General features: G+C 41.6%; 14 protein-coding genes, 3 non-coding genes and 1 pseudogene across 29 annotated transcripts in view; 15 read left to right on the top strand and 3 right to left on the bottom strand.

Annotated features, from left to right (window-relative positions):
- Positions 1-19,246, bottom strand: part of slc47a1 (solute carrier family 47 member 1) — a 25,346-nt gene extending 6,100 nt beyond the window's left edge. The window contains exons 1-14 of one of the 2 annotated variants that reach the window (XR_005696001.1): positions 18,996-19,246; positions 18,530-18,631; positions 7,929-7,997; positions 7,660-7,808; positions 7,259-7,301; positions 6,969-7,013; positions 4,911-5,008; positions 4,251-4,348; positions 4,048-4,161; positions 2,245-2,312; positions 2,036-2,144; positions 1,866-1,941; positions 1,712-1,781; positions 1,451-1,583 (exon numbers count right to left, since the gene is read on the bottom strand). Coding sequence is in view for 1 of the 2 variants with exons in the window: in XM_040033127.1 (XP_039889061.1) it covers positions 1,451-1,583; positions 1,712-1,781; positions 1,866-1,941; positions 2,036-2,144; positions 2,245-2,312; positions 4,048-4,161; positions 4,251-4,348; positions 4,911-5,008; positions 6,969-7,013; positions 7,259-7,301; positions 7,660-7,808; positions 7,929-7,997; positions 18,530-18,631; positions 18,996-19,208 (1,387 nt within the window). In the remaining variant the exon portion in view is untranslated. The remainder of the gene's footprint in view (positions 1-1,450; positions 1,584-1,711; positions 1,782-1,865; positions 1,942-2,035; positions 2,145-2,244; positions 2,313-4,047; positions 4,162-4,250; positions 4,349-4,910; positions 5,009-6,968; positions 7,014-7,258; positions 7,302-7,659; positions 7,809-7,928; positions 7,998-18,529; positions 18,632-18,995) is intronic. The other variant, XM_040033127.1, reaches the window with a different exon arrangement.
- A 2,248-nt stretch (positions 19,247-21,494) lies between these two features.
- On the top strand, positions 21,495-33,834 carry tmigd1 (transmembrane and immunoglobulin domain containing 1). Of its 2 annotated transcripts, XM_040033124.1 has the most exons (6): positions 21,495-21,740; positions 22,491-22,575; positions 22,705-22,983; positions 31,374-31,661; positions 31,794-31,897; positions 31,982-33,834. In XM_040033124.1, the coding sequence occupies exons 2-6, from the start codon at positions 22,512-22,514 to the stop codon at positions 31,991-31,993; spliced, it is 747 nt and encodes a 248-aa protein (XP_039889058.1). In that variant the 5' UTR covers positions 21,495-21,740; positions 22,491-22,511; the 3' UTR covers positions 31,994-33,834. The 2 variants fall into 2 exon arrangements, with proteins under 2 accessions (XP_039889058.1, XP_039889059.1); XM_040033125.1 differs by lacking the exon at positions 21,495-21,740 and having other exon boundaries at positions 22,107-22,575.
- An 807-nt stretch (positions 33,835-34,641) lies between these two features.
- LOC120734348 lies at positions 34,642-38,326 on the top strand. Of its 3 annotated transcripts, XM_040033120.1 has the most exons (6): positions 34,642-34,775; positions 35,469-35,786; positions 35,916-36,217; positions 36,465-36,560; positions 37,241-37,279; positions 37,722-38,326. In XM_040033120.1, the coding sequence occupies exons 2-5, from the start codon at positions 35,493-35,495 to the stop codon at positions 37,269-37,271; spliced, it is 723 nt and encodes a 240-aa protein (XP_039889054.1). In that variant the 5' UTR covers positions 34,642-34,775; positions 35,469-35,492; the 3' UTR covers positions 37,272-37,279; positions 37,722-38,326. The 3 variants fall into 3 exon arrangements, with proteins under 3 accessions (XP_039889054.1, XP_039889052.1, XP_039889053.1); XM_040033118.1 differs by lacking the exon at positions 37,241-37,279; XM_040033119.1 differs by lacking the exons at positions 34,642-34,775; positions 37,241-37,279 and adding an exon at positions 34,802-35,010.
- A 1,904-nt stretch (positions 38,327-40,230) lies between these two features.
- Positions 40,231-46,592, top strand: cct8 (chaperonin containing TCP1, subunit 8 (theta)). 3 transcript variants are annotated; one of them, XM_040033113.1, is made up of 16 exons: positions 40,231-40,386; positions 40,887-40,977; positions 41,065-41,144; positions 41,242-41,391; positions 41,491-41,671; positions 41,769-41,830; positions 41,908-42,045; positions 42,134-42,312; positions 42,670-42,736; positions 42,821-42,908; positions 42,989-43,104; positions 43,503-43,574; positions 43,684-43,848; positions 44,887-45,006; positions 45,399-45,535; positions 46,315-46,592. In XM_040033113.1, exons 1-15 carry the CDS (start codon positions 40,327-40,329, stop codon positions 45,504-45,506), a joined length of 1,677 nt encoding a protein of 558 aa, XP_039889047.1. In that variant the 5' UTR covers positions 40,231-40,326; the 3' UTR covers positions 45,507-45,535; positions 46,315-46,592. The 3 variants fall into 3 exon arrangements, with proteins under 3 accessions (XP_039889047.1, XP_039889046.1, XP_039889048.1); XM_040033112.1 differs by having other exon boundaries at positions 45,399-45,539; XM_040033114.1 differs by lacking the exon at positions 45,399-45,535.
- Positions 46,593-46,715: 123 nt separating this feature from the next.
- On the top strand, positions 46,716-56,771 carry rskrb (ribosomal protein S6 kinase related b). The gene is made up of 13 exons (XM_040033116.1): positions 46,716-47,901; positions 49,771-50,061; positions 50,201-50,284; positions 50,447-50,515; positions 50,887-50,956; positions 51,811-51,918; positions 52,193-52,233; positions 53,526-53,553; positions 53,776-53,865; positions 54,023-54,111; positions 54,272-54,382; positions 54,461-54,574; positions 54,667-56,771. Exons 1-13 carry the CDS (start codon positions 47,872-47,874, stop codon positions 54,901-54,903), a joined length of 1,362 nt encoding a protein of 453 aa, XP_039889050.1. The 5' UTR covers positions 46,716-47,871; the 3' UTR covers positions 54,904-56,771.
- Positions 56,772-57,625: 854 nt separating this feature from the next.
- Positions 57,626-66,593, top strand: aldocb (aldolase C, fructose-bisphosphate, b). The gene is made up of 9 exons (XM_040033117.1): positions 57,626-57,755; positions 63,733-63,849; positions 64,161-64,372; positions 64,829-64,883; positions 64,984-65,144; positions 65,268-65,351; positions 65,447-65,621; positions 66,031-66,230; positions 66,339-66,593. The coding sequence occupies exons 2-9, from the start codon at positions 63,738-63,740 to the stop codon at positions 66,429-66,431; spliced, it is 1,092 nt and encodes a 363-aa protein (XP_039889051.1). The 5' UTR covers positions 57,626-57,755; positions 63,733-63,737; the 3' UTR covers positions 66,432-66,593.
- Positions 66,594-70,006: 3,413 nt separating this feature from the next.
- pigs (phosphatidylinositol glycan anchor biosynthesis, class S) lies at positions 70,007-75,921 on the top strand. The gene is made up of 12 exons (XM_040033111.1): positions 70,007-70,137; positions 71,351-71,490; positions 71,587-71,698; positions 71,783-71,872; positions 71,981-72,072; positions 72,283-72,523; positions 72,601-72,743; positions 72,828-72,942; positions 73,046-73,191; positions 73,284-73,384; positions 73,464-73,674; positions 75,398-75,921. The coding sequence occupies exons 1-12, from the start codon at positions 70,119-70,121 to the stop codon at positions 75,674-75,676; spliced, it is 1,689 nt and encodes a 562-aa protein (XP_039889045.1). The 5' UTR covers positions 70,007-70,118; the 3' UTR covers positions 75,677-75,921.
- A 206-nt stretch (positions 75,922-76,127) lies between these two features.
- Positions 76,128-80,211, top strand: LOC120734350 (serine/arginine-rich splicing factor 1B). Of its 2 annotated transcripts, XR_005696000.1 has the most exons (5): positions 76,128-76,655; positions 77,122-77,327; positions 77,431-77,603; positions 78,846-79,161; positions 79,492-80,211. XR_005696000.1 is itself a non-coding variant. In XM_040033121.1 (4 exons), exons 1-4 carry the CDS (start codon positions 76,465-76,467, stop codon positions 79,056-79,058), a joined length of 783 nt encoding a protein of 260 aa, XP_039889055.1. In that variant the 5' UTR covers positions 76,129-76,464; the 3' UTR covers positions 79,059-80,211. The 2 variants fall into 2 exon arrangements, 1 of the variants encoding a protein (XP_039889055.1); XM_040033121.1 differs by having other exon boundaries at positions 76,129-76,655; positions 78,846-80,211.
- Positions 80,212-80,643: 432 nt separating this feature from the next.
- Positions 80,644-88,485, top strand: LOC120734349 (annotated as a pseudogene).
- Positions 88,486-90,113: 1,628 nt separating this feature from the next.
- On the top strand, positions 90,114-91,760 carry dynll2b (dynein, light chain, LC8-type 2b). Of its 2 annotated transcripts, none has more exons than XM_040033122.1 (3): positions 90,114-90,244; positions 90,796-90,940; positions 91,034-91,760. In XM_040033122.1, the coding sequence occupies exons 2-3, from the start codon at positions 90,809-90,811 to the stop codon at positions 91,169-91,171; spliced, it is 270 nt and encodes an 89-aa protein (XP_039889056.1). In that variant the 5' UTR covers positions 90,114-90,244; positions 90,796-90,808; the 3' UTR covers positions 91,172-91,760. The 2 variants fall into 2 exon arrangements, with proteins under 2 accessions (XP_039889056.1, XP_039889057.1); XM_040033123.1 differs by having other exon boundaries at positions 90,131-90,244; positions 90,800-90,940.
- A 776-nt stretch (positions 91,761-92,536) lies between these two features.
- heatr6 (HEAT repeat containing 6) lies at positions 92,537-100,388 on the top strand. Its single transcript, XM_040033110.1, has 20 exons — positions 92,537-92,853; positions 93,102-93,209; positions 93,946-94,086; positions 94,170-94,285; positions 94,484-94,598; positions 94,682-94,783; positions 94,879-95,043; positions 95,133-95,350; positions 95,469-95,643; positions 95,718-95,924; positions 96,705-96,804; positions 96,898-97,286; positions 97,368-97,490; positions 97,599-97,685; positions 98,297-98,431; positions 98,518-98,640; positions 98,754-98,878; positions 98,998-99,094; positions 99,211-99,415; positions 99,568-100,388. Exons 1-20 carry the CDS (start codon positions 92,560-92,562, stop codon positions 100,176-100,178), a joined length of 3,636 nt encoding a protein of 1,211 aa, XP_039889044.1. The 5' UTR covers positions 92,537-92,559; the 3' UTR covers positions 100,179-100,388.
- Positions 100,389-101,579: 1,191 nt separating this feature from the next.
- On the top strand, positions 101,580-105,895 carry ddx52 (DEAD (Asp-Glu-Ala-Asp) box polypeptide 52). Its single transcript, XM_040033099.1, has 15 exons — positions 101,580-101,752; positions 101,987-102,233; positions 102,375-102,514; positions 102,666-102,851; positions 102,950-103,093; positions 103,247-103,358; positions 103,438-103,510; positions 103,636-103,839; positions 103,930-104,020; positions 104,162-104,284; positions 104,378-104,528; positions 104,612-104,687; positions 104,969-105,040; positions 105,157-105,453; positions 105,741-105,895. Exons 1-15 carry the CDS (start codon positions 101,666-101,668, stop codon positions 105,775-105,777), a joined length of 2,040 nt encoding a protein of 679 aa, XP_039889033.1. The 5' UTR covers positions 101,580-101,665; the 3' UTR covers positions 105,778-105,895.
- Positions 105,896-106,512: 617 nt separating this feature from the next.
- Positions 106,513-109,073, top strand: rpl23a (ribosomal protein L23a). Its single transcript, XM_040033109.1, has 5 exons — positions 106,513-106,619; positions 107,563-107,743; positions 107,991-108,167; positions 108,748-108,817; positions 109,009-109,073. Exons 1-5 carry the CDS (start codon positions 106,550-106,552, stop codon positions 109,021-109,023), a joined length of 513 nt encoding a protein of 170 aa, XP_039889043.1. The 5' UTR covers positions 106,513-106,549; the 3' UTR covers positions 109,024-109,073.
- LOC120734443 lies at positions 107,786-107,859 on the top strand. The gene has a single exon (XR_005696009.1). It is a non-coding gene; the product is annotated as a small nucleolar RNA Z17 (small nucleolar RNA).
- Positions 108,602-108,673, top strand: LOC120734442. The gene has a single exon (XR_005696008.1). It is a non-coding gene; the product is annotated as a small nucleolar RNA Z17 (small nucleolar RNA).
- Positions 108,864-108,932, top strand: LOC120734456. Its single transcript, XR_005696022.1, has one exon. It is a non-coding gene; the product is annotated as a small nucleolar RNA SNORD42 (small nucleolar RNA).
- A 2,256-nt stretch (positions 109,074-111,329) lies between the features above and the next one.
- On the bottom strand, positions 111,330-119,178 carry birc2 (baculoviral IAP repeat containing 2). 4 transcript variants are annotated; one of them, XM_040033100.1, is made up of 13 exons: positions 119,078-119,178; positions 116,901-117,714; positions 116,532-116,812; positions 115,187-115,489; positions 114,709-114,997; positions 113,921-114,020; positions 113,696-113,774; positions 113,551-113,599; positions 112,889-113,131; positions 112,680-112,778; positions 112,147-112,302; positions 111,999-112,040; positions 111,330-111,855 (listed from the first exon to the last, which is right to left on the bottom strand). In XM_040033100.1, exons 2-13 carry the CDS (start codon positions 116,992-116,994, stop codon positions 111,662-111,664), a joined length of 1,929 nt encoding a protein of 642 aa, XP_039889034.1. In that variant the 5' UTR covers positions 116,995-117,714; positions 119,078-119,178; the 3' UTR covers positions 111,330-111,661. The 4 variants fall into 4 exon arrangements, with proteins under 4 accessions (XP_039889034.1, XP_039889038.1, XP_039889035.1 ...); XM_040033104.1 differs by lacking the exon at positions 119,078-119,178 and adding an exon at positions 118,557-118,623; XM_040033101.1 differs by lacking the exon at positions 119,078-119,178 and adding an exon at positions 117,989-118,530.
- Positions 119,179-121,358: 2,180 nt separating this feature from the next.
- LOC120734339 (transcriptional coactivator YAP1-like) lies at positions 121,359-133,341 on the bottom strand. Of its 2 annotated transcripts, XM_040033105.1 has the most exons (9): positions 132,827-133,341; positions 132,268-132,497; positions 130,359-130,558; positions 129,454-129,608; positions 126,859-126,960; positions 126,517-126,620; positions 126,204-126,322; positions 125,732-125,832; positions 121,359-125,440 (listed from the first exon to the last, which is right to left on the bottom strand). In XM_040033105.1, exons 2-9 carry the CDS (start codon positions 132,466-132,468, stop codon positions 125,262-125,264), a joined length of 1,161 nt encoding a protein of 386 aa, XP_039889039.1. In that variant the 5' UTR covers positions 132,469-132,497; positions 132,827-133,341; the 3' UTR covers positions 121,359-125,261. The 2 variants fall into 2 exon arrangements, with proteins under 2 accessions (XP_039889039.1, XP_039889040.1); XM_040033106.1 differs by lacking the exon at positions 126,859-126,960 and having other exon boundaries at positions 132,827-133,339.
- Positions 133,342-136,156: the final 2,815 nt, after the last annotated feature.

Genomic DNA, 136,156 nt, shown 5'->3' with positions numbered 1-136,156 from the left:
AGGCAACGAAGGAGAAGTCAAAAGCATACAACAGGACTTTTAGTCGGAGTTGGTTCCAGCGCAAGTCGTGGCTGACAGGCTGTGCATATTGATTTATATGATGCAGCCGGCTTTATATTGTTGCTTGATTACACCACACAACATTGGATTGATGTAGCCTAAGTAATGAGTAAGTGGACACATTCATTTTTGCTTAAAGGCTACTGGATGCTAATTTCTTTCGCTTTCTACCTGTAACTTATGTAGCTAGAGGAAAGCTTTCTGTTGTGTGTTGCCATCTAGTGGGCATGAGGTATCACTGTATGAGTTAATCACCTAGCAACAAATTAAAATTGTGTTGTTTGATGTACTCATTAAATGGGTCATTTTAGTCGATATCATAAAAATTGCCCCCCCTGAGATTTTTTTCAGGAGCCGCCACTGTCTATATCCATCCAGTTTTACACATCAAGGTTTTTCAGCTCTTGTGGAAAATGTTACAAAACAGCTGTTGAATTACCTCAGGTGAAGAGTGTGACCTATAGCTGGCTCTTTATCTCAGACTGATACTAAAGGCTGGGTTATACAACTAAATCCTAAATCAACAGCAGCTGAAGTGCATTGTGGGTAATGGGATATCTTAGTATTAAAAATGATCAGACTGCAAAACTAATCGTAAATAATTGAAATCCAGTTACATGGAGTTACATTTAGAAACCCAGTGTTGCTGCCTACAGGCTCTTATGTGCCGGCTTAAGTGCCACTGGTGATAAATCTTGGTATCAGACATTGTTATCAGCTGTTTTATTACTTGTCTCACCCTAATGTCATATGACCTCTGTCAAATTGTGCATTCTCCACTGTGTATTTTGTGTTCCTTGTCTCTGTGCCAAATTATCTTTGCATTGAGAATTCCTGCCTTTTCTTCTCCATGAAGGTCTATCTGTGAGTCTGAACCTACCTGGTATCCTGTTTTTTGTCCTTGCTCTTCCCTGTCAGACTTGGTTTGCCTGTTCTGATCAACTTCCTGCGTGCACCCGACTGTCTCTTGCCTGAAGTAAAGACTGCATCTCGGGGCTTTGAAGCCTATTTCAAAACTTTTTTTCATGTTATGCCGTTGAGTCCTTTGATTTTGACTTATCAGTCCACCCATCTATTTTCTTAATCATTTATCCAACTACAGTCACCAGGAGTCTGCACCTTATCCCAGGTGACTTTGTTAAAGGGGCTTGAGTACACCCTGGCTAACACAGGGCTAACAGTCACATCCACACCTACACCCTTAACCTAACATGAAAGATTTTAGGCTGTGGCAGCCGAAAGCCCTCACAGGCAAAGAGGGAACATGCAAACTTGCTATGAATACCAAACCTTCTTGCTGTGAGGCAAAAGTGAAAACGTGTGCACCACTTCAGCATTTAATTTATAGCTTGTCTGTAGAAAGATGCCTACAATGGAATAAAAGTATTACCTAATATCCTCAGGTTGGCATAAAACATCAAAGCTATTCCTACTGGCAGGCCGATGAGGTAGTAACCCAACAGGTTGGAGATGGCAGCAATTTTCTGCATCCCAGCTCCTACAAGAATTCCTGAGCAGACACACTGAAATGGAACACAGAATAAAGGAAACAAAGTTGAGGGTTTGATTTGATCAAGCAGACAACCAGCTCTCTGAATTAGTCTTTGTAAAGTGAGATGAGAACATCGTTTTTTGTTGTGTAAAGGCATACCAGAAGTGAATCAAAGAACTGTACAAAAATGTGCGCTGTGAGGTTTTCAGACACGGTCGCCACAATTTCGCTGCAGAGAGCAGAAAAAGAGCATTAAAACAGTGTTATGATAATATTTTACAGGCTTGAATGTGTGTGTTGCTGTAATACTCACACATCAGAGGTAAATATGAAGGCAACAACTGACTTACAGCTTGCAAAACCAATACCCTGGCAAACAGCAAGCGTTCCTATAGAGAAAATGCATATAAGTCCATGTGTCCTTATTTTATCATGTATTACATATGTTTGAATTTTCAAAGAAATGTTTAAATATCCTAATACCCGACAGAAATAGGGTCACTTTGCAGGTGAGCAAAGCTCTGGTGGTGTCCCCGGCCCCCAGAGCATTCCCAACACGCACACAAGCAGCTGCATGGATACCTAAAGGAATCTACAAGGTCCAGACCAGAGTAAGCATTTTTCCCAAATTGCAGAAGTGCTGTTAAATAATAAGATGACTGTGTTCAACTAAGTAAATGGCTGATCCGTACCATGTATGCAATGGTTCCTATTTCATCCAGCACATGCTGAGCAGCAAGATCCACTTCACCAAGTAAACCTGAGATGATTTAGAGAGAGATTCATGAAAGGTTTTGCTGCTGTGCACGAATGCGACATTTTTACACAAACTTTTGAGACAAAGATTTTACAGTGAGGTAAGATCTTGTGAATTAAACTTTTCCATTTTCCATGATGATTTTTTTGCAAAAAAAAAAAAAAAGTGAAAACCAGGACATTATCTGGGGAGATAACCTCAAAGAAGATGGGAGAATTGCAAAGTAGTAAATATATTTTAACAGCATTTCGACTGTATTAATTTACAATATCACTGATACTGAACAGATTCTAACCGGAAATATTAGGCCACTGATTAGAGTATAGATTTTTGTTTACAGAAAGATAAGACAACCCTGGTAAACATTTTAGTGCATTTTTGAGAAAGGTTTAAGATTTAATCGTTATTATTAAATCACTGAAACATAACCCCTTCATCAGAATTTACTATTTTATCATATTTAACCCTTTGCTTCCTTTACATGTAGATCTATCAGTATTGCATATGCACTCCTCCCCAACTCTGCTCACCTCCAGCATGAACTCATTTCTGTTCAGTCACCCTAATTCTAATCTATGCTGCATAGTGTAATATTGGATTAATAGAAGAACAAAGACAACCAGAAACACCAACAGTAATATCAAGGTCAAGTTATCACACAGTTAATGATATGCTGCTAATGATAGATAAATCTTTTTCCTAGAAACCAGTTATAACAAGTTAGCCTAAACCAGCAAGATTATGCACTCTTTCTTTAGATTTGTTCCATATGAAACCCTGGAAGTCTGAATCTGGGTTTTTGAGACACGATCACTGTATTTTTGTGACTTGTGCACAGCAGAGATGTTCTGTCATAGTGATAACTGCTAGGTTAAAAGGAAAAAAATAGCTTGTCAAAGGAGCTTGCAAAGAAAAGCGTCTGGACTTCTTTAAGTTGCTTGAAGACGTTTCACCTCTCATCCGAGAAGCTTCTTCAGGTCTAAGGTCAAATGGTGGAGAGTCCCAGATATAAACCTAGTGGGAGTGACCCCCCACAGAGGGACAAAAGGACCCCCTGATGATCCTCTAATCGCCTGAGCCAAGGTGGGAAACTGGGCGTGGGTCCCAATCAGCCAGAGTTTCGGGTGAGTTCATTGTGAAACCTGGCCCCACCTTATCATGCGAATTCCTGAGGTCAGATGGCCCAGGATGTGAGTGGGCGTTAAGGCGTCTGGGAAGGGATCTCAAAACTGGATTATAGATGGCAGAGAGTTGGTGTCGTAAACCCCCGCCTCTGTTCAAAGATGGTCGCTCACAGTGGACATAGATGGCTTCTTTCACTCCTCTTTCAAACCATCTGTCCTCTCTGTCCAAAATGTGAACATTGGCATCTTCGAAAGAGTGTCCTTTATCCTTAAGATGCAGATGGACTGCTGAGTCTTGTCCTGTGGAGGGGGGTCCTTTTGTCCCTCTGTGGGGGGTCACTCCCACTAGGTTTATATCTGGGACTCTCCACCATTTGACCTTAGAACTGAAGAAGCTTCTCGGATGAGAGGTGAAACGTCTTCAAGCAACTTAAAGAAGTCCAGACGCTTTTCTTTGCAAGCTCCTTTGACTACGATGACCTGGATGACTGAGAACCTTCACAGACAAAAAAATAGCTTGATTTTTGTTTTCTTCTTGAGAAAATAAGTGTAAAATGAGTGTGTGTAATCGGCCGTTTACGTGCATGTTTGTTTGTCTGACAAATAACACTGACCAGCGAGAAAACTGCCAATCTCCCAGAGCCACCATTCAAAGTAGACCATAAGTAAACTTGGAACAGCCAGCTTCATGTAAGAGCCCCATTCCTGCAGACATTCAGTGGACCAACCTGTAAGGTTTACAGAAAACTCAATTCAGTAAAACTAATGTCTGAAAAGCTGTATAATTCACTTTGTGTTATTCATGTGTAGCACTCACCTCCCCATGTCTTCTGATGGAGCTTCCTTATTCTGATGTAGCCATACAGCAGCAGGCAGAGGGTGATCTGAGCGAGGCTGTTAGCGATTGCTGATCCACTGAAAACACAGATGATAAAACGTATTTATACCTGTGGTTGCCAGAGGAATGACCACTAACAAACAACATTAACAAACACAGGACTACGCTGAGGAGGCATGGACCAAAAAACTAACAGAAAGACTGTGGTTTGGCACACTAGGTTTCTCATGAGCTGAGGAAAGACTTTTCACAATTAGTAGGAGTGAGTGCTTGGTAAATGTGAGGGATAGGAGAAACAGGGCCCAGACAGAGGCCTGGGTTGAGTCATCTGCCTGATGAATCAAATGTTTTTCCAGCTGGAATAACTCCTGTCAGAGAACTTTCTTCTTCCTTTGCCCTATGCTGCCCCCCTCACTTAAATAAATTTCAAAAATAATAAACATCAGTGCACTGCTGACTCACATTTAACAGAAAACAAATTTTCTTCTCCTCTCAGTCCCCTCTTTGGACAACAGTGTAGTGAACATGGCAGTGACAGAGGGCTTTTTTCTGTTTTATTAATAGATTGTATCTGTTATTCCACCATCAAAAAGTCCATTAAAAATGAAAAGGCAAAATGAGGCAGTGTGACACACTTACATGACGCCCAAATTGAGGGTGAAGATCAAGACGTAGTTGAAGCCCAAGTTTAAAACATTCGCTATTCCCGCTGTGTACATCTGTGGCAATATGATCCCCTGAAAGATTTTTTTTTAAAAGACATGATTAGCAATCCAGTATGCAGAGCCACCATTCCTTCGGCAAGAGTATTTATTTACTTAAATTACTTTACTATTTTCCCGAAGACAAATTCAGGTAAGTGTAGCACACTGGTGGAAACTAGAATAAGACATTATCTCACTGAAACTGCACATTAGCTGCTTATGATGTATTTGGTGCTAAAAAATAGACCTGACAGTTGAACTAGACAAAAGGGGGACAATAAAGGATTTCAAAAAAATTTCATAGTATATGCATGATTACATTTCTGTCACAGAAAATCACAGGTCTGAACCTTAAAAGGGCGCTTTACAATGTTATATATAAGATTGTGCTAACATTAGCTGATAGTGTGGGTAAACAGCTGGAATGGCACAGCATGGCACAGTGTCTATATATGCATATATATACAAATATACATATAAATATCTGAATATTTATATATTATTCCCCTCTTGCTCCTGTGGGCGGTCTTTATTTTTCAAGCTCGGGTCCTCTAGCAGAGGCCTGGGAGCTGGAAGTTCCTGCACAGTATATTTGCTGTTCCTAGGACTGCACTCTTCTACACACCAATCGCAGATGTTGTTACTGGGAACTGCTGGAGCCACTTGCCTAGCTTGAGTCCCTGCACCGAGTGCTCCGGCAATCGCTGGGACCACGGAAACTTTCACGATCCACATTGTCTCAAGTTCTTCTCAGGAAGATGTGGTGTTCCCTTCTGGTAGTTCCAACCCCTCAGTTCTAACTACCTTCCCTCTCTTTGTTTCCATCCGACTACACTTCTCCAGTCCGAATGACACTCCAATCATGTTGCTGTACATCATGGTGGAAAGCCCAGCAGCACCTCCATTTCTTGAGGGTTCTGAGATGGAACCGGCTGCAGACTGACCTACTAGTGTCCTTCTACTGAGCCACAATTGAGAGTGTGCTGGTGCACGCCATCTCCATGTGGTACGCTGGTTGAACAACAGCTGATAAGAAGAGACTCCAAAATGTCACCAGAATTGCAGAGAAGGTGATCGGTTGTCCACTCCTCTCCCTGGAGTGCATTGCCAGCTCTAGATGTCGCTCCAGGGCCTGGGAAATTTAAAAGGCCACTTCCATCCTAACCACCACCTATTTAACATCATGCCCTCTGGAGAAAGGTTCAGATCCATCAGATGCAAAACCAACAGACTAAAGATCAGCTTCTTCCCGTGGGCTGAACAGAAGTCTCAATGCACCAGAACACTGACACCACACTGACACACTCCTGCAGTCTTCCCCTTTGTTTACTTATGGTAACCTTGAGTGTGTGTACGTGTGCATGGGAGGGTGGGTGTGTGCGGACATGGGTGTGTGCGGACGTGGGTATGCACGTGCGAGTAGACCTCTCCCATACAGTCATTCTGTTTTTGCTATTGACAATTTCCTGCGCAATATCTTGGTAAATGTGCAATAATAATAATCCTACCTTTTTTTTCTAACACGAAGATGCCTGTTCATCTTCGTGGCTATGATGGCTGACAGGAGCTTCCATTTGGTACTGAGGCAGGTTATTGGCCGGTAGTTGGATGGGATTGGTCCCTTTTGGGGATCCTTGGGAATCAGGACTGTCTGGCCTTCAGTTAGCCATTACGGGTGTCTCTCGTTCATTCGCAGCTGATTTATTTGTGCTGCCAGTTATTCAGACTGGAGATTCATTCTTGGATGTCTGCACTATGATGGTTATTGGCCCCTGTTCAGAGAGGTTGCTGTGGTCTGCAACCTCTGGTTTATTCTCCTGGTATACCTCTTCAAGTGCTTGCTGTACTTCTTAGTAAAAGGAGAAGGAGGATATCTCCTTCGTAGATACCACACTTAATAACATAACAACATGACCTTTCTGTTTTAGTTTCCCCTGGAAGGTGTCTGATTCCTACACACCAGAAGCATACTTGTTTCATCTCATGAACCTACCTGGTTTTGCAGGTAGGCAACCTGCAGCTGGTACAGAAACATAGCCTGTAGCAGAAAGAAAGACAACATGAATTTAGTTGTTTGTTTGTTTTTTACTAAATTAAATTGGCAGTAATAATTCTCAAACATGAGGGTTAAACAACTCAATACTAGTGCGCTTACTAGCTGCATGTGTGTTACTAAATGCAGATGTTGAAACACTGCAGCTGATAAGTACACAATAACTAATAATCTCAGTCAAGGTTAGGAAGTAAGTGGACTAAGTCTCAGTCTCAGTTCATTAAACTCACTGGAACAGCTGGTAGAAATGCCATCATATATATCTGGGCAATTCTGAAAGGGAAGCAAACAAAATGATATTCATTTAGTGAAGCAAACATAAAGACAATCATTCAAGTTTGCAAAAAGTGCATCTGTAAATTCATTCATTGTGGGAAAGTGCATCAGCACTGTCTTCACATTAAATCAGTTTTCAATCGTAGTCCCTTGAAATCAAATTTAATTTAATCTCATACAAATTTACTCAGAAACTCTGAAAACACATATAAAGCTGAAGTTTTCTAAGCACAGAATAGTATTAGTACTGCTGATAAAAATGCCAACAACAGAACTAAAAATATAGATTTGTATTCCTTTTTTTCCAGTTATATATTCAAAGATGCTACATCAGCTTTAAAAACCATGATTTTACCTCGCCACCTCTTCCTCTTGGTGCATGAGGATCAGTAGGCTGTAAGAGTTCATGATAATAGCCCAACATGGCAGGCAAAACGCCAGCAGGATCAGTGAACTCCTTTGAAGAATCACTCCAACACGTTTCATGTTTTTACTGCCAAAAGTCTGCAAAACACAAACAATGCTAATGGGAACTGGATTTGACTCCATCATAGTGAAATTAAAACCTTCCCGTGGATAAAACCGCTGCAACAATAATACACACGCACAGTGTGGTTTGCTCACCTGAGAGATGAGTGTATCACAAGCCAAGGCAAGACCATGGCCTGTTGCAACTGTGGTCGAATTAACGGTCTGAGAGGTGAAGAATAAAAAAAGTCACACTTTAGTAAACAGTTCATACATTCATTATGTCCAAAACTTGAAGTTGTATTATAAATAAATTTAAGATCATGGGTTGCTGTCACCTTCAAATTATTCTTAAATTAAAAATGTATTACACTTCAACCTTTGACAATCAAAATACGTATCAAGTCAAAGAGAGGCAGTTATTTTTGCACACCAAGATGAAAGTTGGGTTAATGTTGCATCAAACTGAAATGTGTCATGTACTCCATTCCTTTGTATATTTTATGCCACAAAGCAGCATAAAATATAAAATGAGACCAGATCTTGAGATGGAGTCACACCATCCATCCTGGCAACACCCGTCTTCAAACACAGACTTCACTGTGAGCTTACTTACATTATACAGTAGTCTTAAATGGTTGTGAAGCTACTGAGTGGACAAATTGGTTCACAGACAGAAAACACCTGGAAAGGTACTGAAAAGCACCCAAGAGCTGTTCCCACTATTTTAAAATGGTGACACATACGAACACAGAAAGAGAGAGAGACAGACTCACAATTTAAAAACAATAGGGGTGAATCGTGGCTCAAAGAGTTGGCAGTTCGTCTTGTAACCGGAAGGTTGCCGGTTCGAGCCCCGGCTCGGACAGTCTCAGTCGTTGTGTCCTTGGGCAAGACACTTCATCTGCCGCCTACTGGTGATGGCCAGAGGGGCTGATGGTGCGATATGGCAGCCTCGCCTCTGTCAGTTTGCCCCAGGGCAGCTGTGGCTACAACTGTAGCTTGCCTCCACCAGTGTGTGAATGTGAGAGTGAATGAATAGTGGAATTGTAAAGTGCTTTGAGGGCCCCGAAAAGCGCTATATAAATGCAATCCATTATTATTATTATTATTATAAACATCCATCACTGAGGTTAGTGCAACTTGATTTGCGCCTCACAAAGATGTAGGGTGATTCAGCAAACACAGAGCACTGGACTGTTTTCGGAGTATATGCTCAGAGCTTAAAAACTTTCTGACTGATCAAATGAAAAAGCAAAAATGTTTGTAGATTTTCTGCCATACATAGAGAAAATAAGAGCTGTTTTCATCTCTGATACATTCCACTTCAATGATCCTAATTTCAAGTTACAGGCCAGAAACAACAGTGAGCAACCTCGTGTCAGTGGAGTGATTTTCAGATGAAAACAGAGGTCGTTAAACCGTTGATAGATAAAGTTCTGTTTAGTTCCAAATTGTTTTAAATGAATCAGACGAGGTGTACTAAAATCGTGCTAAAAAAAATATCGTCCCTGGAGAATGAAATTTCTTTGAATTTGTTCAGCAATCCAAATATAAAAGATCATGCAGAGTAATAAATAAATAAATAAATAAATAATAAAAAATTTTTTATTTATATAGCACCTTTCAAGACAGAATCACAAAGTGCTGCACATAAGATTACAAGTCATAAAAGATTTAAAAAGAGAAAATAAAACAGGCAAAAAATTAACCAAAAGCAGTTTTAAAAAGGTACGTTTTGAGTTGTTTTTTAAAAACAGCTACGGAGTCCACAGTTCTTAATGCTTGGGGGAGAGAGTTCCACAGTCTAGGGGCCACAGTGGCAAAAGCTCTGTCACCCTTAGTCCTCCTCTTAGTATTTTTTATAGCAAGTAAGCCCTGATCAGATGACCTCAAAGACCTGCTAGGGACATAGGGCTGTAACAGATCAAAGATGTAGGCAGGTGCCAGTCCGTGCACAGCTCTGTAGGTCAAGACCAGGATCTTAAAATCGACTCTAAATTTAACAGGAAGCCAGTACTTAGTTATCAAAAATGAAAGGGATACCAACAGAAAAGAAAAGACAAAGAAGATGCTACAATTTTCACAGGGAGTGGCCAGGACAAGATTAGAAATTAATCTATCAGAAGGAGAGCTGAGACTGAGTAGTTTAGAGACATAGTTAAAAAATTGAAAATTGACTCTACTGGACAAAGCATGAGGAAAAGAGAAATATCACAGATAGGATTCATGGATGCAATGAAGGAGGCCATGCAGAGGGTTGGTGTGCAGAAGAGAATGCTAGTGACCAGGTAATATAGTGGCAGATGATATGCTCAGACAACCCCTAAAAGGAGCAGATCCTAGTAACTACAGCCTCTGCTTGCATTTCAGTTAAACAATAATAATAATAATAATAATAATAATAATCTTGATTTTTTTTAAACAATAAAATATAGTTTGATTTTTTCTTACTGGAAAGGAAAGGAAACTTAATCTCCCATTAACAGAAAACACAATATATTAATTCTTACTGAGTTTTGCAGTCCCCCTGCTAATTGTTCCTTTGACATTTTGAGTTGATTTTGCTGGCAGCAAGGGACAAAAAACAATTCACACAGTGCACTGTACTAGTGCTTAGCTGATCTCCTCTGATCTGTCTGATAGTCAGTGAAATGATCCTTTTGGGTGTTTCTTAACAGCTCTAAGGCTTACAACCTATTAAGCAAGCAGCAATAGATCATTCAACCAGTTTTTTTTGTTGTTGTTGTTTTTGTTTGCTTGTTTACTTTTTAGGCTTAATGTTAACGAACAAAAAAGAAAAGAAAAGATTAGACTGCTTTATAACCAATCAAGCCCCACTGCAGTAAGGCTATGGAGCTAGCCTAACCTAACCTCACGCCAGTAGCGGGAAGTTAGCAGGTTAGCAGAGGGGATAGAGTTTGTATAAAATTTAAGTTTTAAAATATTGCTTTTGAACTGAAACTCAACCAAAACCAAATCCTGAGACTGGACCACACTCACAGGCAAAGGTAAAGGTCTGTCATTTTTAGATGGAAACTTTCAAGCACTAAGCTAAACCGGACTTGCCTCTTGTTGTACCGGTCAGGCGGCTACCTGGATGCTTGCACACCCAGTCTGGAGTCTGGAAGTCATTTATAAACAGGAGCTTCGACTGAAATGTTGCAGGATCAAGGATGGATCAAGTTGCAATCAGCAAGGTACAGTATAATCGAGTGAAGGAGAGGGATAGCAGGCCAGAAGCAGGCATGCCGTGCAGGAGGTGGACTACTATGCGGGTAGTGTAAACTTTTACCAAGTTAAAAATAATGCTAACAGAACACTTAGCATTAACGACTACATTCCTGGCATATTGAGAAATGTGTAGGGCCATTTCAGAGCTGTTAAAGTGGCTAACACCATATCAAAGATATGATGGAGCAACTACAGTTCATTCACTTTTAAACACTAAACCACAAGTCTCAAACATAATTACAGGCTCCAATCCGGCCCACTGGACAGCTAGAGGGTATAGATTTTGTACTTTTAACTGTCTTTACATAATATTTAAAAATTTCTTACTGAGAAAGACCTCCTCTACTGCCATTCATGCTACACCAAAGTAATTCAGTAGAAGATAAGCAAATAAATGACAGAAAAGATTCTGTTTTTTAAGAGTATACTGTAGTTTTTACAGTGGTTCTACGTTTAAATATTTTCTATGGACTTTCTGTTTTATAATTATAGGACAGCCTGGGCAATAAGCTGCCTGAACTTTCTCTGTAACTTTACACATTTGTTTTTTTCTATTTCAATCCAAAAATCTGTGCTTTCATTTACTACACCAGCATTTCTCTGTTATGTAGGAAAACTGACACATACTGTTGAAATTGCACTTCTTTTTCTTACATTAGGATATCTCAGGGATTAAATGTATAGTTAAATGTCTTTACACTGAAAGAAAGTGCAGCGTCACTGGTTTGACCTACTTAAAATCAAAGTGTGGTGTATTTGGCCTATGATGTAAAATGAGTTTGACATCCCTGAGAATGCAAGGCAGTATTCATTAATTCATCGAAGCAAGTTCAACAAGCTTTAGCATTTGAGCTGAAAGGACAGCACTATCACTGAGGTGGATGATTGAGTTTTGCTTCTGCTTTGGACCAGATAACAACTTGTTCCTGCACGAAAAGCTAGAAAGGAAACACCTGTCTCCTGTCCACTTGATAAAGGCATCCTCTGTTACACGAGAGCTGGAGCTACAATGAAGGATAAGGCAAAGTCCTTCTTCTGCAAGGACAGGTGAGTAAGTAGATATTTTTCTTGGCTGGTTACTCTTTGCCCATCTCCTTGCCGCTTCAGCACCTCGGACAGTGACATGACCTACTGGGGTTTTGTTTTTGTAGTGCAGTTAGTCGACTTTAAAACATTTTTTTAATAAGATCAATCTAATATTTTACAGTATCACTTTTATGTGCATTCTTAAAATTCATAAACGCATGAGATTTTGTTTTTGATAATAACTAGATTTGGTATGCTATTGTGCTTGTTTCCTTAACAACGTTGTTTTTCAGTTAGAGTACAGGCGACAGCCCCTCCTAAGAGAATGTACATGATTCATTAGTTGATATTAACCAGTGCTTAGTAGAAGTTTGAATTTTCTAAATATTTCATTCAGTTGTGTTTTAAATGTGCAACAAGCCACATTCAGAAACTCAATATCCAACTAGTGCCTCGCCATCTCAAACTGAAAAGGTTTCAATTACAGTCAGAAAGGTTGTGCACACGAGAGCCAAAACAACCCAACATCAACTTTTAGCCCAGGCTAGTGCTCCCCGACTCTGGGCTGGGGCCCTGGCTGGGCCTTGGGGGCTTGGGTCCTGGTTGGTGTGTTGCCGGGGTTGTGGGCGGGTGGGTGTATGGGGGCCCAGCCCTGGCGCAGGGTGCCGCCAGTGCATCGAGCCATCTGGGGGGCTCTTCAACTGGTGGGGGAGGCTGTTACATCTTGCAGGAGGTCTCCTCTCTTCAGGGAGATATAGGAGAGGTGAGGAAGCTCTCAGCCTGGGCGTCTATTGTCTTGTGTAGTCTGGAAGATGAGTGGATGACGGGGTGGGTGCAGTTTTCTCTGTGGTGGGGTCGGGTGGGCTGTCCCGGGCTCTGTGGGGCCAGGCGGCGCTGCTGAACTGGGCCCCGGTCCGGATGGGCCTGGGCCCCCTTTCCCTGGCGGGTTGCAGAGTATGGGGGTGCCTACTGGGGTCAGTGGGGGAGCTGGCCCCAGGGAGGGGTCACTTGCCCCTCCCTTCCTTCCCTCCCCATCTCCAGCTGCCTCCCTCTTCCCGCTCCACCACAATCACCCACACATGCAGGGCCTTGGGGTAAAGGTGTGTCACCAGGGTGCAGGGGAGGCATCCCCCCCCCCATCTGTCCCCTTCTGGCTGCCTGTGCCTCAATTTTATCCAACAACTTAGACATTCACATTACTCACACTCTCATTACACATACATATAGGACCTTGGGGGTGGGCACGCTACACGGACTCCAAATTACCATCAGGGTGTACACCTCACCCCTGGCGTCGTTGCCCACCTCTCAATTTTAAATACACGTAGACATTGAGGGCTATCAGGAGGGGCTATGCGCTTACCTGCTGCTCTCTAGCAGGTAGCTCCATGTCCTCCTGGGTTTTAAATGCACCTTAGAACACACATGCATCAACACTACATATGAGCGGGTGGAGGGAGGTTTGGAGTCTTCACACACCCCCGTTCTCTGCAGCCTGCTGGAGCGGGGGGGCTAGGAGGAGGAGCTGGTCGTCCAATTGGGGTCTGGAATGTGGGGCCTCCCTGCTGCTGCCGAGTCGGGGCAGTCTGCTTCTCTCCACCCCAGGGAAAAGGGTAACACTACCTGGGTCTGGGTGCAGTTTCCCCCTCCAGGGGCAAGGGTACCTAGACCTGGGGTATAGAGTACGCTTCGGGAGTGTGATTGTGTGTACAATGTCTCTTTATGTCTGTCTCCACGTTGGGTGAGTGTTGACTCCCTCAGACATTGATGCATTGGTGGTTCTTTGTGTCCAAGGATGGGCGTCCAGGTACTCACTGGCTCACTCCAGGTGGCTGCTTGTCGGGGCCTGGAGCCTGGGGATCGCTCGGCCACTTCGGGGGTGGGGTGCCCTCAGCCTCTCGGCCTGGGGCTCGGTCACTCTGGCACAGCTGGCTGCCAGCAGAGCTCACGGGCATGTCACTGCAACCCCCCCTGGCTTCTTCTCCGCGGCTGCTGAGTGACCCCTCATCTGGGGCTCTCCTCAGCTCTTTCTGGGATAGTGGCGCGGCTGCCCCTCTGTTGGTCTTCCTTGGTCTCTTGTGTTCTGAGGGCCTCTGGATGTCTGGAGTTTTGATCTCCTCCATACCTGCTTCATGCCCTGGAGGACGGGGCTGTGCTTATTATATATTATTGTACTTGTGTGAGTTATTCTATGGTTTCTAGTTTCGATCCCTTGCCCTTCATGTTTCTCTGTGTCCCCTCTGTTCTGTGTAAGTCTGTGTCTGCATGTTTGATTTCCCCTCTGTGTCTTTTGGTTCTTAGAGTCCTCTGCCTTATGGTTTATGTCTCTGTGTTTCTTAGTTGCTGTCTCCACTGTGTCAAGTTCGCATCTCTGTGTGATCCTTCCTGTTTTACTTTGAAGGTCCGTGTCTTATGTGAATGTGTCCTGCTTTGCTTGTCTCGTCAGTCCTGATTTCTCCCAGCTGTGCCCTCCTTCTGTGGCTCATTCCCCTCGTTACTCCCCAGTGTATTTAAACCCTGTGTTTCTCTGAGTCAGTGTCATGTCGTCCCTCATGCTGTGTGTTTCTACCTGTAGCTCCCTGTGTGTTTTGTTAGAGTCTTTCCAGTTTAGATTTTGTAGAGTTTTTGTGTTCAGCAATAAAAGCTGTCATTTTGAGTTCAGTCCGGTCTCCAGTGAGTCTGCGTTTGGGTCCAATTCCTGCCGGCACACAGCCGAACTATGACAGAACGACGCGACCACAACATGGACCCAGCAGACTTACCCGGGGAGAGCGATCTGATACGTGTCCAATGCCTAGTCGAGTGAATAACTCACACTTCCAATACAAGGGCAAAGATTGTGGGGATAAATGCTATCGAAGCAATCCTCAAAGGAAATTCCCATCTCTGCCAGGCCAGAGGATGTTTGGACTTATTGGCCAATTTGAATGAAGCCCGGAAGGTGCCGCGAGCTCGGGAAACATCAGACTTGGCCCAGCAGCAACAGACAACAGCCACCCTGGAGCAGCCGCGTCAGCCTCACCGGCCGGATGTGGTTTTGCCCGGCCCTTCGGAGCCATCTGCGGGGAAGAAACGACGATCACACCGCCAGCGCGCCACCCCACAGCCGGACGTTCGGACTTGTACATCGCCGGCTGTGGTGAGTAAGGACTCTTTTTCTGTGTCGAACCGTGGGACTATTCGTTCAGGGGTTGTGTTTTGTGCTACGGATGGTAATGTGAACAGTTTATCAGTTGCCCAGCCTCCTGAAGCTCTCTTAGCTGCCCAGCCTCCTGAAGCTCTCTTAGCTGCCCAGCCTCCTGAAGCTCTCTTAGCTGCCCAGCCTCCTGAAGCTCTCTTAGCTGCCCAGCCTCCTGAAGCTCTCTTAGCTGCCCAGCTACGAGCTGCGTCTCCTGTGTCCCCGCTAGCACAGTCATTAACTCCACCACAAGCTCCATTTTCACCTCTACCATCACTTCAGTCATCAGTTCGGTCTGCCACTCAGTCGCCCTTAGCTCCATCATCCACACTACCACCTGTTTCTCTTCCACCACAACCGTCACTACACCCAGCCATTCAGGCTGCTACTCAGTCAGTCATTCAACCCATAGCCCTGCCATTAAGGCACTCTGTAGCTGAGCCATTAGCCACCCGACCCGCAGCCAATTCAGCCACTCTTCCACCCGTTACACCTCCACCACAATCCCCAGTGCAGTCTCCGGTGTCCCCAGTGCAGTCTCCGGTGTCCCCAGTGCAGTCTCCGGTGTCCCCAGTGCAGTCTCCGGTGTCCCCAGTGCAGCCTCCCTTAGCACAGTCTTCCACTCAACCACCAGCTCCACTTTCTCACCAACCATCACTACTACCTCTAGCTCAGTCTCCTGTGCAGTCACCTCTAGTTCATTCTCTTGTGAAGTCATCAACTCCACCACCAACTCCACTCTCACCACCACCGTTACTACAGACATCAGTTCAGTTCCCTGTGCCAGTGCAGACGCTCTCAGTTCAGTCTCCCGTGCAGTCATTTACTTCACCACCACCAGTAGCTCAGCTCCCACTCTCACCTGTGTCTCCAGTAGCTCAGTTAGCTGCCCAGCAGCCACTCTCTGCTCAGTCTCCTGTGTCGCCAGTTTTGCTCATTCACTCCATGCAGGGAGGTAACTTGATTTCTACTCAGGGTACTTTTCATGGTTTAGCCGCCGTTGGCACAGTTTGCCACTCCAGGGCTTCCCCAGAGGCTAGGTCTCAGTCCCCAGCTGATTCTGGACCCCTGAAGTTTGAGCAGCCCCCTAAGAACTGCACCATGTTAGCATTGCCTGGGCAGAGTCAGTGCTCGGTGCAGCACCAGTTGTCCTCATGTCCGCCAAAGGACTTCATGCCTGTTGGCTTTGTTTTGGCCTCCACTGGAGGGTCCGAGGGGCCCGTTCGGCCACCCATCTCCGCTGGAGGGTCCGAGGGGCCCGTTCGGCCACCCATCTCCGCTGGAGGGTCCGAGGGGCCCGTTCGGCCACCCGTCTCCACTGGAGGGTCCGAGGGGCCCGTTTAGCCACCCATCTCCGCTGGAGGGTCAGAGGGGCCCGTTCGGCCACCTGCTGCTCCACCAGTGTCATCCACGCCGCCGCCAGCTGCGGCCTCCGTGTCTCCACCCACGCCGTCGCCTGGTCCAGCTCCAGCATCATCAGCATCATCAGCTTCATCAGCGTCGCTTGGTCCAGCTCCAGCATCATCAGCTTCATCAGCGTCGCTTGGTCCAGCTCCAGCATCATCAGCTTCAGCGTCGCCTGGTCCTGTGCCCTCCAAGCCTCGGCCGGTACGCCTGACACTTGGGAGCCGCCGCCGCCGCCTTCCGCGCGGCCGGCCCCCTGAACTTTTTTCGTCGTCGCCGCCGTTGCCTTCTGCCCGGCTGGCCCCCTGGCCTGTTCTTTTTTTGGATTCCTGTTTTGTTTTGGGGCTTTCTTGTGCTTCGGTGTTTTGTTTCTACCTGTAGCTCCCTGTGTGTTTTGTTAGAGTCTTTCCAGTTTAGATTTTGTAGAGTTTTTGTGTTCAGCAATAAAAGCTGTCATTTTGAGTTCAGTCCGGTCTCCAGTGAGTCTGCGTTTGGGTCCAATTCCTGCCGGCACACAGCCAAACTATGACAGTCCCGTATTTAGCAAGTGAAAATAAAATAAAATAAACAATAAAAGGTGAATCAAATAAACCATTACGGCAAGGCTGGGATGGTCCATTTGGTAAAGTAAATCCATTGGGCATCTTTCTTCACCTTTAGACAATAATTCTGATGGCAAAAGAGCCAAACGGGACAGGCAAAATAAAAATAAAAATAAAAAAAATAAAGTGAACCCCAAAAAGCTTAAAGTGAAGTGTTTGCCCTCTAAGTGCAGTCAGAACTGTAAGTAGGCTGTTCATTAACATTATGAATAAGTACAATTAAAGCCTATCACAAATTAAAGTTTTGCCTTAAGAAACCATTCATCAACCCTTCATGCCTTGTGTACGTAGGAACAGGCTAGAAATGTTGCTTAACAGGCTAAACCCAGTAACTCAGTATTTTTTACCCCTCAGCTGTAAAAGGCTGATGAGATATTTTTATCCACTCGCTGGGCAGGTGGGCAGGCAGCGTCAACACCCAAGTTTGTAAATGCAATAACTCGAGAATGAGGTGACCAGGAGTTTCAAATTCATATCTTAGACGTATCTACGAAAAATCTTGGACGATTTTGAATCCTGGTGACCTCGACCTCAAGGTTATAGGTCCTTTCCTAGGATTTTCAGATTTATACCATTTAGACCACTTGTCACATCTACTAGGAGGCTGAGGGGTAGCCTTGGCAACCGCCAGGTTTTTTTTTGTTTGTTTTTTTAATTAATTTGCAGTGTCCCTTCCCTCTGAGGTGACAACTGGACCCAACTCATACCTGTAACAGGACCTCACGGCGTAACAGAGCCACTGGATCCCTTCACTGCATGCATCAGTGGTTCTGATTTTCCTTTTCTTTTCTCACTTCTCATATAACTAACTATAGAAACCACTATAGTAATAAGAGTTATTAGCTATTTTGCTGCTCTTTGTTTCACCACGTGGATTTGTCTCTTCTGTTGCACTCAATGAACAAAATAGTAGTTGAATTTCTGCTTTGCAAATAAGTTATAATAAAGTTCCTGTATAGTTGTTCTGAAAAGATGCATAAGCTACAAAGTTTTGTTTTTTGTTTTTTGTTTTTTTACCATATTGTTTTTAAATTTGGTTAATTTTGGTGAATTGAATTGCTTATGGAGCCATCCATAGTGGCTACTCATCCACAGAGGTTGCTGCTTGGCTATGTCACTCAGCTGAGATGTAGACCTGCACTGTATTTTACACATACCAGTACATTCAGGCAAACCTGCATCACCTCCAGTATGCAAAAAGACAAACAATTTAGAGAGAAAGTGGTCTTATTGCGCTACCATAACAACCCACAAGAAGCAGACAAAGCAGTGGTGCTAAAATAAACTGTTCTGAAAAGGAGTACAGTACGTACCGCTGAGGCCAGTGCATATCCAGCCAGTGCTGCATTGCTAATGTGACCACAGAATATGGTGATAACAAATGACAGGAGGAAGTTCAGAATCCGCGACAGCAGCTGTAGAAACAAGCAGGACTTTAATAATTTGCTGGTACGGTGAAAGCACAGTGATTTATTGCCATTAACTGTGTCCAGGGGACTTGTCAGTACTTGGCAAAGCAGTGTTGTGAAATCACAAGGCACAGACTTGACTGCATTAATATTCAGTCAGTATAGACAACATTTTTTCTTCACTTTTTTAGGCATGCAGTATATTCAGTTTTATTTGAGAAGTAGTGACTAGTTTCACTGCATTATGTAAACCTGTACTAAAAACAGTAATTCTGCACTGCAGGAGTGCGCTGACTGTGCGTATTATAATCATGGGATCCCCCAACTAAAAAGGAAAAGAAGAAAAAAAAGACCACTTTCTGCTACTTACCAGTGGGCCTGTGAGTCGTAACACTTGGTAGAGTTCCTCTCTGTAAGCCTGCGGCAGCAAGCGTTTCATGCAACTACACTCAAAGAGTTTGGATCTCACCCATGATGCACCCTCGTCTTCCACAGCCCCTGCCGTCTTAGCAACAGAAACCTCAGCAACGGGCCCTGCACTGGGCAAGGGGTGTGCTGGTTCCGGTGAATCCAGCTTCTCCATTCAAACACAGAAAGAGAATACAGACGGGAGAGAGGAGAGAGAAAAGTTAGAAAGCACTGGTGGGAGGGAGCGAGAGTGGCAGGGAGGGAGTGGGGTAAGAGAGTGCAAGGGTAAGAGGGGCAATTGGCCTATCTGGGTTTAGAAGTGCGACACATGCACTTCTTAGAAGTTATTGATTAAATTATGTGGTTTTGGGGTGTGGTGTTGGAAACAACAGATTAAACGAAATAGAGAAAATAAACATGGGAGGTGACGGCTGGAGAAGGGATTGGAAAAGAACAGAAGACCTTTCTGATACGAGGATCAAAACAGGGCTGACAAATGTGTCTTGAAGTTGGGGGAGGGAATGCAACGTGTTGTGTGCAGTGTACGACTGCGTGCTTTGTGAATATGTTACATGGCATATTTTGTCGTGTGGGTTTACTTGCGCCTTTGAGTGGTCTTGCAGGGCTCAGTGGTAATCTGATGAGGAATGCCTTGTTTTTCAGTGTATACAAGGAATTTTGATGGCATCTGATCTGCAGGCTTTGAGTAATTGGTGCAGGGCAGTCATGCTGTTTGTGTTTGTGTGTGCTGGTATTAGCCATTGATTGTAGCTCCCTCTGAATGGACTTTGACTAATGATTTTTGGAGTTGTCCTTCCTCGTGTCACATAAATCAACAAAGTCACATGAGTACAAAAACCTGACCGCTCTACAACTCAAACATTTACTCACAAGCATTTACAGATAACTTGACTTTATAGTCTTTATAGTCGACTGACTATTGAGAATAGACCACCTCTCACAACACATGGGGACCTGTAAATCCTATAAACTTACATTTATATGTTAATTAATTGCCTGACGACTGATGGTGATTTAATCACTGAAACTCCAAAAAGGCACAGTGTGGAAATGAACACCTAATACATATCATGTCCACTTGATCAAACTGATTTTAACCTGGCCATGGGTTCAGTCAGAAGTTAAAGAATTAGTTTACACAGTATAGCTGAAAAATGTGTGTGTGTGTGTGTGTGTGTGTGTGTGTGTGTGTGTGTGTGTGTGTGTGTGCCTGCACATGGATAGAAAGAGTTTCCTGTCCATAGTATGCGATCCAGTCAATTGTGCAACAGCATCATAAAGAGTGTCTTTTTACACCTCTGTTTGTGTTGCAATTGCAGCTAACCTTTGATCTTTGTGTGATTACATAAGGCTTTCTTAAAGAGCGAGCGCAGAAATCTGTCGTAGATTAAAAAGTACAGCATTGGCAGTGGTGAAATATATGAATGAAGACGGTCCAACCGTGAAGGCGATGGTTATTTTTACAACTTGCACTTTAGCATATGTGCTAAGTCGCAAGAATAAAAGGGAGAGGAAGCTGGCCTTTTTCCTGCTTCAAATTTGATTTCTGATTTATTTCTGATGCAAAGTAATAACTAGGCGTAGTGTGTCCGCTGCAGGTCTTGCTTTAAAGCTACTTTTAGACGTCTACTCCACCTGGAGTCAAACATTGCATGCACAGCACTATGACTTAACAAATTTAATTGCTGAAGCATCAGAATCGATGCCTCAGCAAACAGTGGAAAATTTTGAAGCAAAGTTTAGCCAAGCATATTTCACAAGCTATCAGTAAGGGTAGTAACATTATTTGCATTCCTCACAAATGCTCATTAAGTTAGCACATTTTTGTTGTTGTCGGTCCAGCAGTTGGTTCAGAAATGCTGATTTAAAAAAAAAAACTTAGGGCAACCCTGAATTATTAGCATGTTACAGGGCAGTAAACCCATGTCTTTGAAATTTCTGTTACAGTTCAAATTTCACGTCACGTCTCATTAACATTTGTTAGGTTTTTTAAAAAAAAAAAAATTTCTTACATGTTTTTATATACACACAAACTTCCATTGCACTGATCTGCGTTTACCGTCACTCATCTGACATTAACAGGAAAGGCAGGAAAATTGACAAGGAAGTAAATCCACAAACACTATAGTTACATTTATCCCTTTTCCCACAGCAAAATAACAATGCCTTCCTCTCCTTTTCAAGGACACACACAAATTTAATGTATAAGTAATTTATATATTTTGTATTATTTTATAGTATTAGAAATAATTAATGGGCTTCCATTGTAACTTGCTTCATAAATAAATGTGTAGAAGTACACTGATTTTAAAGAATTTTAATTTAATTTTGAATCCCTCCAACCATTGATTTTAAGGGTTTGTGATAAAATAAAAATTTAACTATTAAAAAGGGTGTTTTTTAACTTGGCACACACACCCAGTTTACTTTTAGTGCCATTGTAATGGCTACAGCCAATAAAGGTTTTCCTTGTGTTAAAAGTGTCCACAATAAAAGATGGAAAAAAGTCATGGGTGGGAGGATTTAAAGGGTGTTGACATGAAGGCAAATACTATTATAAGAAAGGCATTTTGAACGAGACGGTAGTTATAAAAAGGGACCTGCGAAGTACAGACTAGGAGCTGATCCAGGTTAAAACAGTCATTCATACCCTCATATAACGCAGACAAGACACGAGCTTCATCAGGTAAATTCGTCTAACTCATCTCAGAATGCGAAACATTTCTAGATATATATATATATATAGTATAATTCCTAAAATCTTTCTTATAGTTTTAAATCTGGAGAGGTTTTTTTAGGATTTTTAATGCTGTCCTTAATATCTAACAAATGCTGAAAAAAAAAAGTATTTTGAAACAAATGTGTTTCCTTTCTGAGTCATAAAGTTCTGGTTGCCAGAGTTGGAAATAGTCTGATTTAAACTTAAATCAGAAAAATCGCTTTTTTTTTCTGTAGACGGATTTTGAGATATTTTGATGCTAGCTGATTTTTAAACCAGGTTTGTAAATGTACAGCCAGTCAACAGTTTAACACAGCAGCTCATCTGCTTAAAACCTGTGTAACACAGACATTTTCAGGTCATTCAGATCAGGTAGTTATTTTTTTTAAGGTTACAGAAGGATAAATAAGTTGAATGTTTTTTGATGGCTTTCTCTTTTTTTAGAAGTGCGGAGGAGAAAATGTTTGCACTTTTGTCTGGAATGTAAATTTAATCTGAGGCTAAAATTGCGAGAGGCTAATGTTTAACGTATTTTTGGTTTGTTGTTTGTCCTGTTAAGTAAATGGTTAGCGGTTTTTCTACCTCTCGATGAAGAACACAACAGAATGCGGTGTCTGGTGGTATGCCACATCTGAAAAAACTTGTAATGCTTTAGCTTAAAATTGTAAATGAATTGCATACCAGTGCTTTTTCTAATGATCTCTTCCTTTCCTCCAGGTTCATTGAAGGCAAAGCAAAATGAAGTTTATCCTCAGAGCCGCAGTTTTCCATTTCCTCGTCCTCTATGCAGTGCACGTTTTAGGTAAGTTTGTTGTTTTAGAAAGACCTGGTCACAGGGAACGTATCTCAATCAGTTTTCTTGTCACTATTTATATTGTCAAGATTTACTCCCTCGATCTTACTCAACTTCCTTTTCTTCCCCATCCTAAAGCCATTAATATCCAGTCTAAACCTGCATTCAACGATGAGGGTGTTATACAGGTAAAGCTCAATGACCCTGTATCGCTGGTTTGTACGCTTGGTGTTACTAAAGCTGAAGAAGAGCTGGTCTGGCTGAGGAATAATGCAGCGGTTCTTCTGAAGGAAGGGAACAACAAGAATCGCAGCAGTCTGTGTGTCACACCAACCTATGAAGATAATGGTGCCAAGTTCACTTGCCACCAAAAAGGCAATTCCACAGATCAAGTCTCTGTCACCCTGGATGTCACATGTAAGTCCCCTTAAAGAATTCTAATCTGTAATTATTTTTTTTTTACAGATCAGAATTCTTAAAAAATTACAGGCAGACGTTGTTTTATTACAAGAGACCCACATGCCTGTCACAGGTTTGAATAAACTTAAAACACCTGAGTTTCCTAATGTGTTCTCAGCCTGTTATAATTCTAGACAAAGAGGAGTAGCAATTCTAATACATAAAAATATTAATTTCACAGTACTCGATACAGTTATAGATCCAGAGGGCAGATTCCTAATCGTCAAACTATCTATACTTAACCAAAAGCTATGTATTGTAAGTATATATGGTCCAAATGTTGATGACCCCTCATTCTTCCACGGTTTTTTTAGTACACTCTCCGAACACCTAGACTGCACAATTGTTCTTGGGGGAGACCTCAACCTGGGACTAAATGAAGACATGGATAGGCTCAATACAGCAGGAACTCAGCGTAACTGGCAGTCCACAAATATAATCAAATAGTATATGAGTGACTTTGGTCTTTGCGATGCATGGCGCTCCCTTCACCCCAACAGTAAGGAATATTCTTTCTTCTCACATGTTCATCACTCCTACTCTCGTCTGGATTGTTTTCTGGTCAGCAGCTCACTGCTAAGTAACATTTCAGACACTGAGATTCATCCTATAGCTGTCAGTGATCATGCTCCTGTATCTTTAACACTAATACAGAAGAATAATACTACACCAAGTAAAAACTGGAGATTTAATACATCACTGCCCAAAGACGAAGAGTTTATCAAATACTTTAAAAAAGAATGGACTCTATATTTAGGCTTTAATGACATTCCAGGAACATCAGCATCTGTCCTCTGGGAAGCAGGGAAAGCCGTGATGAGAAGTAAAATAATCTCTTTCTCATCACATAAGAAGAAAGAAGAAAACAAAAATATTCAGGAACTAGAAAAAACCATCAAATTCTTAGAAAAAGCCTATGTGTCACAACAAGATCAAGAAATATTAAACAAAATACGCAAGACAAAACTAGAATTAAATGAAATTATTAATAAAAAGAATACATTCTTAGTACAAAGACTTTGCCTGCAAAATTATGAACACGGTAACAAATCCGGACAATTTCTTGCTAACCAGTTAAAAATCAATAAAGAAAAAACAACTATATGTGCTGTTAAAGATGCATCTGGGAATACAATAAATGATCTTAAAAAAATAAACAAATTTTTTAGGGATTTCTATGAAACTTTATATACACCACAAATAAACCCATCTAAAAATGAAATTGATCAATTTCTCGACAACATAACTCTTCCAAAATTATTAGACACCCAAGCAATGGCACTGGATTCACCACTGACGCCAGGTGAACTCCAGGAAGCTCTGATAAGTATGCCCAATAATAAGGCTCCAAGTCCAGACGGTTTTCCAACAGATTTTTACAAAGAATTCTGGACGATTCTGGCACCAGTTTTTCACAGGATGTTGCAGGAAATCAAAGAAAATGTAGACTACCACCAAATATGAACTCTGCAAATATCAGTCTCTTACTAAAACCAGGCAAAGACCCTGTATTTCCTTCAAGCTATCGTCCAATATCCCTTATTAATGTAGACCTTAAAATAATCTGCAAAGCTCTCTCAAAAAGATTAGAGAAAATAACCAAATGACAAAACATCCTCCAGCTTCTCTCTCCTGAGGGGCACCAGACAGGGATGCCCACTCTCCTCTTCACTGTTTGCAATTTTTATTGAGCCACTAGCAGCAGCAATTAGACAGGCTACAACAATTAAGGGAATAAAATGTAAGAATGTAGAACATAAAATCAGCCTTTATGCGGATGATGTGTTACTTTTTCTCCATAATTCACAAACCAATCTCTTTGGGGTAATTGCATTGATAAATTCTTTCTCAAGTGTCTCAGATTTTTCAATTAACTGGTCAAAATCTACAGTTCTTTCGATTAATTGCTCCTTCCATAATTCTTCTCCTTCCCCACTGCAATCTAGAAATATAAAATATTTAGCTATTAATGTCTCTCCTAAGCTTTCAGAATTAACTAAATTAAACCACATCCCACTTTTAAAGACAGTAGAAGGCGATCTGACTAGATGGAAATCTTTACCCATGTCACTCATGGGAAGAGTCGCCGCTATAAAAATGATGGTCTTGCCAAAAATAAACTATTTATTTTCAATGATCCCAAATAAGCCATCACAAGATTGGTTCAGATCTCTAGACTCGTATATTTCTAAATTCCTTTGGAAAGATAAACCCCCACGTATCAGCTTAAAAACACTACAAAAGACCAAGGATAAAGGAGGATTAGATCTGCCTAACTTTAATCACTATTTTTTAGCCAACAGGCTTCAGTTCATCTCTAGATGGTTTAAACACACCCTCTTAGATGAACCTTGGATAGATGTAGAACAGGCACTATGTAATAACCTAGAAATTTCAGACCTACCATTTATCAGCTCAAACATCAAACAACATGAATGCTTTAAAAGCATCAACATCAGCTCTTCTCTGACAGCATGGTGGGAGTTTCTAAAAATGACAGTCTTCATTAATCCCATGAAAATGTACACCTATCTGGAACAATCCGGACATATTACAAACAATAATATGATAAACTTTCCAGATTGAAGTTGCAAAGGAATTAAATACTTGGAACATATATTGGAAGGAACAGACTTTATCTCGTTTGACAGACTAGTTACACAATATGGGATCAACAAGAAACGATTTTTGGAATAACAACAAATTAAATCCATAGTAAAATAGAAATGTAATCCCAGTGAAGCTGAATTACAAGCACCACCAAGTGTAGTACAATTTTTTAGTCTAACCCCCCCCCCCCAAATTATTGTCTAAAATATACAGAACACTTTCTAAAATAGATGAATCAATATCCCTTCCTATTGCAAAATGGGAAGCAGATTTATCGATCAGCTTAGACCAAAACCTTTGGTCTCAGATATGCTTAAAAACCTTTCAATGGATCAGAAATCCCAGCTTGCAATTAATACAATACAAAATATTACATAGAGTGCACTATACTGGTCATAGGATGTTCAAGATGGGCTATACGCCTTCCAACAACTGCTCACACTGCACAGCAAACACACCGGACAATTACATCCACGCTCTTTGGTTCTGTCCACCAGTTCAGAAGTTTTGGCGTGAGATATGTGAAGACTTATCAAAGTGTCTGAAATGTAACATTCCAGCCTCCCCTTTAGTATGCTTGCTGGGCAACTTGGATGAGGTCACTGCAGAAATAAACACAGCCCACGTTGTTTTTACGGCCCTGTGCATTGCCAAGAAAATGGTCCTCATTAACTGGAAAAATAAAAATAATCTTAATTCTAACCAATATAAAAACCATCTAATAGATCACATTAATCTTGATACAGCCTCTGCCATCACATTTGATCAATCCCTTTGTGCTCATTTGATCGACTTAATCACCTAGTTGGGGTGGGGGGTCATGGTTTGGTCCTGCCTTCACTATTGTGGTTGATATGGGGGTAGGGACGGCCTTACGGCGTCTGGGGAGTCCCTAGGGACGTTTTCCCTGGAGGGCCTAACCCGGGGGATGTGGCCATGACCTGGGTAGGGGCTCTGATGGCTCTTAGATGGTGTTTTCCTTGTGGCTGCGTACAGCGGAGATGGGGGAGGGTCTGTGCTGGTGTACGTTGGTTACTGGCCTGGTAGCCTGGCTGCCCCTGGGTAGGTCCGGGACGGGCGCGGAGGCTTGGGGGTCTGGGGGTGCTGGCTGGGCCTTGAGGGCTTGAGTCCTGGCTGTTGTGTCGCCGGAGCTGTGGGCGGGTGGGTGCAGGGGGGCTCAGCCCCAGTGCAGGGGACCTCTGGTGCATCGGCCCAACTGGGGGCTCTTTAACTGGTGGGGAGGTTGTTATATCTTTGCAGGTGGTCTCCTCTCTACAGGAGCTCACTGCACCCCACCTCACTGCAGGTGGGGGAGAAATATAGGAGAGGTAGAGAATGAACTCAGTCTGGATGTCTATTGTCTTGGGGCTGGGCGGTGCTACTGCTGCGGGCCCCAGTCCGGATGGGCCTGAGCCCCCTTGCCCTGGTGGGTTCCAGAGTGTGGGGGTGCCTACTGGGGTCAGCGGGGGAGGTGGCCCCAGGGAGGGGCCGCTTGCCCCTCCCTTTCTTCCCTCCCCATCCTCAGCTGCCTCCCTATTCCCGCTATACCACACCCACCCACACACGTAGGGCTTGGGGTGCAGGTATGTCACCAGGGTGCAGGGGAGGCATTCCCCCTCTGTCCCCTTCTGGCCGCCTGTGCCTCAATTTTATTCTGCAACCTAGACATCCACATTACTCACACTCTCACATAACACATACATATAGGGCCTTAGGGGTGGGCACGTTTTACAGCATCCAGAGGATGGTTGGTGTACTCCAACCCACCTCTGGCACTGGTGCCCTACCCTCAATTTTAAATGCATATAGACACTAAGGGTTTTCGGGAGGAGCCGTGCTGCTCTCTGATGTTTTAAATGCACTTTAGAACAGCACACAGCAACACTACATATGAGCGGGCGTAGGGAGGTTTGGGGTCTTCACTCACCCCGGTTCTGTTAGCCGTTAAGGCTGGGGGGCTGGGAGGAGGTGCTGGCCGTCAGATTGGGGTCCGGGATGCGGGGCCTCCCGGCTACTGCAGATAAGGAGGTGGTCCGCTTGCCTCCACCCCAGAGAGAAGGGTAACATCTCCTGGGTCTAGACGCGGCTTGCCCCTCTGGGGGCGGGGGTACCTGGACCTGGGATATAGAGTATGTTTGGGGAGTGTGACTGTCTGTGCAGTGCCTATTTGTGTCTGTCTACACGTTGGGTGAGTGCCGAGTATTTGGTTGTGCATATGGGGTGGGAATGCACGTTTGTGTCCGCGTGCGCCTGTTCGTCTGTGTCTATATATCAGGTTGGGTCTTAGACTCAACCTCTCTGGGTACATCTCAGGCCCTCCTAAGTACGGAGGCCTATCTCCCCTCACCACACTCCCTGCCGGTGGCTGATGTCCTCAGACGTTGGTGTGTTGGTGGTTCTTGTCGACTGGGGCTGGGCTGGGCCCCTTCCGGGGGGTGGGGTGCCCTCTGGCCTCTGGGCCTGAAGCTCGGTCCTCTCTGACACAGCTGGCTGCCGGCAGAGCCCGCGGGCACGCCACTGCAACCCCCTCTGGCCTCTGCTCCGTAGCTGCTGGGTGACCTCTCGTTTGGGGCTCTACTCAGCTCTTCCCAGGAGGGTGGCACGGTTCCCCCCCTTTTGGTGGTCCTCCTCGGATGTCTGGGGTACCTGCTTCATACCCTGGGGGACGGGGCTATGGCTCCCCACACTCCCTAGCAGATCGTTACATGGAGAAACCTTTGTAATACAAGCATGCTGATCCACACAGGTGTACACACGGGTGTTCACAGACGCGGACTACACCTTTCTTGGCTGCTGCCTCAAAGCACATTGTGCGCTGTCTATCTTGCGTGCTGCACAATAGCGTTTAATATTTAGTATCTACTGATATCTACTGCTAGCTAGTTTATTGTGATGGTGCTGTATTTATTAGGTTGCTCTTTTTTTTGTTTGCTTTCTCTTCTGTTTTTTTTTTTCTCCATACAGGTGATCCAGGTGTTTTGTTTCTTTTTCTTTCTTTCTTCCCCCCTTTCTCACCGTCTCTTCTCCCCTCTTTTTTTCTTTCTCTCCCTCTCTTTCTTTCATTCTTTCTCCCTGTCCTATCCCCCAGTCATGTCTGTCCCGTTTGTAGCATCCGAAAATAAAATAAATACATAATTATAATAAAGGTCAATCAAATGGACCAATATGGCAAGGCCATGATGATCCACTTGGTAAAATAAATCCGCTTGGCATCTTTCTTGGCCTTAAGACAACAATTCTGATGGCTAAAGATCCAAACGGGACACAAAAAAAAAAAAAAAGAATTCTGATCTGATCTGTTTATTGTATTATTATATTAATACTCCCAGCCAATACTGAATCACTTTTAGGTTAATTGCATATTTAGCCAAGTTAGGAATCAGAAACAATATAACTGCATAATGACCAAAACTATCACACTGACTGACAACGGGGCGTGAGTTCAGTTTTATGATCTTTAAATAGTGGTGCAGCAACGGATCACTGTATGTGTATGGTGTGCGTGGTCAGTCTGTCAAGCCATAGTTATGGCCAGCGCTAGCAGTCCAAGTGGAGGAGCAGAGGAGTTTGCGGCATTTAAGCAGCCCTTTGCTGCCCAGTCCGACCGGGCTAAAGCTATTATAAGGCCGTATTCCGCTGTGCAAAACAAGGGGTTTAAACTATGATGAACATGCTTGAGCCACGCTATGATATCCCGTTGCGCGTCCACTTCAGTGACAAGATCGTTCCAAGCATGTATGAGCAGGAAAAGTCTAAAGTTATGCCTGAATTGTTCCAGGCATCTTCTGTTGCCCTAACTACAAATGGGTGGAGCTCCAGGGCAACGGAAAGCTTCGTGACCGTGACTGCTCATTATATCACAGCGGAGTGGTAAATACAAAGCCCTGTACTGCCCTATATTGCACCTTAATTTGTTTTTATATAATTGCGTGGAATGAGTCTTGAGTTGAATGTTTTTTAATAGCCAAAAAATACTTAAATAAGTAAATGGCGAGTTAAAGTTTTGTCTTTTTTTGCTGATCCGAAAATTGATCCGATCCGTGACTTAAAACTGTGATCCGATCCGAACCGTGAGATTTTGGATCCGTTGCACCACTATCTTTAATATGTATCAGTATTCAAGGTTGGATTGTCATCATACTCTGGAGCATAAACAGGTTGTCATCAGGACACTACAACACAGAGCGAACGACATCCTCGCAAACATGCCGGGTAGGGCAGCAGAAGAACATCATATCAAAATGGCCCTGGGTAGATGTGGCATTCCCAGTTGGACATTTGACCAGCCAGGAAGCCACCTAAAGAATACTTGAGGAGAGAATTACAACCCATGCCTAAACGAAAACCTTTTGGTGATCCTGAGACACATTTTCTCTAAACAATGTGTCTCTGTGGCTTTCAAACCAAAAAACATGCTACGTCAGAAAATTGCTCCACCCCAAGGATCTAGTCTATGTGTTTAAGTACAAGGAGCATTTTTGTAAAACTATACATCAGTGAAATCAAACAACCTCTAAGCTGATGACACAACACAGAAAAGCTACCTCATCAGGCCAGGACTGTTTAGACCTACAGGCCAGCAGCCACCCTGTCAGTGATGCTGATGTGCACATCCTGGACACGGAGGGGTTATATTCTATAAAACAGAATATAGAAGAAAATATGCTGCCATAGGCTGTAATTTATCTGTGTGTAAACAAGCAAATAAGACAGAACACAAAGCACATTGAAAGATGGAGGTATTCAGGAAATGCATTTTTATGTGGATTTGTTTTGAAAGAAAGAAAGCAAAGGTAGGACAAAATTCATCATGTTTTTCAAGTGGGATGCATAATTTTGGTCTTGTTTTGCTGCTGGTTCAGAGAACTTTGGTTGGAGCGTGATGAAACATGCAGTTTTGCTACATGTCTACTTGCTCTTTAATTATATGTTGTTTTAGCTGTGTTTGGTGATCGTAGAAAATGTTTTTGAGCCTTGAGCTCACAAAACATTTTGATTTTTCTGTGGATGCCACAGATGTTTATATTTTAAAAAACAAATGTGGCGGCACATCTCGTGAACCCTGATGTTTTCCATCTTGCCCCCAGTACTGGGGTCATTAGCATTTAACAGGTTTTAAACTAAAGGACCAACCAAAGTAGGGTTCATTACCTGTTAGTTCATATATTTTTCACTGATCTCAGGGGAAAAGTACAGCACCACAATATGTAGATCTTTAACATATTATACTAGTAGTCCTCGTGCCCACTCGGAGTGGAGTGACTAGTCTCGACCATGGAGAACACCAAACTACACATGGACCATTCAAGTGGACTTGCAGGAAGCGTGACTGGAAGGAACTGACCACGATCCCATCTTTATTCTAGCCCTGATTTGTCCACGATTATCAGTGATCATGAGGACAACGTTTGGGTTTTTATAGTAAACTGACATCTGGGTTTTTTAAAAGATTTTATCTGCACACAGTCTCCCCTCTGGATGCAACTAGTTGTTCTGTGGTCACATTCCTGCATGACAACAGCACTTTAACAGGGAATTTCCGTTTTAAGAGGAGGGAGGGATAGAATGATACAAACACACCCAACATACCTGTGCAAATTTTAATGGCAGGCTGGTCATGGAATATTCCGGTTTGAATCAGTGTAGCTGCTAGGTTGGTTACGTAGATGTGCATCTATCTGGAAAAAGTTACTTCAATAATCTCACAAGCATTAATATTTGCACTGATCATTTTTCAGTTGCCCCAAATATCTCTGAAACAGTGGAAGTTACAGTTGAAGAGGAGGATGACCTTGTCTTGGAGTGTGACACAAGGGCCAATCCACTTGTCTCCTCTGTGACATGGTCACTAAATGGAAGCCTGGTGGATCTACTAGCAGATGGCCTCTCTGTGATCAATAATGGCTTAACAAGTCAGCTGACATCCAGCAAAGTGAAGAAAACCTTGCATGGAGGCATGTACACATGCACAGTGGACTCTCCTATGTATGGAAGTAGCAGCAGGCATTTCCAAGTCACAATAACAGGTGAGCTCACTATATCAGCACTCTGCAATGCTACCCAAGCCACATCTCCACATTAAGTTGTTAAGTGGATTATAAAAATCAGTGCATGATATTATGGCTTGGTTATTAATGTTTTAATCTTCATTTTTACAGACAAAACCCTGAAGTTCCCACTGGGGCCCATGATAGCTGGGCTGGTGGTTGTGGGCCTCACTGCTCTTCTTGCTGTTGTTTCAAGGTGGAGGAAAATCGTAAAGGTAACGCACAGAATACACGTGTGGAGTACAGAGACTGACTGATTACAACCCAGACCTTCTAATATTTTAAATCTCTTTTAACAGTGCTGCAAGTAAGTTGTGCTCAAAATAACCAGTCTTCTCTACATCACCAAACGAGACAAGCCATGAAGATAACGCCACTACTCTGTGTGTAAAAGACTCTGATTATCCATTATTGTGTCCTTCTATTTAATTTTGTGATGTGATGAGAGATACATCTATTCTACATTTAAGTTTTCTTCCCAATGTATAAACAATGAATATATATACATATATACTATATGGACAAAAGTGCAGGGCTACATATACATTACACCTACAGGAGCTGCACAGCCATGGAAACTCACGTTATGTAGCTCCCAGCTTGTGCTGATGTTAATGCCAGAGGACATTTGGACCTCTGCAGTTACTGAGCGAGCAGAGCACTGCCGACTTTCATGCACTACACTGCAACTTCATATGATCTGCTACATTGTGTGGCTCCTGAACACTTCCACTGTACAATAATACTACAGCTGACTGTGTACTATCTAGATGGAGAACAACTTCAGGAAGTGACTTCCTGTAATAGAAATATCCGATCAAACTCACATTCAGCTCTTTAGCACAACATGTTCATTCCCAAATATTTGTAATGGGAGACAGCATGGCTAGGTGCTTGATGTTATACACCTGTGACAGCAGGGCTGAAAACACCTGAATTTAAAGATTAATAAGTGTAGCCTAAAGCTTTTGTCCATATAGTGTATTTCTGTTATGTAAACAGCTAGCTAGTTTAGCTTAGAGTGAAACTTCAGTGAAACACTTAGGTAGTGTTAGTCTAACTGTAATCAACTCATAAAACTCACAGTATGTTAGTTTTTCTATGTGTTATACAATCAGGTTATAACTTATCAGTTAAATGTCCTGTTCCCTTTGGTTAAAACCAGACTAGCGTGTTCCCCATGTTTCCTGTCTTACACTGTGCTAACTGTCTGGTAATGGTAGCTGCATATGTTCAGAAACAATAATAACAATAATGATGCAGCTAGTAAAGCTCATCTTTCCAATACAATCAATGCAATATAAACTGTCTTTGTCTATAAGATCATTTTTATTGGTTATTATAAAATATAGATATATATATATATTACCAGACACAGACAGAAACCACCATTCACACTGTCACATTTAACTGCTATTGTATGAGAAATGCATGCACTTACCCTGATATATAGCTCGTGCTGGCTTCTGCATATTAATCAGTGTGCTTTTTAAAACAATAAAGAGACAGATAATTGTCAGACTAATTGTGTTAAAAACCAAAAAGCTGCTTAAAAGAGAGTAACTCAATGCTGAAGCTGATGCTTTGATAATACCCAGTGTAAAACTATCAAACTGCTGTCAAACCAGAGAAATAAACATGTCTGTGAAATGTTTATAACGTTTCAGAATCTAATTCTTGCATTTGCTCTGAACTTTACCTCCTGACTCAACTATACAGCCATAGCTCATTGAAATAATGTTATACATTTACTTTTAATGAGACAAAAGGACAGTGGCTGCTAGGTTGTTAGGGTCAAGGTCTCCTCTTTATGTTCTTTCCAATAAAGAAAGAAACACTTTAAAACACATAAAACAGAGTGATATGAGTGAAGGACAAATGAATTCAAAGTTAAAGATAAATTATTCTAAAGCCTTGTTAATGCCTTTACTAAATCACTACAGAGGTGGACAAGACAAAGATTTCAAAATACTGAAAGCATTTCATGTGCAGGTGTGCAGTGACATCTGCTGGTCACCAAGCCCTTTGTAGCCACAATGGTGGATTTTTGTGTACACGTGCAACCAAAAGCAAAGAAAAACCTTATGGTGTTTGATAAATGAGCAACAGTATTTAGTGACCTGTTATAATTGTGCTGTTGGTGGAAAAAACTGCAAACTATCTAGCATTTCCCAGCAGCTAAATATATTTGATATACATCACCAAGTCCAAAGGCACTGTTATACTTAGCTTTGTAAAATGTTTCTTACGTGTATTTGTATGTATTCCTTTATCTGTAAATTGGGTGGTAAAACAGTATTGCAATAGAAGAGCGTTACTAACACCCCTGTTAGTTGCTTCAACACCAATCTCATGCCAAGTCAATAAAAACTGGACATATTACCTGGAAAAGATAAGGTTTATTGCTAAACATTTCGTAATTTTTCTTTACTAGAAAATGTGACTGTGTTTGAGAGATAGTTTACAAACACTCATCATGGGCATAAATGCCATGGTAATTTGGGGCTTTTGATGATTTCTTTAAGCTGTTATTTTTCCAGGGTGAAATGATTGTGCAGCATAAATCTTTAATGACTTAAAAAAAAAAAAGAATTAGGTGCACATGTTAAATTTATTTTGAATTTTCCCTAATCCACACAGGATCACAATTACACATACAGGCTCAAATATAAACATAGACCCCCAATAATACTTAGCTAAATGTCCCTTTGCAAGTCACAACACGACTTTTGGTAGGCATCAACAAGCCATAGAGGAATCTAGTATTACAAACTTGTGATCCTAAGTATTTTTTTACAACTATTTTGAAAATACAGACCTTAACAGATCATTTTAAAATATATATTTCAAGAAGAAACATCTTGGAACCTTATTCGGACACGATAATTCTAGTCACATTTCAACGTAAATCCCATTAACGTAAAACTGTACGTAGTGACGCATCGTTTTATGTCACGTAACACTGCGTAGGGCGTGGTGACGCGTGCCTTTGTGGATTCTGTGGTCCGCCGCCAAATTCAAACAGCGAAAGAAGAAACGGGAGCTACAGCCGCCTAAAAGCCACAGAGAATCGGCTACTTTTACAACTTTTAGGTAAGCTCTCTGTACAGCAGGTGTCCCAGCAGACGTTCTTCTTTTAAGTTTTTATACTTATTTGAGTAGATGTTTTGTCGTGTAAATAGTAATTTTTTTTCCTAGCTAACCGTGGCTTCGGGGGCACAGCCCTCTTTTGTTTTGTTAATGATATTCACTGAATTTTATGGGAAAAGGCAGCATTTGACAACAATGGCACAATTTGACAGCGTTTTTATATAACGGCAAGTGAAAGGTAAACTTTAATTCTCATTTGTTGCTTAAGGCTGTTATTCCCTCCTCAGGGCAAGCCATTCCTGGGTTAAGTTGGACACTTGACCAGGAGCATTGTCCCTATCTAACAAAAGCCACGGAGCTTTTACTAACACGATTACTGCTGCTTGATTGTATGGTTGTTACGGCTCATTTTTCACTTTTTCCGTCCTTTGTTCATTGACATTTTTCAAATTTTTTGACAGTGACAAAGGGACTCTGAAATAATTTCCTCAAATTCGAGGATTAAAAAAGAAAGATTTGTCTTAACTTGTAACTTTTTCTTATTTTGGTCTATCAGTCCAAAGAAATATTCAAATTTCATAGCATGCTGAGCCAGATTAGAATATAGGTTTTTTTTATATTGTGAGATTTTGAAACTGTAGTATTAAAAATGTTATTTTCATAAAACTTATTCATAGAGATCACTTTTTTTCTCAGCTCGGTCATATAGCCTGTTTAGTCATGGATGGTGTTGGTAAAGCTGTGGTTGGAGTCTGGCGGGCACACACAGTCCTGGATGAGTCTGATGGAGCAGAGAGCTCCCCAGAAGCCCCGGACCGTTTCCGCAAACTTCGGTCCTCATCTTCACTCAACTCTCTGAGAATGTCACTGAGGAAGCGACTCCCACTGCGATCTGTCCAGACCAACTCCCTCCCTGAGAATCCGACCTGGGAAACCATGAAGGAGCAACCAAAGACCAGCACAGTCCACAAACTTACTCGTAGTGCTCGTAACTCTATCACCGGAGTGTATCAGGTAGATTAACTGTTATGTGTGAAATTGCCTATTTTTTTTTTTTTATTATTATTATTATTATCAGTCTCAACAAAAGCCACTAGTCAGTTATTCCAGAGTTGTTATTTTCTCTCTCTCTCTCTCTCTCAGAGGTTGCAGAGGACCAGAGAATTTTCCCGTGAAGAGTGTTTGGTAGCGACCCCGGGTCGTGATGGAGAAAATGCTGGAGCATCGAATTCTTGCACCCCAGGACATACACCTCATCGGGCTGCAACACCCAGACGCACACCCAGAGCAACAGGTACACCTGGGCGTACTCCAGGCTCCAGAGGACGCAGGACTCCTGAAGCAACCGTAAGAGGAGTGAAAACAGGAGGTGGCAGGAGGCAACTGGTCCGCATGGCTGCTGTACGAAGTCCCTTTGCCTCTCCAAATACGCAAAACCAGAGGAAGTGAGTTTGATTCACTCTTTATGCAACTTTGCTTTTTAGGACTTTGTTAGTTTATAAGTTTGTTGAGTGCTTTTATTTCATTGGATCCCTCTGAGGATGTGTCAGGATGATCATACACCATTTATTTATTTAAAAAAAAAGAAAAAAGAAAACTCAACCAAATATGTGGAGCAGCTGAGAGTAGCTCACTTGAATTTTGGTGGTTACCTTTTTCCGCCAAATATTTTGTTTTTATGATCTATAATAGGAAATTTGACCAAGATTTGGAGTCAGTTTCCAGTGGACTCAGGAGGCTCAAACATCTGTCAAAGGCTTTTGATGACATCATTGGGAGAGACAGCAGGTAACATTTTTTATTTTAGTGAATTCTTTTGATATCTTGATCATTGACTGGGTGGTAAATTCTAAAATTGTAAAAAGTGTTTGCATTATGTGTGTTATTAGTTTCTCCCAGATTGGGTAATTAACAGAAAAAGGACATGTTTTGTTACCTTTTTCTATAATCACAACTAAAGAAGTGTTTTGTTGGTAAATTAAAGTTTTGTGTAACTGAAGAAGCCATTAGTCCATTTCCTTGTATTCATGCATATTCTGCATTGAGGAAGGGAGTCTCTGTCCTCCTTGCCCTCTCACCCAAAGAATCCCAGCTTGTGGGTCCCCAGACTTCCTCCCCCTCCCTCCAGACATTCCTCCCGCCTCAGTTTGAAACAGGGCCTGTGTTTCTGGTATTCAGATAAGGAGGGAGTAAGGGGGAAAGGAGGTGGGTGTGGGAATTGGAGCCAGATGACATGACAGAATGCATTTGAAAATTTGCGTCACTTCCTGTGTTGTCATTTAAAATATTTGTGTCCTGTCCGATGTATAAACGATGATATTCAGTGAGGAAAGCGAGCACTCGGTAATGGTGATCTTGCCTGTTATTTGCGCACATTACATGCTCCCAGAGGCTTTCCTCACTGAATATAGACGTCTTCTTATTTAATTGAGATCAGTTTTTTGTTTTGTTTTTTTTACTTACAACAGGCAGTTCAACTATTCCCAAATTGTGGAGTAATACAGAAGGTAAAATCCCCTTTCCAAAGAGTTGAGTTTTGAGAACATACGCTTTCAGTGTAAACACAAAGGTGCATGGCAGAGCTACTCGGATGCATGCAATCTGGAAGAAAAACAGATTAATAACTCGCTGTCCGAACAAATGTTGCTCACACTTTTTCTTGCTGACTTTACAGCTCCTGCTTTAAATTTTCCTTGACACCAAACTTTCCCAAATACCTTTTCTGATATTACCAGAATGTCTACGAGGCCATTTACATATTAAAATGATAAGTAATAAAATTCAAATTGTAGATCAGGAAATGAGTTACTGAAAATTTTCATTTGTTGCCTGGTGGCTTAACACTTGTCTTTTTCTTTTTAAATAACTAACTGATGTTACAGTTGTAAACCTATATGGTTTTAATGGCAGTCTCTTTTTGCACTGAGTAGTGTCTCTCTGTCTCTGCAGATCTGGCCCAAAGGAACGTTCTGGGGGAGCGATGATGAGAAAGCTGGATCCCAGCGGTAAACTCAGCCGCTCAAATGTCACACGCAGAGCCACACGCGTCTCAGACACGCTGGGCAGTTGGGCCCACACAGCTGTGAACACTATTCGCAAACCCAACTGAACTACATGTATGTCTGTGTGTATAATGCAGGACCTTTTGTAGCCATGTTTTACACTTATTATACTCATTATTATTGTGGTGTCACTGTTACATATTCACAGTGGCGTTATGATACTGGGAGACTATTATGCTACAGCTTGTCTTTTTTTATGTGTGCTCTGCATATTTGTGAGCATCTGTGTGACTCTTGTGTGTTTACATGTCTCAGGTTAGCTTGTTGTGGGTAAAATATCCTCACTGTAGCTTCCAGAGGAATTTTCTTTGCATCTGTCGTAGCTGCTACAACCAAAATGTTACATTTAGTTACATTTTCAAAATACTAATATTGTACTTTGTGTTCTCATTCTCTGCATAGAAAGTTAATGAAATGTACTCTAATGAGATCGCGAACAAGAACTGCAGTTTATCTGCTGAACGAACACTAAATTTTCTGACAGAGGGGAAATTTTTTTTTTTCCACTATTTTTATATGTATGCAATAATGTTTCTAACACTTGTTACACTATTTTTAAATGTCATTTGATTATACCAAATTATCAAGTGTATTTTCTAAAACAGTATTTAAATGTGAACATTCCTTGAGGCAGAGGTTGGCACTTCTAATGGCCTGTGGATGATTCATGCATCGATACTGTACACACAAATCATCTGATAATGTGATGGGGAAAAAGATTTAGTGGCTCATTACCAGTTGATGGCTATAATGATGATGTTATAAAGAGATATTCTGAGTCTTATTAGTGACTGTCAAGCTACCAGCCTCAAATTAAGCAAAGCTCTTCTGTGGGTGTGTTGTTGTTGTTTTTTTGTTTTTCTGTTTTTGATACTTTCTTTTTCTGCATTATTATTTTTTTAAAGGAGAACAACTGTCCAAATGTGAAAAAATAAAACTTTGCATTTTTTATGTATATATATCCGTTTCATGTTTTCTCTTCACATCATTTTAGTTGGGTGTTTTCTTTTTCTTTTCTTCTTTTTTTGGGGGGGGGTTTAAAATAATATTTTCCTCAACATCATGATGTTGATGATGGTGGTTATCATTTGGTGTCAGTTTTACAGCACATTTGTTCATTAAACTAACTGTAGTTCCTCCAACATTTTAGAAACGGAGTGGAAAAATGTGTTTATATCACTATTTTGGGTTTTTTGTTTTTTTTCTTTCTGTTCAGATCATTTTCAGGTATTGAAATCTATATATGCCAGTATACTAACTTCCCACTTCATTAGGTATACCTTGCTAGTACTGCCTTAATGCTTGCCTAATGGCACAGATCCACCATGGCGCTGGAAGGCACTCAGTTTGTAATAAGAGGCCCAATTTATGGCAATAAAAAAACTCCCACGCCATTAAATCAACACCGGCAAACCTGAACCAGTGATCAGTCCAAGGAAGGATTGATCCATGCTTTGATGCTCTTTGCATTAAATTTTGACCCTATCACGTGAATGTTGCAGCAGAAATTGAGATTAATAAAACCAGGCAACATTTTTCCAGCCCAATTTTATCTGTGCGACACTGCAACTCATGCCTCTTTCAGATCACAGTGATGGTTGTGTGGGAAAATTTTAGTAGATCAGCAGTTTCTGAAATATTCACATCAACCACCATGTCATGTTCAAAGTCACTTAAATCTCCTTTCTTCCTCTTTCTGATGCTCAGTTTGAACTTCTTCTGGTACTATAATTTGTGTTTTAACTTAGAATAATTGTAATATTCATACATCCGTACTCTTCTGCTTATTGTTATGGGGTGGGGGGGCTATCCCAGCTAACATAGGGCAAGTGGAGGGCACACCCTGGATAGGTTGCCAAACCGCTGACCTAAAATTAAATTATGTTACACATTTGTGATTAAGTACTTTATATGAGATTAGTACTACTTTAATTTGTATGTAGAAAATTTGTGTAATTCTTTTAGTGGGTAAATCATTTGGGATAGCATGGTTATATTTGTATATATCATATTTGTATAATATCCAAGGCACAGTCTATAGAAAACTAACTGGTAAAGGCAATACATTTTTAATTTAAAACAACTACACATTTAAGACAATAATTCATTATATTTGTAATATTTCATGACTAATGATAGAAATTTGACAAAGCAAGTAAACAACAGGAAATCAGAAATGCCATCTGTCGTACTTTACTTGTGTTTCTTTGGTGAGGTAGCTTAAATTATTTGGAATTCACTGAAAAGTCAGTCACTTAGTATAGACTTGGATTTCGTTAAAGTAACACGTCGGTAAGACTGCCCCCGCGTGGTGTTTTACGATCACTGCGCGGTGAAACGAGAATTGCTCTGTTTGTCCTTTGTTGTCACCCGTCTGTAGCTCGCTGCCTCGCTGAAGTCGCTCCACCTCTGCCTCTCCGGCTTTGTACCCAGAGCTGAACCCACGCCGCGGCTACCTTCTCTAGGATACCGGGGCTGCTAAAAATTTGAAAATGGCCCTCCACGTCCCAAAAGCTCCGGGCTTTGCCCAGATGTTAAAGGATGGCGCCAAGGTGGGGTTAAATTAGGAATATTGGGCTCGTAGATGAGCTTTGACTGAGTAGTTGTGAAGAAGCGTGCTAGCTAACGTTAGCCGCTAAGTTAGCATGTTCATTCAGAGTCATGAGGGATAGTTCTAGAAAGCAGCAGCCAGGCCGCCCAGCCGGCTGCTGGACGAAGGTCTGTTAGGGAAGATGAAATGCTTATTCTTGATATTTCACTGTCTCCCTTCAGTCTAAACCGTGCTAAATATAGCAGCAGCAGAAGTTGAGCTGCAGTTATAACGGGATGTCATAATGCAGTCACACCCAGCTAGCATTCAGCTAACAGTACTGTCAGCTTAAAGTGATGCTGATGCTTAATGAAATGCTTACATTCTCAGACTATCCATATTATATCCAGTTATTTGCTTTTAACATATTCATTGTTAGGTAGTAAGCTAAATATATTAGTCTGACATGGAAATGAACGGTAATGCACCTGTCTTGAAAAGTTGATTTCTTGTCTGTTACAGCACTTTTCAGGTCTTGAAGAGGCTGTCTTCCGTAATATCAGAGCTTGTAAGGAACTTTCTCAAACCACCCGCACTGCCTATGGGCCCAACGGTAAGTTTGGTCTGCCTACAGCCTATTAGGGTTGTGCTCTGTAAAGATATCAAAGCAGCACCCGTTAAATGAAGTGTTTTCTTTTAGGCATGAACAAAATGGTCATCAACCATTTAGAGAAGCTGTTTGTCACCAATGACGCTGCAACAATTCTCAGAGAGCTTGAGGTGAGGAGATGTTGGTGTGCACCTCACTGAAATTCAGCTGAGTGCATAATAAATGTATGAATTTAACTATTTATGTAAATTATTGTTTGTTTTACAGGTGCAGCATCCCGCAGCTAAAATGATTGTAATGGCGTCCCACATGCAAGAACAGGAAGTCGGCGATGGTACCAACTTTGTCCTGGTCTTTGCTGGAGCTCTGCTGGAGCTGGCTGAAGAGCTCCTTAGAATGGGCTTGTCTGTTTCAGAGGTAAACAAGATAATATTGGTAAAGTAGCATGGCTTGATGTCAAACATGTGCTATGATTGGTGCATTTTCTCAGTGCCCGCTTTTTCTTCTTTGCCACAGGTGATTGAAGGCTACGAGAAGGCTTGTAAGAAGACTCTGGAGATCCTGTCAGACTGCGTTTGCTCCTCAGCCAAGAACCTCCATGACATTAATGAAGCCAAGTCGCTCATCCGTACAGCAGTCATGAGTAAACAGTACGGCAATGAAGACTTCCTTGCGAACCTCATTGCAGAGGCCTGTGGTGAGTCAGAAGTGCACACTATCTCAGAGTTGATTGTCTCGATTTTAGCATTGCCTTGGTATTTTTCTGACTTCCTTTTTCTCCCCTCTTTGTGCAGTATCGATCTTCCCAGAGTCCGGCAATTTCAATGTTGATAACGTCAGAGTATGCAAGATTTTGGTAAGCAGCATCTTCTGTTGGTTTTATTTTGTGTGCGTATGCAGTTTGGCCTCTATTAACATTTGTGGTCATTTTAGGGTTGTGGGGTGACTGCATCCTCTATGCTTCATGGCATGGTTTTTAAGAAGGAGGCAGAGGGAGACATCTCATCAGTGAAAGACGCCAAGATCGCCGTTTTCTCCTGCCCCTTCGACTGCATGGTGACAGAGACTAAGGTAAGTGGAGGTGATCGATATATTAAGTTTAATGAAGATGATGCTGACATTGCTCTCGGTGCTGACGATAGTCCCATCTGTTCCACAGGGCACAGTGTTGATAAATAATGCACAGGAGCTCATGGACTTCAGTAAAGGAGAGGAGGATTTGATGGAAGCTAACGTGAAGGCTATCAAGGAGGCTGGTGCCACTGTGGTGGTAACTGGGGGGAAAGTGGCTGACATGGCGCTGCACTACGCCAACAAGTACAAACTCATGGTGGTCAGGTAAGAACTACAAAACCTTAAGTGAGCAGGGAACGTATCATATACAAAGAGCTAGACATTTACGGCAAATTCAGCCTGAGTTTCTTCTAGTTGAGCTTACTGTTTCATGTAACTCGCTTAAGAGATCACATTTCTCCCAAGTAAAGATTGATCTTTTTGCTAATACAGATGGTCCTTTCATGGCCTAGGACTAAAACTTTTATTTTGAAGTTGCAAGATGTAACTGTGTCTGCATTTTTTGGGAAATTTAAATAAATATATGATGGCCGTATGTTAAATATTACATGATATATAATAGTATATCTTTGGCATTGTGTGCTTCCCAGCCGTAAACGTTCTTTTTTTCCTTCTCGTCAGGCTTAACTCCAAGTGGGACCTCAGGAGATTATGCAAGACTGTGGGAGCTGTAGCTCTGCCCAAGATGGTGAGTGTACACTTGTTTTTATCAGATCAGGTATTCGAAAGAGCCATCCATTTTTAACTATAAATACATTTTTGTCATCCATAGACTGCTCCGACTCCAGATGAGATGGGTCACTGTGATGGTGTATATCTGACTGAGGTGGGAGACACTCAGGTGGTGGTCTTCAAACATGGTAAATGACTCCGTTCTTCAGGCTTGTGAATCTTAATTTTAAACCTTTCTGAGTTAACATGTTAGTTGGTGTTGACACAGATAAAGAGGATGGTGCCATCTCAACCGTGGTGATCAGAGGCTCCACTGACAACCTGATGGATGATATTGAGAGGGCTGTAGATGATGGAGTCAACACCTTTAAAGTTCTGGTCAGGGTAAGTAGACATTATAAGTCACTGGGGTTATTTTGTTGTTGTTGGGATTTTTTTCTTACTTTTAGATGAATCACAAGTTTTAACAAATGGATGCACAAATTATATTTTAAAGATTATTATTGTCTTTATTGTAAAGCAACTCAGGCTGATGTTTATCTTTTTTCTCATCGGTGTTGAGCACCTGTTTACTTAATAATAATAATAATAAATAATAATAATAATAATAATAATAAAATAGAATTAGGAACTGAAAAACAAACTATGCTATGAGCAAAACTTTCCCTTTAAACATTGTTATTGAGAATCTTACAGTTCACAAATTTCAAGGGGTTTTCTTTTTATGTACTACTTATGTACTACACAACAGCTACAGTCTCTCTGTCATTCATTATCTTTAGGACAACAGGCTGGTACCTGGAGGAGGAGCCACTGAGATTGAGCTGGCCAAACAGATCACCTCATATGGAGAGGTATGCACATTCAAGTGAATTAATTAACATATTCCAAGTCCACACACTTATCTCTCCTCTTCGTTTTGTCCTATTTTGACTGATACACCATTTTCCTGCCTTTCTGCAGTCCTGCCCTGGTCTTGAGCAGTATGCCATTAAAAAGTTTGCCGAAGCTTTCGAGGCGTTGCCACGTGCCCTCGCTGAGAACTCCGGCGTGAAGGGGAGCGAGCTTATTTCAAAGCTGTATTCTGCGCATCATGAGGGAAACAAAAACATGGGCTTTGACATTGAGGTATGTATGGATGCATGAGAAGAATGTGTGGATGGCTTTGATATAGTTTGATTTCAGATGTGAATCGTTTAAAATATTCAGCCTGTGTTTTCCTTGGTTACAATCTACAACGGCACTGCAAGAGGCACCTAAACCTTACACACTGGTCCTTAACGCATTACCAGTGGTGTCCAAAACGTGACAGTGAATGCCGGAGGAGCTAACACTGCTGTTTGCACTAAAAACATGCACTACATCATTCTGTCATCACAAGAGAAACTTGGCTCATGTGTTGGCCTTTGAGAGAAAAACAGTTACCTTGACTGAAAGCTGGAAGGACTTGAGCTCCCACTGAGTCCATTTGTGTTGTCTGCGCTATGGAGACAGATACAGCCTGTTCCACATGATCTTTAAGCTAAATAATATGATGTTCACATCGTATGTAATTACCAAGCAGGCGAATCACAGTTTAGATTTTTATTTTTTTTTATTTTTTTTTGGCTTCCAGTTAACTTGGGTAGATGCACACCACTTTTTAGATTAGGGTACACAGCTTAACACTAACAGTCCTTTTTCCCACCTGTACCTACTCATCTTGGCTCAACTCAGTTTCGGACGGTTTCTTTTACAGTCGAGTACGAAGTAATGGCGACTCAAACACCACGACGATGGAGGAGGTTGAGGTGATGCTATACCTGCTGCCTCCTTTTTTTTTTTTTTTTTTTTTTTGCATAGCCAGGTCCCTAATTTCCGGGTTTCAAAAATTATGCTTTTGATTTTCGTGAAGGAGACGCCCTCATGACTAATTGAGGAACGCCACTGACTAGCCAATCGGTGGCATGCAGTCTGTTGACGTCTCGTTTTCTGAGTATGGGAAACCCTCGAAACAGTCGAGTTAAGTTGAGCAGACTAGGTCTATAAAAGACATCTTAAAATTTGTGTTGTAGCATCCTTTTTTCCCCCTTAAATCCAAAATTTGAAATTATTTTTTTTAATACCCGTTTCTATTGAAGCGTCTCATATTCTTGACTGACGGTGCGGTTGTCATGTCGTTTGCAGAGTGATGGTCCTGCTGTGAAGGACATGCTCGAAGCCGACATTCTGGATCCCTACCTGGTCAAATACTGGGGCATAAAACTGGCTACCAATTCCGCTATCACAGTGCTGAGGGTGGACCAGGTGGGTACAAACAAAACATTCTTAACACACAAACTCTACATGTAATGAAAGTCAGCCTCATACAGAAGATTTTATGAACTTTTGAAATTGTGTTTTTTGTTTTTGATTGAGACAGAAAACTGCTTCAATCAGTCAGACAGTAAGAGCCTTTAGGACTATTTTAAACGGCTTTTAATGTATCGGTTTGGTTTTTAACTGAATAATTTAGGCTTTGAAGCAAATCAACAAACTTAATGCCACACTCCAGAGATCCGACGGACCGCATCAAATCACATCTCACAGATGTTTGCTTTCTGTTTATATTTTGAGTTTTGTATTATTCTTTTTAGGATTTTTTTATGTTCTTTAAAGCAACTGGTAGATTATTAAGTGTGCATATATGTACGATCCAGATCATCATGGCTAAGGCTGCAGGGGGACCCAAGGCTCCCAAGCAGAGAGGCCATTGGGACAAGGACGGTTGGGATGAAGAGCCTGATAATTTTGAAACTCACCATTAGAGGGCACACACAAAACCCTCAGTCGCTCAGTCAGTAGGTTTTGGAATGTGTGTGCGCTTTTAACTAAAAACAAAAAAAAATCTGCACCGGTGTGCTCAGTCACTCACAGGAGGTTGAAATATGTATGCGTTACCTGTCACTACTAACACTGGAGAAATGTTGCGTTACTGACTGGATTCAACCACATCACAGGTGTTTTACACAAACCCAGATGTGCCACTGCCTAAACCTGCACAGAGCAGATAGTGTGTGTGGTGTGATAGCATGCTGCATGCACTCACAAACTGCTTGCAAGTACCAAATCAAACAGTGTTTTGTTTTTTAATGTATTTTAAGAGAAGATTAATTCAGTTTAGACGTAGTTGAAGATGTTTTGTGAAACATGAAGTGCCTTAAGTAACTGACCCAGAGTTTAATTATTATTTCTTCAGCTCATTTTTTTTCTTTAATTATTTATTTGATTTTAAGTGTTCACGTTTTGTGCACAAGTACATTTTCCTGTGTGGCGAATTTCTCTTAAAGCACAACATACTCCCACGTGTGCTCATGAATGTTTAATCACTATAAATGGACTTCTGGAATATCTGTAGGGATTTAAATGGCCTTTTTTTTACTTTGAAAATATAGTCCCCTCATTTATAAATAAGCACAGCAGTTTAAGATTGAACACATTTTGGATGCTGTGGTTAATGTTTGTCTATCAATTATTTTATGAAGGTCAGAGGTGATGTGCTTCCACTCTGCCATAAAGCCCACTCACTCAACTGCATGGATCTTATGATGAAATGATTGTTTTCTTCCTTTATAGATCATCATGGCCAAACCAGCAGGAGGACCCAAACCTCCCCAGGGAAAGAAGGACTTTGATGAGGATGACTAAAATGTCCAGCAGATGCTCCTTTTAACCCTGAACGCTCTGACATGGATTCCCAAATGTTTTCTACTTATTTAAAGCTCACCTGTTTATTGGTTTATTTTGTAGAAATGACCATACATTGGTAACAGAAGTTTAAAAAAAAATCATACCAATGGCTCTGTTTTGCTTTTTATGTTCTCAGTCCCAAATAAAAGGCACCTGTGCTGTCACTATTTGGTTTGTTTTTTACTTTTTGCCCAGCGTTGCTTTGTAAACTTCTTTGATACTTCATATGATCACTAACTTTGTTTCATCACATATTGAGACTCAAAAGCAACGAGAAAATGTACTGTTACCACGCTTCAAATTGCTGTGTGTTTCCCATGATATTTAATGGCCAACATTGTACATTGCTTCTTGATATGATACAAACATGCATTAAATTCAGTTTTACTTATATAGTGCCAAATCACAACAGTCTCCTCAAGGGCTTCATATTCTACACTAAAGATATAATAATTGAGAGAAAACCCCACGTGTTGTAGTCAGATCAGCATCTAATCTAATATAGGACATATGCACAATTAATTAACCCACCAGATGCTTCCAAGTGTTTAAAGAACATTACAAAATTCCTAAAAAACTCAAAATATGAACAGAAATAAAGAATCCCCAAAGAGCAAGCACTTGGTGACAGTGGGAAAGAAAACCCCTCCATCAGAACCAGGCTGAGGAAGTGGTTGCCATCTGCTGTGATGGGTTGCAGGGTAGGAGAGGGACACAGGACAAAAAACACACTGGAAGAAATTGGGGTGATAAGATGCTGTGAGATCTTACTGTGAGGTTCTAGTTTGTGAGGATACAGATTTTAAATTTGATTCTGGATTTAACAGGGAATCAGTGAAGAGAAGCCAGTATGGGAGAAAGATGCACTCCTTTTCTGTATCAGTGCTCCCGCTGTAGCATTTTTAATTAAATGAATTGCATTCAGCATTCACATTTCCTCCAAACATGCTAAGACAGCACAAATTATGCATGCATGGGTTTATTTTTAGAACAAGTGAATGGGGGGGTTGAAAAATGTATCGGGAGATACAGGAGGCTTTTCTGTTGCACGTTTGCTTTTGTGCACACAACAAGTCACGCCAATGCAAATGATGCAAACCTAACAGAAACTGTCACCGACGTGTATAATTGATGTGTGCGGCTCTGATTACCGCAAGCAGCAGCACAGGGATCTGAAGCGTGCCTCTCATTGGACGGTAGTGATGGGGGCGGATTTACGCTGACGTTGCCCATACGCGGGATTAACTTGTTTTCTTTATATCGCCATATCTGTCACATTTTACACCGCGTAGCCCGATCAGCTGCAGATTGTTAGCGAAAGGTAAGCGTTGTATTCGTGCAGCCCGACACCGTTGTTCGTGGAGAGGTTGCGGAACAGCGCGGATGGCTAAATGAAGAGCAGACGTCGGTATGAGGGCACTGCGCTGATGTCCTGTCACACAGATGGGGGCCGACGGCAGTAAAAACAGGAAGGTGAGTTGGATATCTGGTTGCTAAGGTGTAAGGCACGTGCTTTGGTGGGGGTTCCCTGTGTGACGGGGTTCCGCAATCTCTTGGGACCTGAAAAGTGTGCTGAAGTTGCGTAACGGTGAAAAGTCGCCAATTAGTATTACAATGTGTTATTCCCACGTTACGATATATGGGGTGAGACCATTCACTTTGAATGCAGATTCGTAACTTTTCAAACAAAAGTCTGACACTCCCCAGATTGTGGTCACTGGTCGAAGCTGTTTCAGCAGAGTGACAGCGGAGTAGATGTGTCCCTTCATTTTGCTTGGATGATAATGACACTCTGCATGGCTGATTACGCGCATCGTGCATTACATAGCTGCAGAGATGTGCAGCAGGAGCCCCACGGGGAGGGGGCTTGTTGACCCGGTGACTGCACTTTGGATGCAGACCAGGGAGGGTTTTTATATATGAGAGCAGGAATGGTTACATGAAAATGCTGCTCCACTCGGCTCCTCTCAGGCATTTGAGGGATGAAGATGGGGCTGTATTATAGCAAAGTCTGATGTCTTGTACAGTAAACCACAATCGTTAGGAAGGCAACCTTTTATAAATATATAAATAATAAATAAATAATATATAAATATATAAATACTGTGTACTGTCTTTCAAATCTATGGCAGGTTGTAAAATTATTTAAATACAACCCCAGATACACGTGTCATTGTTTTTTTTTTAACAAAAACTAAGATAAAATTCACAAGTGCTGTGTGTGTGTGTGTGTGTGTGTGTGTGTGTGTGTGTGTGTGTGTGGGTGTGTGTGAGAGAGAGAGAGAGAGAGACTATAAAAGATACAGAATCACAAAAGAGCTGTAGATGTTAAACAAAGAGTACAAATAAAGGAGGAAAAGTTAGAAAAAAGACTGAGCGAAGTTGTTGCGAGGGTTACTGGGGAAAAAAACTTCTTCTCTACAAAAAACATTTTTGCAAGTATGGCTAAGGCTTGCAAAGCTGCATCTGAGTAAACCACAAGACTTCTGGAACAATGTCCTTTAGACAGATGAGAATATTATGAAGATGTTTGGTGAAAACCAAACCCAGCGTAACATCACAAACACGTCATACCGAGTGCCAAACACGTCGGTGGAGGGGTGATGATTTGAGCTTGTTTTGCAGTTGTTGAGTTGACCACAAAGTCCTCTTATACCCAAGTTTATTACAGTCTAATTTGAGGTCACCTGTTTGACAGATAAAACCCTGACCCAAACTGGATCATGTACAAGGATCCCAAGCACAGCAGCAAATCTACAATAGAATGGAACAAAATAGAGAATAATCAAGGTGTCAATACCCAGTCAAAATCCAGACTTTAACCTGATTGAAATGCTTTGGTGGGACCTTAAAAGTGCTGTTCATAAATGAATGCCTGCAAATCTCAATGAACTGAAGCAACGATACAAAGAAAAAGGGGCAAAAATTCCTCCACAGCAACCTGTCAGACTGATAAAGTCATACAGAATACGACTAATTCAAGTTATTGCTACAGTAAGTTGTGTTTGGACTTAGTCTGTAAATTTAGAGCAGCATTTAGGCAATTCTCCTCTATATTTTTACAAAGCATTTTTCAGTACAGGTTGTCCTGTGCCAACTTTCTTTGTGTGTTCTAGTTTCCAAAAGGTCAAGTGAAAGCAGAAGGGCGCTTTCAGCAGTGCACGCCTGCCTTGATAAGTGTTGGTACTTAACCTTGCGTAAAACAGTCTCTGAATGAACAGTCTATTCATTTTTGTTCTCCAGGAGTTTGTGTAATAAAAACAGACAATCTAAATGTTTTTTTATCCTGTTTCTTCTGTAGCATCTACAAAACTGTGTCTTTATCTTTTGTTTCCCCAACAGAGGCCTTCCGAAGGGCAGGAGAATGAGCACTTATCTTCTGGATGGCGCGGCTTCCTCTCAAACATTGGCCTGTCTGTCCCAGCAGGCCTGTGTCGCCTTGCCCCGTCTGCCCTTCATCTGGGCCAGCGTCGAATGCTCCAGGGCAAAGCCCCCGAGATCCCTGACCACGTCTTGAGGCTGGCAGGAGTTGGCCCCCACAAGCTGAGAGCGGAGTGGAGCCTGCCGGGGTTTATTACCATGTTCCTCCCCGAATTCCCCCACAGAACTGTGCCTGGCCACGAACACTTTCAGGTGAGGGTCATTTTGAACGCCAGCACCACATCATGCGTCTTATGATTGAACAAAGCTTTCTCATGTTCTGCTTTTACTTTTTTTTTTAACTAGACACCATCCCATTGTATCTGTGTCTGCATTGTTCTCGCCTCACTAGGTGTTGGGCTACATCGCCAAAGGTTCATTTGGACCCATCCTGAAAGTGAAGGACAAGGTCAAACAGAAGACATATGCTGTTAAAGTGAGTGTTGATTATCTGGTTTTTAGCATATAGGTTTTCTGCGTTTAAATTCTAACATAAATACCAATCAGGCTGTTGCAGGAAACTGAAGCTGTGAGATAATTGTGTTCACGGTTCATTTATAATTACAGTGGCCTGATTTCATCTTGTGTCTGCCCACAGGTCATACCTAAAGCAGAGATTTTAAGACTCGGGGTTTTGGAGCAGTCAAAGGAAGAAGTTGTAGTCCAGGTGGGTTTTGTGTTAACTTTGAAGGCGTTATATTTGCATTTCGTACAGTTAGCACTCAAATTCCTCAACAAACCAAGGTTTTCTAAAGTACACATAATAGTCAGTGAGTGATAATTACTGCTAACAGTTAATAAGTGATAAGATCTCATGTAAATATTGTGCTATTCTTTGATTTCTTAACTTTAGAAATGTTGATAGAAGGTAGAAAAAATCTGCTGTGATGGTGATGAACCATTTATGTTTATTTGCCTTCTCACAAAAATGGCGTGTGCCTGTAAAGTCTGAAGTTAATGCGATTCTGAGTGACGTGATCTCTCAGAAACAATGGTCGGTTGAGCTTTTCCAGGCTGACCTTTGACCTTTGCCTGCAGCGTCAGGTGCGCCACCCATTTGTCCATGACCTCCAGGACTGCTGGCAGACACAGCGCCACGTCTACATTAGTGAGTCAGACAGAGACCGGTGACCCAATCCAACCCAGATCCACTCTCCCTTTACTTCACCTCACCTTTTCTCACCTCAAAACTGGCAGCTAGGTCCAAGATCTACCCACAGCCCCACCCAAACCCAGCTCCTACAACACGATGAACAAAAAAAAAAAGGCAAAGAGGTTCCCGTCGAGACTTTAAAATTCTGGGTCTTTTGAGCTTGTACCCCAGGTTTAATCGCACCTTTATCAAACACCCTCCAGCCCTGCAACCCCAGTCTACCACTCCCTCTGCATCGTGTAGCTTCTTCGACTTCTTTCCTCTTTCCTCCTGAGCATTTACCCTCTTTTTCCAAATTAGCCACTGACTCAGAAAGTGTGACCCACTTTGTTTGCCTCTCCACCCCCTGCAAAAAGAGAACGAGTTAGCCCCCGAAAACCAGATGCTGAACATACTGTGAATCATCACTGAGTCACATATTTTTTGAGCCTGAAATGTAGAGAACATGGAAGTCACCACAACAAACCGATGAAGATCTCTGCAGATATTTTAAAGCAATTAAGGTTAAACAGTTGCTTAATTATTATGTTGCCTTATGTAACAGTGTTAAATAAATATGGCTATCCTCAGTTACAGTGTGGTGATTCATTATTACAAACGCACACACATGCAGTTTAAAGTCATGCTCCATTAAGGCAGCCAGCCTTAAAATTCCACCTTGCTTGCTTCCTAGAGAAAGACAGTTTTCACTCTTGTCTCTTCCCTAACTTGAGCAGTGTTGTGTTCCACCTCCCGCTGACCTTCACTTCCCAGTCACATCTCGCACCGCTGCACAGAGGCATGCTTTGATCCTGTTTCTTCTCCAACAGTGTGCGACTACTGCAGCACAGGAGACCTCTACACCTACTGGCAGATGATTGGTCAGTTCCCAGAGGACACGGTGCGAGTGTTTGCTGCAGAGTTGGGATGTGCGCTTGGTGTGTATGCTATTACATTACTAATTAAATGAAAGATGTGAACCCTCATCCGTACTGTAGGCCTGACTTTTCCCCTCGGAAATCTTAATTAGCTCAAAGCGTCGTTTCCATAGTTATTTAACTGGAAGTAATTATCAGAGGCGGTCTTATTAAAAACAGATGAGCTCTCTAAGGATCTCCACCGGCAACTCAGCAACGTCAGAATGGTTCAGTTTGCCAGTATGAAGACATGGATTTGAAACCTGTTTGCTTACTGGTTGTTGTTTTTTTACAGGCTTTCTGCACGATTTTGGGGTGATCCACAGAGATGTGAAGGTAAAAACCAAAAAAATTGTACAATGACACAAAACCTATGTTAAGCACAGGCATCTATATCATTTCAGGCAACACTTATTCATATCAAGGTTTTTCACAGGACTCTCTGCAGTCCTCGGTCTTTTACATCATTGTGAAGGAAATTTGGCCCACTGTTCTTTACAACTTTGTTTGAGTTTAATGATGTTTGTGGGAAGTTGTTCACACCAGCTCTCTTAAGGTCCCACCACCTTGGACATTGACATTGCTCATTGGTTCTTTTTTTTCTTTTTTTTCAGCCATTCTGCTGTAGATTTGCTGTAAGACATGTGGTCTCACATTTGTGTCTAGAATACTTTGGTATACAGATGAATTCATTATTGATTCAATAACTACAAAACAAGCCCAAATCAGCCCTCTGTCACCGCAGTGTTTGACAGTTGATATTTTACAGCTGATATTCCACTTCAGTCACTCCAGGCTGGAAGACATTGTTCGAGAAATCTTGAAAGCTGAGAAAGCGTTTTTTTTTGATGGAATTTTGCAAAACTAAGCAATGCTTCTTTATTTTAGAGAAGAAGCTTTTTCCTAGCAATCCTTCCAAATACTTGTTCAGTTATTTTCTAAGTGTGCTGTCATTAACTTTAACATTTAACATACTAACTGAGGCCTGTAGAGTCTGAAATGGGTTTTTGGGAAATTCTCTGAGCATTGCATATCAGCTAATCAAGTGCACTTGATTATCAGCAGCAGGCTGTTACTTAGCTGCTTCATTCCCATGGATGGAGTAAGGTATCCATAGGAATACCATAGGCTGTACGGTGTAAATCTTACACCATACAGCAGAATAAAGGATATCAAATGCTGCAAGCCTAACATTTATCTCTAAAACCATTCTAGCTGGATTCCCTACTTTTGCGTAAAAACAGCAAGCTCAGCTTCCTTTTCCATCATGCACACGTACAAAGGCTGTTTTTGGTTTTGTAAGGCTGAATACTGAATACTTACTAAAAAGTTTCTAGACTGCTCATTCCTGTTTTTTAGTCAATGCATGAACACAACAATGTGTACAATGCATTAAAAATGTTTAAATTGCCACAAAATATTTTATTGAAGTAGAATGTGTTTGATACTTTGTGTTTTTATCAGATACCGTATTTAGAGTTTTGTTTTAATATTTTGTTACAGGCTACAGGTTTCCTTTCATCAGTGTTTCGCAGTAATCCGATGGCAGACACAGTGTGTGGCATAAGAATTCAATGCAAGAGTGTAAACTCATCCACCTATTTATTTATTTTGCTCTGTTGTTGCAGATGGAAAATATCCTGCTGACAGACAATGGTAAGTAAATTTTGTCCCCAGCAGAGAGCAGCATAGCTTTGGTATGAGGGAAAAACACAGAAGCTTCTAGAAAACAGAGCTGTGCACGTCTATCAATCAATACCTATCACTGCAAACTATGAGGGAGCATTATGATACAAATAAAAATCCAGCCTGTATCAGTTAAAAAAATAGCCTGGGATTTCATACTCATCATAACATAGAGAAAATGATCTTTTCTAGGACACATCCGGCTAGCTGACTTTGGTTTGTCTCGTCGCCTGGAGAGAGGGGGAAGAGCCTTTACCATCTGTGGAACCATCCAATATATGGGTGAGGAAAACATCCACTCTTAACCTCCCCTGCAGCTCATCCCACCACAGCTGCAGATGCTGGGATTTGGAAGCATTTAGAGCGTATCTAATTATGTTTTACTGGGAGGTGAATTTATGAATGGAAAAACATTGTGAGGGTTCTCTGTTCTCTGCAGCTCCTGAGGTGCTGAGTGGTGGGCCCTACAACCATGCAGCTGATTGGTGGTCACTGGGAATTCTGCTTTTCTCACTGGCTACTGGGAAGGTTAGCTATTGTTGCCTGTTTGCACGGTCAGCAGTTCGATTAATCTCTCAGTGACACATGAGCATGAAAGACTGTGTTCATTTAATGTTCTGGCATGCTGAAGTATTAATCTACCAAAGTAGCAAAAGATGAATCATCCCCTGAATTTTCCCTCTGTCAGTTCCCTGTGGCTCCTGAACCAGACCACTGCAGCATGTTGAGGAAAGTGAGGAGCTTCCCCTATGAGATGCCCCTCAGCCTCAGCTCCCCACTGGCCTTGCTAATAACAGAGGTAATCATTTATTGTATATCTGCTAAGCAGCGAGCCAGTTGAACGGTCAGATCATCATCTGCACATTTTCCTGTCCAGCTTTTATGCAAGACTCCCTCGCGTCGCTTGAGGACGCTTGATCGTTTCCAGCGGCAAACCTTCTTCCGCGGATCAACCTTTGACCTCGACCTACTGCAGCGTCAGCCCATGGAGGTAACAGACGAGACGTCTGAATGTCCTCGGTTTGGTTGTTTCCTCTGTAAGCTGAAGCATGAGTCTTGACTTCTCCTCTCTGTTGCTGTCAGGTGATTCTGGAGCTGCGGGAGAGACCGGACCGAGCGGCCAAAGCTCGACGAGGCCTCACTTTGTCCCTACAGCCTCTCAAAGGCTTCGACTACGACTCGCTCCTCAGCCCACCCGCCACGCCACACTCGCAGCAGGATCCCAGCGCAAACACTCACACAGCTGTACCGCTGCCTGGCCCAGCACTCCCACTGCATCCTGCTCAGGAAAAAGGTCCACGCAGAGAAGTGTTTGTTTGACAGACACTGAGTTTACAGTGTAAAGGCACACTTGTGCACATTTGTTCACCCTTGAATTGGTGCGCCTTTAAAAATTTTCTAAACTTTAAAATTACTGACTTAATGGAAATCACCTTTTTTTTTTCTCCACGCATATTTCAATGACTTTTATGTTTTGTGACGTGCTTAACACAAGTTCTTCTTCCTTTATGTGTTTGCCTTTCTCCGCTGCACACAGTTTCTTGCACACTTGTTTGCCCAACAGTTGTGCAAGAAATATTGCACTATTGTGCATCCACTTTCCAGTAAACCATCATGGCTGCCGTGTTAATACATAGTGGACAAATGCCGTGAAATTTACCCCTTGTGGAAATGTCATGCTTGTTGATCATAATATTATAGATCATAATATTTTTTCTTTTTTGTTTTAAGTGTGCAAACCATAGTTATCCTTTCAGCTAGGTGAGTTGATTTCAAAATCTCTGCTGTTATTTTCATGTTGCAAGATGTTGCAGTTATTTTAGCAGAAGCGGATGGAAGACTCGTTGCCTCAATCTGTGCTACTTTTACTTTGAAACATAGTCTGTACCTTTGTTCATGCCACGATCCGACCTTTCCCAAACCTGACCTTGGCTACATCATCTCCTCGAGCAAGTGACACAGTATCAGGTTCAAATGTGTATGCCTTCAACACCTTATTTAGCTTCATCATTTATAACCTACGTCTCAGGGGAGCGCTCGGTGGTTTTCCCATTCAGCCTTGATTTTTGACTCCAAGAGCTGTACAAAAGTGTGCAGATCAGAGCTGGGACTGGAACAGCAGTACCGTTTACCTCCAGTTAACATTTTGATCGATACAGGGCTTTTTCTACGGTCTGTGGATGTGGTAAGCCCTTGCCAGTAATCTCACCTTTATGCACTTACCTGCTCATCTGATTATAGTGTAATTTATTTATTTATTTATTTTTGTAAAGTATTCCCTAATGTGTGCCCAGAATGCCTCGTGTGTGATCCTTGACCTTTCTTTATTTCTGGTCACCGAATGCTGATGTGTATATATTCCTGTTTATAAAGTTTATATGACTTTTTTTTTAATACTCTTTGATGTTTGATATGTTATGTTATGATGTATTTTTGTAATTGCCATGTAGCACAGATGGAATATTAAACTCTGACTGTACAAAGTTCTGCTGGTTTGTTCTGTCAGGGTGGAACCTGTTGAAGTTCAAACCAAGCATCAAAATGAGGAAGAAAGTTATTAAAGTGACTTTGAACGTGGTGTGGTTGGTGGTGCTAGACGTGCTGGTCTGAGTAATTTGGAAACTGCTGATCTGCTGGGACTTTTCCACACAGCCATCTCTACGTTTTACAGAAAAAAGAGAAAATATCCAATGAGCGGCACTTCTCTGGGGTAAAAATGTCGTGTTGACATCAGACCTGACGGGATGGCATTGGCAACTCAAATAACCACTCATTACAACCAAAGTATGCAGAAGAGCATCTCTGAACGCACAACACACTGAACCTTGAAGCGGATGGGCTACAACAGCAGAAGACACACCATGTGCCAGCAAAAGAAAAATTAGTACCAACTGAGCATCATTTAAACAGCCCAGCCTAGCTGAGTATTGACTCTGACAGTGTCCATCCCTCTATGACCACAAAGTACCCATTTTCTAATTTTTGTTACCAGCAAGATAACACCCGATGCCATAAAGCTCAAATCACCTCACGTTTTCTTGAACGTAACATTGAGTTCACTGCACTCAAATGGCCTCCACAGTCCCCAGATTTCAGTCCAGCACCTTTGCGATGCAGTGGAAAGGGAGATTCAAATCATGGATATGCAGCCGACAAATCTGCAGTGTGTCGCACTATCTTGTCAATATGAATCAAAATCTCCTTTTGAATTACATTTTTTTAAGTAAAAACTTGAATAAACAACTTTTATGTTGATATCTTGATATAGTTTTTAAATTTCTTAGCATCAGTGCTATATCTGCAAAAATGTGTCTGTGGGATGCAAGCTAGTTAGATTACAACAGTGCATTTATTTAATATAATTCAATATTCACTATTAGAATCAGGATTTCCTGACACTATCAATCCTATTTCAAATGGTTATTTTTCTCTCTGAAGTTAGACTACAAATAGAAGACTACAAATCTATTTTTCACCAAGGAAAAATAGAAAGTTGGCATTAGCACCAACAGTGTCATCTTTACACAAACTGAGAAGAAAGAAACAACACACATATACAAAATGCACTATAAATGGAGCATATATATTAGGCCACAACTAAAATAGAGGTATGTGGGCAAAGTCACCAAGTGCAGATCTGCATTTGACCAGGGGGAGCTCAGCATCTCAGAAAAACTTATGAAAACAAATTCCTTTTAAGGTCATATTATTGTTAATGCTCAAGTCATAAAAGTTCACTCACTCAGCTATAACTAGGCCGCAAAACATGAGTATTAATCATTTTCAGAGGTTATTTAGCACTAGGACGAAAAAAGACTCACCAAATACAGAGTTTATTTAATTAAAGTAAATTATTTTTATCTTATTGAACAGTTTGCACTGTAGGAGGCGAGGTTCCGCCTTTGTTCACAATCGCTTTGTCAATTTTACCATCAACATCTATAAATACCTTGGTACTTTTAGAAAACAGAGGACAAACTGTCTCCACAAAAAAGAAAAAAAGATGCACAATCACTCTGGAGCTCTGCGGCGCATGCGCCCCGTCGCTTCGTGCCGTGACGCCTGGCTTAAGCTCCGCCCAGGCTTTGTAAAAGGTCACGTCGCGCTGCAGCAGTGAAACAGGAGACCGTTCCGCATCCTCTGCGCACACCTCACCTGATCTCTATCAGCAGGTAAGAGTCACCTCATCCAAAAAATGTTAAAATTTTAAACGTTTATTGTGTGTTACTGAGCGCGTCAGCCATTATGGCTGTCATTCTGATGGTGATGCGGATGTGATGCTGTTGACTGAACCTACAGCTAGCTGTATCTTCCAAAAGCTAGCCTGTTAGCCATAAATGAACGAACAGCGTCATTAGCTGTATCACTGATGCTATGTCATCTCAATTTGACAGACAACTCCTAAAAGTCTATCACCTTCTCAAAAACAGTCGTTTTAGAGTTGCGCATTTCGGCCCCATCATCGAAGTACGCAACAGGAAGGGCGCAGAAGTGATGACCTTCAAGGATGGAAGTGGAGGAGACGAGCCTGTTGCGCCTTCCTTCGCTTCAGATCGACGCTATCAGTTTTTACATGTGCTTGATTATGCGTGATTTGTCGGGTACAAACGTGGGTGGCAGCGGTGATGGGTGAGGGCTGTGACGAGGTTGTTTCCCGTCAGGGTGTAGCTGTCCCGAAGCACGTAGACATCGAGAGGCGGAGCCGCAGAGTACGTGAAAAAGCTACACGTGTTAATGAAGTCATATAGCGGCCTGAATTTTGGAAGCAAGGCTTGCATATATATTTTTTTTAATTCTATGCTAGTTTTGTAGAAATGTGGCGTAAAATTAACCAACTTAAGCAAATTATTTCAGAATGTAAAATAAATACTAATATCAACAATAATAATGATAATATATAACAAATATGTTTTAGCCCTTATCACGTGGGGATGTAATTGATGAGGGTTGGATTGTAGAAGTGTTTATAATTAAAAAAACAAAACAAACGGCAGTTTCCACTTAGAGTAATTATATTTTTTACTATTCTCTTGCATTATTAATGAGTGTAATTCTTAAATAAGTGTTTTCATTGTTGATTTGTACGCTACTACTTCACGTGTAAAATGAATTATAAAAACAAATGAGGCAATGGATCAATGGACAAATCGAAACCCTTAATCAATAACTTCTGTTGCTGAATAATTCTATTGATAAACTAATAGTTTCCAGTCCAGAAAGTATTTTTACAATCATACACCAGGTGTTCTTAATTATGAGTGGTTTCCTTACATCGGGTTTCCCCATTACTGACGTTTGTTATGGACATGTTTCTGAAGTCTAACCTGCACATTTTTCATCAATGTCCACCTTTCTTTGAACTGCAACACCCTGGCAGCCTCAAGGTCTGTAATAGGCTCCCATTGAGCTGCATGGGTAATAGTGCTCCTGCTAGCGCTGCAGCATCAAGGCCTGAAGATAGATGCGACGCCAAGGCCAGAGGCCCGTCTGGTAACACAGCACTGAAAGCAGGCTTTTTATTTTAGTGCTGTCCTGCAGGAGCCATTTCATTGCAAAGCTCATGCAGCTTGCAAATAGAATTTATAAAAAAAATAAATAAAAAAAAAAAAGGTGGCTACACCTCACCTCCAGAGGGTTCTGATGATCTAGACAAAACGGCAAAAAAAAATCCTCATCCTCCCCCTACATGCTTATGAACATAGGCAGTAAATCTAGCATGCAAGCTCAAGACCTTGTAGTTGAATGCTTGCATCAATGCTTAAAAGAAGACCAGCTGCAGCGTGATGGCTGTAAATGTGGACTCTGATGTTTTTCTTGTATTTGTGATTTCTCATTGCATGCCGGGCTGCTCCTGTTTTAAGGTGAGAAGCATTGGATGGCCCCTCTGTTTGTTTGGGTTTTTTTTTTCTTCTGTTAACCTGAAATTCAATCGAAATCAGACAGCATCACAGTTAAATCAGCCTGGTACAAATCTAGATGTGTCATTTTCCATCTAACAACAACTAAAGACAGAGAGAGAGAGAGTGTGTGTGTGTGTGTGTGACCGTGTTATTTGAAAATCGGTGTTGAGAGTCCGGTCTTGTTTTTTCAAGTGGTTCTCTGTGACTCAGCAGGGAGTTGATCTTCATGTCGCATTGCAGAAGTGTTGTTGAAGCACACCACTTCAACAGGCTGGATCAAAGATCAGAAAATATAGAGAGCTGGGCTACGTGTCATGAAAGCCTGCATATGCAGTCTACTCACAACAGCGAACCAGCTTTAAACTGTTCAGTCATATCACTTCAGGCTTATCAGTTTTTAGTGATGGTATGGTTTTGTTTGGTTTTGTTTGTTTTGTTTTGTTTTTTTTTGTTTTTTTAAATTCTTTTGAGCTGCTTTAGCCACACAGGAAATTGATCAGGAATCGATGAAGAATCTGACCTCCAAGCAGAATTTCTAATTGCAGTTACGAAATCAATAAATCTCACGAATGACAATCAATAGGATGCACTCGAATTTACTACACACACACCCGTTCAACTATCTTATTGAGGACCTTCATTGACATAATGGTTTCCCTAGCCCCAACCGTTAAAAATGAATGCCTAAACCTAACCCTTATCCTAAACTTAACCATAACCTAATTGTAACCCTGACACTAAAACCACATTTTGAGCCTCAAAAAGGCCTTCAAACTTGTGAGGACCAGTGTATGCGTCCTCACAAGTGACTGTTGGTTCTTACAAGTATAGTAGAATGCAGATTTCGGTCCTCACAAAGATGGCTAAACAGGAACACGAACACACACAAAGAGCCTTAGAACTTTGTGCACATAATTTATAAAATATTTGAAAGCCGCATTAGATAAATGTCCTTGGTCACTGGGGCAACATGATCACTGAACAGTGTATGTTATTGGTAACTTTATGTGTATGCGACTGTCTGGAAGATAACGGTTATCACCAGTGTTGATGATGACGCCACTGGAAGGTCTCTACTTGATTCTGATAGCGCTTACGCTGCTCTAGTTGTAGCTGCTGTGTTGTGTGTTTTGTGGTTTGTTTGTTTGTTTGTTTGTTTTTTTTAAATAATATAAAAACTACTGGAAACGCAGATCATTTTAACCCTGGAGAACCAATGGGGTCAGATTTGACCCCATGGTTTCCCTAGTAAACCAATGGGGTCAGATCTGACCCCATTGGTAGGTTCACCCAATTGTAATGTCCTACAGTTTTTATAGGATGTGCTATAGTTTCTTTAAATCTGCTACAGTCGGGTAGTTGAGGCTTTTACCGAACTCAAAATAATTTCTGTATTTTAATATTAACTCAAAAAACAAAACAAAATGGTTTCAAATAATCACTTGACTTCATGAGTAGATCATGAAGCTAAAGGAATATGCAAAGCAGAAATATTTAAACTCAAACACCAATGAAAAGCCTTCCTTTTAATTCTCTTGATCAGGTCATTTCCCTAACATCCTATGCTCTGAATAATGGACTTCTTTTTTTTTTTTTTTTTTTTTTTTTTTTTTTTTTTTCTTCTTCTTCTTTTTAACCTTTTGGGCTTGTTTGTTTTAAGTGTGTCACATCTGTGGTGCAAGGCCCTGCAGTGGTGCTTGTGTGGCACAGAGTGAGGTAGTTGTCTTTGTTCTAATGGCCTCCTCTGGGACTGTTTCCTGGAGATGTTCAAGAAGTAAACCCAAAAATGGAAAACATAAGATTAGTACCTCCTTTGGCTGTGAGTAACATAAGCTGAGTTGTCATCACCTGATTATGTCTAAAGCAGTTCAGCCACAGCCTTCTGACAATCTCCCATTTTTTGATTTGGGAGCCATCGTAGATTAAGAGAGACAGAAGGATAATCCTATATGACAAATATTTTCCCAGGTTACTTTACCAAAGAGAGAAATGTCCTTGACACCACACTCTCTCTCTGTGGTTGTTTCATTGATGCATAGTAGTGATTCTAAAACTTTATACTTGCACATTTAGCCAATATCATTTTTTTTTTTTTTTAAATAGCTAATAACCCTCCAAGCATAAACTCTAGTGCACTACTACCAAACTTGCCCCAGCTGATAATGTGCTAGAGTCCTGCCTCATATTGTTCTTTTAAGGGGGTTGTATTAATTTGTGTATGCAATTCCCTATGGACGGTGTAAAAAGACAGGATTTCACCCATCGCAAACGTGCTCCTGTGCACTCGTCCAAAATCCTGGATGCATGTCCCTGGTTGCGGATGACCTATGTGTCAGTTTAATGCCGATTGGTTGACACATGGCGACATTCACAGGGACTGGGAGAAGCACAGGCAGTGACTGTGGTGGTCACTTCTCAATGTGTTTGACACTTTGTTTCACTTCAGCTCTTTTCATGTTGTAACTTCCCTCTACTCTGTCCCAAGCTGATGGACCAATAACAGAATAACCAGGAGTAGCCCACAGACCGGTTATACTACATAGTTGTGTAGTATACTGGTACACTCCCTCCATCGACGCTCTCTGTGGGTAAGCAGGCCTCCATAGGCTGCTGGGGCTGAGCCGTGATTTCAGCATAAGCCTCCAGTCAATGTAAAGTTGTCGTCTTTAGTAATTTTCCGTTATTTTTTTTTTTGGCCAGTTGTTGCATAAACTGTAGATTTCCTATTGAGTTAGTTTGTTGTGCAATGTTTCCTCAGCGAAACTCCACCACGGTGGAGTCGTACTGCTTCACAAAGGAGAGCAGGTATTTGCTGAGCATGGTTTTTGGCTGGTACAGACAGTGGAGCAGAGCTGAGGGCACACATGCCTGTGCTTTAAGGTTGGCTTTTATCAAGTGTAAATAATTCCTTTTATTCACTGGAGATGTGAAGTATGCAGCTTGTACCCCTGCTGAAGCTATTCTCCTCGGGGACACGATATGCCCTGCAGGCCTGGCCGTGTGTGTGTGTGTGTGTGTGTGTGATAAGAGTTGCACACTGATTTCATTGAGAGGCCTGTGTGTACTGTAAAGGTTATCTCATAGCTTTAAGCTGAGGATTAACACAGAGGGTACAGGGAGTATATCAGACGGTGTGCTCTCACAACAAACCAGCCTCCCTGACTTTATCATTAAGCTGTATTACAGCCTCCTATGAGTGTGTGCCTTTACAATATACTGACAATTCCAGCTTTTAGTTGACACTGCTTGCTGTGGAGGAACATTTAGTAGAATAAATGAATCGTCTATCAAATTCTCCAATGGATGACCTGCTATTGTGGCCCACACCCGGCAGCGGTGTGCACAAAGCTACAGCCTTGTGTTCAGCGGGAGCGCCTCGGATACCAATATAGCCAAACAGACAAGTCACAGCTTGTTCTCGGGCACACAGTGCATTAGCTGGAGTGAGAACGGAAATTTACAAATCCTTCATGCACTCATATCGCATGGATCCAGTAGAAATAATTTGTAGTCTGAGAGCAGCAGCACTTAAATGGATGTGTGACGTGTCACTCCGGGCGAAGAACTAAAGGTGTAACTTGCAGAGAGGTGTATAATGACAGAGGAAAACAAAGAGTGTTGCTGAGGAGGGGGAAACGAGCCGTGTTGCATCCAGGCCTGCAGCTATAATGAGGACTGGCAGCAGAGTCTATAGGAGCGTTGTTACACAACCCCTTCCCCCTCCCTCCATCCGTCTGCTGTGGTTCACATGGGGGAGGTGAGGGGTTACGTAACTGCTAATTTACGGAAGAGTGAGGAAGGGAAAGGGGAATTAAATAATCTGGTTTGAAGGCTGTTTATGGAGTTTGGTCACTGCCACCAAGCTTTGTTTTTAATGACTGACACCAGATGATGCATGAAAATGAATGTCAACAAGATGGGGTGTTTGCTTCTAGTCACAATAAGTGATTTTACTGAATTACTTTTTTCTATTTCCTTTATTTATTTATTTTTTTTCCCCCAACTCTCAGGAAACAAAGTGTACTGCTCGCATCTTGCACACATGTCATGTTCTTGTATGGTGTGATTAAGTGCCATCGTGTAGGAGTTTGCCCATTTTCACCAATCTGGCTGCACTTAACTGAGAAAGCTCATTGGTATAGCAGTATAGTCGAGCTGCAGACAATGGAGACATTAAATGAGGCCAGCCCTGGGCAGTCATCCAGGTTTGCACATAGTGAAGCAGTATGTGTGTTTCGCTCTCTTTCAGCCACCATGACTCACCAGTATCCCGCACTGACCCCTGAGCAGAAGAAGGAGCTGCAGGACATTGCTCACAGGATAGTAGCTCCAGGCAAAGGCATCCTCGCAGCTGATGAGTCCACCGGTATGTGTTGGTGTGTCGGTGTTTCAGCAAAGGTGGCTGATTGAAACGCAGCATTAAACATGGTTGAATACCAACATACAGTACACTGAACATGCAGTGAGTTGCATGTAAAATTAGAATTGCTATGCGTTTATTTAAAGAGATCATAAAATAAAGATGCATGTTATTGTTTCTATAAGATTACTGCAAACAAGCAGTTTTAGTCTTCTGCTGAAAGCCATTTTATTCTGTAAATGATGCTAAATTAATGGCATTTGTGGCGTCTGTGTGTGTATTTTATTAAATCCATGTCCTTGTTTTTTGCTCTTTAGGCAGCATGGCAAAGCGTTTGAACCCCATTGGGGTCGAGAACACTGAGGAGAACAGGCGCCGCTACCGCCAGTTGCTCTTCACAGCCGACCAGCGCATCGACAGCTGTATCGGAGGTGTGATCTTCTTCCATGAAACCCTCTACCAGAACACTGACGATGGCGTCAACTTCGCCAAGCTCATCAAAGACCGCGGCATTGTCGTTGGCATCAAGGTAGGCAGGGGATTGCCGTTGCTGGGTAATCAGTTTACCCTGGTGCATTCTTGAAAATTAGTTTTAGCTCAGTTTCATTATGCTTCTGCTGCATTGCCTGGTTTGTGCCGTTACGTGTTAGTTTACATAGTTTGTCGTGCTCAGACTCGACCTTAAAACACAAGAGCCTGAGTGCTGAAAATCTCAACCTTCTTTGGTTTTGAATGTCATCATCACTTCGCTGTTGATATAATGCAGTCAAGTGACTCATCTTAGCAGGCAGAGTAAACCCTCATCGTTTAGCAGGTAAAAACTGAAAGGGTTTTTTTTTTTTAAACCAAAAAAAACACGCTGACCCACTGTGTGTGTTTACATACACTCAGACCCACACATAACAGCAGATCATGTTGTTAGGACCAACTGGGCTAAAGTTATTTCAGGTCAAATTCAGAACATTTTCCGTTTGTGTATTTACAGGTTGATAAGGGTGTTGTACCTCTCGCTGGAACAAATGGAGAGACCACCACTCAGGGTAGGAGACGGTAGACGCACAAGTTTGAGAACTGAAATGAACTTCACGGAAGCCCTGTGTGTTTCTCATGGCTGGTTCTGTGTGCGTTGTTTGAGTGCAGGTCTGGATGGGCTGTCCGAGCGATGCGCGCAGTATAAGAAGGACGGCGCAGATTTCGCCAAGTGGCGTTGTGTGCTGAAGATCAGCGAAACCACGCCGTCTGAGCTGGCCATCTTTGAGAACGCCAACGTGCTGGCACGATATGCTAGCATCTGCCAACAGGTTAGTGTGGTACTATAGAGGATTCCTTTCCTTTTTTGGAAAGGACACTAGTGATCATCAAATGGTAGTATTGTATATTTCTAAAATACTGGTGTTAAATTTACACTCTGTAATCTCTCTCAGAATGGTATTGTTCCAATTGTGGAGCCTGAGATCCTTCCTGATGGAGATCATGACCTGAAGCGTTGCCAGTACGTCACTGAGAAGGTAACATGTTGCAGAATGTGGAACTCTGCCACCTTTATCTGTTCTGGAGAGTTCAAGTTTGGACTTGCGTGCTGTCGTTTGTCTCCTGCTGTTAGGTCCTCGCTGCAGTGTACAAGGCTCTGTCGGACCACCACGTGTACCTCGAGGGGACACTGCTGAAGCCCAACATGGTCACAGCTGGACACTCCTGCCCAACTAAGTACAGCAGTGAAGAAATCGCCATGGCTACTGTCACTGCTCTGCGCCGCACAGTACCTCCTGCTGTCCCAGGCAAGATACTTGTGTGTGTATATAATAGGAAAAATTCAGGGAGTGGGACAGTATCGGTGTGCAACAGCAGGGCTCCAAGTGACTTAATAGAGCAGCATATTCAAAAGTTAAACCATTATATGTTATCATGGATAAGTTGCTAGCTGAAACATGCTTTTGTGAGTGTATAAAATCAGTTAGATCATCCCTTGGAATTTGGATGAATTGACTAGTAAATTGGCCGTCTTGGCATTTTTCAGATTGCTTTGATTTCCTAATAGTAATACTTAAATCTCTAGATTCTTTCACTTGTTTATATCTACCTGCAGAGTGCAAACATGCAGGAAAAGATGCTTTCGAAAACCTTTAAAATCTTCCTCGACATCAGGTATGAGCAGATCGGTAACTCGTGTTTCTTTTGTATAAACAGGGGTGACATTCTTGTCTGGTGGCCAGTCTGAGGAAGAGGCCAGCGTGAACCTTAATGCCATTAACAACTGCCCACTCCCCAAGCCCTGGGCCCTGACTTTCTCCTACGGCCGTGCCCTGCAGGCCTCAGCTCTTAACGCCTGGAAAGGACAGCTGAACAACGAGAAGGCCGCCACCGAGGAGTTCGTCAAGCGTGCCGAGGTCAGACCACAGGAAGGGACATCAGATGTGTCCTTTGTACTGCTAATTTAAAAAGGCAAAACTTTCTTTGCTCTTTTGCTTATGTCTGTTTTGTTTTTCCTTCTCCAGGCTAACGGTCTGGCTGCACTCGGCAAGTACGAGTCTTCCGGAAGTGGCACCGCCGCAGCCCAGTCCCTCTATGTGGCTAATCATGCCTATTAAACAGCAAACTACCACGTTGAGCTGTGGCATAGTTATAGTCTTATATCTGCTCTGCTGTCTCCCCTCTTCACTCCTCCATCAATCACAGGCCTGTGCTGTCTGCTTTACTTTAGAGTTCTTAAATTTACATTATTAGATATGTGTATTTGAAACCATGTGACATCACAGTACAAAAGGAAACAGACATGGGTCATCTGTCTTTTTTCTTTTTTTTTTTTTTTCTTTTTTTTTTTTTTTTTTTTTAAATTCCCCCTAGTTTCAACAAATGGTTACAGTTTTGAGACAATTTGAAGTTAAACGGTTGGAGGATAATCAAAAATGTTTAGTCAGTATTCATTCCACATTCCTTCTTTCACACAGCTGTCTCTGCCCACTTCACACAAAATATCAAATCACTCCCAAGCAGGCCAGATCAGCATGTTTGTGTCAGTGTTTCGCTTCTGTCAGAACAGCATTTGTTCATTGTTGAAACGCTCTACTAACATCCGCACTGACACCAAGTGGGACCAACTGCTTATTAGTGGCATCAGAACATGCGTTAAGGAGCAAGATGGCAGACGAGGTGAAAAGGTTGAGCCGAGTTGATCTTTTGAACAAAAGCGTGGAGTGCTCTGTTGTGCTTTCAGACAGATGTATATCTAGTAGATGTTAGCAGGCACATTATACTGTAATAAGCCACTACACACCAGGATTCTTTCTTTTTTTTTTTTTTTTTTTTTGTTCTTGTGCTCCTTATCAAATTATTGAATTTTAAAACAAACAACCATCTTGTGTGTCTGTTCATTAGCTTAACATTACATGCAGTAATCAATGTATTCAGTTGTGTGAAGGTGTCAATATTATGTGATGCTAGTGTGTCATCCTCCCACCTGATTTCCCCCCTGCCTGCCCTACCGAACGACCAGGCTAGTTTCTATCGACATTCACATCCAATGGACCAATGGCGTGGGGTCAGCAGCGGGGAAACGGTCGCTGCTGTGTTGGAGTACTGTGCCGTTTGTGGTGTTAATATTGTTCTTTAAGCACTTGGTGTGTCAAATAGTGGAGAAAAATAAACTAAAACCTTAAAACATCAGATGCTTTTGTGTGATGGAATTTTCTACACCTGTCCTGATACTGGCGATGACAGAGTTAGAGCATGTTAGTCAAATATTGCTACTTTATTATTTAGAATCTTTACTGCCTCTACATTTTAGAAATCAATGTTGAGTATTTAATTATATTTAGTTGGCTGATATCATTACCTTTACACAATTAGCTTATTGTGATTTGAAATTAAATGGCCAACACTAATCTGCATATTTAAACTTTATTTTCAGTTTCCTGGAGGTGTGTATATATGCCTACATGCACCCCCTTTCTGAGTCAAAGTCATGTGTTTTGCGCTCAATCTTGCAGATTGGATAGACAGTCGCATGGAAGCAGCTCAGGGTGTGTAGGCATGACCTGCTGAAGTTAAAGCTAAAGATCAGAATGTAACACGTAGGATATTACTTTGGTCAGGGTTTATGGAAACTGGTCCAAAAAAAGGGAAAAAAATATCCAGTGAGCAGTATTTCTCTGGATGATAATGCTTTGATGGCAGAGGTGACTGGCCAGACTGCTTTGAGCTGATAGAGAGGCAGCAGTAACTCAAATAACCACTCAATAGCCAAGATATGCAGAAGAGCATCTCTGAATGCACTACACATCACGTGGCTTAAAGGAGATGTGCTACCGCAGCAGAAGACCACACCAGCTAAAATTTCTTTCAGTGGACAGGGAGTCTGTGTGAATTTATAAAGCCTTTTTTAAAAACAACTACGGGGTCTCCTTCACCAAATGTAAAAGACAAACTTGGGCCAAAAGGTAAAAAGTATAGAAAATCGCTCCACAATTTTGCAGCTGCAACTTCGAAAGCCCCGTCACCTCTGAGTTTACGTTGTGTCTTCGGAACCAGCAAAAGTCTCTGGTCTGCTGACCTGAGAACGAGGTGGGTCATAAGAGTGCAATAGCTCAGACAGATAAAATGATGTAGAATCATTAAGAGACTTAAAGACAAATAAAAGGATTTTTTAAAATGGATTCGTAAACTAACTGGAAGCTAAAATTGGAGTGATGTGCTCTTGCATCCTTGCACCAGAAAAAAAATAGAGCGGCGGTGTTTTGCACTCGCTGTAGGTGAGCAACTGGCCTGGCCAATTCCAATGAAAAGTGCATTGCAGTAATTGACACAAGAGGTTTTAAAACAGCAGTATTAATGTTTCAAGGTTGGACTAGAGTGGCTTGACCTTTGGCAGTCATCTCAACTGGAAAAAGCAGGCTTTTGCTACAGTGTTCACATAAGCTTTGAGCTTTAGAGAAGGATCCATTTTCACTCCTAAATTAGTGATAATGGATTTCTCATATGGGGCCAATGAGGAAAGGTCAATACAGGGGCTGCTGCTGGTGCCGCTGAATCTAAACAACGTGACTTCTATCTTGTTCTCATTAAAATTCAAGTGATTTATCACCATCCATCTCCTGATGTCGATAAGGCCGTCATGGAGAGGCAGGACAGAGCATTCAGTCGTGTGCTAACATGAGGTCTAACGTGTACCTTATGTTGGGTCCAAGATGTGTATCACCATTTTCACTAGCATTACTGATGCTACCAGTTTCTTAAAATTATTTAGATGAAATAAGCACTTTATGAAAGGGTATCTGTGGTGTCCAGTAGAGTCCAAGGGTCACCACACAAATCACCCAAATTTTACAAAGCTGACCTAAAAGTAATGAGGTCACCTGTTTAACACCAGGACCAGCTGGACAAATCAGAGCAGGGTAAATACATAACTGAGAGAGCAGCTGTTTCCTCCCTTATTGCCTATTCTGGGTGTCCTTGAGCACCCTGGCTAACATCCATATATCATCCCAGGGTTAACAGATCAGATTTGGGTTTTACTGGACAGCTTGAGGAAGATGGCAGTGATGCAGGTGGATGTCCCTCTAGTGTCCTTACCTGACAGAACGAACACAATATGTGCATCTTCGGTGTCTGACAAGTGGTCATCAACACCAGGGCACCACAAGGAACTGTCCTCTCCCTTTGGCTATTCACCCTCTACACCACGGACTTCAGCCACTGCACAGAGACCTGGTATCTTCATCAGTTTTATAATGAGTCTGTGGTGGTTGGATGCAATAGCGAGAGTGATGAGATAGAGTACAGGGCTGTGGTGGACTTGTTTTTCCACATGTTGCGGGCATGCTGCTGGGGCAGCAGACTAAGGATCATATGTGTTAATCGTGTAAATAACACTAAGCATACTCACTTTTGTTGGTTGCTCAAGGAATTTATGCATTCACGAAGATGAATTGAGCCTGTCGTAATTAAAGCTACCACAGATGGCGCTGAATACCCACATTTATCACAGTGTGTTTGTGCGTTTAATTCTTTTACAGGTTGCGCCGACGGTCATTTTCACTCCTGCAATCCTTTGCACAACAACGTACAGCCCTAACACTTTTTTAGAACTATACGGGCAGACAGGTGTATATGCAAATATTTGATCCTATTTAATTTAATGTAAGCTATCTGTATGAACCACGGTTCTGTTTTCGTCCTCACGTGAAGAACCGCTTAGATACGTTTAAAAATTGGTCATGTGATCGGTGCTGCTGGCTGCTTGGCATCCACGAGTGCTCCCTCCCAGTTCATTGGAAGAAATGGCTATCACGGAAGTGGGTGAGTAGATTCGTAACTGAAATGAGTGTAAATTATTTAATTCTTATTAAGTGTTTAATTTTCATTGGTTTACGTTAGATTTATTAAACATGAACCTTTGTACAGAGTGCAACCATAGCGGACTAACAGGAGCCGTTTTCTCCATGTTATGACCCTTTGAAGCTAATGGCTAGCTAGCCTCAGTTGCAGGGGTGATGCCCTGCCACTGGAAGAACACCTGCTGTTTACTACATGATTTGTTTTTGTTTTGTGTTTTTAAATATATATATTTTAATTAAAGGAATACTTACGATAGTAAAGCTTCCACAAAGGGCAGTAATATGCCTAATGTTTACACTGAGCCTCGTTTACAACCATGTAAGACACTGTAGTTGATGCAGCATGATAGACACAAATGTCTTACTCAGTCAGTGGTCACCAGTCTGGACATATCGAGGGTACGTAGGGGTCAAGGATTGGGATAAAATCCTCTGTCATAATATACAGTCACCGGATATTTTATTAGGTACACCGTGAGACTACTGAGTTCGATCCCACACTGTAGTCACAAAGGGGTGGACATGGTCAGCAACAAAACTCAAGTATGGTATTTAAACGAGGCTCAGTTGGTGCTAAGGGGCCAAGAGCATATCCCCCACACCAGTTACACCACCAGATGCCTGTACTGTTGATACAAGACAAGGTGGATCCCTACCTTTATGCTGTTGATGTCAAATTGTGACTAAAAAAGTGGCCAGTGAGTGCGTGTAACCTATTTTAAAATATTATATTTAACATATTGTTCAATGATTTCCAGAAGCAAAAAAAAAAAAAAAAAACTATTTCATTTTTTAACAATTGAGTATTTTTAGTTTAAACACCATGGTAAACTCTGATTATGTTTGCTGGTGCTTATATAAATGATCTGATTTTGTTTTAGCCTGAATCCCAAGTTAGGTTTGAACGTCGGCATTTAGAGCTGAAATAATTGGTCAGTTATCTGTTTAAATGAAGTTTTACTGCAGTTATTTTGGTAATAGATCGATTGTTACAGTTAGTCATTTTAATGTGAAACAGTGTTTATTTTAACTAAGCTGTTATTTAATTTAAAATGGGTGTATTTCAAATGTATACTTTAATTTCTACTGTACTCCATTTTTAATTGATAGATAATTAGCAGATTTATCATCAGTGAAAATCTTTCAAACAACAATACTGTGTGTTTGTCTCCCAGAGCGTCGACGAGGTCAGCTTGCTGCTCTATCCATAGCAGCCGTTGTCATCATTGTGGGAGTCCCTTTGTGGTGGCGAACAACTGAGACATACCGTGCCTGGTTACCTGTCAGTCAGATCAAAGATCTGGCTAAACTGCAGGTTTTTTAGTGTTTCCATTTATCTCTCATGCCTTGTAGTTGATTGATCTTCCTTGTGTAATACATTCTTATCTCTATGTTATTTCTTATTTTGCAGCTGCATTTGAGCGCTGATGTCGAGGTTGTGTTTGCACGCGGCACCGTGACGCCAGAACAGCAGAAAAAGGTCCCGTTGACGCAGACGCAGGATGAGGAACATACAGTGGATGGTGATTTGCTCATGCAGTTTATGATTCTGCGGTCACAGAATATGAAGCCTGCAAGGTTGTTTGACTCTCAAACTTTCTTTCCAGAGGACACAACATTGAGGTACAGGTATGAAACAAAGTACCGCACAGCTACAATCATGGAGGAAGATGCCCTGAAAAAGCCGACTGCTGCAGGTGAGCAGCAGCCTGTCAAATCCAACTTGTGGTACTTCAGATGTTGACATTTGACATTTTTTCTCAAAGAAAGCACAGCTGATAATCACGCTAATTTTTCTGCTTTAGAGGCAGATCTGTCTCTGCACATGCTCAGTGAGAGTCCGCGCGGTTCTTTAGTTGTGTATGTGATGCCGGAGTCCTCTTCTTTGCTGCCTGAGGTAAAACTGAAGCTTTTTTATTGTATTTCATGAGTGTGATCACTCCATGCTAATTACTATTAGAAAAAAGGATAATGAAGAAAATATAATTTACTGTCACAGATTGTAAATAGAGTACCTTCTGCAGAGCTTGAAACACAATTAATTATTTGTTATATTCCAGGTAAGACAAAGATAATAAAGTATGCATTGCACCTTCATGCCTTTCAGGATGTGAATGTGTATATCGGTCAGCGAAGGACAGCCCTGGTGCGTATCAGCGCCCAGATGAGAGTGGGCAAGACACTAGAGCAATTGCTGGCTCAGTTGGAGCCCCAGATCAAGCAGGTGCTCCAAGTGATGTCTTTTAGCCACACTGACATCACCGTTGCACTCAGCGACAGAGTCCGTTTTAGACCTGGCAACAAAGAGAGCATTGCTGACAGCATGAGAGCCTTCAAATCTAGCCCAGGTTGGTAATTTGGCTCCAGGTTTAACTCTGAGAACACGTTTGTGTCTTTTCTTTGATTGTTCTTATCTTCCTGTCAGGTTATGAGATCACATTCAGTCTGCTAAACCCTGATCCAAAGTCACACCAGCTGCACTGGGACATTGAGGGTGCCGTGCAGACATACATCCAGCCTTTGCTTACAAAACTGTCCCCTCTGGCTAACTTTAGCATGGACTCTCAGGTGCTGTTAATGCACAGTCCCCATTATGACAAAGAAAAGATGCTCAATTATTGGAAGTTAAGGTTTACCTTTCCTTTTTTATAGACCTTGTACTACACCATGCTCGGAGTGACCCCACGCTTTGACAGCAGCTTCGAGGCTTACACGCTCAATGCTGACAGCCTTGCACATGTCATCAACCCGGTGGAGGCTAGACTTGGTAAAAGTCTGCTTTTTTTAAATGATCATGGTTTAGCTTTTTCTGCTGTATTTAAATACAATATGTTTTAATTCTTTTTTTCTTTTTTGCGTTTGACTTCCAGGCTCTAATGCGGCATCTTCTAACCCTGTGTTAAATTTTCTGCTGTATGTCCCGGATATTCGTCATTCACCCCTTTACATCCACGATCACAGGAAACAGGAAGTCCCTTCCAATGCGTTTCACTCTCCACGGTGGGGTGGAATCATGGTAAGAAGAACGAAGAGCAACGCTGAGGGAGAGCTGCATGTTTATTTTGTTATGTTGGGTATTGTAACCTATATTTATCCATGTTTTTGCAGGTTTATAACGTGAATGGTTTTTATGGGTCGGAGACGGAGTTCCCTGTTCACGTCAACATTAACATGGCTAAAGTGATGGGAGTCTTCCTTGCCCAGCTTCGGTAAGTGTTAACCCGCAGTGCGGCAGTCGTTTTCTTTCCTCTCGACACAAAGTAACCTTCATGTGCCGTGTCCTGTCAGGTTGTTGCTGGGCGTGCAGTCATTAAGCCCCCCACCTGGCTTCCTCGTGGCACCGTGTGGTAGCACAGGACTAGCTGACTGGGAGCTGGATCGCCTCATGTGGAGTCGTAGTGTGGAAAACATTGCAACAGCAACCACCACCATCACCTCTCTGGCGCAGTTGCTGGACCAGATAGGCAACATTGTTATCAATGACAACATTGCACAGCAGGTAAGGTGAAGGTGTTTTAGTAGTTATGCGTTTGCTCCATGTAGCAAAATTGTGCATGTGCGTAGATTTCTTAACACATCTTAACTTTGATTCTGGAGATTTATGTCATTGTTTTGGTTTCTCAGTTTGAATTTAAAACTGTCATATGTGACTTTATTTTGTTGTTAAATATTTTGTTATTGTCAGTTAATCAACAATAAACAAGCTACTTCCTGCTCATCACCTGAAGACAAAAATCCAAAATTCATCCTTCTTTTAATAATTGTATTATTGTACTAGCGACATAGTAGTGAGGACGCAAACTAAAGTTAGTTAGTAAGCTTCTACTCTGAGGGGCTTCTGGTTCATTTGCACTGGCAGGTAACAAAGATTGGCCAGAAGAGCATCTGTTTAATGTAGTACAATCAGAACCTAGCTGGGGGAAGTCAGGAACAACATCAGCAATCACACTACATAAGCTGAAATTAGAAACATAAAAAACAAAATCAGAAACTATTTCTGTTGTCACAGCCAGCTCAAAAAGTAAAAAAAAACCCAAAAAAGCTCAATTAATCTCAGTGACTGCAACATATAAAGAGGATGCCACACCAGAGTTTGAATTTGTCAGCAATACTTATTTTATTTAAAAAGAATGAAGGTCTGGAGGCCTGGAAGACGGTAAGATAAACATAGAAGGAGTCCAGGCCAGCCACACAGGAGGCTGTGGGACCCAGAACCTCTCTCCCTAAACTAATAGAATAATAAAACCCATTCATGCATCTTCTGCCACTTATCCGTGTCCAGATCGCCATTGCAGCAGCCCGGGGAACACAGAGGCATACCCTCGGTCTCTCGGCCATCCAAGAAATGTAATCTCTACAGCATGTCTTGGGTTTGCCCTGGTGCATCCTCCCAGAAGGACAGGCCAGGAACAGGACATGCCCAGGAGGGATCCTAGTCAGATGGCTGAGCCACCTTGGCTGGCTCTTTGCAATGTGGAGGAGCAGCTCCTCTACTCTGAGCCCCTCCTAGATGACTGAAACCCTTGCCTGTCTCTAGGGAGAGGTCAGCCAACATTCGGAGAAAGCTCATTTATATTGCTTATATCCACGTTCTCATTCTTTTGAGTTAGTACCGAGAAGCTAGTGGACAAAGTTGCAGACCTGTCCCTCTGTCTGCCTTTGTCTGCATCTCACTCAACAAGAGCCCGAGATACTGAAAAATCCCCCATTTGGGGCAGCAACTTGAGCTTAACCCTGACTGGGCACTCCACCTGGCATAGATCTGTGGTCTCAGACATGGAAGTGCTAGTTCTCATTCTTGCTGCATCACATGCAGCTGTGAACTGCTCCAAAGTGAACTGGAGGCGACCACCTGATGAACCACATCATATGCAAAAAGCAAAGATGAGGACCTGAAGCCACAAAATTAGAAGCTTTTTGCCACTTGGGTGCACACCTAGAAATTCTGACTCTAAATTTTGTCAATGCCTTTTTTTTTTTTTTAAAGAAAAGACACACAAAAAAATCGCCCTATGGAAAACCAAAAAATAACACTTTCATGTCACACGAAGACTGCATATATGAACACAAAGACAAACCGAATGAACCAAAATAAAACAAAAGGCCATTTCAGTCTCGGTATCAGAGTGGTATCTTACGCCTAACAATTAGGTAGTCTCCTCTAATTTCATAATAATAACAATAATAATACATAACCTGTGATCTATTTTGCTAATATGCAGGTGTCCAGTGCTGTCACGTCCCTGCAGCTGGCCATGGCTGAGCTGGAGGTCGGAAACCTCGGCTTTGCTCTGCAGTACAGCAAAGAGGCCATCTTAGCTTCGGAGAAAGCATTCTTCGACCCTTCGCTCCTTCACCTGCTCTACTTTCCAGACGATCAGAAGTTTGCTATCTACATACCACTCTTCTTGCCCATGTGCGTGCCTATTCTGCTCTCAATGCTGAAAATAGTGTCGGAGGCCAGGCAGAGACGCAGAGAAAAGCAAGCCAAAAAGGAATAAGAGGCACTCAAGCAGGAGAAGAAGAACAAAGAAACTGTATGAACAAACCATTTCGTTAGTGGCCTGAAAAGGCTCATGTGAACCATTGTGGTTTGGGGTTTACAACTCATATTGTTTTGTACAAGGATTTATACCTGATGTACTGAGTGATTGCAGCGACTGTCTGACACTGCATGGCTGAAAGCTTCAGTTTATTTATTTTATTTCTCATGTTATTAAGAAATAAAAACTAAAGTTCTGTCTTTTGTTGTTGCACAATACCTAATGGGCTGGGCGCCTGAGCAATCAGAGCACATTTACCAATTATACAGTTGTTCATACACTCGGTATGTATACCTAAACGCCTTCTAACATTAACACGTTCACTCACACTCTAATCAATGGGGTTTAGGATCTTCCTCGAGGATTTATAGATCAATCCACTGAGCTTCAGACTGGTAGATAACCCTACCATCTGAACAGCTGTGGCTCAGGTTACGGGTTACGCTTTAAAGTGTAACCCCACTCTCCGATAGGTGGCGGTATACGCCTTTTAAAGCTAGACGTACCCTGTGAAGAAGAATCCGTTATCGGTAGCTTCTGCTTGCAACTTTTAGCCCTTGCTTATCTCGTTGTTTGGATTCCGCTTCGAAGTGTTTCAATTTTTATTAAGGTGTAGCTTAAACCGAATCTCTAACGCGTAGTTCGTACATGCCGCTTACTATCTAGGCGCCACTCTAGTCATTTTTTTTTTTTACCAAAAGTTGATCTATTAGCCGGCTTGCTAACTTCCCTCGCGTTGCGCCATCATGTCTGGCGGTCTCATTCGAGGACCCGCGGGGAGTAACGACTGTCGGATATATGTGGGAAATCTCCCTCCCGACATACGTTCAAAAGACGTGGAAGACTTATTTTACAAGTACGGAAGTATTCGTGATATAGATCTGAAGAACCGAAGAGGAGGACCACCGTTTGCTTTCGTGCAGTTCGACGACCCGAGGTGAGCCGCATTGTCCCGCCGCCACGTCTGCCTGTTATCTCCACAGTTAGCCAGCTACACCCAAATAAGGGGACACAACGTGCGAGTTGACTGGATATAACCTGTAGCAAGAATTTGGTTTAGGAGAAGGTTTGAGTCGAGTAATTGGAGCTCTTTTTGGATTGTCGTGAAATGTGTGTTGTTGAGGCCTGCAGGAGGCCACGTTAATTGGCGGTTTACCCCGTTAAGTACCTGTGAATGTGCTTGCAAATGGGCTACTACCAAACCACTTTTTAGCTGATGGGTAATGATCAAGATACCAATTAAACGATTTAACAAAATATCTATCATCTATAAGTCCACTATAAGAGGCTAATTTCCTCCCCATTTTTAAATGGTCTGTGACAAAGACTGAGATACGAGTAAAACTGCATGTTTGTTTGCATTATTGGTATTAGATTATTCATTTCACTGTTCGATTTCACAGGGATGCTGAAGATGCTGTTTATGGGCGTGATGGATATGACTACGATGGCTACCGTCTGCGTGTGGAGTTCCCTAGAAGTGGAAGAGGAGGTGGAGGTGGTGGTGGTGGTGCTGGAGGAGGGGGAGGAGGAGGAGGGGGAATGGGACCCCCAAGGGGAAGGTATGGTCCCCCATCCCGACGCTCGGAGAACAGGGTGGTTGTCTCAGGTGAGTGGTGTATTTTTCTATCTGAAGGTTGTGGTCTCTAGTTTAAAAGTGTGTAGTTGTATGTGTAAAGCTTACAAAACTTTTGTTGTTATTTACTTGTTAGGCCTTCCCCCCAGCGGGAGCTGGCAGGACCTGAAGGATCACATGCGGGAAGCAGGTGATGTATGTTATGCTGATGTGTTCCGTGATGGCACTGGTGTGGTGGAGTTTGTACGCAAAGAAGACATGACCTACGCCGTCCGTAAACTGGACAACACAAAGTTTCGCTCCCATGAGGTATGTAAATCCTCACAATGTCAGACTCTCTTAATAAGGACTAACTTGAAAAGCTTAGTCTTAAGAAGAAGAAAAAAAAGGCGACAACTGGACTTCTTTAGGCTTGCAAAGAGGTTTCACCTTTAATCAAACGGAAAACAAATAGTTACAGATATTTATGGTGTGTTCCTGATGTCAGAATTTCTGTTTTCCAGTCAGAAATTTAATCTGGAACACCCCCTGAACTTGGATGTGCCACTTGTAAAGTCAGACCAGACCCAGGAACTAAATAATTCATAGGCAGCATACCTTGACAACAAAATGTAGCATTAACCCACCTTGGCTCATGTGCTGACTCACATGATCAGTAATGGGTCAATGATACTTGGAGCCGCTGCCAAAGGGAACAAATGCTGCTACACTTTAATTACCCGGGACTCTCCACCATTTGTTTTATATGATTTATTGATCTCACAAGGGAAATTGTTTTGTTACAGTGGCAGGATAAAGAATAAAAATTAGCCTGTTACAGAAAGACAGTTAGTTACAGTTTCACAGAAAATGTCAGGAATGTCGGCCTGAGGGAGAACTAACTCTTTTACCTCAGAATTGTGGAGTGGGTGAGATGGATTGTCCAAGATGGAGAGCAATTTGAGCGTCCTCCAAATTCTGGCCAATCGTCGTTCCAACCTTGTGAATCAGTTGGCACTGATGCTTTTTCTTGCTCCTTATTGCTACCACAGATGGGTAGGAGACCTTCAGGATCACTTAGAACTGAAGGAGCCTGTTGGCTGCGAAGTGAAACGTCTTTGTAAACCTAAAGAAGTCTTGATGCCTTTTTTTTTTTTTTTTCTTCCTCCTTTATCTCCAATCTCTTAAAGCTGTTAAGACTACCATTACCCAGATGACTGAGAGCCAACACAGACATTGAAAAGCTTACTTAAACATTGTAAGGAATGTGACAGTTAATTTGCAGTAAGTAAAGCAAAATGCTCAACTGTAAAGATTTCCTGGTGATAAGAATCAATAATTGGCTTATCTGTTTTATATTAACAGAAACGATCTTACTGAATGATGAATTGGCTGATTGTGAATGCAATTTAAAATTCTGATGTGTGGATTGAGGTTGTTGTGCAGCAGTATGTCTGTTTATTTATGACTAATACATCAACCAGGAAAAAATGTGGTTAGCTATTTCTGTATGTGGGTTTCATATAACAGGAAAAGGAATGGTCGGTGATGTGTGCTCATGTTTGTGTTCAGGGTGAGACGGCTTATATCCGTGTGAAGATGGACGGCCCTCGGAGCCCCAGCTACGGTCGCTCTCGCTCTCGTAGCCGCAGTCGAAGCAGGAGCAAGAGTGGATCACGCAGCTACTCCCCACGCCGCAACAGAGGATCTCCCCGATATTCTCCCCGCCGCTCTCGCTCCCGCTCCCGGTCCCATTCCCGCTCTCGCTCCCGCTCTCGCACCTAGGCAAGCCTGACCTAAGAGCCAGAGTGGAAATCTTCACATTACTCAACGAATCCTGTGTATTCATCAAGGATCATCTCGTGTGTCACCTATGTATGCTGTCATGGTGTGTGCTTCCTTCCCTAACCGACACCAACCCACCTGCAGTTTTATTTTCCATTCTAATTTTTGCAGACCAGTTGAGCGTGCACATGACCGAGTTTTGCTCCATTATTTCTTCTCTTCTCTCAAAACGTGTTCTGCTTCTGCTGTGTCATCTCTAATTCATCTGTGTACCTCTCTTCTCCTGATTGTCCTGGTTGAGTGTTGAATGTTTTTTTGCTTCATTTGCAAAGATTCTTTTTTTTATTTTTATTTTTTATTTTTTTTATTTTTTAACTTCCTTCAGGCGAAATACTGCTGTCTTTTTGACCTTCTTGTGTGTTTCTCTGTTCAGAGTTCAGAGGAACAGGATAGGATGGGAACAGAGGAAACAGTTCATATTAGGATAAACAGGAGGAGGAGGAGTCAAATGTGGCACCAATGGTATGATGGCTGTGCCTTGTCAACTGTGAAATTATAAGGCTGTTCATTTTTTCTTTTTTCTTTTTTCAAAAAGCATAAATCTGACAATAGGGCCCAGTTTGAATGTTTTCAGTAGTTAAGTTTTTTCTTTTGGTTTTTTTGGTTTTTTTTGGTGCTTCTTCTCATCCTTTATCATACAAAGTAAATCTTTGTATTTTGGGCTTGATTATAGATGGTTTTCTCCTTTTTCTCAAAGTAAACTCCCTGGTAGCTGCATTTATTTACATTACTTCAAGCATTTTCCTGAAGGTGTGATTCTAACTCGCCTCCTTCTCTTTGGTTCTGCTGGTATTCTGAAGGTTTGGACTGGGCTCATTGTCTCACCATTCCGGAGCTGGATCAGGATTCAGGATCAGATTAGGATTAGGCTTCAGGATGGATACATGGAGCAGGATCATAGGAGCGTTTTTACCGGGAGAAGATCCCGACCCCCTGGCCCTGTCCACATAAACCCATCAAACCGGAACCATTGTAGTGCGATATTCAGAGAAAATTGGCTTTCGAATTTTCCAAAATTTCCCTTTTTGTGTGGGACCTCACAGACAGACTTACTGGCTACACAGTGCCGCACCGTTTATTTTTATTTTTTAAATAATTAAAAAGAAGAGAAAAGCATGGATCAAATCCAGGAGGAGGGCTGGGAGGTGCAGGATGGATCCACACGCGTAAGGAGTGGTAAATAGTGGAAAACCGTTACCAGTGGAGGAGGGAGGGAGGGGTGAAGAGGGAAGTCTGGGAGGAGACAAGGGATCGTAACTTTAATGTGGTTTGTATCTTTTTTTTTCTTTTGTTTTGTTTTTCTTTTTGGTCTTTTTTTTTTTTTTTTTTCTAGCGGTGGCTGACTTCTGATTTTCTTACACATGATCTCGATTATCTCAAAGCTTTATTCTCTTTTAATAAAACGTTCTACAACATTAGATGAACTGACTTTTTTCTTTCACTGCATTAAAAATAGTGTGTACAGAGTATTTGAACATATTCCTCTAGGTGGCTGCTGTTAATTTCATTGTCTTAAAAATCTCATAGCTTAGCAGGAGCACTGTTTGCCAAGGTGCTACCTCTTTCAGATCTTTCAGTCCCGCACTCTACACTTCTTTGTCTCTTATGATGAAGCCAGATTTGCCTCATTCTTCTTCCTCTTGCCTGGTCCACTTTGACGTCTCCACAATGGATCATCTGCCTCCATCTCACCCTGTCCTCTATGACATCAGTCCTCTGTATATCCTACACTACATCCATGAATCTTCTCTGAGGTCTTCTTTTACTCCTGCCTGGCAACTCCATCTGTCTAGTATAATAATGGATTGCATTTATATAGCGCTTTTCTAGGCACCCAAAGCACTTCACAATTCAGTCACTCAGAAGCGAGGTTGCCATATCGTGCCATCGGCCCCTCTGGCCAATACCAGTAGGTGGTAGGGTAAAGTGTCTTGCCCAAGGACACAACAACCAGGACAGAGAGCTGGGGATCGAACTGGCAACCTTCCGGTTACAGATGAGCTTCTCAACCCCCTGAACTACAATCGTCCCACTATGCATCCTCTGCACATGTCCAAACCATCTCTGCCTTGTCTCCCTAACTTTGTCTTCAAATTGTTCAAATTAAGCCGTCCCTCTGATCTACTACTTTCTAATTTTGTCCATTCTGGTAATTTTCAATGACATTCTTAACTTCAACTTTGCCACCTCCATCTTTGCCTTCTGTCTTCTTTGCTTGTGCTGTCTCTTGTTAGTGTTAGGAGGCAGTGAGAGAAGAAAAGATTAACATCTTCCCCACTCTTCTATCATCTTCAGGCACACTATTGTGCAACAGCTCTGGAGGCAGTTGTTGTTAATCTGGTCTTGGACAGATTTTATGCCAAATGGCTTTCCTGACAGAACTCTTCCCGTTTGTCCAGGTCTGAGAGTGGGGTTAACGATATTCATTATTATTCAATAACGGTGTTGGTTTACTTAAGTAGTTGAGCCTCAGGGTCATTTATAGCAACTGGGTTCGTATTCCGCTTCAGTCTTTCCTGCTTTCTTGTCTCATCATCACATACCTATTTAAATAAAGGCATTTCTTTAAAAGAAAAAAAAATGCAAGTATTTGATTGTGTCTGTGCCAGCACGTTTAAACTGTGATGGCTGAAAATCTAGTGGGTGCTGAAACACGACTTGTATAAATACTAGAACTATTTTGTCTCGCTCTTATCTAAGATCACGTTTTGTCTCGCACTTGTAGAAGCGGTCTGCCGCTTTATTACGTGTACGTGTGACGTACGCTGTCCCTGGCCTCCATTCAGTAGTGTCATGATGGTCTTCCTCAGTATTGGCACTCATGTCACCAGTCCAGTTAAACTGTGAGCACATATTTTATTTTTACAGATAAAAGCTGTGTCTTTATTTATCTATTTCCCCCCTAACTGCTTGTTCGGGCCGCAGACGTTTAACTGTCACCCTAGCTCGCTGCTAGCGCTAGCATGTCCGGCGGAGGTGTGATTAGACGACCTGCGGGGAGCAACGACTGTCGGATATACGTAGGGAATCTCCCTCCCGATATCCGCACCAAAGACGTGGAGGACGTGTTTTATAAATACGGAATCATTCGCGATATTGACCTGAAAAACCGGAGAGGAGGTCCGCCGTTTGCCTTCGTAGAATTTGAGGACCCGAGGTGGGCTGCAGTGCCACATTTTAACTCATGTTTACACCGAAATATCAGGACAGACTTTAAAGGTGATTTTAAAGCCAAAGAGATTCATGTTAATGCCCACATTTTAGAATTGTACTTCAGAATAAGCATGTATATTGAAATGGTTGTCATTGTTAATTTGGGTGACAATTGTAAGTAATTGTGCTTAAAAATGTTTTGTTTTTTATTTGTATTTATTACTTTTGGGGCAATGTATGTGTATGGAGTCAACAAAATATCCACAAAAAACACTTTAAAACGATATATTGTATCATTATCTCTTCTAAGAAAACAGACAATTTTAGGTATAAATGAGACAACAAAACCCCCTCCCAATAAATAAATAAGCAATTAGTTTTTACAAGTATTTTAAGGATATAAAAGCTGAGGGGCAATGCTCTACACCAGGGGGACATTTGAACCCTGCCCCCCTGTAGATCTGCCCCTGGTGTTAATAAGATAATATTGGTTTTAAATTATAAGCTCAGTTTTTTATGAAATCTTATTTCTACCACTAAGGAGGAAGAAACAAAGAGTTTTGACTTATGCCATTCACAAGTCAAAACTCTAACTTAATACCTCAAAATGTCCTTATTCTTTTTCAGTTTCTGGTATTATTTCTCCAAAATGTGAGTTAGAAAGTGGCAGAAATGAGTTTCCATAGATTTTAACCAACTAGTTTCACAGGTTCCGGATACAGACTGCTGGGTTTCAGATGTTTTCATTTTATTGGCTCTGTATTATGCCATAGTGACCAGATATTTGTAATATGGTCATCTCAGGTACACAGGTCTACTCCCACCTGTATTATCCAGAGATGTTTTCAAAGGTCTGCACAAAGACCCTATTATATAGATTATAATAAACAGATTAATTTGAACAGTAAACCTTGCAAAGCCTTTTAAAGTAGTATCCCTGGCACTTGCTTCACAAAGTTTGACCAAATTAAACTATTTATCTTCAAAATGATTTACAGGAGAGTTGTTCTTTGAACTTATCAGTAGAAAAATAAACATCTGTAACTAGAATTTAGCTAAAACAGTTAAATAATTTTTTTAATTAAGTAAACACTATATTAAAAGTAAAAGAAAGCAATTACGAAGTAAGACGAGCAAGATATCTTGAAACCTCATTGAAAACGTCCCTGTAAGTCCCCCTGATATTTCCCATTTGTATTTAATGAAATCCTTCATACCACTGAAAGTAGGCGGTCAGCTCTATTTCCAGCTTTTCTGTAAAAGTGTGTGTTTCAATTAAAAAATGATTGAACAGACAGAACATACAGTGGGGCAAAAAAGTATTTAGTCAGCCACCGATTGTGCAAGTTCCCCCACTTAAAATGATGACAGAGGTCAGTAATTTGCACCAGAGGTACACTTCAACTGTGAGAGACAGAATGTGAAAAAAAAATCCATGAATTCACATGGTAGGATTTGTAAAGAATTTATTCGTAAATTAGGGTGGAAAATAAGTATTTGGTCACCTCAAACAAGGAAAATCTCTGGCTCTCACAGACCTGTAACGTTGTCTGTAAGAAGCTTTTCTGTCCCCCACTCGTTACCTGTATGAATGGCACCTGTTTGAACTCATCATCTGTATAAAAGACACCTGTCCACAGCCTCAAACAGTCAGACTCCAAACTCCGCCATGGCCAAGACCAAAGAGCTTTCGAAGGACACCAGGAAAAGTATTGTAGACCTGCACCAGACTGGGAAGAGTGAATCTACAATAGGCAAGCAGCTTGGTGTGAAAAAATCAACTGTGGGAGCAATCATCAGAAAATGGAAGACATACAAGACCACTAATAATCTCCCTCGATCTGGGGCTCCACGCAAGATCTCATCCCGTGGGGTCAAAATGATCATGAGAACGGTGAGCAAAGATCCCAGAACCACACGGGGGGACCTGGTGAATGACCTGCAGAGAGCTGGGACCAAAGTAACAAAGGTCACCATCAGTAACACACTACAACGGCAGGGAATCAAATCCCGCAGTGCCAGACGTGTTCCGCTGCTGAAGCCAGTGCATGTCCAGGCCCGTCTGAAGTTTGCCAGAGAGCACATGGATGATACAGCAAAGGATTGGGAGAATGTCATGTGGTCAGATGAAACCAAAGTAGAACTTTTTGGTATAAACTCAACTCGTCGTGTTTGGAGGACGAAGAATACTGAGTTGCATCCCAAGAACACCATACCTACTGTGAAGCATGGGGGTGGAAACATCATGCTATGGGGCTGTTTTTCTGCCAAGGGGACAGGACGACTGATCCGTGTTAAGGACAGAATGAATGGGGCCATGTATCGTGAGATTTTGAGCCAAAACCTCCTTCCATCAGTGAGAACTTTGAAGATGAAACGAGGCTGGGTCTTCCAACATGACAATGATCCAAAACACACCGCCCGGGCAACAAAGGAGTGGCTCCGTAAGAAGCATTTGAAAGTCCTGGAGTGGCCTAGCCAGTCTCCAGACCTCAACCCCATAGAAAATCTGTGGCGGGAGTTGAAAGTCCGTGTTGCTTGGCGATAGCCCCAAAACATCACTGCTCTCGAGAAGATCTGCATGGAGGAATGGGCCAAAATACCAGCTACTGTGTGTGCAAACCTGGTAAAGACCTATAGTAAACGTTTGACCTCTGTTATTGCCAACAAAAGTTATGTTACAAAGTATTGAGTTGTATTTTTGTTATTGACCAAATACTTATTTTCCACCCTGATTTACGAATAAATTCTTTACAAATCCTACCATGTGGATTCATGGATTTTTTTTTTTTTTTTTTCACATTCTGTCTCTCACAGTTGAAGTGTACCTCTGGTGCAAATTACTGACCTCTGTCATCATTTTAAGTGGGGGAACTTGCACAATCGGTGGCTGACTAAATACTTTTTTGCCCCACTGTAGTTTGCTGTTTCAGCACCATGGAGAGTGACACTGGGACTGATGGGGTCTGAGTGTTTTAATAAAGAAATGACGTTTCTCTAAAAACACTTCCCATGTCTAATTAATGTGCACTGTGATTTATTTACACAGCTGTATTGGTCTCTCCATGTAAGAAGTGTCCTCAGAAAATTATGCCAATTTTAGATAATGTTGTAAAAGTAAATTAAGACCAATGTTGCAATTTTATTTTGGGTGAAGCAATGCTTTTAATGCCTTCGGTTATTTATGGGTTTAATATAAAACACAGATGTGCTTTGCAAGTCTGAAAAGTGAAAGCAATTAAATCTGCATTCTATTTGATTGCCACTAGGGGGCAATAACTGCAGTTTCAAAATACTTTGGTTCCTATGTAAATCTACGGGAAACTGGCTTTCTTACTTAACCTTTCTAAACAATTTTTTGCTGAGTTTATGGGTTCAGTCACTCATTTGGGGTAATACCGAATTTAAAAAATTGAGTCACGGTTTTAAATCTTTCTCATACTAAGTTTCACAAAGGTAATGCTCATTGGCTAACCACTTAAGCATGTGGTTTCACAAAGAGAAGCTTCTTTCCTCACATCCTATTTCAAAGCACCAGCTTGACTGCGCAAAAATCCTCACCTCCAAGCTTTTTAACCCAGACTTCAGAAGCCAGTAGGTGGCAACACATTTTATACTGTCTGTGGTTGCATACTGTTTTGTCCTTACCATTTTTTATCATTGAGGGTAAACTGGACAACAAGACTACTCTAATTTGTCTGCACTACAAATGAGATAATGAAAACAGACCATCAAATTGCCTCTCTGAATCTTAAGAAAAAGTTGTATGCTTGTTGTTAGATTGGCTCAGTTTTACGTTAACACATTAAAGTGATATGTTGAGTCTTCAGTAGTCCAAAAGTCAAAAGTCGATACCCTCTGTCATGTTCCGAGGAGTGCGTGAGTGTCAGTATCACTCTTCAGGGATGCAGAGGATGCTGTTTATGGACGTAATGGTTACGACTATGATGGCTACCGTCTGCGTGTTGAATTCCCTCGAAGTGGAGGTGGAAGGGGAGGTGGTGGCAGAGCTTTAGGAGCCCCAAGGGGACAGTATGGTCCCCTGTCACGGCGCTCCGAGTACAGGGTTATAGTCTCAGGTAGGCGCGTGCATCTTGTCACCTCGCATCTTATTACCTCCCCACCTTAATGTGTTACATTTCCTATAACATCCCTATTCTTCACGTCAGGCCTTCCCCCCAGCGGGAGTTGGCAGGACCTGAAGGATCACATGCGGGAGGCAGGTGATGTATGTTATGCTGACATGTACCGTGATGGCACTGGCGTGGTGGAGTTTGTACGCAAGGAAGACATGACCTACGCCATCCGTAAATTGGATAACACCAAGTTTTGCTCCCATGAGGTAGGTTAGGGTCGCTGCAATGAATAGCTCTGGGAGTAAATTTTAGGATTTAAATTTTCCAAGGTAAGTCCTGATACAAAATTTCGAGCAGGGAGAGTGAAGAAAATGGTGAAATTCTACATTAATGACACTAATCAGATGGTGTACAATGTTAAGACCATGTTTAATTTCTTTCGTGGAGATTCTTTGTAAGAGGGCAGCAATCTTTTCCAAATGTTTTTAACCACAATTAATGTAATCAAGCAGCTCTTTTGCCATTCCCGCTCTTCTGTTTGTATGTTCAGGGTGAGACAGCCTACATTCGCGTAAAGATGGACGGCCCTTGCAGCCCCAGCTACGGTTGCTCACGTTCTCGTAGCCATAGTCGAAGCCGGAGCAACAGCGGGTCACGCAGCTACTCCCCACATCGCAGCAGAGGATCTCCTCACTACTCTCCCCGACGCTCCCGCTCTCGCACCTAGACGCCCCTCCTATGACATAAACCACCAGCTCATCCCACCAGCTCGTCTCAGAGTGGAGACGACAGACTTCACAGAACAGATCTCCATGGACCATTTGCTGTGTTAACTGTTTCCTGCATCTCTTGTGTGTTTCTTTTCCCCCAGATTTCTGTTGCGGGATTTATTTTGCTTTAGACCAGCTGAATTTTCCTGGTTTATGTATGTCCCCTTTACTTATATCCTTTTCTCACCCTTTTCACGCACAATGATCTCAACCTTTTTCCTGCAAACTTGTCCCTTCCTATGTGTGTACTCCTCCTCTTCCAGTTCCAACCTGTGTGTGGATTGTATGCTTTGTGTTTTGGTTTTTATACTGGGGTTGTTATGGATGTATATATATTAATATACATATATTTGTTACCAGCATTGCTTATAAAATTGTATTTTGACCCTTTCCTGTGTTTCTCTGTTCAGAGTTCAGAGGAGCGGGATAGGATGGGAACAGAGGAGACTGTTCATATTAGGATAAGCAGGAAGAGGAGGAGTCAGATATGGTACCAATGGTATGATGGCTGTGGTCGCTATATCGCTAAATCTGCATAAGATAAGGCTTTAGTCCATTTTAGCCATAAATATATGCTTGAATATAGCTGATTACTGTAATGAGATGTTTGTGGTTGTAGTAAAGGTTTTGTTTGTTGCATGCTCACATTCTAAAGTTCATACTGGCAAGGTTAGACAAGCCCCTAAAGTCCAGTGATTCTTCTCAGTAGTCCCTGCAGATTTTTCTAAAACATTATAAAGTCCTGTGATGGTTCTGTCCCTGGTAGCTGTATTTGTTGACATTTCTTTAAGCATTTTCCTGAAGGTGTGATTCTAACTTGCCTCCTTCTCTTTGGTTCTGCTGGTATTCTGAAGGTCTGGACTGGGCTCATTGTCTCCCCATTCCGGAGCCGGATTAGGATTAGGCTTCAGGATGGATACATGGAGCAGGAGCATGGGAGCAGTTTACCGGGAGAGGATCCCGACCCCTGACCCTGTCCACATAACCCCATCAAAGTGGAAACATTTTGTAGAAATATTCAAACTTTAAATTGGCCTTCAAACAGCAGAAAGAAAATTTCTTTCCACACGGGAAGGCTTCCTGATGAGAATTATTTTTCTTTTTTAAATTAACATGATCAAAGCTTGGTGTAATCCAGGAGGAGGGCTGGGAGGTGCAGGATGGATCCACGCACATAAGGAGAGTGGTAAAGCTAAACATGAACACACTTACGGAGGGTGGGGAGACTCGGAGGTTACAGGAGAATGTGACTTTATGTATGTCACATTTCTCTTAGGTCAGCGCTTTTCTGCAGAAGATGCATATTCATTAGGATAAATATAATCTCCAGTACCTTGAAAAGCTTCAATAAAAAATCAGTTTCCTGTTTTCCTGGTTTTCTTTTTTGTACAATTTCTGCAGATTTATCAGATTACACAGTACGTCTACAAGTTTCTGACATATTTCTGGCCTGATATTTGACTGCTCTTCTGTTGGTTGGTTTCTGGCATGGACTCAGCTTTTAAGCATATCCCACAAATTTTCACTGAGGTTGAGGTCATGACTTTGGAAGGCTATTCCAGAAAATTAATGTTAGCCTGTTTTCATGTGTATTTGCGATCATTTTTTTGTTGAAGCATCCAGTTGGGTCCAAGTTCCAAACATCTAGCTCTTAATTTGAGGTGAAGTTAAAGAATCTGGAGGTAGCCCTCTTTCTTTATGATTCCATCCACTTTGTGCAGTGTACCAGTACCAGTGGCAGCTAAACAGCTCCAGAACATGATGCTACCATCACTATGGTTGGCCATACCGTGTCATACCGTGGGGTATGTTCACGGGGTATGAAGGATCTCCAGGCATTTGGTTTGTTCATGGCTGGAAATTTCAGTCAAGCTTGACATCTCAGTTAATGGTGACAGTGGACAGTGACCCTGCAGGGTCACCATGGTGTTCCAGCAGTTCCAGTTAATAGCCTGCTTGAGCCTTGGATTTGGGTCTTCTTCCAGACACTGGAAAAGTGGTAACACATCTGAATGACTTGTACTTATGTACTTGTGTTTGAACTCATGATCTTGGAGCCTGCAGTTGTTTAGAAATCACTCCAAGAGACCTTCTCAACTTGTGTAGATCTACAATCCTCTTCCTTAGATCTTCACCGAAGAGTTCCTTGGACTTCCCCATTGGTCAATCCACCAACTGCTGTCAAATAAATACTTTATGTGTTGGCAAAGAAACTACCATTTATAGTCAATTGTGACAATCAATGAGAAGTTAATAGGTCTTATCAAATTAAAAAACACTGTAGAACTTTCAGCACAACTTAAATGATTTAAGCGAGTGTGTGCACAAAATTGACTCTCTGTGGATTATAGAAAATCCAAAATAATTCCAACTTGTTTCTTTAAAATCATTAAAGATGTATGCTGTAAAATCACTACACTGTGGAAAAAGAACAGTTCAAAGAAATCATTAACACACAAAAGGACTGTGATGTTTATGCTTGTGATAAGTGAAAGTAAACTTCTCGGCACATTTGCAATGCCTCAGTTTAGGGTCTTGGTTATCTACACTACCTTTCTGAAAGAGGGTAGAAATGGACACCAAATAAAATTACAGACATACCAGCATGAATAAATAAGGATGATTATGAGTCATGCAATGGGAGCCCAAGAATAAAACATATGAAGTTGAAAATGATCATAACGGGTATAATTTAATGTTACTGTGAGGTACTGAGGACTGTGGAAAAGGGAGAAAAAAGAGAAAAAGCAAACCAGGACAATTTGAACCTGTGTTTTTTACATGATTTGAAAAAACTAAAATCTTGTTCATAACTATTTTATTAGTTATGAATGTGCATATTTTGGGCCCGAGGGGGGTTGCACATCAATCACCTGGATCAAAGGGGCAAGTTGGGGGAGGGAACGGGTGAAACGTTGCATTCTGGGTGGAAATAAGATGCGGGGTGCTGTCCGCAAGTAAAACCACGCCATTGGCAGGGTGGAGGCTTCGCTCGAGCCAATCACGTGGTGAATGTGAAGTGGAGGGCGGAACGCACGGGGGCACACTTCCTTGCATAAATAAAGGAAAAACCTGCGCTGGTCCCTTCATCGCACTCCGTTGCACGTTAAGACTTTCTTGAAAGACGGTAAGAGTAAAATGCACGTTTGGTTCTAACCTTTGCTGCGAATTGTCACAGTGAGCAGGTCAGCGCGAGGGGTGAGGTTTCTGTACCCCGCGTGCTCATCCACGCTCTCAGGCTCTTACCTTACTTGCTGCACATTATTTGCAAACCTGGTAATCGGAGCACTTACACCATTGTTGGGTTAAATTAGCGATACTGCGTGTTGCAATGGTTAAACTCGGCTATTCCAGCAACATTTACCAAATAATGATGCCAGCGACGCATGGCTTCTATTTCTTGTGATCCTAACATAAAAGGCCCTTTATGTTAATGTCTTAAATTACGAGGGACCTCAATAAAAGGGACACCTATCTCCATCAGCTGTTTTGGATAGTGTCCTGGTTTCATTTAGCTCTCACTTGCAAATCATGTAAATCATCTATTCAAAATGAAAGTAAATAAAAGGCACCCCTGCAGCCAGTGACCGCTTCCTTAGGCACATTGTGTGATAGCAGTGATGTCATGAGAAGGTAAGAGCTGAGCGGACACGGTAAAGATTGCTTTGTCTCCTGCAGTCAGAAAGCCAACATGGGTGACAAGAAGGCTGTGATCAAGAACGCAGACATGTCTGATGAAATGCAGCAGGATGCAGTGGACTGTGCCATGCAGGCCATGGAAAAGTATAACATTGAGAAGGATATCGCCGCCTATGTCAAAAAGGTATGTTGCTGTTGCTTCAAAGTAAAATGAGTAGCGCAAACTTGTTGCATGCATTTTTGCCAAGAAGATGCTAACGTGTGTCTTCCCCTGCAGGAGTTTGACAAGAAGTACAACCCCACATGGCACTGCATTGTTGGGAGGAACTTTGGCAGCTATGTGACACATGAGACGAAGCATTTCATCTACTTCTACCTGGGTCAAGTGGCTATTCTGCTGTTCAAGTCTGGCTGAGACGTGGGCTCCTAAACTATTTCAGCATTTCTTCTCCCATTTGCTACATGACTACCTCCTAATTTCTTGCTGTCTTCAGCCTGTTATTATTTTTGTCTCCTGCAACACTACTACCAACGGTGGCTGGTGCTTTGAGCTTGTGTAATGCCTGGACTGGTGATGTGTCATTCATAGAAAATGCCAATATAAAATGACTTATGGTGACAGCACTCAGTCAGCCTCTGCACTTCTAACAGACTCATTGTGGCTCATGACTTCCCAGTAATTTGCTGTGCTGTGGTGGCACAGACTTTGTATGTTAGTTCACATGACTGTATAATTTATTTTCATTGAATTAAAACGAGCAACAGCCTTTTTTGTTATCCTTTTGATTTTCACTGACAAACCATGCTGAGACTGTTGCTTACATGAAATAAAGGATGCAAAATACTGAGATTTTAGGGGTTTTGTACATGCCTAAACATTCCTGTTGACACTTGTAGTGTTGTTGTAGATCTTTGGGAATGTAATTCAGTGAGTAGTCATTGTGATATTTTCATCATATTGACCAGAAAAAAAACTTTGACAACAGTAAATTGGTTCAAAATGCTTTCTGTGTGTTTTAAATTCATTTCACTTCCACGAGCTATTAATGGCTTGGCACCCTGTTGGGCTGTCGAGCACTTTATCTCCCGTGTATTCTGAAGCATTGTGATGCATCTAAACTTTAGGTGCTCTGACATAACTGCGAATAGGCAGATATAGAGTACCTCTTGTTTGGAAATGCAGAAATTTTTTTTTGTGCATTTACAATGCGGTGTGTAAGGCAAAAACTGAATTTGTACAGTTTCAAATGATCTTAAAAGCTAGTATTTGGTATGAACACCTTTATTCAACACTTAAGTTCTTGTGTAATGTGGCGTACTGCAGCCTTTTCTCACCGTTTGCTTTCCTGTGAAAAAAAATTACAGTAAAGTTAAGCACAGTTTTAGAAAAAAATAAATGGCAAATCAAACTACGTGGAAGCTAATGTCTGCCAGTGAAATAAAGTTGACTACGCATGCAGGCAGAAGTTTACTTTAACTAATTCAAAATTTTCAGTTGCCTAATGTGAAATTTTCTGCTTTTGGATAGCAGAAAAAATAAAAAATAAATTATTTTATTGTATTTTTTCAGTGGAAGAAACAAGCCTCCATACATACGTAAAGATATTACACATAAAAAACACACAGAAACATTGGAAAACAGTTTTTGGCAGACAATCACTTTTTGGCACAACAGCGGTAAATGCTGTAAAATGGATAGTTTTGTTTTTCTGGTTTTCACCGCAGGGGGGCGGTAATGAGCTGAACTCTTGGATATGATGCTTTAAAGAAAGCCCAATAACCACCGAGGAGATACTAGAAGTAATGGCGGCTCAGAGCGGGTTGTCACACCCGGCTCTTGTCCGCGGTGGTGTGTCTGTTTTCCCCCCGGTGCCTCTGTCCGCTGAGGCCGCTCCGTTCACTCCCATGGAGCCGTCCGGTTGGGGGCCCGGCTCACAGTCGGAGGCCGAGAAACTGTTTTCCAACTGCGCCATAAAACTGAGAGCCCTGCGAGCAGACTCGGTCCAACTCAAAGAGGAGCTCAACCTGCTCTTTGACCAACTCTTGTCCGAAAACTACAACAGGACCTTCGAGCCCGCTGTCAACATCCGTCCAGAGGTACGGACACTCGCTTTGGACCTGTAGTCTGTTTTCAGCGACACAAACTCTATAAAAGTCTGCCGCCTCTGTATTTAGAAGCAGAGCTGGGATGAATAAACACTGAAATAGCCATAAACCCACGCACTTCAGAGCCCCGAGGATAACCATACAATCAATAAGAGACTAGCTCTAAACTAAACCAACAACTGTGACATCAGCATTTTGTTTTTTTTCTGTATTGGTGAGTCTCCTTATTTCCATTTCAGGACGTGTGTTCTCTGCTGAAACATGCCAGCTGTCTTGTGCCCCTGACTCAGGAGCATCTAGTCATCAAACTCTGCCAGGTTGTCCATCATCTGCTCAACCAGCTGAAGGTAACAGGTCATGCTTGTGCCACATGTACACTTATGTATTGTTAGGACTGCTTTTGTCGCATTTACACTATATGGACAAAAGTACTGGGTTGTCACTGAACTGAGGTGTTTCGTTCAGTCTCGTTGCCACAGATGAACAAAATCAGTGAAGTCGAGTGTGGTACTATAACAGGATGACCGATGCCAACTAAGTGGTATTATTGCGAAGTGGAAGCAATAAATCAATAACCACAGACATCCAGACCTCAATAGGCATTAAAACCATATATAGAGAGCTTCGTGGCATGGTTTCTATGGCCAAGCAGCTTTGCATCACCAAATATCGGACAGCAGTGGGCCATCTATAAAGTTTGTTTGATCTGGGCTGATGGTTCCAGTAAAGGCATATCTTAATGCTTTAAGGGAAACTGTGCCAACTTGGGTCTGCCCCAGTGCACAAAGCAAGCTCCTTAAAGACGTGCTAGGATTAGTTTGATGCGGAAGAATATGCCAAACTGATCCAACCGTCAAACACCTTTGGGATGAACTAGAACAGAGATTCCAGCATCAGTGTCTGGCTTCATAAATGCTCTTCTGGATGAGAGGACGAAATTTACAAGCCTGTAGAGGATTCTCTTAGTGGAAACTCTTATATCACGACAACCAACTCCATACTAACAGAATGGGATGTCATAAAAGCTTGTGTAGTTGTTGGGATATACTGCACTTACAGCCACATTTGTCTTTTATTTTTAAGGTAATAATGTATGAGCACACGCTGGATGTACTGGTGAACTATACTGCAGGTGCACTGAAAGTATGCAGTACGTGGACCCACACAGACGTCCTCCTGGCACTCTCCACTGTAGTCTATGGGAATGGACCTCAGTGCCATCAGGTAGATATTTAGTGCACTTTCCGAAAAGTGTGCCCTAACTGTTGACTATTTACGTCAAGATTTTTTTGTATATATATTTGTAGCACCTCAGCGACTTACTGGGTGAAGAGGGATTCCTCCTGCAGTATAGTTCTCCATCTCAGTCAAACATGGAGTTGCGCCGCGTTGCTCTTACCTGCATGGCCAACATCTGTCTCAGGTACTGCTACAACATGCTTGAGCCAGTAGCCATTTTTATCTGTGTAAACTGCAGGCTATATGAAAGCCTGGATGTAGTGTCTATAATCTGATTTCTGAAGAGCTGCTTCGAGTCTGGAACTCGAATGAGACGCAGTGCCAGTTTCTCCATCTTTGAGCTTGTATTTGTCGCTCTAATCGTCTGCATCTGTCCCTGCAGGATACCTGGTCAGCCGCCTTTGGATGATCAGTACAGAAGTGTGTGCTTCCGAGCCTTCCTGAAAACGCTGCAGTCAACCAAACCTCCCGACACTGATGAGCTCTTCTACTGCATGGTACTGGATACTCAACAACAAACATTTAAACGAGAAACAGATTAATTCAATCCTGCTTATATAAAATTGTGTAATCTGCGCAGGTGATCCAAGCAGCTCTAAAGGGACTTCAGTGTTGTCTCTCAGGTGGGAAGTGGAAATTTGGTGGAGGGGAGGAGCTCGGGTCTGTACTGGCTGCACTTAAGGTGTAAAATCTCACCACATGTGCACAGTTATTATTAATTGATTAATTTTTGTTGAGTTGAGTATTAATATGGAGTCCTGCTCATGTATTCTGTAGCGACTCATGTTCCAGGGGGCTCCAGGTGTGATTGTGGAGTGGCCGGCTGTACTTTATCCAGCACCTTTACCGCAGTACGAGAGTCTCTCCGCAGCAAAAACTGCAGAATCACCAAAATCGTTAGAGCCACCAAAGGATGCCGCTGTGCCAGGAAAAGCTTCAGGGGTAAGAAGAGTGTTGATACCAGCAATGGCCATATTTAAAAACACTGAGGAAACTCTGATTTTTGATTGAATGTATTTCTCTCTCCAAAGAATAAAAAGAGGAAATCTAAAGGTAAGGGAAAGAAGACGAAAACCGAGGAGAGCAGAGGGGATGAACGAGAGGAAGGAGATGCAGAGACTGTGCCTGCGCTTCTGAAAGGCAGGGCGGAGGAAAAACAGCCTGCCTCATTTCTCTACCCGTCCTGGAAACTAAACAGTTCTGATTCTGAATTTTCCGACCTAGAGGGCAACGCACAGAGCAAATTAAGGTACAGAAAGACCCTTAATAAAATATTTTTCTCCCATGCATGTGTATCTTTTAAAAGTATCAATAGATGTTTTTAATTTTTTTTTTTTTTTTTTTTTTTACTGTTTACACTCTTTCAGAGTGAACCACGGTCGTGTGCGTCAGGGGGCGCTGCACTGTTTGTTAGCTGTGGTGAAAGCAGTAGAGAAGAGAACTCTGTACGGTTACTGGTCTTCCTTCATCCCCGACTCTCCCATCGGGGGATCACCGCCTCTTACTCTCGTCACAATTATTCTGAAGGACCTCTCTCCAAAGGTACAACACACGCACACACTGTGCAGTTCTGGACCGATACGATTGTAACATCTCTCTCTTGACCCCCCTTCCAGGTGAGGTTGTGTGCACTTCAGGTGTTGTCAGCCATGCTGGATAGCTCCCGGCAGTTCCTGGCTGTGGCTGAAGATACGGCGTCTCCTCGAACATCTTACACCCCTTTCTCCTTCACGCTGGCGACTGCTATCAGAGAGCTGCACCGCACCCTCAGTCTGGCCCTGCTGGCCGAGACCTCCCCTCAGACTCTCACACAGGTCATAAAGGTACGATTATTTGCTCTCCACGAACACTTTTTATCTTTCATCTCTTTCTCTTTTGGGTTACAGCTACTGTCAATATTTCTTTGTTGAACTTTAATATAAACCCGGATGTTACAGACTATAGCATAATGATTTTTTTTTTCTTTCCTGTAAAAACTTATTAGGTAAACATAATTAAATTTAAACTCCATTTAATTTCAGCGGAATTACACCCTCAGTCTCATAAAGTATGACCGAAAACTGATAACTTAATGAATCCATTAGGGTTTAATTACATTTATTTCATTACATGCGATATGTTCAGGTTCCAGTAAAGAAATGCGCTATAATGCAAAAGTAAACAAGTATTCTAAGTGATTTTTATAGTGTTAAAAAGTTCTGAAAAGACTCTGGAATAGTCTTTGAAAGTTGCGCTTTTCAAATTCGGACATAAAAATAGAATTAAGAATAAGTCTGGGCAGTATTAGTGTTGTTGTTGTTTTTCAGTATTGAAGCGAAAAATAAACAGAATTTGTTGTGACAATTAGCAGTTTAGCTAGATGGTTGCATATTGCCTGCTAACACTTTGAATAACTTCACATACCTTTACTGTGTAAGGTCACATGTTTGCAGTCTGTGTGTGCATATAAATAAGAGGATTAGTCACTGTTTGTCTTTTTTGTGGTGTTTATCAGGATGTAAATTACAATATGAGTTTCATGTGAAATGAGCTGAGAGAGTGCTGAATTCTGACATGCATCTTTGTTATCCACACTGTAAATATCCGTCTGCTCCGTCTGTTAGTGTCTGGCCTACTTGGTAGCCAACGCTCCCTATCACCGCCTCAGACCTGGCCTGCTCACTCAGCTCTGGAAGCAGATTCGTCCGTATGTGCGCCACAGAGGTCTGTATGTTGTCGGCACGCTGAAATAACTGCCAATAGGATGTAAGACACTGAAGTCTGTTACCGTCCACACAACTATCTGTCCTTCTTTAGATGTGAATGTGCGTGTGTCAGTCCTGACACTTTATGGCGCTCTGGTGACCACGCAGGCTCCTCTCCCTGAGGTGCAGCTGCTCCTCCAGCAGCCAGATCACAGCAGCAGGATGGGTGTGTTCACGCCACAGGACTCGGGCCTCAGCTGGAGACAAAGAGACGGGGTGTCCTCACCCTCTCGTACACCAGTCAAACATTCCCAGCGGAGCTCTAGCACACACTCCCCACACACTCCCCACACACCAGGGGAAGAGGACAGCCGGCGACTGTGGCTGCTGCAGCTCTGTGTGACACTAGTGACTCAACCCAGAGAGGACCAATCAGACAGCGAAGGAGTGGGAGGGGGTGCTGCTTTAGAGCCACCTCCTGTTCGACTTGAAGCTCTGCAGGTGAGCAATAATGAGCCAGACAGGAAGCTCCAAACAGGCATTTCTAAAGTCTGAAGATGTTTTTAATCTCTTGTGTTTCAGGTCTTGTCTCACCTGGTGCGTGGCTACTTCCCTCTAACTCAACACTACCTGTGTGAGATTGGGCAAGTGAGCGCACGCTGTCTTGGGGAGACGGACACCTCCATACAGCTGCACGGAGCAAAAGTAATGCCCTCTATATAATATAGCAGTATAAATTGAATACTGATCCTGCAACAGTACACAATAAAACAAGTATCAGATATTTAGAAATAACATCTGTCTTTTATTTAGTTGCTAGAGGAGTTTGGTTCGGGAATAATTCAACAGTACAGAGCAGAAAACAACGTGCCTGAGAGCTCAAGGGTCCCCATAAGCCAGGTAAATGCAGATCATTTCTACACAGTGCATTACACACAGCATACGATTACAGAGGTTTAAACAAATGCACTTCGTTCTTTTTGGACAAATCCTCATTCGCCTGTTTCAAAGATGGATTCAGCAAATTTAGGGTTAAAATCTAAGTGTAAGTGCTATTCTTAATATCCATATGTAACAGACAGGTTTAAAATATATATTTATCTAACGTTTTAGAGCATTTAAGCAAACTTTTCTCAGACTTTGACACTAATGTCATGTTTTCTGTCCTCACACACTGATGTGCATTTCTAAGAGATTGTAAAATAATTTTTCAGAAGTGTAAAACCTGAGTTCAAAGAGCCCAGAGATCTTAGATGGAAAATCTCTTTGTAATTATAAAGATAACCACAGTTTCCTGAAATACTTATACTTACAGGAGTAGGAGCATGATTTCATATGAGCTACAGGTTGAGCACAGACTGAGAGTTAAGCTGCTGCCACTGAGGTACAGATAATTTCTGTGCAGGCTTTAGCAACAGTAAAAGGAGGCATTAAGAACAGGTTATATTTTTAAAAAATCTCTCTAATCCACATTAATGTGTGTTAATTTAATCAATGTGTGTACAATACAGGTGGTGCAGTTTTGGTCAGAAGTGTTGAGCGGCCCGTTAAACCGAGCGCTGCAGAATGAGCAACATCCCACGCTGCAGGCGAGCGCCTGTGACACGCTCTCCTCCATTCTGCCGCAGGCCTTTGCACAGCTGCCTGTGAGTTATCCCCTTTTATTGGACTTGTTTTTCTGCACTAGTGCTGCCGAGCTTCACGGCGCTGTATGTGTACTGTTGTTTTTAAGGACAAGACCCAGCTGATGTGCATCACTGTGCTGCTGGGACTCACCTACATTGAAAACTACCTGGTGAAGACGGCAGCCGTCAGGGCTTTGGGGATCTACGTACTGTTCCCCTGCTTGAGAGAGGTAGGTGTGCTGATCACCAGCTATGACCACAATTTACAATTTAAATCAGATATTTTGAATCCAAGATATGTAAACCTCTGGAAAAAATAGAACAATTATGTTCTTCTTTTCAGGATGTCATGTTTGTGGCTGATACTGCAAACACTATCCTAGCTGCGCTCGATGATCGATCTACAAATGTGCGTGCCAAGGCTGCCTGGTCCCTTGGGAACCTCACAGACACTCTTATTGTTAATATGTAAGACAGCATGGATGTACCACACATATAATCTCAGAACAGACTGAAATCATATTAAAAGGGTAGAATAAAATATACCGAATGCCTATAAACAGTTGATCTTGTTTCTCTTTAACCAGGGAGAGTGTAGGTGTGGACTTCCAGGAAGAGTTATCAGACATGTTGCTGCTCAAGATGCTGCAGGCAGCCACGCGAGCAGCAGCAGACAAAGACAGGGTGCGAGCAGCTAAGCTTTCACACTCACACAAACATGCAGGTTATTTTAAAACGCCCCCGAATTCATCTGTTAGATCTTGTAGAGTGTACTTACGTCCTCCCTCGATCCCTACCAGGTGAAGTCTAATGCAGTGCGCGCTCTCGGGAATCTGCTTCATTTCCTGCGGCAGAGTCAGATGACCAGGCCCGCATTCCAGCAGCCACTGGAAGATGCAGTGCGTGCTCTGGTTAAAACGGTCCAATCAGAGGCTACGATGAAGGTCAGATGGAATGCCTGTTATGCTTTGGGAAATGCTTTCAGAAACCCCGCCTTGCCGCTAGGTAAGTTTTTAACCACAGGGCTGTAAAAGCATCATACATTGTCAGTGTTATGCATTACATTTGAAGGAGGCTGCTGTGCAAAATGTCTCCAGCAGTGATTCATTTGGATTTCAGTTTTTTTGAAAAGCTGCTCATGTCCATCTCTTCATCAGACTCAGCTGCCTGGTCTCACGAAGCGTTCTCTGCGCTCTGCCATGTTGTTACTTCCTGTAAGAACTTTAAAGTGCGGATCAAATCTGCCGCTGCCCTTGCAGTTCCCGCCCACCGCGGCTGCTATGGAGACACAGAGCGGTTCACCCGTGTGTGGTGCTCCCTCGCGACAGCCCTTGAGAACAGCGAAGACACCAACGACTTCTTGGAGTACCGCTACAGCGCCAGCCTGCGACACACACTCTCTCAGGCTCTCTTACACCTGCTCAGCGTAAGCCAGTCACAGGACATGCTCGGGCTCGGCGCGTCGCTGGCCAGCGAGGAGGGGACGGGCATCAGAGAGCATTTGATGAAGTACCTCCGAGCAGAGGAAGGAGGAGGAGAGGAGGCAGAGAAGGATATAAGGGGGGAAAGTTTGCACCCTCGGGAGAGAATTGGAAGTGTGGAGCAGATTTTGATCAGGATAAAGGGGTTAAAGGTGGAAGGGGAGGAGGAGAGGGGTAAGGAGATGGTGAGTCATTTCCTGGAGGATTTAATAAAGATTTGTGAAGAGACTTGGGAAAACACCCAAACTAACAGAGAGGTGACTGAAAGCAAAGCGGATCATGTATGAACTGCGGGGCAGTGATTTATGACTGATAATGTTGAACATCTGTTCAAAGATATTTGAAATCTGAAAAAATACAAATATTTTCAGGAAGAAAAAGAATAAATTGAATCCTATGTATTGATCTCATGCATTTATACCACTTTGGTCATTCTTAGAGGATGATTGTGGCTTTTTAATTTTACTAATATGATTAAAGATTTTTAAGTGTAAGCATGTATGCAGTCTGGATTTGTTAAACTATAAAAACGTTCTTTTGAAACATGTTGCCAAGAAATGTACTGAACTGAAGCCTTCAGTTGATCCAAAATGCTCTGGAGAGGGAGGGAGGGAGGGAGAGCATATTTCTCCCATATTGGCTTCTCTTCACTGGCTCCCTGTTAAATCCAGATTCAAATTTAGAGTTCTTCTCCTCACATACTAGGTCTTAAATAATCGGGCCCATTTTACAGACCTATAATGCTCCAATAGAGTGCTTAGTTATGAGAATGCAGGTTCTTAGGATATTTAAAAGTAGAATGGGAGGCAGTCTTCAGCTTTCAGGCCCGTCTTCTGTGGAACCAGCTCCCAGTTTGGATTCAGGAGACAGGCATCCTCTCTGCTTTTAAGATTCGGGCTGGATCAGGCTGCTGGGGGATTTACCATGATGCACTAAGCATTTCTTCTTCACACTGTGTATTTAATCATTAATCTGGCTCTCTTCCATAGTGTACTTTTTGTTTTGTCTCCCTGCCCCTCACCCCCAGCCTGTTGCAGCAGATGGCTGCCCTTTCCTGAGCCTGATTCTGCTGGAGGTTTCTTACTGTTAAAAGGGAGCTTTTCCTACTGTTGCCAAGTTCTTACTCATCGGGGCATCCTTTGAGAGCTTACCATTTGATACCTTAAAATTTAAAGTGTATAAAAAAATTGTGATTTGATGTTACATTAAAAAAAGAATTGCTACTTTGGGTCACTATCCACCCTTAAATGTTGCTACTGCAAAAATCAGAATGTACGAGATACGCTCTACTCTAAAGTTTCATCAAATACAGTCCTGTGCAGAAGTGTTAGTTTTTAGTCCACTTCAAGATATCAGGAGAGCATCTTTATTATATTCCTCAGAATGAGTGGCAGTTGCTTTGAACAGCTGTTCACAACACCATGGAAGTAAAACAGTAAAGTTAGTACTTTCAGATTGTTGAATCATGTTCATCTGTTAGTGTCACTTTCACAGGTCACGTGGTTGACCTGTGATTGTATGATTATGAATTGTAACAAATAAAGAAAATCCTTGAAGAAGCAACTCCTACACAATTTTCTTCTAAATCGGCCAGAATTGGGATAATATGGTTTATATATATATATACACACACACACACGAGGATAATTAGTGTAAAGTTGCCTCACTCGCTGTAACACTCAGAGCCCCCAACAGGGGGCGCCAGAGGCGAGAGGTGGATGATCCGGATGTTGATTAGTGATGCCTGATCGGGGCACACCACGCTGTTGTAGAAATGGACGCGTTCGAGTTGTTTCGGAAACTCGGAGTTGGGGCTAAATTTGACCTGAAGAGGTTTGGTCAGGACGCCACTCGGTTTAAGGTAAGCTTTATGGTGTAGCTGATGACGTACTGGATGAAAACAGTTCATGCTGCTGTTAACGAATCGCTATGGTTTAATGCATTTTAGCTAACCTCGAGTTTTGCTGTCCTGCTGTGTAGGAGTATAACGTTTTAGGCAAGTTGTTGTGCTTAATACATGTATTTGAAGAATAGTACAACCGTAACACTCACACATACATGTACACACACGTTTGTGTATCGTTTTATTTTGTAGCCCGTGAGGAGTCACTCAGAAGAAGCTTCTCCCGATCCTCTCTCTGCGATTGATTATTTTGCCACTGCCAGTGGAGCCCAGAGCTGGACCCAGGCACAGGAGGAAGGGGAGGGCAGGGAAGAATATGAGGGAAGTGAAGACGGAGATTCCGACATAGGAGGCAAAAGAAAGCGCAAAGAGGAGGAGAGAGAAGTGAGGACCAAAAAGAAGAAGAAAAAGACCAAAAGCAACCAAGCGGAGGTGAAAGGTAAAGACGTTGTAGTAGTAAAGGATGCAGTTTTAAAGTGTTCACTATGGAAACCTTGTTATTACAAAAATTTCGAGTGACATTTAGAATGAACATGATCTAGCTGTTCACTCCTGTTTGATGTCTTCTGTCTGGCTGAAGCTGGCGGTGAACTGCTGAACGAGACGCAGGGAACTGGCATCACCTGGACCTCTTCTTTGGACAGAAAGATCCAAAACCTGCCGAGTGACGGGAAGGAGAAATCTTCGTTGAAGAGGCTGAAGCATCTTCATCAGGAAAAGGTACTTACTGGGCTACATTTTATAGCACAAAGAAGTAAAATAAAGAGATTCTGCAACATTTTAAAACTGCTTCTTAGTGGTGAAATGCTGTGCAGAACTGCTGCTGTCCCCCTTATCCGCCATCGAAAAAAGTATTTCTCTTTCATTCTAGGTCAATCGTATTCGCGCCCAAAACCGCATAAATGTGCACGGCTGTGACATACCTGACCCTGTGTGCACATTCGAGGAGCTGCTGTCCGAGTATCGCCTCAACCCGCGTGTCCTTCAGAACCTCAGAGACGCCGGGCTGAGTTCCCCAACGCCGATACAGATGCAGGCGATGCCCCTCATGATGCATGTAAGCACGCACGCTCGTCCTTATTTCTTTGATTTGGGATTAGTGCACAGACGATGATTTTTCTGAGGGTTTCACTCTTGGTTTGGTTTGTCTGTCAGGGTCGGGAGCTGCTGGCCTGCGCTCCCACGGGATCTGGGAAGACTTTGGCTTTCTGCCTCCCACTGCTCGCTCAGCTGCAGCAGCCAGCCAATCAGGGCTTCAGAGGTGTGATCATCTCCCCAACCAGAGAGCTGGCCAGCCAGGTATGCAGCATAAATTAGAAAGTGATCCTTTTAAAAAGGAAGGAGGCCTTTCCTGCTGTGAATGACAGCAGCTGGTGATAGATAACGGATGATAAGTGACTGACTTCCTGTGTTTTCAGCAGTATTTGGTCATTGTTGTTGAATTGTGTTCAGACCTACAGAGAGCTGCTCCGTCTGTCAGAGGGAGTCGGGTTTAGAGTTCACATCATAGACAAAGCGTCACTAGCGGCTAAGAAATACGGACCACGGTCAAACAAAAAATACGGTAAGAGATCGTTGGTTCATAGGGGATGAAAAATAAGTAAATCTCACTGGCTTTTAACTCCTGACGTTTCTGTGTGCAGATATACTCGTCAGTACTCCAAACAGACTCATCTTCCTTCTCAAGCAGGATCCTCCAGCTATCGATCTCAGCAGGTGACATTTGATCTGCTCAAATCTGATGGTTTTTGTGTGTCGTACCCACTCTATTTGTCTCTTTATTACTTAAAAAAAAATTAAAAAGAAGACAGATCGATGATGTTCTGGGTGTTGCTTTTCAGTGTGGAGTGGCTGATTGTCGATGAGTCCGATAAGCTGTTTGAAGACGGCAAGACGGGCTTCAGAGAGCAGCTGGCCACCATTTTTCTGGCCTGCTCCGGTCCAAAGGTGCACAGGGCTTTCTTCAGCGCCACTTGCACGGCAGATGTAGAACAGTGGTGCCGCCTGAACCTCGACAACCTGGTTTCTGTAAACATCGGGCACAGGTACGGCTCTAGCTGAAGAACTGCTTACTGCAGCAAATTCATGCCTTCTTTTTTTGTCACAATAGAAACATGGGTGTTTCATCTTTTTAGAAATACAGCTGTGGATACGGTAGATCAGCAGCTGCTGTTTGTCGGGACAGAGAATGGCAAGCTTGTGGCAATGAGGGATATCATCAAAAAAGTAAGGAGCTTACTTGATTTCAAATAGAACAGATTTATTAGTGGTTATTGCATAAACACCCGTTTAAATCATTTCTAATTTCTGATTATTTTATCTTACAAGCTAAGATAAAATAAAAGAGTCCTCTTTTCTGTGTTTCAGGGCTTCCTGCCGCCCATGCTGGTGTTTGTTCAGACTATAGAAAGGGCACGGGAGCTTTTCCATGAGCTGGTGTATGAAGGCATCAACGTGGATGTAATCCACGCAGACCGCACACAGCAGCAGGTACATCAACACACCTACCACTCCTGTCATTTATTTCCATTTCAGTTTATTTATTGAGTGCTCTCGTCCTCATCGTTTGCTCCTATGTGTCAGAGAGACAACGTGGTGAACAGTTTCCGCTCCGGGAAGATTTGGGTGTTGATCTGCACCGCTCTGCTCGCCAGAGGAATCGACTTCAAAGGCGTAAACCTCGTACTCAACTACGACTTCCCTACCAGCGCTGTGGAGTACATCCATCGCATTGGTTGGTTTGGACAGTGATCCACAAATAATCAGCCTGATGTTTCCACTTTGTCTTTGACGCGTATCACACTCTGTGTCTGTCAGGTCGTACTGGGAGAGCTGGACATCAGGGGAAGGCCGTCACCTTCTTCACAGAGAATGACAAACCTCTGTTGCGCAGGTAGGAAAAGAGCAAACTGAGTTAGTTTTTTCTTCATTCAAACCCATATCCAGCTGTTAACACACAATTTAAAAGGATTTTCTGGATTTTCCATGGACCATCCTATTTGGTTCTTGGTCTCTATCGTTGGTGTTGCTTTTTTTAAATAAAATAATTTCACTGCAGCACAACGATTGCAAGTTTAGGTCACTTCTTGCCATTAATTTATTTTTAAAGCACCTTGAATTTAAATACTGAGCCTGTAGTTTTTCTTTTTTTTCCCCTATGCTTCTCTCTAACAGCATTGCTAACGTTATAAAACAAGCGGGCTGTCCTGTACCAGACTACATGGTTGGTTTCAAGAAAATACACAGGTAAGAAAGCTCCATGATTGCCTGCACATTTACAGAAATGTTTCCTTTGATTTAATGCTTAATTGCTCCCTGTTGAGTTTTGGTAAGAGCGGTCTGGTCGTTATCTTTTTGTTTAGCAAAGTAAAGCGGAGACTTGAGAAGAAACCTCCCAAGAGAAGCACCATTTGCACAACTCCTCGCTTCTTAATGAAGACCAAAGGCAAAGATCAGAAAAAAGGAAACAAGCGAGCAGCGAGAGGAGAGCAGAAAGGAGAAAACAGAGCTCAAACAACGTCACACCAGGAGAAAGAGGAAAAGAAGACAAAAGGACAGGGGCTGAAGAAAGGAAATAAAACACAGAAAGAAGGAAAAGAAAAACACAAGAAAGTGTCTCAGAAAACAACAACAGAGACTTCAGGAACCAAGTTACAAAGGTGGGGAAGGACTTTCATGCACATTTATCCAGTCCAATAAACTACAAACTGCAATCATATCAAACTCTGTTATGTAAAAAAACAAAACAAAACCCATACATATATGATAAATGACTCTGTACACAACATAAACCAATTTCCTTAGCATACCATTAGAGTGAAAATCTGTGAAAAGTTGAAAGTAGGAAACATTATTGTCAAATATATCACAGAGGCCTGTATGGAGCCATAAATTGAACCCACTTGAATAAAAATATTTCTAATATTCATTCTTTCTTCTTCAACAGGAAAAAGGGGAAGAAAACTAAGCTGAAGGCAGACTAGAGGAGTGCGATGCAGATGGACTGATGAGAAGATGCATTTGCAGTCTGATTTATTGCCAACCTTTACATTTCTGCTTTGTAATATGAGAGTATAAAATAAACTTTTATATGTGTATAAACTTTTTTTGGCATTTTATTACATTTGCTCACCTGACTGAACAGAATTTTGTATATTTGTTAATAAAGATGATGACTGTGAAAGTACATTAAATAGCAACTGGGTATTTTTGATTAGAAAAAAACTATAAACTGTAAGTTATTGTACTCTTGAGGGCCAGCTATAACAGACGGTGCCCTAAAATGTACCATTTCTGTTCAACCCTTCACCAGACTTTTTTAGTGTTCGATTAAAACTTTAAGGGTAACTTAAAAAAAATGGGTATTCATACACACAGATATAATAACTGTTATTAAATCAGGCGAAATTTCTTTATAAATATAAATGTCTTTATATATAAAATTTGAAATATATTTCTTGCCAGTCCAAACTGTTGAAACCTAACTGAAACCTATTTTCCTTCAGTAATTACACATACAGCACTGTAACAACAGTCTGGTGCTTAAAGAGAGGGGAGATATGTTTATCTAATTACATAATTATTTTTTCATGAATTTATATAAAGAAAGAAAAGATTATTGTAATAAATTTGAGAGTCATGCAAACAAAGTATTTTCGTAGCAACTTTTCATCAATGTGATAGCAAAAAAGCAAATGCAAAAAGCGATAGCAAATTTCCGAACTATCGCGATACATTTGCTATGAGATCTCGCCCATGCAATATACCGCAGGAAACCCCGTTCAGTCTTCCTTTCTCAACATGGCACCGAAGGTGAAGAAGGAAGGTTCGTGAATCTACCAGTTTTGAATGAATAAATCGTGTATTTTAGTTGAATTGGTGCCTCTATTTATACCGTATGTGTACGGTATGAAGGAATATAGTGAAATTGTTTTGTTTGAGCTCAAGTTATTGCTGTCAGAGCTGTAAATATGTGGATATCTCAAGAGTGTGGGTCCGGCATGTAGACTGTAACGTGATGCTGGCTAAGCTAAGCTAAATCAAGCCGCTGTTGATGAAATCGCATGTGTTTACAGTTACATTTATTTAATGTTTTCTTGTTAAGTTGTCTCTTATGGACAAGGCTTAGCTAGTTCATCTCATTATGGCTTCATTAACTCATATGTCTGCGCATTAGGTGTTTTAGCTCATGTTAGCAATGGCCTTAGCAGGCTTTAAAACGTTGCATTAGCAACGCGTGAGAGCATCTCTAAATTTCTTTGATGTTATTGAAAATTTGACTGTTGAAGTTTTAGCTGTTGTAGTCAGCGATACTTCCTGTAACGTAAAAAACCCTGAGAGCGTGTTGGTGTGCTAGTAATCTGCCTTCTAGGTGTTAATACTGTGTGGACGGCAGATATGGTTGTGTGCATACTGAGCAGTAAGAAGTAAACTCCCATGTCTTTTAAGCACATGTATCTTAAGATCATGATTCAATGTAAGTACTGTCTAACTTTGAAATAGCTGTGAGGCAGATCCATTCAGCTTGATTTGTATATAATGCTTATTTTAGTATTTGTGTCAGTGTAAATGTGGCTTTCACTGGATCAGCTACAAATCATTACAGTATTCAGTAGATGACCTGCTGTGTACATTGTGTAAAGTATGTGGGCCGCAGGTTGACTTGACAGTGCTGTGATATTTTCCAAAGTGTTCTTTGCCATATTGACAAAGCCTAGAATAATGAACCACTGTCTAATAGTGGTAACTTTCTTTTCCCCCAATCATAGCTGTCCCTGCCAAGACTGAGGCCAAGTCAAAGGCTCTGAAGGCCAAGAAGGCTGTGCTGAAAGGGGTACACAGCCACAGGAAGAAGAAAGTCAGGACTTCTCCCACCTTCCGTCGCCCTAAAACCCTCCGTCTCCGCAGACAGCCCAAATATCCCCGCAAGAGTGCTCCTCGCAGGAACAAGTGAGTTACAAACAGTTCACGCAGGTCACAAACATGGACCTTGGTGCACATGATGGTAATAGCGATCAAAGCATGAAAAAGCATGATTCCAGTTTTTTTTAAACTTCTGATGCACCAATCTTAAATTTTTTATAACATGTTTGTAGTGAGCAATAGTTAATAAGCAGTTAACCTTTAATTATATTGTAGAGACTTTGAAATTAAGTGAGGACCTCTGACCAAAGAACTTGTGCATTTTATTTTATAGGTTGGATCACTATGCCATCATCAAGTTCCCCTTGACAACAGAGTCTGCTATGAAGAAAATTGAAGATAACAACACACTTGTGTTCATTGTGGATGTCAAGGCCAACAAACATCAGATCAAGCACGCTGTCAAGAAGCTGTACGACATTGACGTCGCCAAAGTCAACACACTCATCAGGTAGAAATCCTCACACAGGCTGAGCCGAAAGTCAACTTCATACAGACTTTTTCAGTCCTTTACACTTTCCCATGAAGGAAGCATTGACTTCATATGTACTCATCATACGCTGTGCAAGTATCTGGATAAATATGACATTTAAGTGGATGTGCTGAAAACAAGACAAACCAACACATCGGGATATTACAGGAAGATTTCCAACCGATGTTATTGTGGAGGGGGTCATGGGACCCTTTTTTACCCATTAATTTTGTATAGCATTGACATGACTGTGTGTGTGTGTGTGTGTGTGTGTGTGTGTGTGTGTGTGTGTGTGTGTGTGTGTGTGTAATTTGTTTTAGCCTTCTGGTAAATGATTTACCTGATATCTGTCCATCTATGTCCCAGTAATGAATTTGAATTTGCCACATCTGACAGCCAATAACAGCCAATTTGGTGCACATGATGGTAATAGCGATCAAAGTATGAAAAAGCATGATTCCAGTTTTTTAAACTTCTGATGCACCAATCTAAAAAAAACCAAAACATTGTAAACATGTTTGTAGTGAGCAGTAGTGAATAAACATGCCTTTATGTGCAGGCCTGATGGTGAGAAGAAGGCGTACGTCCGTCTCGCACCTGATTACGATGCGTTGGATGTTGCAAACAAGGTGAGCCTTTATTCCGCTGTTGACTTTCTGAAGCCAAATCAGTCATGTGCATGTGATGTAAACTTTATATTTGCTCTGAATGTCTGTGATGCATTCAAAGGAACCACTGATGCAAAACAGTGCAAATACAGATGTGACGACTCTGTTGATGAACATTGTGTAATTAATATCCTTTTTTATTTTATTTGCAGATTGGCATCATCTAAACAGCAGTCGAAGAGACTTGTGGAATAAAAATAAATATTTGTATAAACAAGCTCTTCAGTCATCTTGTGTGTTTTTTGGAGTGTAATTTACACCTTTGACAAACACTTGAGTTATTGTAATTATGATTCAGTTAAGCTGTGGAAATACTGCTCCATCCTGAAAGTGAAATGTGTGCACTTTTCTCCAGCATAGAAAATAATCAGTGCTTATCTAAGCACTTACATTTAATTATCAACCTGTGAGCGATTGGCTGTGATCCCTTTTTTTATGCAAACACTTACATTTGATAGCAGTTTCTAATTTTAGTTTTTTAGTACAAATCTCAGTGCTTTGATGACGATGAGAACCTGCTAAATTTATTAGTTTAAGCTCTCCTGATAGCGAGTTTGAGATTACTGACTGTATTTACGCATTTTATAAAAGTTTATACATGTTAATGATATTTTTGGAGCACAAAAGAACACAGTAAGAAGAGGGGAAATTTGTGATTTAAACATCTGCTTGCTCTATTTTCAGTTTAAATATTTGTCAGCTATACATAATATTAGCAGTGCTCACCCATTCCTGGTTCACTCCCCAGCAAAAGAGTGTGACAAGGCATTGTTGCACGTTATGGCGGTACACACAGAAGTATCACAATCAGTCAAGATTGGCGACCAAAGATCATCCACCCTTTCACTCAGCAATGGCTCACCACAGGGATGTGTGCCGAGTCCTCTCCTATACACCATCTGCACCAGCGACTGCATCCCAAAAGCCGATCTCCCTCCCCTATCCATAAAGGGTGACTGCATGGAGAGGGTATCCTCCTTTAAGTTCCTTGGTACCCACATATTCGAGGACCACAAACACATCAGCCCTGGTGAAGAAAGCCCAGCAGCGCTTCCCATTTCCTGAGGGTTCTGAGATTTGAAAGGCTGCAGACTGACCTAATACGGTATTTCTATTGAGCCACAATCGAAAGTGTGCTGGTGCACACTATCCCCGTGTGGTACACTGGTTGTACAACAGCCGATAAAAAGAGAATAAAGAGGGTCATCAGAACTGCAGAGAAGATGATCGGCTGTCCACTCTCCACCCTGGACTCCATTGTTGGCTCTAGATGTCTCCAGAGCCTGGGCAATTATAAAAGACCACCTCCATCCTAACCACCACCTCTTCAACATCCTGCCCTCTGGAAAAAGGTTCCGATTCATTAGGTGCAAAACCAACAGACTCAAGTACAACTTTTACCCATGGGCTCTCAGAACCATAAATGCAAATTAAGAGGTTTTTTTTACAATCATTCTGTTGCTGCTACTTGCTATTTATTATGTTGTTTTGTGTGTGTGTGTTTCTTTTTGTTTCCGTGCAATATTTTGGCAGATGTGCAATTTCCATCATTCAACGACCACAGCCCTTCCACCCTTATTATTTATTATATTTTATTACGATGCCCTTGTCCACACCCCCACAATGCTTCCTGTAACCCAAACATCGCATATATAGTGTACATAGTGTTATGTACACTATGTAGAAAATCTTTAATTGTAGCTAGCTGAATGGTTCATCATTTATACCTTGCTGTCACAGCTGTGTTTGTTTTTATAATAAATTTGACTACAGATGACAGGATTCTTGGGAGTGTGAACTTCACCATGAGCAGCACGCTCAGTGAACGCCATGAATCCCAGAAGCATGTGTGCAGAGCCAAAGTGCTGCAGACTCACTCTGGAAATCAGTCTGTCTGGTCTATACAAAAATGTTACACTTGAAAAACACATCATGGTGACAATTTATTTCTGTCTAAACAGGACAATATGCTATTTGAACAATTACACTTTCTTTAGCCATGAATTTGACAGCATTTCGTTTTTAATCAATTATTTGATTTGTTGCATTATTTGTTATTGTTTTGTCATGCTGCTGAAGAGACTGAGGACATTTTGATCTATGCCATCTGTAATTGTTCCTGTCACCAGACAATCACAGTACTTTCTTTACTTCTGTATTGAAAGCATCAACCTACTGTACATGACTCCCCTGTAATCATCTGATGCAGTTTCTCTTTGTGGCTTAATTTAAAGAGTGAACATATGGCACTCAGCTTGCACTGACACTTTCTTTGGCACATGCAGGTTAATGTTTGACAAACTAGGACAATTAATATATCAACAGCAGTGAAAGCAATGCCATTACAGTCATGATCGTTGTTTAACAGCTATCATCATCGGGCTTGATAGAATCCATGATTTAAAAGAAAGGTGCCTTTTTATCTCAGTAGCAAACACATCTACTGCATGAATGAAAAGACCACAACAACAGATGTAACTCTGAAAGTGATTGTTTTATTAAAATTCAAGCATGTCATTTGTAGACAGATTGCACTGAACATTGTGTTTTCATCTATTTTCTGACTTGTTAAGTTTAGGGTAAAGTATAAGTAAAAGCATGAGCATTACAACTCTACATCACTTTCAGATACGGTTAGTCTGCGAGCTTCATCTCGTTATGTAGATAAATCTACAAACTTGTGAGTCATACAAGTTGAAAAAAAAAGAAAAGGTGTGCAATTACCCTGCCACCCTTTCCAATAAATATAAACTGTAGCCTATTGATTAGATTTACATGATAAAACTGTGACAGCAGATCTCCTGCTTATGAGAGAAAGGTTCGAACTGTGCCTTTAACAAGGCCTCTGCAGATCGGGCACTTTCGCAGTGATGGCGCACACTCTTTACACACCACCAGGTGTCCACAGGGGATGAAGACAATGTTGACCTCTTTATCCATACACACCTTGCAGGTACGCTCCTCCTGTAGGCGCCGCAGCTGCTCCTCCATTGGGAGGTCTGTAATACAAAGGAGATTTTTTTTTAAAAAAAAAAAGAAAGAAAAAAAATTAGGTAAATAACGAGATGGCAATTAAACAGTAAAGTGAGTTGAACACAAAACAAATTTTACAGGACAGTGAGCTCTGCTTCAGGCTACATACCTGAAAGATCCTGGCTTGGCGATGCAGCTTCGTTCGACTGAGCTACAAGCAGAAAAGACAGCACGCACTTAACCACTGAGCTACAGTTTGATCACAGTCATGGTTTCCAGTGCAAACCCGTCTGTATTTGAACTGCTTACACACATACCCATGAGATCTCTGAGCAGGTGGACGTCATTTTTCTGAATCCAGTTGCGGAAGACCTCAGCTGCAGCGTTTCCCTTTGTGAGGATGAGCTCTATCAACCTGGCAGTCTGCTGCTGGGCAGATGTCTGAGCCAGAAGACCGCTATACTCCTCAGCACCTGCAGGTAAAGAAGGGCACACGTGAAACACTTTAAACAGCTGAAATAAAAGATGCAACAAAATATTACACTGTTGCACCTCGAGTTATGGTGTACCTTTATTTAAAACTGAGAACAGAGGCTACCCAGAAATTCCACCATCTGATTTAGCAGTATTTGCCCCTGACACAAACACTCTAGGTTTGTGCATCGGCACCAGGTGCAGGTCTTTCGTCTCCATGTTTTTAAAATCACAAAAATGTAACCCTGGCTCTATGATTCGGGTTTTGCTGACAAAATTATGTTTCCGATTTTCATTTGTTATTTAACCAAGAATGGATGTGAATTCAGACAAAAATTGTGTTTGTTGAGATATGAGGGCTCAAAAATGTACATACTCAACACATTCTGATCTCTTAAATGCTCAAACAGTGGCTCAACACTTTTTAGTCGTTGGATCAAAGCTGCCTGGTGTCTCTTCACAAAGGTGAAGCCATCTGAAAGGAAAGGAAAGATTATAATTTCACTGCAACAGAACACCTAAACTGATTTGATTTTACATTTCCATAAATTAAGGGAGTGAGAACAGTATCAATGTCAACTCCACCTGATGCCATCGCCTCTGCCAGCATCTCTCGCTCCTCTTCTCTTTTCTGATCTTCTGCACTCAGCAGGTCTGAGACCAGCTCCTGGACTGTCCTGTAGTTCTCTCCACTGGTCAGGATTTTGCTCTGGACCGTTTGCTTGACTAGACTTCGCTCAAAGCCCATCTCTAAAGCAGACTTTATCACGGGGGTGTTCATCATGACGGCATCCTCAGACCGCTCCTCTCCAGGACCGAGGTGAACCACTGAGTGAAGAGAAAGCAGACATTTATGGATTTCAGTTTTAACAGAAAACAAAGAGCACCAGTCTCTCCGATCAGAATATGAGAAAATTTGTGTTCATCAGACTCATAAAATTGTTAACGATCCTATATCGTTTCTCTGGAGCATGAGTTACCACCCTCAACTGCTCTCAGTCCTCCCAACATCTATTTCACTTTTAAATAAGGACTCTGCTCAGTTTAAAAGGTCCGGAATCACATTGTTGTGCACTTGAATGTTTGCTGCAAGTATATTATGGTAAAATAAATTTTTATCTTGTCTTATTTTGCTGGTTAAAGATCCTATGTGGGACAATAAAGTTTATTCTTTTCTTAAATATTCTTTTTGGGGAGATTTTAACAAACCTTTAAAAAATGTAAAGAATTTCATTTTCCAAACTCACCTGGTGGATCCACAAACTCTCTGGAGTTATTGTCTCCATTTGTTAAAAGCTATTGTGGAAAAAAGGGAGAAAACAGCATTTTTTTAATGACTCATTCCAAACCACATGTTTGAACTAAATCTCAGATGTGTTTGTCTTTACTAACTTGCTCAAAAAGCCGAGGAAATCGAGCTTGGATCTGGTGAACAAAGTCTTGTCCTTTCTCCTGGAGCAAATATTCACACCTGCAGTTAAAAGAGAGGTACAAGAATACAAACATTCATGAACCACCGCAGGTACGCACACCATTTGCCTAAGCAGCGCTTTTCTACAGCACACTGTGTTCTGGATAAAACTGACGACAAATCGACTTTACAACAGCAGTATTTACCGAGGAAACCACTTAGCATGTTCCACCCATGGATCATCTCCAGACTCCCAGCATCGCAGGCCTCCATCGCAACAGAAACACTTGACGTCATCATTACGACCTTCAGGAGGGGCAAACAAAGAGCTTTCAGTTTCAGTAAGAAGCTTTGGGCAAATTTAAGAAAGGGGGGAAGAAGAAGAAACAAAACCACACACACACACACACACACACACACACACACACATTTTGCTTTTAGCTCGAAAGCACTGATCTCATCACATTTAGATGCTTTAGTTTCGTTATGACACTTGAGTTTATAACCAGGTGTCCCCCTTGATATATTTTATTTGAGGACTTTCCAGTGAAATCAGAGAAACTCTATAAAGAAAAACTCTTCTGTGGAACTCCCTCAAAAACAGCAGGAAAACCCTCCGAAATTACTGGCATTACAACCACTTCATGTAAAGGAAAGATTCTGAGTAAATTTCCAGGAACATTATCACCTAGTAACCATTTCTTATAATGACCAAAGTCAAACGAAACTTTTTTATCTGTGATTTACACGTGCAAGGGTCTGACTTTGGCACTAAAAACATACAAATTAATATGGTTTTTCAACCATATTAATTTTTTATATTGAAACTAGCATCAACTGCCTTTTTGGCCACTTTAGAAGAATACAGCACCTTATTTACAGACAGCAGCCAATGAGTAGCATAACCTCCCAATAAAAAGTTCCACACGTCAATTAATGAAGGTAAATCAGTCAAGGTCACTGAACAGGTGTGCCTCTTTGACAGCATCCATACCTACGTAGTAGAAGCCAGCTTTAGCCAGCTGCTCTGGGCGGACGGGGATACGTGATGGCCAGTTAACAAAAGTGAGCAGCCTCTCCTCACTCTGCTGCATGGCAGGGTTGGACACATTGGTGAGGACTGTGGCTCCTGAAGACATCTGGGAATTCGCAGCTAAGGATGCAGTTGCTGCTGCACCAGCTAGCGACACGTTGTCAGCCCTGTCACCTCGGACAAAGCGACAGTTTGGATAATGCCTCTGGTGTTCAGATAATGCTCTGTCCCCTGGCTCCCAGTTACTTAGCTGCAAAGGGGAAACTTCATCAGTTTGGTGTCTGAATGATGTTGCCCATCTTTATAATACTGCCTTATATTTTTATATTGTAAAATAACTGTTTTAACAAAAGGGCTTTAAGCAGAATAAACCCAGTACAAACAACAACACACACACACACACACACACACACACACACACACACACACACACACACACCTGTCCTCCACAACTGAAGCAGGCCACTCGATCGCCCTGCCCTAGGTAATAGAAGCCAGCTTTGGCGAGTTCAGCAGGCATGATGATTGAGAGCGTCCAGGAATGGAAGGTGTCCAGGCGGTCTTGCTCTCTGCGCATGGTTGGGTTGTGGCATGTTGGTCTCTGGTGGGACATGTCCTCAACACCTCGCGAGCTCAGTGGGCTGGAGGGCGGAGGAGCAGAGAAGGCCATATTCAGGTAGCCAACAGGCTCTTCACCTTGGCTTACTGCTGTGTTAGCAGCAACTGGGCCGGGACCAGAAAGCTAGATTTAAAAAAAAAAAACAAAAAAAAACTTAGACAGCTCAGTGCCTCTGAGCACTAATCTATTAATCTTACTGTGAAGAATTATTAAGAATAACTGTTTAAAAGAAATTGAGAGAAATTTAACATATCAATAAGAAAAACCTTAATTTTTTTTTATTTTTTTTAAAAAGACTGCTTACTTTAATCTAACATCAAAGGGATTATAACACTTGTAAATGATTAATTTAATTTAATCTAATCTATCCATCTTTGAACAAGGCATTGTGTTGCCTGTGAGTCATCATGTTAAAAAGGTGACTGATCATTAGAAAAACCCTTTGTCAATTATACTAGCACAGCTGAGAACTGTTCTGATAATAGAACAATAATTTTGCCCAGCTGAGCCTCAAAATTCCCACTTCCTCAAAGGTTCTTGTTCTAATAATGCGTCCCACTACCACCAAATGAAAACCAAAAACTACCTCTAATTAGAATAGGAAAATGTGGAAGATGGTGTACCACCCACATTGGAGTCTCATTAAATGATACCGCTAAAAGGCTGACTGAGCTCGTTTGTGAAAGTAGCAGTACACAGAGTTGTGTTAAAGTTCTCAATGTTTTTGGAAATTACTTGATGGAATAACTAATTTCTTGACTCAAGAATATTCTGGCAAGTTCTTTACTATAATTTATATTTTTATAGAAAACTTTTAGACTGATCAAATCCACAAAGGATGATCCTCTAGACCGGGGGTATGGAACGTTAGTCCTCGAGAGCCGGTGTCCTGCAGGTTTTAGATCTACCACACCTGAATCAAATGATTAGTTCATTACCAGGCCTCTGGAGAACTTCAAGACATGTTGAGGAGCTAATTTAGCCATTTAAATCAGCTGTGTTGGATCAAGGACACATGTAAAACCTGCTGGCCACCAGCTCTTGAGGCCTGGAGTTCCCTACCCCTGCTCTAGACCACAGGTTTGAAAAAAAGACATTTCTAAGTGACTCCAAAATTTGAGTGGTAATAACTCTTATTTGAAGAAGTATGCAGTGATGATCTTACTGGTATCGCTGGGACAATGCGGAGAGGGGAGAAGGCGGAATGAGAAGAGGAGAGGAGGTTGGCTGTAGATGGGAGGCTCTGGATGAAGGAGCAGGAAGGAGAGAGCTGTCTGTGTTTCTCTGTTGGACAGTCGCCGGGCTGCCAGCCCTCAGCTGTCACGTTACATCTGAAACACTGCACGCGGTCACCCACGCCGGTGTAGAACCAACCTGCTCTCGCCAGACTTCGTTCGGTGACCGCAGATGTTGGGAATCGAGCAAAGGTTGAGATGCGGAAGAGCTCTAGAGAGTAAAAACAAATTGTTTGAGTTTCAAAGGTAATCTACAAATAAATTCAAAGAGGGAAGGGAAAAAAAAGGAACATATATACCTGAGGAGTTATCATATTGCAGTTCAGGTGGAGGCCCATTGCGAAACAGACCCATTAAAAACTGATTGTTTTTAAGCTGAAGAAGAGTTTCCATTTTGGGAATTTAGTGCAGTAGATAAGAAAAAAGAGATGTCCCTCTGAGGGAGAGGGGTTTGAGAAAACCCAAGGTCTTGCTCTCTCACACAAACACACTCAGTAATGCCGAAGAGGTAAGCAGACGAATGGATAAGGATGCAAAAGAGGGAGCTCTTAGCGAGATCAAGATAATTAAAGCTTAAGAGCTCTTGTGCAAAAAAAAAAAAAAAAAAATCTTAGTTTCACCACAACCATGATGCAATCTTTACTTGCATGCATATTACCTATGCCTAGCAAAGAGGCACACCTGAACCTAAACATTTAACTGCCTAAATGTCAGCATCTCTCTTTTAGCCACAGTTAACGCAGATGAACGTCAAACAAAATCCATCCTCTGCAGTAATGACACAGCGTGAGTAAAATGCACACGTAAACATGACATCACCCAGGATCGTTATGCACGCTTAGGAAACTCATATCTGACATGCCACCAAACCGCTCCAACTCAAACATATAGCATATGGTTATGCGAACAAACAAAACATGTTAAAAATTTGCCTCTAGCAGATGTACACACACACACACAGACCAAGGAATTCCTGCTCTCAAACCCCTCCCCCCATCTTGGACATCCCTTTTTTGGGGGTGTTTAAGGGTTCATAATTCAATAAAAACAAAACATTAAAAAAAAATTAATCCTCCAGGGGTAACACGAGTGCCTCCTTTATATCAGCAGAATCTGTAAATGACAAGAAAAAACATACATAAGACATGCTGTAGTTATGTTTCATGGCCATTTCAGCAGTGAAAATCTTGCAGGCTCAGTTGATATGATATTACACGGCAGGTCACAGAAACAAATGTCAAACTGTTTTGATGCTAAAGCTTAAGTCTCCAAAGTGATATATTTGAAACATAAAATTAGGATCGATTCCTGTCACTTTCGAGAGCAGTTTCGGAGCAAAACCATTACACAACAAATGGCAGCTAGACCTTGTGACAGATCTACTGACCTTCATGTGAAAAATCGCTGGAGCAATCCTATAACCCACCTGACACTGACTTCTTAATAAATCAAAACTGAAAGTGCGAAGATTGACAAGGAGAGACCGCATTCAAACGTGGGCTCTCATTCTTGGAGAAAGGGGACAAGACTTGCTGTAAACTGAAGTGGCAGGTACGGTATTTCCGCCAGGTACTTTCCACTCCAGCTGTCTGTAATTACGCAACAGAGTTCCCGTCTTAGCCATTTAATGTGTCCTAACAATTAACATGTCAGGTTAGGAGGGCACTTGGTTTATTTACATTTTTTTTTTTCGCACAATCAAAGTATGAACCAAAACGCACGGTTAGCAAGCAGCTAAAGAAAGATATGATTATAAGCTTTGCAACGGGCGTTAGCTTGCTAATGCTAACGGCTGCTAACATGAATTGCAGTCACTTTCCGCTTCGTTAACGCGCGGGGCAAGAACACTGAGGAAGGGAAATAAAAACTAGCTGATGTCCGTGACGCAAAACGCCAGACGGTACGTTATTAGCAACGTGGCGTGATATGTCCTTTCCACTGTTGTGCTAACTCACCGCTTTCCAATATGCTCGGAAAGTCCCGAAAATTCTGGTCACGCCCCCACGAGTTTACTTCCGGTTAAAACGAACCAAAATACGAATGAATCGATAAGATATCCCACAGGTAAGTCCCTACATCCGAAAGTCGTGCTTGGGGTCCCAAAGGTCGCCACGTTGGATGGATAACAAACTAAAAACGGCATGTTTTGTGTCAAAAATGTTTTCGCTCGTATTTCACTGATAAAATCCACTAAAAATCCACTGATACACTAACAGACCCTACAGTAATCAGTTTTTGTGTCAGCTCACATTAAACAACACAAAAAGAGCCACATTACATGAGCTAGCTTATTAATACTACTCACCTTTTTATGTAAGACTTCGTGGATGAATTAAAAATATAGAAATGTTCTTACATTTACAGGAGATTCGTAATCCAACAACAGTCTGACACAAGTTTAAATCTTGTCACCTTTTAGGATTATTAGATTAAAATAAAAATCATTTTTAAAAATTCCATTAAATGAGATACTTACATAGAGGGCTTGGTGAACACAAGGCAGTCGTTTCGATGCAGTGAATCATTTTAAACCCGTGAATGACTGAATGCATGTGCCTCGGGCTTTCCCTTCACACCACGCCCCCACAAGTCACAATGGGCAGCGTGAAGTTCTTAAAATTTTGTCAAGTTTCCCTTCAACGGCAAAAGTCTTTGTTTTTCTGAATAATTTAAAATTTCAGTATGAATAAAGGTTTCACTGTTCTGCAAATCCCCCCTTTGGGGGAAATTTGCTTAACACATTAATGTACCGAGAATCGAGACAGCCCCAAATGCTGTCTGAGACAAAGCAAGTACACTTGACAGTGGTGTTGATTCAATAACTGAGTGATCAAGCAGCTTAAAATCACCATTTAAGTATTTATACATAAAAAAATGTTTTCTAATCTTTTTTATTGTATTTAACATCCTGTACAGGTTGCCAGTTAGGCAATCTTTCATACACACATTCTGTCTCTCTCTCACACACACACACTCGCACACCTCTTTAGGCTGTAGGAAGAAGCTGGAGTGCCCACCCATGCAAGCACAAGAGGAGCATGCACAATGCTCATGGCTGTGGGTTGGATGGTTGATAGCATCTGTGTTGCCAGTTGTTATGAAGTGGAATGAGTTGCCATTAATGTGTCTTTTATGGTTAAAAAAAGAAAAAGAAACAAAACCCTTTCAACTCCAATGTTTCACAAGGGCAGACCTGGAGAAATGTTCTTAGGGTGGCATGAGGATGGCATGGAAATCAAATTGGGTGGTAAATATAGTCCATAATGTAATTATTTTCTGTAGCCCACATAATTAAACATTTCAGTGACATAAAATCCAAATTCACATGTGATATGTATCGTATAGCCTGTATAATAAATAAATATGTAGCCCAATAAATATAAAATCCAGAAAGCTCCACAACATGGGGCGGTTCATTTACAAATACAAGTCAAAAAACAATTCTAACTTAAGTTTCACACTTTCTTTGTTAAAAAAAATAAAATCAGATTGTTACATGTGTAATTTTACACAAAATGTCAGAAACCTGCACAAGTCATGAACAACAATTTATACCCGATGATTTATTTATTTTTTTAGTTAACCTTCTGAGGTCCAGGGTATAATTGGTGATTTTTGGCTACTTTTGGTTTTACATTTGTATTTTTATCTTACATTTTGTTTATTTATGTATTTATTTATTTATTTTACCTTGCCTTGCTTGGTATCATTGTTTTCAGCTCAATCTCACATGTCTGAATTTACAGTTATTTTTCCATTGACATACTGTATTAGCCCAACTGATCTGAAATCACACAAAAAACAAATCCTAGTAATAGTTAGCAAATTATTTTCATAACTTGAAATGCAATAATAAATTATGAAAACCTATGTACACATTTTGTAAACAAAGTTATATACAATTATTTATCTAAAAATGCATCTGGCCTAAAACCTGCAGGCCTGACAGCAGCAGGCATGCAGGAAGCAGCAGACACTGTCTCCAGCATCCACCTGGGGACAGTGTTTACACTGCAATCTACCTTTGTGACATTCATTAGTGCCTTACTGACACACAAAACGAAACAACGAATATACTAACTACACAAGACAACACAACACACTAACTGTACACTCCATGCTAAACGTCACAAATCTGTCACATCTCGAAACTTGCTCTCTCTATGCGTCTCTGCCATCACTCCCAAAAATTTCCCCTCTTCCTAAACAACCATGTTAAACTGGTTGACATGGTACATTTTTTCCACCAATAGAAAGGAGGGTTTCTTTTTCTCTTTTTTTCATAATGTCATTACAAAATGATTTATAACCGCTTATACAACCCCAGAGAGTTAATAACACTCACCTTCATTTCATTTCCAGAGTGTAACAACTAGCCACCTGTGTGAAATGTGAAATGCCCATGGTGTTGTTCAAAATGTGCTCTGGGACAATCATAGGCATTGGTTGCTACTGAAAACAAGAAATAAAGGTGGTCTAAGATGGATGCGCAGCAACAACAGCTTCTTTAAGATCGTTGCTGATGTCTTTCCTTCTAGGCATTGTGTTAATACACACCTGAATGCTCCAAAACGTCTGCTTTTATAGAGGTGCCCACACCTGCTGATGATCAGTTAATCTAGTGAATTTCATACCCTCTTAATTCCTATGGAAGCAGTAAGTTTATTAAATTTATTGTTTTTTAATACTTAAAAACCTCAGAACTGTAAGGGAGAGTATTTTGTTTGGTACGAAAAGTACAATACAAACTCAGCACATCACAAGAAACAATGTTTTTATTTAGGGGTACATAAAAGTTTGTTAAACAGAAACTCCTTTAAAATGATTACAAAGAACATTTATATAAATCGCATGCATAAAAAGGTATAAAATAAGTCTGATTGCATCCAAACTTTCTGTAAATAGGATAACAAAAGTCATTATATGTAACATACATAGCAAGTGTCATGCATCCTCAGATAAATATTAGGCTAGGTAGTGTGTTGCACTGTGTACGAGCAGTAAGCCGCTCAGTAAGTTTGGTACTTAAATTTTAGGAAACATCACAAAACGTTGACTGTGGGGGAGGGTTAATTATACCTTTTTACTCTATACTGTATACTAATAGATATATTTAACAATGCTGGTTAGAGGAAATTCTTTCACCAACAATTAAAAGCTTCAACTTTAGATAAAATATATAAACACACACACTGCAGAAACAACCGAGCAGTTAAAAAACAACAAACAGATTATACACTTCTTACATAGCTTTACTAATAAGGGAGAATTAAACTGCTCCCCAGCTGATGCTTGCCTCCTGCATTGCAACTTCAGATAGCCTTTTCAGTTAGAGTACAATATATACTACAAACACAGCATCCGCATTTAGTATTTTTCTTTTTGGAGAAGTCAGAACAGGATCTTTGATTTATGCTGAAGTCCTTTTATGAAGCACGACACGTTTCGCTTGAGCCACAAACAATTCTAACTCTACAGTGTGGCAGCAAATCAATATCTTATTAGCACTAAAAAAAGATTATTTCTCTATGATAATATTGTATTTTTCCTACTATTCCAGGCATCTAATGCATTCCTATCCATGCAAAACTGCTGGTATGATGCTGCTTTCCTGTAAAACCATCTAATCTACATCAAGTAGCTGTAGACTGTGAAACAGGTTAGTTGTTGCAGTAAATTTTACTGGTTAATAAACAACAAGCCCAAATGAAAGACTGCATCTTCTACAAGATATTCTAAAAATAATATAATGTAAATCAGACACATGACTTATCGTTTCATTGAATATGAGAAAATCAAATAGCCTTTGACATCCTCCCCATTAATTTTGATGCATTTGCAATTTGGGAAACTAAGGGGTAACACTGGATGCCTGAAATAGTAGAAAAGTGCATCTGAAAAATAAGCAGCAATGATAAAAATTGTAGCTGATTTGCAGTTGAGAAGTTCAAACTTGGCTTGCACGTTTTTTCTGTGTGGAGGTGGTGCTTTGGTGTTATACAAGGAGAATCATTAGGATCGCCTCAAGCCAAAAAAGGGAATAAACCAGTTTAATTATCAAAGCTGGAGGAATGCTGGCAGATGATTTAATTTATGTTAGAAAAAAAACCCAACAAAGAAAAGGAGTGGACAAAGCAGCCACACGCTATGCAATCCAATATAACAAACCTCTAACACATACTTGTGAAGTTTCAATCCAGTTCTGTGTGCACAAAATCATGGGAATAAAATGCAACCTAACATGGCAACAAGACAAGTAAAACCTGTATGTTAGTAACTGTATATGCAGAGATTTTACATCAGAGCGGTGTCAGGGTTTCTATTTAGAACAGAGATGGGCTAATTAATTAATAAACTTCATCAAATCACCAGATGAGTCAGGATTACCGTTTGCCGGGGGAAAATCCTGTATTGGGAGACATTGCGTTACAGTGATCATGAGATCATTCACTGAAGATGTTCTCTGTAACAGTTCCTCTCTGTGTGAGGAGGACTCCTGAAAGCAGATTATATTCTAGTTTTAGTCTTCAAACTAAGGCTCCTTTGTATGGTGGCATCACTCTGTAGCTCTTTTTATTATTTTTATTTAATGGCAGACTTTGAATTGTCAGGTCTTTAGACCAAGTTTTAATACTTCTGCTTGTGAGGATTTCAAACAACTGTTTTTAAGGTTTGGAAGTAAATGCAACTCCTTTTAGCATCTTCATTCATGTCAAATTCTATAGAGTCACACCACAAGAGTGCATCAAGTCCCTAAACCAGAACAGTGGCAGCTTTTCAGCAGGGGGTCTTTAGTCAGGTATAACGCACCTAGTGTTAGTTCTTGAGTTTGATTGCTTAGTTCTGACCCTTGCTAAGAATGTTTTGTTGTTGTTGTTTTTAGCACTCATGTACATTTAAAAATCTGAATTTAGAGGCTGTTTTGACGTAGTAACCCACTAAAAGTGTGTGTAACAAAACGTCGTATCGCTTCTGTACCACTTTTATTCTTTTGAAATGCTCTTTTTGTGAATTCACTCTGTTTTTTAAAGTACCCCTAATATGCTGTTGTTATTTTTGTGAATGTTGAAAGGATCCTATTGTAGCGATGATGTCTGTGTGTTGCAAACATGATATCAGCTGAAGAGTAAATGGGGCTGGCCTGTACTCTTGTGTAATACCACTTTGAACCACAAGGCGGCGCACTGTGTCAGTGTAGTCTCCACTCTGTGTGAGCTAATCTGCTGAGATCAGCATGAGATGTTCAAACATGATAAAAGTTAGTGTTAGTGTGACATGTGTACAGAATTCATGCTACTATCATATTGAGCCTAATAATTTGGGTAAAAAAAAGTCTAATTTTTAAAAAAGAAACATTAAAGTTCATATGTTTGGATAGTAACACAAAATATTTTGAAAAACACATAAAATGATGCATTTCTGGGTGTAAGAAAGCTTGTTAATGGCACAGTTTTGTTTTTTTGTTTTTTTAGGTGATAATTAAACATACTTCCTAAAAATTTTAATTATCTCAAACTTTTAACTTAACTTGGAACTTTAAAAATTTAAAAATCTAAATTTTGAGGTAAATTTCAACTTAGATCTGCAAATTCTTTCTTTCTTTCTTTCTTTCAAGTGGCAGAAACAAACTTCCATTTTGTTGCGTGGACAACTACACTAAAATTTTATTGTAAAACACTGCCACCTTGTGGTTAAAGTGTTTTACAATTAATTTTTGCATGCCACACCATGTACTGGACTTCATGATATTGCTAAACAGTTTGAGGGGCTTTCTAAGCAGTTCAGGCTTTTCCTCCGTTACTCATCTAACTCACTATGTAACACATATTACCCACTTGGCAGTTTTGCAGAGCCCAAAAGCAAGCACGAGGAACTAGTTAAATCCAGATGCAGGCCACCCTTATATCACCAACAGAGTTGGTAATTATAAATGTACCTAACGTTAGAGTTCCTCGACCGGACAGAAACATCATTGACATACGTTAAAAACTATAGGAGTGCTGTGATTTTAGCCTTAATTACATGCAAAATGCTCTCTGTGAGAGAAAATAATAAACTATTGAATTTAATCCTAATGTGAATAATGCTTTTCTGCTTGCACCCAACGCCTCTTAGACTGTTAAAAACCTGTTAACTTCATAACCTGTTCAGTGTTTCCTTGCTTTTGTCATTTCAACCACCCAAACAGAGCAGCCTTTTAGTAACCATCTTAAAGAGACAGGAGTGTAAATGACAGAGCATTTTTAAATGTACAGTTTGAGAAAACCAGCATTAAAAAAATCATTTATAGATTTTTCTAGTAAACATTTAAAATAAAATTCTGAACCTGTAAATGAGTATAACGGGGCACTTTAAAAGTTTGTTCCAAACCAGCTACCAAGTAAATACTAAAAAGAATGGAGTGTTATTAGAAAAATGAAAACATGGATGTTCTGTCGTGCTTCTCTTTAAAACCAGGGCCAAAAAGAGTAAAATACCAGCAGCTTACCACCTTCTTCCTCAGGATGTGAGTAGTGTTAGGTTATCCATCACACAACGGTAGCATATTCTCTCTGTAATGTTGTTCTGTACCACCTTTGGAGCCAAAAATCCACCAGAATTCTCAGTCACGTTATGGAAATTTGATGCCAAATTACATTTGGACCAGTGCCTGGTCGTGTCTATAGCCAGGTGAGCAGGCTGTCTCTGTCCATGTGCGAGCCGGAGAGAACGGTCTCCATGTCCATCAGCAGGTCTGAACTCAGACCCTCTGGGATACAGGGCATCAGTTCCTCGCCCTCGGACATTGGGAGCACGGGCATCGAGTCCTGCAAGGCCATCGAGGGGGGCTCCGAGTCACCTGAACGAATCAGAAAAATGTTGCTTTAAATCAACAAAAGGTTCAAAAGATTTCAAACTGCACAGAATTTCAGTTTCACTGTCAGTGGCTTAAGTTTCGACACATTTGCTCTCACAAAATAACCCCAACTAAAAACAAAGGATGCTAGGATAAGATCTTTACACTATGTTAATCATTAATTTGGTTTAGCTAGAGTGTGGATGGATGATTAATCAAAAGCCTTATTTCCCCACCACAGAAACCCAAGTCTGTGTTTTTGTGTCATGGATGTTGTGTGTTTAGGTACATTACCAGTGTCCATGTGCTCCACAGAGCTCAGCATGTGGTCCGTCGTGCGGGGTAGGCTGCTGACGCTCAGACCGCTGTCAGTGCTCTCATTGCGAGAGTGAGCGCTGCACAAAGAAACATGCAAACCACAGTTACCTTGTTTTAGCATCTCAGCTCACAGTAGACTTTAAAGAGATTACAGATACATCAACTTCTTCTGGTGACTGAACTGCCAGTGCCTTCTGGAAATATTAATTTATGTAATATTTGTTTGCAGGTGGTGACCACAGATCTTTTTGTTGGCTTCCCACTTAGTGGACATGGAATTACGATGGTTTACGTTTCACTGGACAGATTGATCTCCCTGAAATTTAAAAGGCTTTTGTTATGCTGTGAAGATCAAGTTGATTATTATTATTATTATTTTTTTGGTGGGGGTAAACACTTCTAAATTTCTTATGAGTCAACACCCATGACTTCAATGATCACCACTCACCCATTAAGTGTAGGTTCGTGGTTCGATGCTCTGATCCTGACATCCAGAGACGGGACGAGTGTCTGTGCGCTCCTGTCGTGGTCCATCCCACCGGGCATCTGGCTCCTTCCTCCTACATCCTGAAACGCAAGACGCACACACACCTACTTGTATGACTTTGTGTTACACTCAAACTGAAACTGAACTGAACACTTGATATACAGCACAGGATAACTAAGTAAGCTAAAAAAAACTTCTCTATGCAGCAGCTTATGGACACAACTGTGCAACTTAAAATGAAGCGCAAGAGTTTGGGCGCAGTTTGACCCCTGACCTGTGGTGCGATTTGCTGAGGGATGCCTTGCTTGCATCTGAGCCTGTCCTTTTCCTGACTTTGCTGCATTGCCATGCCGAGGATGCTGGGGTTCATCTTCTGAGCTGTAACACAGAAAACGACAGGAAGAGATGCTTTTTGAGAATTACCTGAATATTTTTCACAACATTTTAGCATTTACAGTTATGAGGAAAACTTTTCAAAACTTTGCGATCTTTCTTTTTTAAATTTATTTTATGGCTGCCACAAAGCAACTTGTGATGGTGGACATTGGAACAAAATAGTTCTCATTGACAAACAAGAATTGTCAATTTAGGAGACACAAATTTGATAGTGTGCTACCTAGACGCGGGTCGACCCATGTGGTGTTCTTATTTATGTGATCGATGTAGTACATCTCTCCATCTGCAGTCACAGCCTGCTCCCAGCCTTCAGGCAGTGGACCTGAACAGCAGTGAAAGTACACAGTGAGAAGGCAAATGGTAGATGGAGAGCATGGAGTACTGAGAGAAAAAAAAAAAAAAAAAAAAAGAGTAGAATATGGCCCACGTCCTTTAATTTCTGTGTTGTCTCTAGTTTGTAAAGATTTTATGGATAGAAGTGAAGGTTACAGGGTAAATACTTACAGTGTTTCCTGTGAAGGAAAAATATTCTAATCTGTGTGAATCCTCTCTGAATGCAGTGTGTTTAAGGTGTTTAAGGGGAGGTGACTACTATCACCTCGTTATGGTACTGTCCACTGTCCCGGGGTGGAGAGACAGAAAAGGACTGCACAATTTTCTTTTTCTTGAAAAAAATGCTTTCGTTCACCCAAATTACAACAGAAAAATATAGAAGTCCCCTTTACAAAAGCACCATCACCATTTAGGAAATTCTAGAGACCACATAGCAGAAGGTTTTTAAACAGGAACAAAAGGGATTCTGACCGATTACTGTATATGAACAGTTTCTTATACAATTTTTAACTTCATGATCGAAAGGAGAAACAAGCTGACATAATGTAACAAATTTTTAAGGCAAACTATATTATTCTAATCTGCTTTAACAATCACTAATCATCTACACTGGTGATTATTGAATAAATACTGATGTCGGTTCAATAATCGTGTCTTTCTTTTGGAGTCATCTGGAGGACTTTAATTTTTGATTTTAAGGTCTTTCTCACTGAACGCAGCAGGAAAAGTTATAGCAAAGTTACATTCAGAAAATTAAATAAGCAAAAATAAATTTACAGTTAAACTTTTGTTTTGAAAGTTTAAAGGGAAAAAAAAAATCATTGTAAAAAGAAAGTACATCCCCCTACAATTTTTTATATATCATATATATATATATATATATATTAGTGTGTGTGTGTGTGTGTGTATATATATATATATATATATATATATATATATATATATATATATATATATATATATATATATATATATATATATATATATATATATATATATATATATATATATATATATATATACACACACACACACTAATAAAAACAAAAGCAAATGCAGAAGCAGTGTGTGAGCATCTACGTATGATTCAGCAGATTGTAGAATAACTTTTAGCAGCAAGATCATTTTACCGTTGACTTTACCAGTGGTCACTGTGGAGGAAGACTGACTCACTGTTACAATGCTGAAGTAACACATTCTGTGGTTCTGTGGCTGCAAAATGAGCCCAAATCATCACTCCTCCACTGCCGTGCTTGACAGTTAACGTGAGGCGTTTGTGCTGATATGCTGCGTTTGGCTTTTGTGAAATGTGATTGTGCATCACGGACAAATATCTCTACTTTGGTCTCACCTGTCCAAAGGACATTGCTCCAGAAGTCTTTTGGTTTGTCCAGATCCACCTTGGCAAAGCCGAGCCATGCAGGCTTTCTCCTGGCAACCTTTCCAAACAAGCCTTGCCTGTTCAGTCTTTTTCTAACTAATGCTATGACCTTTAACATTTAATAACCAACTGAAGCCTGTCAAGTCTGATACGCAGCTCTTTTTGTTGCAGTTTCTCTAAGCGTTGCATAATCTGACCATTGTTGGGACATCCACTCCTGAGAAGACTGGCAACTCTCTTGAATATTTTCCGCGTGTGAATAATTCTCACTGTACAATGAAGACCTTATATAACCTTGTATAACTTTATAATCTTTTGCAGATCGATGGCCAGAAACAGCAGCTTATCTAAGATCATTGTGGTTGTCTTTGCTCAATAAATACTCACTCATAGGTGCTCAAACATGGTGTTGATCAATTAATCAAGTGCATTTGCTATTACTTCACCTCGAATTTCCTAAGGAAACAGTCAGGGTCTACTTAACTTTTCCCCCACACACTGCTTCTGCATTTGAATTTTTTATTTTATATATATATTTTTAAAGCAGTGACACGATGTAATATGTCATGTTTTGTTGTTGTTTATCTGACGTTGTATTTAACTAATTTTAAGACCGGTTGATTTTTATCATTTTCTGACACATACATGTAAGAATGTACACAGAAATCTCTTATTGTGCAGCTGCATCAAAACGCAGCAGTGTACTTTGTTTCATGCAGTCCCCCATGCTGTCTCCACGCACATTTACAGTCAGTCTGTCATTTGACCCGTCAAAAAAACCAAAAGAAAATATATAAATAATTGCAATTTGGGTGAACTGACCTTTAGATATTAATTTATTTAAGGATAAGACGGTCCAGTTAACTGGAAAACCTGCATCTAAGTAAGGAAAACTCCTGATTTCTCTCAGATGAAATCCAAGAGTCCCGTCTCTGTGATTTTGCTCCCACCAAAATCACCAGAGCCACCGAAAGGATAAAGAAATCCCACCCAGCAAAGACCTGATCCACCGGAGGTGGAGTTATTATCAGAAGCAGGTCTGTGCTTTTCAAAGAAACTGGACGGCGAGCTGAGGGTTTGTAGGAGCTAGCAGAGTGATACCTTTCTCTGGGTTGATGTTTTGTGGTTGCGTTGTAGGTGCTGGGTTGCTGAGGGAGTGGGCATGGACCGGAGGGCCAGAGATGGGATGCTGAGCCGCAGCTGACTGAAGCTGTGCCAGGCGAGGGTCATGCCAAGTGGTTGTCTTATCCAGGTGACTGAAAAAACACAACAAGTCTAAACGTATCTGTGACTGTTAAACTACTGTAACCTGCTGGATAAGGAGCCTCGGACCTGCTTTACCTGTACGACCAGACGCTCACACACTCGCACAATCACATTCACACAGACAAATGACAACATTTGTGCTGCTGTAAACTACAATGACCTTTGTCAGGAGTGTCAGCTGCCAGGCCATGTGCTCCTGTGAAGTTACAACCACACTGGTTGCAAAACTAGTCAGAACATTTTCTGGCTGCATGCAGCTAATTTGTTTCAGGCCTTGGTTACAGCAGCACTCCTGCATGCCTCTCCTCACTGTTTCCCATCACTTTTTAATCACATTGTTTGCACTGCTTTCTGTTGCAGGAAAAAAATCTAGTGAAAAATCTAAAGAAACGTTTCTTGGTGCAAATATAATTAGCTTTGAAATGGGTCAGTTTGATGATCCACGTAACCTGAACTACTATTGATGATTTTTATCATATTTTTACAGGAAGCTGTCAAACAACAGTGCAGCAAGTGTGACTGTAAATTAATCACTTGAACAATCAGTGTGATCAAACTCTTATAAGATGCCACCTTGAGATTTGGAAAATTGTGAAAACCACTTGTTGCAACACAGGACGAGTGCCAGTGCACAACAGAGAGGATTGGAACAAGATGAACGGGGCTCCTCCTACACAACCTTTCTAATAACCTGCAGAGCAGGAGAGATGCAACACAGATAAACTGGAGGTTAACCTTACTTGAGGAAGTAACGCTGGCCAGTCGGTGTTTTGGCCATTTCCCAACCTCGGGGGAGTGGCATGTCATCGGGTATAATTGGTGTTGCTGCTACATCTGCTGCTTGAGTGGAGAGGGAGTTGACAGGAAGGGAAGCAGGGGAGGAATGGGCGCGGACGTGATGAGGAGCCTGGGAGCCGCACACACCTCCATCTGAACTGGCCTGACGAGAAACAAGCAGGGTTAACAACTCTGTCACGAAACCACAAACGGCAATCAGAAACATAAACCGACCGGATGGACAACAAGATCTGGAAGGAAACCAGAGTGAGCACTAAGAGGAAGAAGATTTAAACCGGTCATGTTCAAACTCAAGTGCTACGCAGTGCTGTGCACAGTATTAGTGTTGCTTTCCACACAGTTGTCCCGATGTTACTGCTGATCAAGTCTGACACGCTGCAAGAATTCTCATGTTTGAGTCACATCTACAAATATAAGAAACTGTTTAAGGAGGTATGACTGATGATTGTGAAATCAGAGTGTTATGCAATTTTAAATGATAAAGATGACAGGTGCTTTGTAGTCACAAGAAAATCCAAATGTTTCTCCCTGTGGCTTCTGTGAATCTCACCAATACCTTTATAACATATAACAATCTTCTTACAGCTGCTCCATCTCACCCTGTTCCTCTGTCACACCAGCCCTCTGGATTTCCTCCTTCAATGCATCTACAAACTTCCTCTTTTCCTCCTGCCTGGCAGCTCCAGCAACATCTCAGCCTTGCCTCTCTAACTTTGTCTCTATTTCTCCACTCATTTCTAATCTTCTCCATCCTGGTCACTCCCAAAGAAAATCTTAGCATCTTCACTTCTGCCACCTCCAGCAAACTAACATGGTAGAGTTAAGGACATATCTGAAACACCTTAAATATACAAAAACAAGGCGAATCTTTAACAGATACAGTCATTTAAGGTTTTATGCATAAAGTGAAATCCTCGTCAACTTACAGTTATAGATTCAAAGTTGGTAAATTCCTACCTTTGATAATTTTGCAGTGTAACTTACAATCTAAAAAAAAAAAAAAAAAAAGCAGCCACTTTTGCATAAACCTGAAAACGTCGAACAGGTCAGACATAGGGAGCTGTGCATCATTTTGCAGCACAGCTGAACTGTTTACTGTGGCCAGAAGGACTACAAATATAAGACAGCCAACACAACAGGTTAAAACTATCTGTGTAAGAGTAGGAATCATACAATCATCAGTCAACTCATATCATTTTCTTAGAGTCTCAACACAAAATACTGAACTCGGCAGGCATTGGGCAATGAGAAAAATGGGAAAACAATCCAATAACCTCAGTAAGACAGTCAGTCAGGACAGACACTGTTTTGAACCCTTCTTTTTTTAAAGAGCAATATTTTACACTTGTATTACGAAGCGGCAGTCTGCGATAGCTGGCTGACATTTCTAAGACGTCTCGTTTTGACACTTAGATAAACAGATGAAAGTATCAGGAAGATGGAAGCAGCAGGAAGTGTTTGGTGTTTTTGCACAATAAATTCTCTTAAAGTAAACAACTTAGGTCTTATAAAACGTACATGTTAAGCTGTTATTTACCCACAAAACCGCTTCATTTTACTTACTTTTTTATATTTCTAATATTTGTTTTGCATGTGTAAACAAGGAAAAACCTAAAGGATCAGAATGTAATGCATCAGCTCCATGTGTTTCTAAAGTATTCACCCCCCCCCTCCTCTTGCCTGCTCATACAGAACATGTTGTGTCCCCACTCTGTCGGACTGCAGGTTTTTTGGATTGCTTTGCATCACTGTGGTCACTGCACAGCTGTGATTTGCCATGAGTGTAAGAGTGTAATGCAGAGTCGGCTCTGTAAGCCTGCATGGTGAGAGAACAGCGGCTGTTTTTAGTACTTGTCTGGAGTGGCCCCGGGGATCCGGCTGTCTGAAGAAGGAGTCCGGCAGCTTTCTCATCCTCATGGGGAGAGATGAAGGCTGTTTGGCCGCGTTGGGGTTCATCACCGCCGTGAAGAGGGCCTCCAGCTCCGTCTGCGAGTCCCCGCGGACGTGCACGATCTGCTGCCCGGCCGGAGGCGCGCCACGGTGCGCGTCCATGTCGCCAAAAGTTTGCTGTCGAAACAAATCTGTCGAAAAAGTGAAATAACGTAAACAAACAAGGAGAGAAAACCCCCCACCGGGCCCGCTGAGACTAGATCCGTCAAAGTGCTGGAGTTATGATCGGATTTGTTTACACTTTTTGCCCACCAAACCCCCCCTCCCCAATCACCACCAACACCACCCCATTTGAACTTTTGCGTCGTTGTGACTCTTTTCCAATCTCTAATGTCTCGGAAGTAAATCAGATGTGAACAGATTGCCAATCATTCTGTAAAGAAGTCGAAAGATCGCATTTTAAAGCACGGATCTCAGAGCAAACTCAGTCTCAGCGGTGGACAACATGCCTCCCACATACCTTTAAGCAGCCAGACCGTTTCCCCCCCTCTCTCTGTATTCCTGCAGAGGAAAAAAATAAGTCGGAGAAATCTCAGCCGGGAAAACAGTCAGGAGGACACCCAGGTTTGACGCAAAGTCTCAGCCGAAAACCTCCCAAAGTAAAAGAATAAACGCATAAATGGAAGCTGGTAGGAGAAGAGTGGTTTCTGCGAGACCTCCAAACTTTTTTTTTCACATCCAGCTTTCAGTCTAGATTCCCGTGATAGTGCGAAGGGGCGGGGTTGCAGGCTTTAAAGCTGCCGCAGTTGCAGGGGAAATACTTCACTCCTAGGACAGACGTGTGAACTATCAATAAGAAGGAACAAAAAACGACTTTGATTTTTTTTTAACACCTCCACTTGGATCATGTGAGTCACTTTCAGCCCTTACAATGGACGGAAATGAGCGTCATTCTACTTTCTGCCTAGATTTTTGATTCCAGTTTGTGCGGTTTTCCAGTGCAGCTGATGAAAGTAACACAGCGCCAAATGCGGATAAGGAGGGAGGTGGGAAAGAGACAAGCGCAATAATATACTTTCAGGGGATAGGTGGGTGGGGGATCACTTCTTGAGTCTGGGCCTGGGTCTCGTCTGGTTTGGGGGTTGGGTGGGGAAATTGGGAAGTTGTACTGAGAAAACATCCGCCCCTGATGAGGCCAAGCCAGCCGGAGCCTGTTTGTCCCGTGCAGGCACGCAGGACACAGCGCCTGCCTCTAGTGGAAAACACGCGCTACAGTGAGCTCGGAGCTCAGCTGGCCAACAGATTGAATTCAAGAAAAATGTCTTTCTGGACTGCAGTGCGTCCACTAATTCAGTTCAGTATAACCCACCAAAGGCAGCAGCTCACACGGGGGGCGCCCGAGTCTTATATTACCTAATAAACTTTGACTTGACGACTTATTGATCTGAATAAATGCTTGACTTTTTAATTTTAAAATAGTGAAAAAGTTAGTTTGAACTCATGCCTCGTGAAAAATGTAGGCCAATTACCTGATTGAGGTTATTTTTTAAAAGTTAAAACAAATAAAAAAGTATTTTTCCATTCTGATTGTTTCTGTAAGCACATTTTTATTTACTTCATAATGTTTTACAGTCAAGCACTGGAGATGTTTTAGGTTTTTTCTGCATCGATCACCTTTTAGAAACCAGTTTGTTTACCTTCAATCCAGTCTAATTAAAACACTGATGGAGTTATTAGGCTGTGTAAAGTTATATATTATCAAAATATATAGTTTGGCTTATATATTGTGTGTGTTCCCCCCCCCCTGTTTAGTCATTACTTTAGAGAAGTGTATACAATTTGAGGCCCATTATTTTACCAGTGAAGTACAAAGATAGCAGCACAGTGTAACACATACGTTTACCACTGTGAGCACTGAAGTGCTGTGACGGCCTCCTGTCTGTATACATGGGCAAGTTGCATAAGCTGAAAGTGAAGAAAAGGTCAGCAGACACTTTTCAGACACTCTGCCCTCTCACAGACACTCACAGGCTCAAATATCTGCGAGTCCCACTTTGCTGGCTAAACTGAGTGACCTGCACTGCTTCCATGTGAAATAAAAGTGTAAGTATTAGCCAGGCGAATTAAATGCACTTGATTAACTGATAACCAGTAAGTGCGGGCAACTCTAAAAAAGCAGAAGTTTTTGACAGTTTGCTGGTCTGGACCATTCAGGTATGTTTTAACACTACGCTGCTATCTTCCCAGGAGTGGACGCCCCAGCAAATTCACACCAAGGTCAGACAGTGAAATGCTCAGAGAAAGGGTAAAAAAACCCTAGAGCTACATCTCACACTCTACAGACCTCAGTTAGTAGGTTAAATGTTAAGGTTCATGAAGGTATGACTGAAAAAGGCTGAACAAGCATGACTTTTTCGAGGGTTTGCAAGGAAAAATCGTCTTCTGTTTAAAAGAGTATGGTAGCACAGCTTAGGTTTTACAAAGCTGGATCTGAACAAACAATAAGACGTCCTTTGTACAAATTAGCCTAAAATAGAGATATTTGCACATTAGCACAAACACTTCATATTAAAGGTCAAGCACGGTGGTGGAAGGGTGATGCCGCAGCACCTGGACACCTCATTGAGTCAATCATGAGCTCTATAGATCACGTGAAGCCATCTGTTTGACAGCTAAAATTAGGTCAGAAAACAGGACAATAATCCCAAGTTCAGCAGCAAATGGCTGAAAAAGAAAATAATCAAAGTGCTGCTGCAAAGTCCAGACCTCATTTTCATTAAAATGCTGTGGTAGGACTTTAAGACAGCTGTGCATATACAAATATCTGCAAACCTCAATGAACAGAAGCAAATAATGGATGAAAATTCCCTCCAAGCAATGTGAGAGACTGTCACACCGAAAGCCTCAAGGTATTGCTGCTAAAGATGGTGTTCTTACTTTTTCACAGCACTGCACAGACTGTTTTGAAATGTTTTAAATGTCAGGCTTAGGACATCACTGTTACTCATATTGCATTTTCATAAAATCAAATTCATGAACTGTTCTAAGCAAGAATAAAGTTATAGGATTGTTTTCAGTCCAGTGTCTGATTTTTTTTTTATAATTCATACATTAAGATGTTTTCGATTGTTTTATGTGTCTGAGGTTTCAAAGCAGGATGCTTAAAAACATTCAGATCAGTGGACCTTACCATAAATGCAATGTAATACACAGCACTACGCATTAGATGGCAGTGTCTCACCTTGACACCTGAAACGTGCAGCGCGTTGGGTTTCACGTCTCATTACTAGACGGAATGTACAAAAGGAGGAGCGAAGATTCGAGGATCGTTTCTCCAGTCTTTTGATTGCTGTCTCAGATCAAATCATCTCCACATGCGATTTTTAATCAGCAGCGTTTCTCTGCCAAATCAGCGGGCATGACTACAGCGGTCACGCACAGGCAACTTATCAGGTGCCTATTCACGCCACAAACAAAGCGGGTAAATAAAGAATTGCTCTCAGAGACACAAACTGGTTTGGAAAGACAGGACTTGGCTTTGGAGAGTATTCAAAAACGTTAAAAATGGTTAAGATTGAAACCAGAATAAAAAAAGTGTGAAACGAAAGCAATATAAAACCTATGTGGTGACAGCTGTTGGTTTATTTTTGATTATTTAGGGAATATTCTGGGAAACACATTTTGTCGTTGGTTCACCTCCAGAATGTTAAACAGCTGCGTTTTATGGGAAGTCGTGCGCTGGAACAAAGGAGGTAAAACAGTTGGTTTTAGGTGGATTTTGTTACAGACACAGCCAGGGTAGCTATTTCCCTCTGGAGCTTGTTAAACACAATTATTATTCTCATACATC

Source organism: Simochromis diagramma, unplaced genomic scaffold (genome assembly GCF_900408965.1).
Source record: "Simochromis diagramma unplaced genomic scaffold, fSimDia1.1 OVJJ01000216.1, whole genome shotgun sequence".
Taxonomy (NCBI): domain Eukaryota; kingdom Metazoa; phylum Chordata; class Actinopteri; order Cichliformes; family Cichlidae; genus Simochromis; species Simochromis diagramma.
Note: the sequence above shows the minus strand (reverse complement) of the source record. Positions and strands in the feature narration are given on the sequence as shown.

What these genes read in the sequence shown, in the direction of transcription:
- tmigd1 (XM_040033124.1), top strand. Translation starts at nt 22,512, where the DNA reads ATGAAGTTTATCCTCAGAGCCGCAGTTTTCCATTTCCTCGTCCTCTAT. An exon ending in CTATGCAGTGCACGTTTTAG is followed by an intron (nt 22,576 to 22,704) that starts GTAAGTTTGTTG and finishes CCCATCCTAAAG; the next exon opens with CCATTAATATCCAGTCTAAA. An exon ending in TTTCCAAGTCACAATAACAG is followed by an intron (nt 31,662 to 31,793) that starts GTGAGCTCACTA and finishes TCATTTTTACAG; the next exon opens with ACAAAACCCTGAAGTTCCCA.
- LOC120734348 (XM_040033118.1), top strand. Translation starts at nt 35,493, where the DNA reads ATGGATGGTGTTGGTAAAGCTGTGGTTGGAGTCTGGCGGGCACACACA. An exon ending in AATACGCAAAACCAGAGGAA is followed by an intron (nt 36,218 to 36,464) that starts GTGAGTTTGATT and finishes GATCTATAATAG; the next exon opens with GAAATTTGACCAAGATTTGG. An exon ending in ATCATTGGGAGAGACAGCAG is followed by an intron (nt 36,561 to 37,721) that starts GTAACATTTTTT and finishes CTGTCTCTGCAG; the next exon opens with ATCTGGCCCAAAGGAACGTT.
- cct8 (XM_040033113.1), top strand. Translation starts at nt 40,327, where the DNA reads ATGGCCCTCCACGTCCCAAAAGCTCCGGGCTTTGCCCAGATGTTAAAG. An exon ending in TGTTAAAGGATGGCGCCAAG is followed by an intron (nt 40,387 to 40,886) that starts GTGGGGTTAAAT and finishes TGTCTGTTACAG; the next exon opens with CACTTTTCAGGTCTTGAAGA. An exon ending in AGATCACCTCATATGGAGAG is followed by an intron (nt 43,575 to 43,683) that starts GTATGCACATTC and finishes GCCTTTCTGCAG; the next exon opens with TCCTGCCCTGGTCTTGAGCA.
- rskrb (XM_040033116.1), top strand. Translation starts at nt 47,872, where the DNA reads ATGGGGGCCGACGGCAGTAAAAACAGGAAG. An exon ending in ACAGCGCCACGTCTACATTA is followed by an intron (nt 50,957 to 51,810) that starts GTGAGTCAGACA and finishes CTTCTCCAACAG; the next exon opens with TGTGCGACTACTGCAGCACA. An exon ending in TGCAGCGTCAGCCCATGGAG is followed by an intron (nt 54,575 to 54,666) that starts GTAACAGACGAG and finishes TGTTGCTGTCAG; the next exon opens with GTGATTCTGGAGCTGCGGGA.
- aldocb (XM_040033117.1), top strand. Translation starts at nt 63,738, where the DNA reads ATGACTCACCAGTATCCCGCACTGACCCCTGAGCAGAAGAAGGAGCTG. An exon ending in ATGCTAGCATCTGCCAACAG is followed by an intron (nt 65,145 to 65,267) that starts GTTAGTGTGGTA and finishes AATCTCTCTCAG; the next exon opens with AATGGTATTGTTCCAATTGT. An exon ending in GCCAGTACGTCACTGAGAAG is followed by an intron (nt 65,352 to 65,446) that starts GTAACATGTTGC and finishes TCCTGCTGTTAG; the next exon opens with GTCCTCGCTGCAGTGTACAA.
- pigs (XM_040033111.1), top strand. An exon ending in CCCGGTGGAGGCTAGACTTG is followed by an intron (nt 72,943 to 73,045) that starts GTAAAAGTCTGC and finishes TTTGACTTCCAG; the next exon opens with GCTCTAATGCGGCATCTTCT. An exon ending in ATGACAACATTGCACAGCAG is followed by an intron (nt 73,675 to 75,397) that starts GTAAGGTGAAGG and finishes GCTAATATGCAG; the next exon opens with GTGTCCAGTGCTGTCACGTC.
- LOC120734350 (XM_040033121.1), top strand. Translation starts at nt 76,465, where the DNA reads ATGTCTGGCGGTCTCATTCGAGGACCCGCGGGGAGTAACGACTGTCGG. An exon ending in GAACAGGGTGGTTGTCTCAG is followed by an intron (nt 77,328 to 77,430) that starts GTGAGTGGTGTA and finishes TTTACTTGTTAG; the next exon opens with GCCTTCCCCCCAGCGGGAGC. An exon ending in CAAAGTTTCGCTCCCATGAG is followed by an intron (nt 77,604 to 78,845) that starts GTATGTAAATCC and finishes GTTTGTGTTCAG; the next exon opens with GGTGAGACGGCTTATATCCG.
- dynll2b (XM_040033122.1), top strand. Translation starts at nt 90,809, where the DNA reads ATGGGTGACAAGAAGGCTGTGATCAAGAACGCAGACATGTCTGATGAA. An exon ending in TCGCCGCCTATGTCAAAAAG is followed by an intron (nt 90,941 to 91,033) that starts GTATGTTGCTGT and finishes CTTCCCCTGCAG; the next exon opens with GAGTTTGACAAGAAGTACAA.
- heatr6 (XM_040033110.1), top strand. Translation starts at nt 92,560, where the DNA reads ATGGCGGCTCAGAGCGGGTTGTCACACCCGGCTCTTGTCCGCGGTGGT. An exon ending in TACAGCTGCACGGAGCAAAA is followed by an intron (nt 97,491 to 97,598) that starts GTAATGCCCTCT and finishes TCTTTTATTTAG; the next exon opens with TTGCTAGAGGAGTTTGGTTC. An exon ending in GACACTCTTATTGTTAATAT is followed by an intron (nt 98,879 to 98,997) that starts GTAAGACAGCAT and finishes CTCTTTAACCAG; the next exon opens with GGAGAGTGTAGGTGTGGACT.
- ddx52 (XM_040033099.1), top strand. Translation starts at nt 101,666, where the DNA reads ATGGACGCGTTCGAGTTGTTTCGGAAACTCGGAGTTGGGGCTAAATTT. An exon ending in CCAGAGAGCTGGCCAGCCAG is followed by an intron (nt 103,094 to 103,246) that starts GTATGCAGCATA and finishes AATTGTGTTCAG; the next exon opens with ACCTACAGAGAGCTGCTCCG. An exon ending in GGAGTACATCCATCGCATTG is followed by an intron (nt 104,529 to 104,611) that starts GTTGGTTTGGAC and finishes TGTGTCTGTCAG; the next exon opens with GTCGTACTGGGAGAGCTGGA.
- rpl23a (XM_040033109.1), top strand. Translation starts at nt 106,550, where the DNA reads ATGCAATATACCGCAGGAAACCCCGTTCAGTCTTCCTTTCTCAACATG. An exon ending in ACCGAAGGTGAAGAAGGAAG is followed by an intron (nt 106,620 to 107,562) that starts GTTCGTGAATCT and finishes CCCCAATCATAG; the next exon opens with CTGTCCCTGCCAAGACTGAG. An exon ending in AGTGCTCCTCGCAGGAACAA is followed by an intron (nt 107,744 to 107,990) that starts GTGAGTTACAAA and finishes TTTATTTTATAG; the next exon opens with GTTGGATCACTATGCCATCA.
- birc2 (XM_040033100.1), bottom strand. Translation starts at nt 116,994, where the DNA reads ATGGAAACTCTTCTTCAGCTTAAAAACAATCAGTTTTTAATGGGTCTG. An exon ending in GCTTCAGTTGTGGAGGACAG is followed by an intron (nt 114,998 to 115,186) that starts GTGTGTGTGTGT and finishes TCCCCTTTGCAG; the next exon opens with CTAAGTAACTGGGAGCCAGG. An exon ending in CCTGCTCAGAGATCTCATGG is followed by an intron (nt 112,041 to 112,146) that starts GTATGTGTGTAA and finishes TTCTGCTTGTAG; the next exon opens with CTCAGTCGAACGAAGCTGCA.
- LOC120734339 (XM_040033105.1), bottom strand. Translation starts at nt 132,468, where the DNA reads ATGGACGCGCACCGTGGCGCGCCTCCGGCCGGGCAGCAGATCGTGCAC. An exon ending in ATGGGTCGACCCGCGTCTAG is followed by an intron (nt 126,621 to 126,858) that starts GTAGCACACTAT and finishes TCTGTGTTACAG; the next exon opens with CTCAGAAGATGAACCCCAGC. An exon ending in CTCAGCAAATCGCACCACAG is followed by an intron (nt 126,323 to 126,516) that starts GTCAGGGGTCAA and finishes CTTGCGTTTCAG; the next exon opens with GATGTAGGAGGAAGGAGCCA.